Here is a 120,185-nt window from a genome sequence, read left to right on the forward strand (position 1 = left end):
TCCGCGGATACCAGGTTCAGTTTTGGGAACAGTGGTTCTGGGGAACAGTGATCAGTATCGGGGAACAGTGTGTTCGGCTTACCAACTGTGTATTGTGAATGCCCAACTGCGCGTTGTATGTGTTTATTTTATGCCGTTGTGTCGTCCGATTGTTTGTTTATTTACTGCTTTATTTATCTTTTTGCTAGGTAGTTTAGCACCATTGCTTCCAACCCGGTAGATATTCCCCAAGCACTCTGGATTAGAGGTCGTCGGCTCCATCGATCTGAGGATCTGGTAGACGGACAACCAGTGTACCGCTCCCTACCCCCAGTTATTAGACGGAGGACAGCTAGGCAGAGGGCATCAGTTCAACAGTCAGTTCAGAGGGCCTTATCTACCCCACCTGAGTTCAGTAGGGATCAGGGTCTTGTTTCACCTACAGAAAGGGAACATATACCAGTAATTCAACCAGAGCAGAATAGTATGGCTAGCTTAGAGGAGATGGTGCGCCAACTCCAAGAGAGCATGAAAATGATGCAGCAGGATGCTGTTCGACAGGCAGAGTTCGCCAAACAGCAGGCCACGGTTGTGAGCGAACAAGCAGAGTTGATCGTGAGGTTATAACAGCAAAACGGAGCATCTGCTTCGCAACAAGTTCCTCCCCCACCAAGGGTTCTGATACCCGAAGAAACATCGAATGCCCGAAATGTCCAAGAGGATACCGACCTTCCAACGGGGCCAGCTCCGCCCCCGATCCCGCCTCAACTATCCAAAGCACCCACTCCTATCAATCAATCGGATTCTCCCTTCGAGTCCAAGGTGGACCCCGTGGCATTAAAAATGCGCAAGCTCGAAAAGCTGTTCCAGAAATCTCAAGGTGTGAAGTCCATTCCAGACATTGGAGACGGATACACCGACGCAGCCGTGACACTGCCAGATCGGTTTAAGATGCCACAAATTGATCGTTTTGACGGATCCGGGGATCCCATGGTGCATCTGCGACTGTTTTTAGACATCCTAAGGCCAATGGGCCTCACTAGACTGCAGAAGCTGTCTTTATTTGGCCGGACCCTGTCGGGTGTAGCGGCCACATGGTATGCCAAATTGGAGGATGACGTCAAGAGAAGTTGGGACGAGATGGCTGAGGTCTTCATCCTACAGTACTCATACAATACACAAATCGAGATCACGACCCGGGATCTCGAGACAACGAGGCAAGAACCCAAGGAGAGCTTCTCAGAATTCGTAACCAGATGGCGGGCTAAGGCTTCGATGATGACCTTAAGACCCACGGACAAAGACCAGATTCGGATGATTGTGCGTAATCTTCAGCCAAAGCTAATGCAAAAGATGATTGTACTCCCCTTCCCTACCTTTTCTGATCTGCATGAAATGGGGGTGCAGATCGAGGATGCCTTAAAACAAGGCTTAATTGATAGTGACCGGGAGCAACCCCGCAGAACTTTCAATCGTAATAATGCAGGCCCGAGTGGCGCTACAACTACCAGGACCTTTGAAGTGAGTATGGTCACCACCAACCCTTCCCCGAGAACTATGGCAGCCACATCATTCTCCGGTGCGTCCGGAAGCAACCCACAAACAGCCAAATACCTTCCCAAAAATACCAGAACCTTCGCTCCGCTTTATATGCCCCTGTCCAAAGCTTTGGGGGTTTTGATCAGAAAAGGGCATCTGAAGCCCCTAGAGCCACGGCCCTTACTGGAAAGACTCCCCGCTGCCCACAATTCGGCTAAGTATTGTGCATTTCACCAGCAGCACGGTCACGACACCGACCTGTGCTTTCGATTGCGTCATGAGATTCAAGATCTCATTGATAACGGGGTGATTTTACCTCCTGAGAAACCCAATGTTACTACAAATCCTCTCCCCACACATAACCAAGATCCACCACCCAAAAGAATCAATTTCATCCATACTGGGGTCGTGTCCTACGATCCTAGTATCTATATCACACCTTCCTACCTACCTAAGCCGGAAGTTTTCCTTCCTGATTGCACCGATTTGTGCATGATGGACGTCTTCATAACCCAACCCAAGCCAACGGTGGTGACCATCGAGAGTAGGAGAGAGAAGACTCCAAAGGAGAAGGGGGTTGTCGAGCCAGAGTCTGCGGAGTCTGGGAGTGATGTTGGGAATGCTCATAGTCCGAGTGACTACATTTCACCGATGGGTCAGAATAGACCAGATGTGAAGTTTCCAGCAGGGGGAGAGCTGTGTGCAATCCAAGGGGACAGTCCAGGACAGGGAACGGATGATTTGACAGCTGTGGAAAAGGATCTTGCCAAGTTCCAGTTTTACAGTAACCAAGATCCAGAAGACTCAGCCGTCAACTGGTTCGATTATGAGGAATCAGTAGAGGCCACGGGATGGTTAGACGATCAGCCAGATGTGGTAGGAGAGTTTCAGTCATAACAAGGCCCGGCAGGGGCAGGAATGTCAGTAATAGCCGAGAACGTCGAAGAACAGAGTACATCGCCGGGGAGCGCCGGTGTCGAGAGTGTCACTCGGGAATGGAGCATTTTGAGTACAGGGATTATTAAACAATCTACTGCATTGACACAGTCGGAACAGGGAAGATTCGAAGATTCCGAGAAAATCAGGAAAGCAAAAGCCCATGTGGGGATTGAGACTGCTGTGAGCACAGAAAGGGAAAATGCTGCGAGCATAGGGATAGAAGGTACTGCGAGTATGAGAACAGTCATGCCAGAACCGGACAGGTGCCTGTCGGCTGCAGATGGAATGTGGTGGGAAGACGATGATCTATGTCTTGCCCACACAGACGAAGATTGGAGAGGTAACCAACCAGATGATACCTGGTATATCGGTGAAGTCGATCACATGACTAGGAGTGGACGGTATTTCAAGCCTCCACACCTAGATCAACCAGAGGCGTTTGGAAAAGATAGGGAGGCAGAGAAGCAAAAAGAGAAGCAACTCGAGGATGAGGCCGTATTGAGACAATTGAAGAAGATACAAGCAGACATCTCCATCTGGGGGCTGCTTATGGCCTCTCGAGTTCATAGACAGGCTGTCCTTTCAGCCATGGACAAAGCCAAGCTTTCTATAGACACCATGCCCGAACAGCTGGTGGGCCTAGTCTTTTCGGGAGGAGCTACCCCGATGCTGACCTTTTCCGACAAAGAATTACCACCTGAGGGTGCGAACCATAACAAGCCGCTCTACATCTCTGTGGAGTGCAGAGATAAATGGATACCCGTGGTGCTTGTCGACATAGGGTCCGCCATCAATGTCTGTCCGGCAAGAACGGCCTACGCGATCGGTTTGAAAGTCGCGGATTTCATGCCCACGACCCAGGTAATCCGGGCGTATGACAACACAAGCCGGGAAGTAATGGGGACAGTTAAGATTCAAACAAAGGTTGGGCCGGGACAGCACGAGATAGATTTCCATGTCTTGGAGGTTCCTGCAACGTTCAACCTGCTTTTGGGGCGGCCGTGGCTGCATCAGGTAAAGGCAGTCTCCTCTACCCTACATCAAGTGGTGAAATACCCCTATGGGAAGGGAGTAGCCATTGTTTTTGGAAACTCATCAATTCATCCGCCACCGGAGGTGTCTACGCCTGTTTTAGAAATCGAGCACGGTATGGAAGATGTGTTCATATCGGGTTTTACTTTGGCTGAGGCTCGGGTTGTACAGGACATCATGGCAACTAATGAAGGGGTATATGTCAGTGCCCAAGCAGTCTATCTCATGAACAAACTCCAGCACATCCCCGGGATGGGATTGGGAAAGAGCGGTCGGAAAGGCGTCGCGGCATTGACCGAAGTGCCACACAACCCTCATACCTTCGGATTGGGTTACCTACCCACCAAAGAGGACTGGATAAGGAAAGGAAAAGAGATGGCCGGAAGGGCCAGAGCGAAACAGATGGGGAAGCCCTTTGACTTAATGCACCGGCCCATTCAGGGTACCCTAAACGGACGCTTCGTCCGGGAGGCGGAGGACTTTCCGTTCTGTGGCTTCCCAGAGCCGTGGCTGAACGCGGAGAGGAAGCGCGTACCGGGGTTTGAGATTTTCTTTGACCTGCAGCTACCTGAGAATGACATCGCCGAAGAGCAGACAGACTCATTAGCCGAGGCTGAGCAAAGTAAGGAAGTGCAGTCTGAGGACGCTGAAAATGAAATGGGGGTAGCACTGGCGTGTCTACTTTCAGATCCTCCGATCGAACAGAAGTGCTTGGGGATAACTCCTCGGTATGCATGATCGGGAATGAAACGGCTGCGAGCCTACCAGCAACTATTTTGGATGCATCCATCGCACCCTCTCTCGTCTGGCAATATGAAGAAGGATTTTTGTCCAGCAGCACCGGGTCAGGTAGTGAGTCGGAATCTGATTCCACCGAATCTTGTGAGTCGGAATCAGGTTCCAGCTCAACTGAGTCTGAGTCCGGTATTCCTGGGGGTGATAACCCGGATGCCACAGTCCTATCTAGGTCGTCATTTTCTTTCTCTTTTGAGTCTGTTGTAACAGAAGAATTGGACGGCTTGGAAGTATTTAATGAGAATGATGTGGATGTGGTTTCTGAGTATTTTTCTGTGCCTTTGATTTATTGCTTAAATCAGGATTTTCAAAATTTTGATGAAAACAACGAGGAAGAAATTCCTCCGGTTTTGCAACGATTAATTGATCAAGAGCAGGAAAGATTTGTTAAACCCTTAATGGATGAAATCACTACTGTGAATGTTGGTACTGAGAAGGACCCGCAGCTGGTCCAGATCGGGTCCACGTTGTCTTCGGAGGAACGCGAGCGCTTAGTCGCTTTATTAAAAGATTTTAAAGACGTTTTCGCGTGGTCCTACGAAGACATGCCTGGAATCGATCCTGAGATTGTATAGCACCGGATCCCTCTCGACCCCGAGGCCCGACCCATCAAACAGAAACTCAGACGGATCTGCCCAGATTGGGCCATTAAGATCAAGGAATAGGTCACCAAGCGAATCGATGTAGGCTTCCTGCTGGTATCCGAATACCCGACTTGGTTGGCCAACATTGTTCCAGTGCCGAAGAAGGATGGCAAGATCCGAGTATACGTGGATTTCAGTGACTGAACAGGGCCAGTCCGAAGGACGACTTTCCCTTGCCACACATTGATGAATTGGTAGATTTCACGGCAGGACACGCCTTGCTTTCGTTTATGGATGGCTTCTCAGGCTATAATCAGATAGTAATGGCACCCGAAGACCGGGAAAAGACTGCATTCATTACCCCGTGGGGTACATATTGCTACAGAGTGATGTCATTTGGGTTGAAGAACGCTGGAGCTACTTATCAACGGGCAGCAACCACAATATTGCATGATATGATCCATAAAGAGGTCGAGGTGTACGTGGACGACATGATTGTCAAGTCCAAAGAAAGAGAAGGCCACTACACCGCCTTGCAAAAGTTCTTCCAAAGGATCAAAGAATTTCGGCTGTGGCTAAATCCTCAGAAGTATACATTCGGTGTTACAGCGGGAAAAATGCTGGGATTTCTAATTACACAAAGGGGCATCGAGGTCGACCCTTCCAAAATCAAGGCCATCTTGGAAATGCCACCACCAATGACTGAAAAGGAGGTGCGAGGCTTTCTAGGTAAAGTGCAATTCATAAGACGGTTTATCTCAAAATTAACCTTGACTTGTGAACCACTTTTTGGTCTCCTGAAGAAAGGAAAGAAATTCCAATGGGACGGCCGATGTCAAGCAGCTTTTGAACAGATCAAAGAATATTTACAGAACCCGCCCGTGTTGTCACCACCAGAGCCGGGGAGACCGTTGATATTGTACCTTTCAGTAACTGAGACTACCATGGGCTGCATGCTCGCACAAGAGTCAGAGGACAAGGTGGAAAAGGCCATCTACTATCTGAGCAAGAAGATGCTGGATTACGAGACCCGCTACACCCCGCTGGAGAAGGCTTGCTTGGCCTTGGTATGGGCTACCAAGAAGCTGCGGCACTACCTGTTAGCTCACTCTGTAATGTTGGTTTCACGCTTGGATCCCATCAAATATCTTTTCGAGAAACCGGCACTTACGGGTAGGCTAGCTCGCTGGCTGCTGTTGCTTTCTGAATTTGATCTGAAGTATGTAACACGCAAGTCAGTAAAAGGAAGAGCAGTAGCGGAGTTCCTTGCCGACCACCCGGTTGAAGGGGATGAAGCGGTTGAGTACCTGTTCCCAGATGAAGCCATTCTGCATATCGAAGATGAAACTTGGACGATGTACTTTGACGGAGTGTCGAACCAATACGGGTATGGGATAGGAGTGTTGCTGATAGCGCCGGACGATTCCCGTATCCCTTTAGCATTCAAGCTCCGGTTCAAAGTCTCGAACAATGAAGCAGAATATGAGGCATGTATTGCTGGCCTAGAAGCAGCCCTAGAACTAGGGGCAAGACGGTTGGACGTTATTGGGGACTCGAACCTCATTGTATCTCAAGCAAAAGGAGACTGGAAAGTCAAAGAGAAAAGGATGATAATTTACCACCAAACCTTGGATTTGTTAATTCCTCGATTTGAGAAGCTAAATTTCACCCACCTAGTAAGAGAAAACAACAGGTTCGCAGATTCACTAGCAATTCTATCTTCCATGATAGACATCCCGTTCGGAGTCCGGATGCGTCCAGTCATTATTGACCAGAAGTTTGCGCCAGCGTACGAGTCAATTTCCGCCATAGATGAGGCTCACGACGACAATCCCTGGTATTACGACATTTGGAACTTCTTGGAAAAGGAGGCGTATCCACCAGGGGCAAATGCCAAGGATAAAAGGGCAATCAGAAGAATGGTTGTTCAGTTCATCATCTGCGGGGGTAAGCTGTACAAGAGAGGTCATCTGGGAATGCATAAGCTCTGTGTAGAAGCTGAAGAATCGAAGCGCCTGATGGAGGCCATCCATGGAGGAGAGTGCGGTGCACACATGAATAGAGTAATGCTGGCCAGAAAGATCCTCAGACAGGGCTACTACTGGTCTACCATGGAAGAGGATTGTATCGGTTTTGTTCGGCGATGCCACAAATGCCAGATCCATGCAAACCGCATGAACATCCCGCCGTCAAAGCTGTATAACATGACTTCGCCATGGCCATTTTCGGTTTGGGGAATTGATTTGATCGGGGCTGTTACTCTGAAGGGATCGAATGGGCATGAGTTTATTTTGGTCGCGATAGATTACTTTACAAAGTGGGTCGAGGCCCAATCATATGCCGTGTTGAAAGCGTCGCACGTTGCAAAGTTCATCAGAAACAACATCATCTGTCGCTACGGGGTCCTAAACGAGATTATTTCGGATAATGGTTCCCACTTTAAGAAGGAAGTAATTGACTTGTTGGAGAAATATAATGTGGCTTTTCATAAGTCATCCACGTACCGGCCGCAAACCAACGGAGCAGTTGAGGCTGCCAACAAAAACATCAAGCATATACTACGGAAGATGGTGGAAACCTATCGGGATTGGCCAGATAAGTTGCCATTTGCTCTGTGGGGCTACAGGACTTCAATTAGAACTTCTACCGGAGCGACTCCGTATTCATTGGTTTATAGGATGGAGGCCGTTCTACCTATCGAAATTGAGGTTCCGTCATTACGAGTGTTGGCTGAGTGTCAAATAGCCGAAGCAGATTAGCAGCAGAGCAGGTTTGAGGAACTCATGCTCTTTGATGAGAGAAGACTGAAAGCACTGTACCATGTTCAAGGTTATCAGTGCAGAATTGCCCGGGCTTTCGACAAGAAAGTTAAGTCCAGGAATCTAAAGGAAGGAGATTTGGTGCTCAAGGACAACCGAGCTCCCGTCCACGACCCAAGGGGCAAGTTCAGACCTAATTGGACTGGTCCCTACATCATCAAAGCTATCTGGTCAGGTGGAGCTGTGGTTCTGATGGACCTAGATGGCCTGGAGTTCTCCCAACCGATCAACATGGACAAGTTGAAGAAATATTACCCTTGAGAGGCTCGCTAGGCCGAAAACCCGAAAGGGCGACCTAGGCAAAAGTTAGAGCACAAAAAATTAGAAAATATAAAAACTGAGCTCGCAAGGCTGAAAACCCGCAAAGGGTGGCTTTGGCAAAAGTTAGAGCGCAAAAGGAGAGTGAAAATACTCGAGTGAACCTGAGCCTGAACTACGTAAGGCTTGATTCCCATCTTTGGGATACGTAGGCAACTTCATCCTGGAGTTCAGCCATAACTCTTTTCCCTGATCAACTTTGTCCATTTGATCATCTCGGTCATCTTTGTCTATTCAGCATTCAAGGGTTCGGTTATGATCTCCGGTGCGGTGCTTTTCAGACTAGGGGCAACTTTCTGTTGCCATGCAGTGCTGCGCGGTACTATTCAGACTAGGGGCAACTTTCCAGTTGCAGGGATCCGGGGTTGTGCATCCCGGTGACAGATCTCAGGCGTGTCCAGTTCTGATCCACGTCGAAAACAATTTTGAAAAGTTTTAATAAAAGCTGACTTCGTTCAGAATAATCTTTTTACAACTTTGACCATTTTTGGACCAAAGCGAAAAAATTTCAGTACCACAACCTTCAATTCCATTGATTTCAAAACAGAGTTCTCCTGCTCTTGCATACAATCGAAGTTGCTTCTTATTACATTCATAAAGAAAACTTGAAAGTACTAATAAAGCAATAAATCTGGGGCATAGTCAAGTCAGGTGCTCCTGCGCCCCCTCCCAGAGCTGGTCGAAACTTCTGGCGCTAAGCTGGGCCCGACCTGTGCCTCCTCATTAAGTCAATCCAAGCACTCGTCAGACAAAGTGCAACTGAAAGTAGGAGCGGGGGCCAGGAGTTCTCTCATCCTCCACGCGGTGGCCTGCCAAGCAAGTTGTGCGCCTCGGGCTGGGAATGCAGCAGGATACTCTATCCCCTCTGGCGGGCAGGTCTGATCATGGCCAAATTGACGTCGAATCCGGAATGGAAAGTAGAATACACAGTGAGTAAGACCAATCAATTGAATCCCAGTCTGCTGGGGCATATTGTAACTCATTGCCGGAAGGCTCAGCCAAGGGCACCGCCAAGCAATACGGTCTGCGGACAAGCAGCACATCCAAGCGAACCGCCATCCCTCATCCAGGGCATTGACTAGACGGTGCCGGAAGAAGTAGCCGCGAGCTGAATACGCTGGACAAGAGTCCACAACCTGCAGTTTGTCCATCAACCATACCTGGGGAGAGATGAAAAATGAGAGAATAAAGAATAGAGAGGTGTACGAGGAGAGAAAAGTGAGAATAGGGTTTTGTAAGAAAAGACCGAGCTTGAGGGTCGAGTGATGTGAGCAATACAAATGTAAGATTGGGTGGGAAACATTACCTGTAGTAATAGTGGACTCCCTGCTAATCTGGTCGTCTCATGACGATGAAAGGCGTCTAAGCCCATCAACGTCTTAGCTAGAGTCATGGCAATACAGCTCTTGCCCTCCTTCAAGCCTTGGGCAACCTCGGTCAGTCGGACGCTGGACCCTCCGGAGCCTGAGACAAATAGAAAATGAGATAGCATGTACAAACAGAGGGCGTGTCGCCGGAAGCCTTGCCAGTGATGGTTGTTGCGATCGCCGGCATCAAAAAACCGATCGATCAAACTCGGAATATCCAGCATCTCGTCACAAATCAGAGACCGAGCGTCACGCGTACTGAGTCCACACATTCGCCCTAAGGATTGGGCATGGCCGAAATTAAGTTAGGGCAGGAGCTCCTCGTCGCGCTCGGACTCCATTAAGGCTCGGAAATCCTCAAAAGTAGGACATATCTCTTGCCCAGCGAAACTAAAGACATGCGTCACCGGATTCCAAAACCTTGCCGCGGCATGAAGAAACGGGAGGTGCAATGGGGTACGGCCCAAAGTGAATAGTGCATTTATGCCGAAACCCTGGAAATTCAATTTTTTCGAGCCATCCAAGCTAGCAATCCAAGCTGTGAGATTTTGAGCAAGAAACTCTTCCATTAGAGCAAATCAGTGTGGAATTGAGAAAAACTACGAAGCTGGGGTCTTTTGTAGGAGATAAGGTTGGGTGGAGGACAGGTGTCAACATTCTGGTGATTCCCTCATTAACAGCCGGCCGGCCAAATATTCTGCCAACCGACCATAATCTTTTGCCGACCGAGCAATTTTATGGCCGGTGGCAATTCCTTGCGGCCGATGGCCTCTACCCCTGGCCGGTGGGCTTCCTCCTGGTTTCCTGAGCTGTTTATGCTAGGCATTGGGGAACTTCACCACCTCCGATCCCTCCCCCGGCGATCGATTCTTGCGGAGTCACACCTGTCCGCTTGTCAAGTTATTGTACATTTGCTTATCGAGTTGTATTTCACTCTCTTTGAGCTCTTGATTTGTTTATCGAGTTGTACTCACACTTGTTTGGTTATATCACGTTTTTGTTTTGCTTATCGAGTTGTAAGTCGGTTCACTACCTGATTATTACGATGCAAATTTTCAGTGTTTAAAATAAGTTCAATTTCGTTCACATTGTGGTGTGATACCTTGCGATGCGATGCACAGAAAGTTTACAAATGCAACATCTTTTGAACAAAATGGTTGTTTCATTCCCATCACGTGTTTTGCAAAATGTGTAATTTTGAGAAAAAAATCAAACCTGCCCGAGGCAGTGCAATGTGCTTAAACTACCAGTAAAAAGGAAAGTAAAGCATAGAATGGCAGGGTAGCAAAGTGTCGGAATTGATACCAGTGAAACTCCCCTTGCGGTCAACGCACCTTCCGCACCTTTGTTTGGGTCAACCACATGGTTTGACGCCTTCACAATACGGGAACGCACACTTTTGAAATGTGAACCTTCGAGTTGACCTCAGGCCACAACTTCTGCGGGCGATGCTCAATTCATATGGAGGACGTCCCGTCCCGTATCCTTTTCATATCTTGTGAATCCCACAAAACCGTTTCGATTATGCTGTGTTACAACACTTTACATTCCAGCATCGTGAATAACATGTTTTACTTGCATGTGTACATTCAACTCTTCTCAATTTCATTACTTGCGTAGACCGCATGCTAATTACATTACCTGCGCAGACCGCATGTTTGCAATCAATTTCATTACTTGCGTAGACCGCATGATTATTCAATTCCATTACTTGCATAGACCCCATGTTTTGCTTGCGTAGACCGCATGCTAATTACATTACCTGCGTAGACCGCATGTTTGTAATCAATTTCATTACTTGCGTAGACCGCATGTTTTACTTGCGTAGACCGCATGTTAATTACATTACCTGCGTAGATTGCATGTTTGTAATCAATTTCATTGCTTGCGTAGACCGCATATTAATTACATTACCTGCGTAGACCGCATGTTTGTAATCAATTTCATTACTTGCGTAGACCGCATGTTAATTACATTACCTGCGTACACCGCATGTTTGTAATCAATTTCATTACTTGCGTAGACCGCATTCTAATTGCATTACCTGCGTAGACCGCATGTTTGTAATCAATTTCATTACTTGCGTAGACCACATGTTAATATCATTACTTGCGTAGACCGCATGTTTTGCTTGCGTAGACCGCATAATTGTTCAAATATCATTACTTGCGTAGACCGCATGTTTTGCTTGCGTAGACGGCATTATTGTTCAATTTCATTACCTGCGTAGACCGCATGTTTTGCTTGCGTAGACCGCATGATTGTTAAAATCATTACCTGCGTAGACCGCATGTTTTGCTTGCGTAGACCACATGATTGTTAAATTCATTACTTACGTAGACCGCATATTCTACTTGCGTAGACCGCATGATTGTCCAACTTCATTGCTTGCGTAGACCGCATGCTTATGATCAAATTCATTGCATGCGTAGACCGCGTGCTCCATTTACACATCTGTACCTTCACAGCATTGTTATGCTCCCCACTTGCTTTGCGTTATCACGCATTTCGAGTACACTGCTATGCATGTTGTTAACAATATTGTACCTGTTAAGTTTGTTTTCTTTGCAGGCACGATATTGTATGTACGGTTTATTTGAGGCTGGTGCAACCAGATGAGCCACACAGGTATTGTATCCTCCGAGTGAGACGTATTGAGAACTACATAATTCTCTTACATCCCTTCTGCATTGTAGTGTAGTTCGGTGTATGCTAGCTTAAAATTGTTGCATGTGTGCTTCGTTACAACTTTCTTTGCATGATCATAAGTTATGTTTGGTTATGTGCATTGTCTTGCATTTTGCCCCCGCCTTCGGGCGCATATCTTGTTTATCTAGCATGTTTGTGTAAGTCTTCGGCCTTGTCAAAAATGGGTCGTCTCTGGGCTTTGACATTCACTCCCGTCATTGTTATGACTTTCGAGTTCTGTCAAAAAGGGGCAACTGTAGACACCCCATTTTTGACCATCCTCAAGACTTGGACGTCACCGTTTGAACACCCGGTGATCATCCATGTTTGTGTTCGTTTGGAGTTCCCCGAGGTCTCGGCTACGCGCCTTGCCTCAGGATCTCCGAACTCGACCGTTTAGTGTCTGGTTTTGCACCAAACACTTGCATTTTGCCTTGGACGGGTAGGGAATGCCTTGTGAGGCATCCCCACACACCACCGGCCATGGCCAGAGGCCACCGGCTGGTTTTTGTCTCCGTCGGCAATATATATTGCCGGTCGGCACTAATTTTTGTCAAAATGACAATTTTGAGTAGCCGACTACTGTTCATCTACTTTATGTAGATATTTTGTGCCAGCTGTGATAGCTGGCACCAACTCTGCTTCCCTCCATACACGTGTATGGAGGGATCTCCCTCTAAGCAAGCTTTTTGTGTAAGCTTGGCAAGAGGGACTTCTATAAGAGGAGAGGTCTTCTCCTTGTTCTAGGTTAGAAAATTTGAAGGCAAAAACCAGAGCTTATACATATAGATACACCCTCTCTCTATATTTCCCTCTCTCTCCTCCCTTGTGTGTGTTTCTTGGCCTAAAAGTGTGCTTTTACCTTACTTTTGCACTAATACACACACTATTACACCTTGCTCCGAGATTGAGGGGCTTTGAGGGTTGATTCTTGAGTGTTAGGGCTGTTTTGATCAAAAGGAGAGGCCTGTATTGGCTGTTCTTGAGGTGTGCTTCAAGGGTGAGCACTTTGCTTTAGTTTTCCCAAACTTGCACTAGTCTTTTACCTATCTTTCTTGCTGATTTAGTTTTTGTGCATAACATAAAAAAAGCTTATATTTTCATGCTTTAGAACTTTCATTAAGGTTCTTTTGTGGTTTGAGTTCGAACTCACCCTCTTAGGCCTTATTTGGCCCTTTTGGTGCTTCCCTTGCGAGGCCTTGTTTGCTTAAGTGTTTTGGTCTTCTCACCACTGAAAACCAGTGGATTTTCAGTGGTGAGGAAGGTGGTTTAAAGTCTTGCATAGGAGAGGGACACCCCTCTCCTTCATTGTTTTATTTCCTTGCATTTTGGCTTAAAGGGTAACATGCATGCTTGATTGGTTTTGGCCCTTTTTCAGAGGTTTTTGGGTGTTTTTAGGTCATATGTAATCTCTGTTTTTGGTCAGATTTGTGTCCTTTTGCATGCTTAACATACATGCTTTACATTCCTCCATTTGGCCTAGAAATGCATCTTATGTTTAGGTCATGGTTCTTGCATGTATTAACCTAATATCTTGGAGGTGTTGGCATTATTTCACCTTGTTTAAGGTCTGTTGGCCATCTATTTCAATCATGCTTGCCTTGTTTGGTGTCATCTCTTTGTGTTTTTGGCTTGTAAGCTTTGAGCATATTGACCTCTAGCATGCGTAGCTGTGACCATCCTCATGATTTGGCATCGTTTAGGATCATATTTCAGCCCATAAATCATGTTTGTTTGTTTACATAAGTGACCTCTTTCATGCTTTGAGGGTATGTCTTTTATGCCTAGATATGAGCTTTGGTGCATGCATCCCATTAGAGTCACTTTAGCTGCCATGTTAGTAGGTTTTGGGGTCTATTTTTGCTTGCTAAATTTCTGTTTTAGCTTGTCCAATTCATGCCATGAGTGGTCCTGTCGGTGGAAGTGAAGTGCCCCCTTTTGTGCCTTAACCTTAGGACCATTGGCTTGCTTGTTGGCATGAGTTTTTGTCCACCTTTTTAGGCACTTTTGGCCACTGTTTTGGGGTGGATCAAGGTCTGCCCCTTTATGGTTTAAGGCCCTCTTGCATGCTTGTCTCATGTCCATTGCATGATTGCTTCATTAAGTGTTGTAATATGTTGATCCCATTGCTTAAATGGTCCATGTTTGCATTGCATTTGCATCTTGCATGCCTAGCATTGCATACTTGCCATATTAGTTGCATGGCATTTGGCATGCCTTGCATAATTAGTATCATGTTGCATTTTGAGCCATGTGAGCATAACATGCATTGCATTACTTGGTTTGGGGTGTCGAACCAAGTGTGAGGGTTAAGGAGCGTTCATACCGTAAGTGATGCAACGTGCCTTAACTCTCGGTCACCGGGGCCTTTGACTTCGACATGATAAGGCCTTGGTCCTCATTTGTGTGTTGCATGCATTCTTACATCAAATGGCAAGCTTGATCTCTTGGGCTATCATGCACAATTGATGGCTCGAGGATCGAGGGCCATGCTTCCCTGAGATCAACACATGATGGAGAGCATGACCATGCTTACATGTACCTGAAATCCCATGCCATATGCTGTCTGTCCTCTGTTGCTGTCAAAACTGTCTCCTGCAGGAAGTTTTTACCGACCGGCATAATTCAGTGCCGACCGGCCATTGGTTAATGGCCGATGACTCAATCAGCAGCCGATGGAAGTTATACATTGCCGGTGGGCATTTCCTCCAGCCGGTGGTATTCTGCAGTGTGCAAAGAACCTTTCCCAGAATTTTGGCATTTTTCAGAGAAGCAAGGCAGTAAAAACAGAGGCAGCAATGGTATGGTGCGGGCTTTCCGGACGAGACGGGTTCGAGCATGCATCACTCGCGCATCCCGAGGCAGGCGGCTGTGGCCACCTTCATTTCTTTTTTTACATTCATTCTGTTAAGTAAATTAGAAATTCTGTAATAATTTATTTGTTTATCATTCGGACTGTAATATTCATCTGGACCCTCCGAGTGAGGGCAATTGTGTAATAAGTGTGCGTGAGTGGGTGTATGTCTTCCAACCCCACGTCTCTCTTCCCTTTTATTTACCTACTTTTGATGGTAGACTAGGGCATCTTTAAAATTAGCATACCTTATGCTTTGCACGCGTGCATCCATACATTTGTCCCGCATGCACCGGGCTCGGTACATCACGCTAACTGTATTTGTATTTCGATTCCAAATTGAATACGTGCATCAATTGGTTGCATTTCACATGCCATGCTTAGATTAGCTGAGCCTGTCTAGATTGCATTTTTGCATGCGATGCATTAGCCATTTTTAACATGAACTAGGATCACGCATGTTTGCTAACTAGCTTACTGTTTTGGCACGGAGTACGATGTAAGTGTTTGTGCTTTAGCATCTTGCATGCGTGTGAGTACTATCATGACAGTATGCTTACCATGCGGCTAGATGCTTATGTGTTATAAACTGTTTGAATGCCTGTGGGTGGAGGTTGGGTTGTTTGGGTTGGGAAAACTCGTTGAAATCCGTATTTTAGCCTACTTGCGAGTAGCAAATTCCTAAAAAAAAATTTCCAAAACAAACGGATATGCAATGCTTATTTCCAAATTAGGCAATTCAGTCTATACTTGTTTGCTGTGCGCATAACATAGTAATTCTAGGCTAATAACCGGAATAAGAACACATAACGTTTTCAAAAACGGATATCACGGTTAGTAGAGGCCGATCTTCGGATCGGGCGAGAGGGGGTGCTCATAGCTGACCTTCCCCAATCGTACCCTAGCTCCCGAGCCGAGACAACTCCGGTGATGACGGACATGTGGCCTTCGGCACCGAGTCAGGGTTTCCTAAATCCCCCCGTAAAAAATATTTAGGTGGCGACTCTGTATCTGGTGAAGCAGTCCATGTTTGGCACTTCTTTTCAAAAAATCTGTTTTCTCAAAACGATTTGCCGGATTTGGACTCTTTGGTTCAAGATTAAGAACCGTGACGATTTGAGAGTCCGAGCTGTAGTAACCCCAAATGAACGAAACGGGACTCACCCTCCCGGGGCGTTCGGGGACGTCTACAATGTCAGCATTCTGCTGGTCTCTGCCATTTATGGCTGGCCGGCTAAATATAGTGCCGACCGACCACCACTTTTGGCCGACTGATCAGATATGCTGGCCGATGGCCATTTCATGAGGCCGAAGGATTTCCCTGGTGGCCGGTGGTCTTTCTTTTTGTCCCCTGAGTTGTTTATACGGTTGAACATGCTTAAAATTTGGGAAATGCCACCACTTCCGATGCCCTCCGATGATGATTTTTGCGACGTCACGCCTATTTGCTTATCGAGTTGTTGTAAATTTGCTTATCGAGTTGTATGTCACATTCTTCAAATCTTTGCATTTGCTTAATCGAGTTGTATTTACACCTGGTCAGCTTATCGAATTTCTTTGTTTTGCTTATCGAGTTGTAAGTCGGTTCACTACCTGATTATCACGATGCAAATGCTTAATTTTCAAACCAAGTTCAATTTCGTTCACATTGTAATGTGATACCATGCGATGCGATGCATAGAAAGCACAAATGTAACACCTTTTTGAGCAAAATAGCTATTTCATTTCCCTCATGTGTTTTGCAAAAATACACACTTTTGAAAAAGTAAAACCTGCCTGAGGCAGTGCAATGTGCTTAAACTACTAGAAAAAAGGGAAAGTAAAGCAAAAGAAGAGCAGGGCAGCAAAGTATCAGAATTAATACCAGTGAACCTCCACTTGCGGTCAATACACCTCCCGTGCCCTTGTCCGGGTCAACTATGTGGTTTGGCACCTTCATTACTCAAGACAGTGCAAGGAAGTGCACTTTTGGAACATTAGTAGGCCTTCGAGTTGACCTCAAGCCGTATCTTCTATGAGCGATGCTCGGTGCGTACGAGGAACGTCCCTTCCCGTATCCTTTTCGTATCTTGTGAATTCCACAAATCGCTTCAATTATACTGTGTTGCAGTGCTTTGCATTTCAATTTCATGAATAACATGTATTTACCATGCTTCAAGTTGAATCTGCCCCTTCAAGTTCCTTTCTATACACATTGCATGCGTTGTCGCGTTATGCTATACTTACATGTGTTCAAGTTCTTCTTATACACATTGCATGCGTTATCGTGTTATGCTTTACTTACATGTGTTCAAGTTCCCTTTTATACACATTGCATGCGTTGTCGCGTTATGTTTTACATACATGTGTTCAAATTCCTTTTCATACACATTGCATGCGTTGTCACGTTATGCTTTACTTACATGTGTTCAAGTTCCTTTTTATACACATTGCATGCGTTTCTACGTGTGCTTTACTTACATGTGTTTATGCATCTTACAGGAGGTTACACATTGCTTGCGTTAACCCGCATGCTTTACTTGTATGTGTTCATTCCTGCCATACACATTGCATGCATACGTGCATTGCTTTACTTACATGTGTTCAAGTTCTTTTTATACACATTGCACGCATACTCGCGTTGCTTTACTTACATGTGTTCAAGTTCTTCTTATACACATTGCATGCGTTATCGCGTTATGCTTTACCTACATGTGTTCAAGTTCTTCTTATACACATTACATGCATTGTCGTGTTATGCTTTACTTACATGTGTTTACCTTCATGGCATTGTTATGCTTGTTTCAAATCGTATTTGTCATGCGTTCTATTCGACTTGCGTTGTCATGCACTTTCAATTGCATTGTTATGCATATTGCTAACGATATTGTACCTGTTAAGTTTTCTTTCTCTTTTAGGCACGATATTGTATGTATGGTTCATTTGAAGCTGGTGCAACCAGACGAGCCGCACAGGTATTGTATTCTCCGCGTGAAACGTAACGAGAATTACATAATTCTCTTACATCCTTTCTGCATTATAATGTAGTTGGATTTGTGTTTGATTGCTTAAAACTGTTGCATGATATGCTTCGTTACAGCTTTCTCTGCATGATCATAAGTTATGTTCGGCTTTTTGCATTGTCAGTTGCATTTTGCCCCTGCCCTCGGGCGCATATCTTATCTGTAGCTTGTATGTTTGTCTAAGTCTTCGGCCTTGTCAAAAATGGGTCGTCTCTGGGCTTTAACACTCACTCCCGTCATTGTTATGACTTTCGAGTTCTGTCAAAGAGGGGCAACTGTAGACACCCCATTTTTGACCGTCCTCAAGACTTGGACGTCACCGCTTGAACACTCGGTGATCATCCATGTTCGTGTTTGTTTTGAGTTTCCGGAGGTCTTGGCTACGCGCCTTGCCTCAGGATCTCTCGACTTGCTTGTTCTGTGCTTGGTTTTACACCAAGGACTTGTTCATTTTTTTTTGCACCTGAGGGCAGAGAGTAGCTTGCTAGCTACCCCTGATACCCACCGGCCATGGCTTGAGGCCACCGGCCGTGTTTTGAGGCTACCGGCCATTGGTGAAATAGTCAATTGGCCGGTCGGCACTTTGTGTGGCAGGCCGACCATCAGTTTGACCGATGGCCTCATTTTCTGGCCGATACCACCTTTTTACCTTTTTTAGGCATAATGCATACCAGCTGTGCCAGCTGGAATGCACGGACCCTGCCCCCCATGCACGGGTGTGGCTGTTTTGAACCTTTGCACCCTTTGCTCAAGCTTCTTGAGGAAGCTTGCACCCTTAGCTTAGCTTCCCTTGGAAGCCTTCACCCTTTTTGAATAGCTTCCCTTGGAAGCTTAGTCTTTGCATTGTCTATATAAGAGACCCCTCTTCTCCTTTGATGGGTTCAACAAAAACCAGAGCAAAATACATTTATATATCTGATATACATCTTCTCTCTCTATATCTCCCCCTCTCTCTTCATTTGTGTGTGTTTGAGGGTCTAAAAGGGTGATTTGTTCTTACTTTTGCACTAAAACACACACCATTACACCATACTTCGACTTTGGGAGGTGTTGAGGGTTTATTCTTGAGGTTTTGAGTTGGTTTTGATCAGAAGAAGGTGGCTGGACTTGCTGTTCTTGAGGTGTTCTTCAAGGGTAACACTTTTGCTTTAGATTCTCCAATCTTGCACTAGCTTTTGACCTGCTTTGCATATTGATTTGAGCTTCGTGTATAACTGAAAAAAGTCTTGTATTTGCATGCTTAAGATACTTCATTAAGGTCATTTTGTTGTTTGGGGTCGATCTCCCCCTCTTAGGCCTTATTTGGCCCTTTTTGTACTCTTTTTGCTAAGCTTTGGGGTCTTTTGTGTATTGGCCTTCTCACCACTGAAATCCAGTGGATTTTCAATGGTGAAGAAGGGGTTTTGAGGTCTTGCATAGGGGAGGGACATCCCTCTCCCTTTGTCTCTCTTTCTTTTGCATTTTTGGCTCATAAGGGTAGCATGCATGATTAGTTGTTCTTGGCTTCATTTCAAAGTTTTTTTTGGGTGTTGTTGGGTCATATTATGCCTCTGTTTTTGGTCGGATTAATGGCCCCTTTCATGTTTAATATACTTGCTTTGCATTCCTCTCTTTGGCCTAGAAGTGCATCATGCATTTAGCCTACCATGCTCTCATATTTTGGCCTAACTTTGTGAAGTTCTTAGCCATGTCTTGCCATGCTTAAGGTCTGTTGGGAGTTTATTTGATCATATTTACCATGTTTGGTATAGCCCTTTTGTATTTTGGCTTGTGAGCCTTGAGGGTGTGAGTCATGAGCATGTTTTAGTTGGGTTGTTTCAATGATTTGGAGTCATTTCACATGCCATTTCAGTCCCTAATCCATGTTCTTATGCATGTATCCATCACCCTTTTCATGCCTTGAAGAGATGCCCTTTTGTGCCTTGAAATGAGCATTGTGCATGCTTATGTATTTAAGTTTTTGGGGCTGCCATATCAAGTGGGTTTTGGGGCATATTTTGATGCATAAAAACTCTGTTTTGGATTGCTTAGTCCATGCCATGTTTGCTTGGGGAAGGTGTTGAGCAATGCTCTCTTTTGTGGCCTTGAATACCTTCTATTTTGTATCCATTCCCTAGCATGTCTTGGTGTCATCTTTTGCATGCTTTTCAGAGTTTAACATGAGTGTTTGATGTCCAAGCATATTGCCTTTAAGTATGCTTAGAGTTGTCTCCTTCCATGCTTAGATGATAGGCCTTGGTGTGTGCATGCTTGCATGCATAAGTTGTGCCATCTTTGACCCTTTTGGCCACTGTTTTAGGGTGTGGCTGAGGCCTCCTATTTCAGTCTAAGTCCATTCTTGTACATAGTTGTATGTTTGACTTCTTGCCTCTCGTTGCATGCTTGCATTGTACCATGTTTGCATCACATGTTAAATTGCATTGTATTGCCTCTTGCATGATTAGCACATTGCATGCTTACATAATAGATTGCATTGCATTTGGCATGTTTTGCATCTTAGCCTCATGTTGCATTCTTAAGCCATGTTTGTATACATGCATTGCGTTGCTTGGTTTGGGGTGTCAAACCAAGCATGAGGATTGAGGGTGTTCGTACTCCAAGTGATGTAACGCGTCTCAATCCTCGGTCGCCGACGCCCTTGATCTCAATATGATAGGGTGTTGGCATTCATCTCTTTTGTTGCATGCATTTTACATTGAATGGCAAACTTGGCCTCTTAGGCTATCATGCATCAAAATGCATAATTGATGGCCCGAGGGTCGAGGGTCATACTCCCTTGAGTCTATTGCATGATAGGGAGTGTAGCCATGCTCACATTTGCTTGAAAATTCCATGCCATACACTACTTGCCCTCTGTTGCTGTCAACTGCAGGATTCTGCAGGAAGAAATAGCTGGCCATCTACTTGGAGTGCCGACCGACCAAATACAATTAGCCGGTGGCTCAACCAATGGTCGATGACCATTCCCTTCGGCCGGTGGTGTTCCCACCTGGTCGGTGATGCTCCCCGGTGTTCAGAGAAGCATCCTTGGGACTTGTACAAATTTTCAGAGGAGCAAGGCAGTGTAAACAGAGGCAACAGTGCTATGGTAGCGAGTTTCCGAGCGGGACGAGTCAAGCATGCATCATTCGCGCATTCCGAGATAGAGTTGCGGCAGTCTTTTTAGCTTCACATTTAAATTATTTTTGTGATTAATTTGTTAATTAATTAAGAGGGTCCGTAATAATTAATTAGCTAGGATAGTTGATTCATTATTCGGACTGTATTATTGTTTCGGCCCCCCCGAGTGAGAGCGTATTTGTAATAAGTGTGGGTGCGTGTGTGCATGTCTTCCAACCCCACGTCTTTCTTCCATTTTATTTACTAGCTTTCGATGGTTAGTATTAGGACATATTTAAATTAGCATACCTTATGTTATGCATGCGTGCATTCATACATTTGTTTTGCATGCACCGGGCTTGGCACATAATACTAACGGCATTCGTGTTTCAATTCCAAATTGAATACGTGTTGGTTGTAGCATTTCGCATGTCATTTTAGAATAGCTGAGCCTGTTGTATTCGCATTCCTGCATGTGTTGCATTAGGCATTTCTGTATAGTTAGGATCATGCATGGATTTCTAACATAGCTTTTGTTTTGGCTTGGAGTACTCTGTAAGCTTTTACGCTTTAGCATCCTTGCATGCATGTGAATGTTGCCATGACAGCATGATTACCATGAGGCTATTTGCTTATGTGATATAACTGCTTGAATGCCTGTGGATGAAGGTTGAATTACCTGAATTGGAATAATGCATTAAAACCATGAGTTTTAAACCCACTTGATAGTGGCAAAAACCATCTTTTCTAAAGCCCACTTGAGGGTGGCAAAACCTGCATTTTAGCCTACTTACGAGTAGCAAACTACTTTCAAAAAAACAAACATGAAATGTTTTGTTCTAACTCAGGCGATTCAGTCTATACGTGTATGCTGTGCACATCACATAGTAAATCTAGGCTAATAACCGGAATAAGAATGCATAATATTTTCAAAACAAGATATCACGATTAGTAGAGGCCGATCTTCGGATCGGGCAAGAGGGGGTGCTCATAGCTGACCTTCCCCAATCGTACCCAAGTTCCCGAACCGAGGCAATTTTGGTGATGACGGACACGTGGCCTTAGGCAAACGAGTCAGGGTTTCCTAAATTCCCTCATTAAAAAATATTTAGGTGGCGACTCTGTATCTGGCAAAGCAGTCCATATTTGGCACTTCTTTCTAAAAATCTATTTTCCAAAACGATTTGCCGGATTTGGACTCTTTGGTTCAGATTAAGAACCGTGACGATTTGAGAGTCCAAACTGTAGTGAGCCCAAAACGAACAGATCGGGACTCATCCTCCTGGGGCGTTCGGGGACATCTATAATTGGTAGCAGAGCAGATTTGAAGAACTCATGCTCATTAATAAGAGAAGACTGAAAGCACTGTACCATATTTAGGGTTATCAGCGCAGAATTGCTAGGGCTTTCAACAAAAAGGTTAAGTCCAGGAATTTGAAGGAAGGGGATCTAGTGCTCAAGGACAACCGAGCTCTCATCCACGAGCCTAGAGGCAAGTTCAGACCCAATTGGACTGATCCTTACATCATTAAGTCTATCTGGTCGGGTGGGGCTGTCGTTCTGATGGACCTAGATGGCCTGGAGTTCTCACAGCCGATCAACATGGACAAGTTGAAGAAATATTACCCCTGAGAGGCTCGCTAGGCCGAAAACCCGAAAGGGCAACCTAGGCAAAAGTTAGAGCATAGAAAATTTGAAACTATAAAAACTGAGCTCGCAAGGTTGAAAACCCGCAAAGGGCAGCCTTGTCGAAAGTTAGAGCACAAAAGAAGAGTGAAAATACTCGAGTGAACCCAAGCCTGAACTACGTAAGGCTTGATTCCCATGTTTGGGATACGTAGGCAACTTCATCCTGAAGTTCAGCCATAAACTCTTCCCCGATCAACTTTGTCCATTTTGATCAGCTCGGTCATCTTTGTTTATTCAGCATCTAAGATCTTTGGTTGAGATCTCCGGTACAGTGCTATTCAAACTAGGGGCAACTTTCTAGTTGCTAGGAATCCGTGGTTGTGCATCTCAGTGACAAATCTCAGGCATGTCCAGTTCTGATCCATATCGAAAATGGTTTTGAAAAGTTTTGATAAAAGTTGACTTTGTTCAAATTAATGTTTTTACAACTTAGACCATTTTTGGACCAAAGCGGAAAATTTTTAGTACCCACAACCTTCAATTTCATTGATTTCAATACAGAGTTCTCCTGCTCTTGCATACAAATTTAAGTTGCTTTTTTTAAAGAAAACTTGAAAGTACTAATGAAGCAATAAATCCGGGGCATAGATAAGTCAGGTATTCCTGCGCCCCCTCCCAGAGCTGGTCGAAGCCTCTGACGCCAAGTTGGGCCCGACCTGTGCCTCTTCATTAAGCTAACCCAAGCACTCATCAGACAAAGTACAACTGAAAGTGGGAGCAGGGGCCAGGAGCTCTCTAGTCCTCCATGCTGTAGCATACCGAGTAAGCTGTGCGCCTCGGACAAAAAACGCAGCTGGGTGTTCTATCCCCTCTGGTGGGCAAGTCTGATCATGGCCAAACTGGCACTGGAACCGGAATGGGAAATAGAACACACAGTGAGTTAAGCTAATCAACTGAATCCCAGTCTGCCGGGACATGCTGTAGCCCATCGGCGGTAGGTTAAGCCAAGGGCACCTCCAAGCAATGCGGTCTGCGGACAAACTGCACATCCAGTCGAACCACCAGCCTTTATCAAGGGCATCGACTAGGTGTTGCCGGAAGAAGTAGCCACGAGCTGAATATGCTGGGCAAGAGTCCACAACCTGCAACTTGTCCATCAACCACACCTGGGAAGGAATGAAAAATGAGAGAATAAAGAATAGAGAGGTGTACGATAAGAGAAAAGTGAGGAAAGGGTTTTGTGAGAAAAACCGAGCTCAAGGGCCGAGTGATGTAAGCAATACATATGTGAGATTGGGTGGAAAACATTACCTGCAGCAGTAGTGGACTCCCCGCAAATCTGGTCGTCTCTCGGTGATAAAAGGCATCCAAGCCCATCAATGTTTCGGCCAGAGTCATGGCAATGCAGCTCTTGCCCTCCTTCAAGCCTTGGGCAACCTCGATCAACAGGACACTAGATCCTCCGGAGCCTGAGGCAAGTAAGAAATGAGATAGCATGCACAAACAAAGTGCATGTTACCGAAAACCTTGCCAATGATGGTCACCGCGGTCACCGACATCGGAAAATCGGCAAGTCAAACTCGAAACATCCAGCGTTCCGTCACAAATCAAAGATCGAGCGTCGGGTATTGAGAGCCCACACATTTGTCCTAAGGCTTGGGCATGGCCGAAGCGAAGTTGGGGCAAGATTTCCTCATTATGCTCGGACTCCATTAAAGCTTGGAAATCTTCGAAGGTAGGACACACCTCTTGCCCTCCAAAGCTAAAGACGTGTGCCCCCAGATTCCAAAACCTTACCGTGGTATGGAGAAACGGAAGGTGCAGCGGAGTACGACTCAGAGTTAATAGTGCATTCATGTCGAAGCCCCGGAAATTCAGCTTTTTCGAGCCATCCAAGTTGGCAATCCAAGTTGTGAGAAACTCTTCCATTTGGAGCAAATCAGTGTTGAATTAAGAAAAACTACGAAGCTGAGGCTCTTCGTAGGGGATAAGGTGTGAGTGGAGGACGGGTGTCAGCATTCTGGTGGTCTTTGCCATTTATGGCCGGCCGGCCAAATATAGTGCCGACCGACCACCACTTTTGGCCGATGACCATCTCTCATGGCCGATTGCCTTTCCCTCTGGCCGATGGCCCTCCCTCTTATTCCATAAGCTGTTTATGAGTTGAACATGCTGAAGAATTGTGGTTGGAACCTCCCCCGATGCCTTCCGGTGGTGATCTTGCGAAGTCACGTCTATTTGTTTATCGAGTTGTTGTACGTTTTCTTATCGAGTTGTATGTCACATTCCTCAAGTCTTTGCATTTTCTTATTGAGTTGTATGTCACATTCCTCAAGTCTTTGCATTTGCTTATCAAGTTGTATTTACACCTGGTCAGCTTATCGAGTTCTTTGTTGTTGCTTATCGAGTTATTTTGTCGTTGGTCAGCTCATTACCTAATTATTACGAGGCTAGTGCTCAATTTTCAAACAAAGTTCAATTTCATCCACATTGTTATGTGATGCCATGCGATTGGATGCATAGAACGTGCAAATGTAACACCTTTTGAACAAAATAGTTGTTTCATTTCCATCATGTATTTTGCAAGATGTACAGTTTTGAAAAAAAAGTAAAACCTGCCTGAGGCAGTGTAATGTGCTTGAACTACCGGTAAAAAGGAAAGTAAAGCAAAAGGAGAGCAGGGTAGCAGAGTATCGGGATTGATATCGGTAACCCACCCTTGCGGTCAATGCACCTCTCGCGCCCTTGTTCAGGTCAATTATATGGTTTGGCACCTTCATTATTTGAGATAGTGCAAGAAAGCGCACTTCTGACCATTGACTGGTCTTCGTGTTGACCTCGAGCCATGTCTCCTGTGTGCGATGTTCGGTGCGTGCAAGCAGCATCCTTTCCCATATCCTTTTGTACCTCGCGGAGTCCGCAAATCGCTTTAAACATGTTGTATTACATTACTTTGATATGACTATGATTAGCACACTCGTTACGCGTCCTGCTTTCAACAAATGCCTCATCTTGATTTGGTTGCATCTCAACAAATGCGAGTAGCATGCCTTCACTATACTTATGTTGTACATGCATTCGAATTCCTGCGATACACATTGCTTACGTTAACCTACATGCTTTACTTACATGTGTATATGTATTCTCAGGTGGTTACACATTGTATACGTTTTGCGTGTACTTTACTTACATGTGTTCATACCTTGCTTGCCTTACACATTGCTTGCGTTAACCTGCATGCTTTACTTACATGTGTTTATGCATCTTACAGGAGGTTACACATTGCTTACGTTAACCTGCATGCTTTACTTACATGTGTATATGTATTCTCAGGCGGTTACACATTGTATACGTTTTGCGTGTACTTTACTTACATGTGTTCATACCTTGCCTGCTTTACATATTGCATGCGTTTCTACGTGTGCTTTACTTACATGTGTTTGTGCATTTCACAGGAGGCTACACATTGCTTGCGTTAACCCGCATGCTTTACTTACATGTGTTCATTCCTACTATACACATTGCCTGCACTACAGCATGCTTTACTTACATGTGTATATGTATTCTCAGGCGGTTACACATTGTATACGTTTTGCGTGTACTTTACTTACATGTGTTCATACCTTGCATGCTTTACACATTGCATGCGTTTCTACGTGTGCTTTACTTACATGTGTTTATGCATCTCACAAGAGGTTACACATTGCATGCGTTTGCGCATTGCTTTACTTACATGTGTTCAAGTTCCGTTTTTATACACATTGCATGCGTTGTCGCGTTATACTTTACTTACATGTGTACAAGTTCCTTTTATACACATTGTATGCGTTGTCGCGTATACTTTACTCACATGTGTTCAAGTTCCTTGTCATACACATTGTGCACGTTGTCACGTGTTCTTTACTTACATGTGTTGGTGCCTTCATAGCATTGTTAGGCTCGTTTCAAATTGCATTGTCATGCATTCCTTCACTTGCGTCGTCACGCAGTCTTAACTTGCATTGTCATGCATGTTGCTAACGATGTTGTACTTGTTAAGTTTCTTTTACAGGCACGATATTGTATGTACGGTTCATTTGAAGCTGGAGCAACCAGACGAACCGCACATGTATTATATTCTACGCATGAAATGTAGCGAGAATTACATAATTCTCTTACATCCTTTCTGCATTGTAGTGTAGTTGGATTCATGTTAGACTGCTTAAAACTGTTGCATTTATTGTATGTATATGCTTCGTTACAGCTTTCTTTGCATGATCATAAGTTATGTTCGGCTTCTTGCATTGTCAGTTGCATTTTGCCCCCGCCTTCGGGTGTATATCTTATCTGTAGCATGTATGCTTTGTCTAAGTCTTCAGCCTTGTCAAAAATGGGTCGTATCTGGGCTTTGACATTAACTCCCGTCTTTGTTATGACTTTCGAGTTCTGTCAAAGAGGGGCAACTGTAGACACCCCATTTTTGACCGTCCTCAAGACTCGGACGTCACCGTTTGAGCACTCGGTGATCATCCATGTTTGTGTTCGTTTTGAGTTCCCGGAGGTCTCGGCTACGTGCCTTGCCTTAGGACCTCTCGACTCGACTGTGTTGTGTTTGGTTTTGCACCAAACACTTGTGTTTTTGTTTGGAGGGCAGGGAATGGCTTGTTGGCCATCCCCACTCATCACCGGCCATGGCTTGAGGCCACCAACTTCGTTTTCTTCCCACCGGCCATTAGTGATGGCCGGTCGGCTATTTGGATGGTCGACCAGCACTCTGTTTGGCCGATGGCCTCCTTTTCTAGCCGATACCACCTTCGTGCCTTTTACAGGCATAATGCATGCCAGCTATGCCAGCTGGAATGCACGGACCCTTCTCTCCATGCACGGGTGCGGCTGTTTTGAACCTTTGCCCCTTTTGATCCAACTTCTTGCACCCTTTGCTCTAGCTTCTTGAGGAAGCTTGACCCTTTGTCTTAACTTCCTCAAGAAGCTTGCACCCTTAGCTTAGCTTCCCTTGGAAGACTTGACCCCTTTAGGATAGCTTCTCTTTTAAGCTTAGCCTTTTCCATTGTCCATATAAGAGTTCCCTCCTCCTCCTTTGTGTTGGTTGAGCAAAATCAGACCTAAAACATATATATTTTGATATATACATCTTCTCTCTCTATATCTCCCTCTCTCTCTTCATTTGTGTGTGTTTGAGGGCCTAAAAGTGTATCTAGTTCTTAGTTTTGTACTAAGTCACCTACTATTACACCATACTTCGATTTTGGAGGTCTTGAGGGTTTGTTCTTGGAGCTTTGGGTATGTTTTGATCAGAAGAAGAGGGCTGAGCTTGCTGTTCTTGAAGTGTTCTTCAAAGATAACACTATTTACTTTATATTCCCTGATCTTGCACTAGTCTTTAACATATCTTTCATATTGATTAAAGCTTTGTGTATAACTGAAAAAAGTCTTGTATTTTCATGCTTAAGATCTTTCATTAAGGTCATTTTGGTGTTGGGGGTCGACCTCCCCCTCTTAGGCCTTGTTTGGCCCTTTTTGTGCTCTCTTTGATAAGCTTTGGGGACTTTTGTGTATTGGCCTTCTCACCACTGAAATCCAGTGGATTTTCAGTGGTGAAGAAGGGGTTTTGAAGTCTTGCATAGGGGAGGGACACCCCTCTCCCTTGGTCTCTCTTTTGTTTGCATTTTTGGCCCATAAGGGTAGCATGTATGATTAGTTGTTCTTGGCTTCATTTCAGAGGTTTTTGGGTGTTATTGGGTCATATTATACCTCTGTTTTTGGTCGGATTAGTGACCCCTTCCATGCTTAATATACTTGCTTTGTATTCCTCTCTTTTGCCTAGAAGTGCATCAAGTATTTAGTCTACCATGCTCTCATGTTTTGGCCTAACTTTGTGAAGTTCTTAGCCATGTCTTACCATGCTTGAGGTCTGTTGGGAACTGTTTTGGTCATATTTTCCGTGTTTAGGGTAGCCTCTTTGTATTTTGGCTTGTGAGCCTTAAGGGTGTGAGTCATGAGCATGCTTTAGTCGGGTTATTTCAGCAATTTGGAATCACTTCTCATGCTATTTCAGTCCCTAATCCATGCTTGTATGCTTGCATTCATCATCCCTTTCATGCCCTGAAGGATTGTTCTTTTATGCCTAGAAATGAGTCATTGTGTATGATACCATGTTTAGGCATTTGAGGCTACCATATCAGTGGGTTTTGGGGTGTATTTTGATGCATAGAAACTTTTTTTTTGGTTGCTTAGTTCATGCCATGAGTACTTGGGGTAGATGTTGAGCAATGCTCTCTTCAGTGGCCTTGAATCCCTTCCATTTTTGCATCCATTCCCTAGCATGTTTTGGCATCATTCTTGGCATGCTTTTCAGAGTTTAACATGAGTGTTTAATGTCCATGTATATCACCTTTGAGTGTTCTTGAGAGTAGCCCTCCATGCGTAGGTGATGGGCCTTGGTGTGTGCACACTTGCATGCATAATTTGTCCCCTTTTGCATCATCTTTTGGCCACTGTTTTGGGGTGTGGCTGAGGCCTCCCATTTCAGTTTAAGTCCCTCCTTGTGTATAGTTGCATGTTTGACATATTGCCTCTAATTACATGCTTACATTATACCATGCTTGCATCATATGTTAGGTTGTATCGCATTGTAGCATTGCATACTTGGCACTTTACATTCTTGCATGATAGGTTACCTTGCATTTGGCATGCCTTGTAACTTAGCCTCATGTTGCATATTTGAGCCACGTTGCATTTTTTAGCCATGTTTGTATACATGCATTGCATGGTTTGGTTTGGGGTGTCAAACCAAGCATGAGGGGTGAGGTGTGTTCGTACTCAAAGTGACGAAACACGCCTCAACCCTCGGTCGCCAATGCCCTTGACCCCAATATGATAGGGCATAAGGCATTCATCTCTTTTATGCATGCATTTACATTAAGTTGCAAACTTGGTGCCTTAGGTCATCATGCATTGAAATGCGTGGTTGGCGGTCCGAGTACCGAGGGTCACACTCCCATGAGTCCATTGCATGATTGGGAGAGTGGCCATGCATACATTGCTTTGAATTTCTTTTCCATGCACTGTCTGCCCTCTGCTGCTGTCAAAAACAGGTTTTTGCAGGAAGAAATGGCCGGCCGGCCACATACAGTGCCGACCGACCATCAATGTCCAGCCGGTGGTGTAACTTTTGGCTGATAAGTCCATCCCCATGGCTGGTGAACTTGAATTGTGGCCGGTGACACCCCAAAGCACTCAGAGGGTAATTCAAAATGGGTCTGGGGACTTTCAGAATTCTCAGAGGAGCAAGGCAGTGTAAACAGAGGCAACAGTGGCATGGCACGGGTTTCCGGGCAGGGCGAGTCAAGCATGCATCATCCTAGCATTCCGAGGCGGGGCTGCGGCCATCCTCTTTCTGCATTTAAATTGTAATTAAATAGAAGATATGTAATATTTAATTAGTTAGAAGAGTTAATTATTTATTTGTTTTGTAATATTTATTCGGACCCTCCGAGCGAGGGCAATTGTGTAATAAGTGTGCGTGAGTGTGTGTATGTCTTCCAACTCCACGTCTTTCTTCCCTTTTATTTACTAGCTTTCGATGGTTAGTTTAGGGCATGTTTCAATTAGCATACTTATGATAGCATGTTTGCATACATTCATTCGTTTTGCATGCACCGGGCTCGGCGCATCATACTAACTGCATTTGTATTTCAATCCCAAATTGAATACGTGTTAGCTATAGCATTCCACATGTCATTTTAGAATAACCGAGCCTATTGTAGTTTCATTCCTGCATGTGTTACATTAGGCATTTCTGTATAATTAGGACCATGCATGGATTCCTAACATAGCTTTTGTTTTGGCTTGGAGTACTCTGTAAGTCTTTTCGCTTTAGCATCCTTGCATGCGTGTGAGTGTTGCCATGACAGCATGCTTACCATGAGGCTATTTGCTTATATGATATAACTGCTTGAATGCCTGTGGGTGGAGGTTGAATTACCTAAATTGGAACAATGCATTGAATGCAAGTTTTAAGCCCACTTGAGGGTGGCAAAATTCATGTCTCAAGCCTACTTGCAGGTAGCACCATCAGACCATTTTCAAATAAACAAACATGACATGTTTCATTCCAATTTAGGTGACTTAGTCTATACTTGTTTGTTGTGCGCATCACGTAGTAAATCTAGGCTAATAACCGGAATAAGAACGCATAATGTTTTCAAAACTAGATATCATGGTTAGTAGAGGCCGATCTTCGGATCGGGCGAGAGGGAGTGCTCATAGCTGACCTTCCCCAATCGTACCCAAGTTTCCGAGCCGAGGCAACTTTGGTGATGACGAACACGTGGCCTTAGGCAAACGAGTCAGGGTTTCCTAAATTCCACCAAAATAAAATATTTAGGTGGCGACTCTGTATCTGGCAAAGCAGTCCATGTTTGGCACTTCTTTTCTAAAAATCTGTTTTCTCAAAACGATTTGCCAGATTTGGACTCTTTGGTTCAGATTAAGAACCGTGACTAAAATGGAGTCCGAACTGTAGCGTGGGGCCCAAGGGCGCGTCTACACCTTCTCACTGCTTTAACCAAGTGAAATGGTTTTACCTTGGTAGTAAGACAAAACGACCGAGCTAACACTGCCATGCTTAAGTGGTTGATCAAACCGAGCTTCACCTAGCTCGGTTCCACCTTTTTCTTTCAATTCAGCTTCATGTAACTCGGTTCAGCATACTCCAACCGGGCTATCTTAGTCATTTACGACCAAGCTAACTAGGCCCAATGGCGAAGCCCATTCCATTCAGCCCACAGCTCGGCTTACCTCTACCTGGTCCTAGCTCGGCCCAAATTTACACATTTTACCCTCTCAAAAAAAACCAAATTTGTTATTTTCTTTTTCTTATTCTTTTATTTTGTTTTTTATGCTGGCATTTTCAGTAGTAGATTATATTATGTAAGATTAGTGTTGAGAAACTTTTATTTAAAGTGATTATTGAAAGAACCCTAACAACTTTTGCAGTAGTATATTATATTCTTTTTCTTGTTCCTTGGCACTAACAACCCTCTCTTCCCCTTCTCCCCTGTCCAACAAGGAGGGCTGACTGTAATGAAGAAGAGTGTGGGGTTTATAATGATTGTAGTAAAGAAAGGTGAAGAGATCGTTGTTGTAATTATTGTCATTGGTTTGCAGTAATGATGCCAATGTCGAGTTGTTTGACAAAAATAGTCGTTTCAGTGGTGGTTTGTAGGTGGCTTTGGCAGACAAATGGCAGACTGATAGATGATTTATGGCAGGTTGAGTGTATTAACAGATTGAGTAGGTTTGATTGTTTTGACATTGGAGTTGTCAATCTGAACTACAAATTATAATAACTCTATAAAAAGATTACGTAATATTTACTATAAAAAAAAATGTATAACAAGGTGCGTGTATGTACAAAAAGGGATTTCCTTTCAACAATCCCAAGAAAACTTAAAAAACATGAATACAGGTAGTCAAATGTGTTGATTAGCTCCTACTTTCTCTTAAGAATCATTTCATTATTTTGGATAATAACATACACCTTCAAAAAGCCTCATGAAACATCAGCTATCAAATTCCTTTGTATTGATGCACATTGCTCTAAAAATATATGCATAAAATTACAGCTTCAAGATAATTTTCACATTCCCATGCAAAGATCTAGAAAACATATGGAATCAAAGCCTTGACTTTTCAAAGGAAATTTTCAAATTTTGAGAGATACCATTTTCTAGTGACATAACTCCTTGCAGCCAGTATAAAGCTGAGCCCAAAGCACATGAGAATGAAAGCAGTATTTGGGAGATCAAGAAAATTCCAAAAACTGCAAGAATTCCAAAGAGATAATTGAGGGCAAATAACTAGATCAAAGAGGCCTCCTTCGGGAAGTTTATATCCTTTGTCACCCTTCTCCCTAAGTTTGGAAAGAAGGTAATGGTGATAAAAGTTTGCAAACATTTCCACTAAAAATATAACAACCCCTAGATATTTCAGATCAATCAATGGCTCAGGAAACCCTTTGGTCAAGTGTTTGGACATATATCATGCTTACAACTGAGATGAAATAGGCAACCGAGACAACAATGGCAGAGTCCAGAATCACACTTCCGCTGTATTTGTGAACAAACAGAACTACAATATGAGGAGGCACTATACTATTCATTATGTCAAAATTGACAAATTTGTCTATCCGCAGATCAATAGAACTGAAATAAATATATAGAAATAACAAATGAACAAAAGAGAGAAGAAAAATTCTTCATTAGTTAGTCTTTTGCCATTTAAATGGGAAAACCCAAACTCACTTAAGACTCAAGGAGCGTATTTGAAGAAAAAAACAAATACGTCAAACCTGAGAGATTCGAGAAGCGAGCTTCAAAGATTATGCCTTTTAATGAATTCAAAGGAACATCGAAAAACTCAAGCTTTGAAAGTTTTCCAATATTTCTGTGCATGGTTCCATTCAATTGATTGTCTCCAACGTCTAGGTTCGTTAATGATGGAAACATTGAAAGGTCAAGCAGTGACCCTGTAATTTGGTTTCCATACAATTGGAGAGAAACAAGGCTAGTAAGTTGCCCAAAAGTTTCTGGGATTAACCCAGTCAATTGATTAAAGCTAACAAACAACTCTCTTAAGGAAGAAAATCTTGTAAAATCAGGCAATGGACCACTGAGTCAATTGTAATACACATCCACAACCAGTAATGAGTCCTCTACCCTAGGCAACTTTTGAAGGAACTGATGAAGTTCTTCAGTTAAATTGTTTTCAAACAGATCTAAAGATTGTAAATGACTTAAATTTGTGAAGGATTTTGGAAGTTCACCTTCAAGGTGATTGTCAACGAGACTGAGATTTGTGAGGGAAATCATGCCTCCAAAAGAATAAGGAATTGGACGTTTTAGTTGGTTACTAGAAAGGTTTACAACAATAAGGCCACTATTAAAGTTGAACAACCAACTATATATTGAAGAAGATACATAGTTATAAGACAGATCAACTATAGATAGGGACGCAATATCACATCCCCAAGCTCGCCCCTAAAGGATAAGGAGGTGACCGGCCAACAATTCCGAATTTCCAAAGGCCTTCCTAGAGAAACACAGTAGTATATAATATAATGGGGCTAAACGGAGGCTTATTTAACACAATTAATAAGTCCATTGAGCAGTGCATAAGTAAAATGAAATGAACACATGCATATTACATTTCTTAAACTTTACATCAAGTATAAATATTTACAACCAAAGTACAAAAGTTCATAGACACTCTCAAGACTTCCAAAAACTTGCAAAACAAAAGCCTCGACTCGGAGGTGCCACAACCAAAAGGGCTTCACAAAAAGGTTCTTCAAAAGCAAATCTCTATGGTTACTTCTCATGCTGATCACCTACATACATATAGAGGAAAGAGATGAGCTAAAGCCTGATGAGTTATATCAAAGTAAAGGATTAATGAATGAGTCCCAAACATTTATAAAACATGGCTTCATATCATACCATCAAAGACTTGTAACATTTTCATATCATATTTAAATAAGCAAGTTTATAAACAGTTTTCATAAATAATTTATCGAAACAAATGTTGATACATAATAAAAAAAAGAAAATTACACTTCATCTTTTTCAACTATTATCTCATATCACTTTATCACTTTTAATTAAAAAAATCATAACATTTAACCTACCACCATTTATGAATTTAACCCCTATCATTTATTAATTTTTTTTAGCTTAGACATTTGTAACAAAATGGAGCAATTGCGAATCAATGGTAAGACAAAAAAAATTACAAAATCATTAAAAAAAATTATTAGTTCAATTATTAAAGTTTGTAAATTTTACTATTGATTTGCAATTTATTTTTGAAAACTTATACTGAATTACAAATTTCCCTAACAAAATTACCCTTTGAAAACTATGTCATAAAATATTAGGATCTTTTGTAGCCCTAAAACATCGTCATTTTGAGGAGGGATGGAAAAAGAAGAGGAGGGTTGATTATATGTGTTTTTTTAAATAATTTTTCTAATTTCAAAATGACGTCATTTTAAGAAACTATAAACAATGTAATACAGATGTTCCAGATTCAGAATGCATAACCTCTTTTACATTTTTTAAATTGAATCCTCCAATCAATTGTAAAGAAATCCAAATCATTAAACCCATATACTGTATGAGCGCGAAATAATCTTCTCGTATAATCTTGTTGATCAAGTTTGCGCTCCTCCAAACGTCGTCGCTTTACTCCCTGAAAACACAAACGTGAGCTAGCTGGCGGGTGTGTGCCGGATACCTCTCCGATGCCTAAGTCAGCAAATAGACAATAGACAAAAGCTCTGTGTATTTGAGAGTCAAAATTGTGATACATGTCCATAGGTCTGGTTATGAGCTTTTATAGATTTTGTTTGGCACAATCCTATTAGGATTCCAACTCTTCTTATAAGAGTCCTTCTAGGAATCACACACCTTACTCACTACCAACCAAGTGAGATGGTTTGCTCAATCCTAGTAGGACTCTACTCTCCTTAGCAGAGTCCTCCTAGGAATCAGAAAGGTAATGCTCATCTTTCTACAGCCTTCCCACTACTTACTCAAGGGAGATGGTTTTACCACAATAGAATAACAATATGACCGAGCTAACGTATGCCCTCTGACATACTCAGCTCGATGCTTCCATGGGCAATGCCTAGCTCGGTCCTCGTCCACCTATACCTCGGTTGGGACTCCTTAGACCGACCTAACTGCAGTCGTCTCTGACCGAACTAACAGAAGTAAGGTCCAAGTTGTGAAGCACAATCACCTCGGCCCATAGCTCGACCCATTATTATACTTGGACCTAGCTCAACCCTAGTTCACAAAATCTCCCTCTCAATTTCCCCTTAATGCCATCTGCAATGCATGATTTGGGATTATGCTTCTCCAGCCGAGCTAAAAACATTCAAGCCAACCGAGCTCACCTTCTATCGGGCTCCCGATTAGTCCAGTTCATAAACGTCTTTTCAATTGCTCTGCACGTCTAAATCGTTTTCTATTCTCTTGGACACGTGGCTGGCTCCGATTGGTCAAGCATAGCTATCATAGCCATCTTCGTACTCCGAAAATTTTGAACAGCCCTGCCCATTTTGTGTGTTTTATACAAAAACCCTACTTTTTGAACCAAACGCTCCACTGTTCATCTTCTCTCACTAGCCATCTGAGTCTTCATTTTCATGACCATAGCACCTGCAAAGCTTGTATTCCTGCTGGCACCCTTACAGACTTGACCTACGTCCCTCCACTTCGAAGCTGTAAGTAACTCAATCCTTTCTTTTTCTTTGTTTTACTCTGTGAATATGTATAGTCTAGAAATACATACACATGTTTTCTGAAACACGCTTCTCTAGTTTTCACACAAATAGGTAAAAACCTCCTAATCCCCAAAAACCACATGATAAGCCCTCAATCACACTCTAACTGGATTCACAAACAATCTGTAATGTGATGCTTTTGATCCAAAATAACATCATGACCGAGTTAGGAACCTGTTTTGCAATAGGTGCATATTATACCGAACTGGAAACCTCTCCCAATGACCGAGCTAGAACTTGAAGCCACCCCTCGTATTTCGACCGAACTAAGAACCTTCCTACCCTATGACTGAGCCAAAACTTGGAGTCACTCCTTGTGTTACGATCGAACTAAGGATGGGCTGCAACCCATTCAACCGAACTAGGGTTCTTATTTATTTATCCTCTTTTTTAGCCCGGTTCAGTGATCTGGGCATAACACTTTTTATCTCCACTTTGCAAACTCTGACTAGGTTGGCCAGGCACACATTTGCATGCTCAACCGAGATACTCAACGTCATCTTTGCACCGAGCTAGGATCCCGAGCTAATTTATACGTAATTTTAGTTTAAATGGGTAAATACCGGTTCTTAGTAAACTCACCTGGGGCCGTTGCTAAATTCCGTAAGGACTGCAACATCCCTGACGATGTTCATCTCTCTTTAGCCGAACTAGATACCACGCCGTGGGGAAAATCGGGTTTCATTCCATTCACCGCGATATCCATTGTTGAGGTCGGTCTCCGTTCCCCAGTCCAGCCACTAACATGTGAGTTCCTCAAGCAAACTAGATTATGCTCGACTCAACTCAGCACCAACTCTTACCGAATAATAAACGGCATTGCCAAGCTAAACCGTTGGCTCGGTCTCAACCTTAGATTGGCCGAGCTATTCCACCAATACTCGCTTGGCCAAAATGATGACGGTTGGGTGTATTACTTAAGAATAAGAAGCGGCCGAGAGAAAATAAATAAAAATACACTGGACAAAGACTTGAATGATGACGATTTCTTCTGGGTTTCAGGCAATTTCGAAGACCGGGAAGCCCAGATACCAGGCTATAGTATTAACTGGAATAAGGGGACTGCTGGTAAGGATACCTCGGTTTTCTTTTTATTTTGCTATTCCAGGCTTTAACTTTACACCGGGCTAACCGTTGTCTTTGTCCTTCTGTGTAGATCTAAACCAACTAAAGTCACAGTACCAGTACGCCAACTAGGACGCCCTTTGCACAGCACTTTGGTATCGTCACCGTGGTTGGGCCGAGCTACTGAACTTCGAACCAATATACACATACAACGGAAGGAGGAAGACCAGGGTAACGGACTTCCTTCTTGAACCATCACCAAAACCAGATCCAACTCTTCCCTAAATCAACCTCATTCCCTTAATCAAAGAACAAGAAATGGCCAAGGGCCGAGCTGTTCGAGCCTTGATTACCGAGACAACATTAACTCAAGCCGGGGGGGTTCAAACTGAGACACCACAAGCCGGTCAAACGCAGGAGGTTGTGGTGGTCCTTCCAACAACCCGAGCCTCGTCATCTCGGTCAAACAAGCAACCGCGCTCTACTTCGACCGAGCCGCAACGACTGATTGATGAGAACGAGCGCGTGCTTCCCGAAACAGCACAGCTAAGCCCAAAGCCAAGGCAATCAAACTGAGCTAGCCCTTCAGAGTGGGCACCAAAAATTACTTATAAGAACCAAGCCATAACAAACACAGACTCAGTGGTTGCAGATAAGGACCACACGCTTGCCTTCAACCTAGCCAAAGGCGTGTGTCTGCCAGCCGATATGGAGCACCACAACCACTTGACCGAGCTCAAACCATCTGCTCGGCAACTAAGTCAATGGTGCCGGTAAGTGCTCCCTTTGTTTGTTTTCCAATCCACACATCTGTTTGCTCGATTTTAATCATGATTGCTATCTCTCCTTTTGCAGGCCATGCAGAAGAACCACGTTGCTTACAAACGTGTGCTGGAGATACGTAAAACAGCGCGGCTGGCTGTTGCAGATGCCAATACCAAGATGGCCGAGCTGAACGAGGCCAAACAAAAAACGACTGAGCTCACATCTGAAATTGCCCGACTTACCGAGCTGGTCAACACGGCAGAAGCGGACAAGCAGAAAGCTCTGGCCGCGCTAAAAGATCGCTATTTGCGTGAACTGGCCAAGCTTGAAAAGAAAAAAGATGTCGAGATCACCGAGCTGAAAAAGAGGGCAGAAGACGTTGAGGACCGTGGCTACAAAGAAGGAGAGGCCACTTATGTCCTGCAATGTGAAGCTCCAAAAGACATATTTTTCAAATGTGGATGGAAAGCGGTCGCATCAAAGCTCGGTTATGACCAAGAAACCAAGGTCTTTCAGAATCCTCCCTCTCACTTTATCCCAAGCTATATGGCAAACTATGCCAACACCATCCAATAGAAGCTTCTCCAAGAGGGGGAGAAAGAGGAGGGATCACCTGATCCAAACAATGCCCCAACTGCTCCAAACAATGCCCCAACTGCTAGCAATGATCGCGGTCTCCAAACCAGCCAGACAGCTCAAGTAGAGCCACCGGTGTCAAGCACGGCTGATAATGCGCCTCTAACCGACATACTTGCGGACACCAGGCTACCAGGTGGCGAAGCTCGGGTTGACCTGGATGTAGAGTTGGACGACCTTTTTGCCTGATCATGTTTTTCTTTTTTTTTGATGTTCTTTTTTTGAAAGCATTTGTAACCGGGCTGAAGCCCTACCTTTTGTAATGCACTTTTAAATGAAATCTTTAATTTTTTCTGATCTTTTTGTTCGGTTCAGTCCATACTTGTATTTATTTTTCAACTTTAATGAGAGCTCTACTCTTTGCTCAGTTTCTATGCTTTAATATTTTCATATCTCGGTCCAATGAACCTAGTAATCTCTTACTTTCTTCAGCCTAGATACTGATCTCATCTGAATAGAGCTAAATGTTGGTCATACCTGCCAAAAAATCTTCTTCAGCCTAGATCCTAATCTCGGCTGAAGAGAGCCAAATGTTGGTTATTCCTGCCAACTTTCTTCAGCCTAGATCCTGATCTCGGCTAAAGAGAGCTAAGTGTTGGTTATTCCTGCCAACCTTCTTCAGCCTAGATCCTGATCTCGGCTGAAGAGAGCTAAGTGTTTGGTTATTCCTGCCAACCTTCTTCAGCCTAGATCTTGATCTCGGCTGAAGAGAGCTAAATGTTGGTTATTCCTGCCAACTCTCTTCAGCCTAGATCCTTATCTCGGCTGAAGAGAGCTAAGTGTTGATTATTTCTGCCAACCTTCTTCAGCCTAGATCCTAATCTCGATTGAAGAGAGCTAAATGTTGGTTATTTCTGCCAACCTTCTTCAATCTAGATCCTTATCTCGGCTGAAGAGAGCTAAATGTTGGTTATTCCTGCCAACTTTCTTTAGCCCAGATCCTTATCTCGGCTGAAGAGAGCTAAATGTTGGTTATTCTTGCCAACCTTCTTCAGCCTAGATCCTGATCTTGGCTAAAGAGAGCTCGATGTTTGGTTATTCTTGCCAAACTTTCTGATTGCCCCTTGCTGGTAATGACTGAAAACAACTTTTACAGTAGAAAGACTTATGCTGAAAAAACTACTTGTTTTATTTGAAAAAAAAAGAAAAAATTATAAATATTCTAAGAAAAAGCTAAAAATAAAATAACTTGAGATTAGCAATGTTCTATAGCCTGGGAATAGCCTTGCTGTCTCCATCTTCCAAGTGATATGCGCCTTTTCCTGCTAAACCAACCACTTTGTATGGTCCTTCCCGGTTAGGTCCTAACTTGCCATCTCCGGGTACCAAAGTATTGCCCATTACCTTGCGTAATACCCAATCCCCAATCTTGAATTGCCTCGGATGCACTCTTTTGTTATATTTTCTGGATAACTCCTGCTGGTATGAGACAATGTGAACTAGAGCTCTTTCCCTTCTCTCCTCTCCAAGGTCGAGTTCCAAAGTTATGGCTTCTTCATTCAAGTCTGGGTCAAAATTTTCACTTCTAATAGTGGGAAGGCCTACTTCCAGTGGGATTACTGCCTCTATGCCATAGGCCAAGGAAAAAGGCGTTTCACCAGTTGACTGCCGAGGTGTGGTACGGTAAGCCCATAAAACATGAGGAAGCTCCTGGCCCCACTTGCCTTTGGCTCTCTCTAACCTTTTCTTCAAACCATCTAAGACGACTTTGTTTGATGCTTCTGCCTGGCCATTCGCTTGGGGGTATACTGGTGTAAAGTTGTAGAATTCTATCTTGTATTCCTCGCAAAAGCGCCTGAAGATTTTGCCATCAAACTGAGTGTCGTTGTCAGATATTAGAGCCTTGGGTATGCTGAATCGAGTTATGATATTCTACCAAACGAACTTCTTAACATCTTTCTCCTTTATTGATGCAAGTGCTTTTGCCTCCACCCACTTTGTGAAGTAATCTGTTGCTGGGAGAATAACTTTCTATTGCCAAGTGTTGTTGGAAGTGGTCCCACTATGTCCAGGCCCTACATTGTGAAGGGCCATGGGCTAGTTAATGGTAAGAGCTCTCTGGCTGGTTGGTGTATTTGGTGTGCGAACTTCTGACATTTTTCGCACCTCTTGACATACTTCTCAGAATCTGCTTGCATGTATGGCCACCAATATCCTTCTGAGATTGCTCAGTAAGCCAATGATCTCCCCCCTTGGTGGCTTTCGCATACGCCTTCATATATCTCAAACAAAAATGCCTCGACCTTGCTAGGATGGACACATTTCAAGTAAGGTCTTGTGAAGAATTTTTTATATAACGCCAATGATGGAGAGAGCCAAAATTGCTGTGACTTTGCTCTAATTTTGTTGACCTCTTTTTTTTCTTCAGACAAGATATTGTCTTTCAAAAACACTATGATGGGGTCCATCCATGAAGGGCCTAGTTCGGCACAACACACTTCAACTACTTCGAGTTCTTCAATGCTTGGTTTGGGTAGGAAGTCGATCAGTAATGGGTGTGGGATAGATGTATCTGCCATTGAAGCAAAACCTGCCAGTTCGTCTGCTCTACTGTTGTCTTCTCGACCGATTCGCTCTATCCGAACTACCTCGAACTTCATGATCTCCTTTCTGACTAACTCTTGGTACTTAGCCATCGTCTCATCTTTTGCCTCGTAGTCGCCTGAAATCTGGTTTACTACCAGCTAGGAGTCACTGTAAACCATTAGCTCGGTGGCCTTCATGAAAAGTGCTGATTTTAAGCCTACTAACAGTGTTTCATACTCCGCCTCATTGTTGGATGCTGGGAAGCCAAGGTTGACTGCCTGTTCCACCACTAGGCCATCTGGTGAGATTAGGACTATGCCCAGTCCCGCACTGTGCCTATTGGATGCACCATCCACGAAGAGCTTCCACATCTCTCCGACGAATAGTTTCCAGCAAGTAGAGGGGTCGGATGATGTCTTGGGGTCATGTGTGTTGCTGATGTTTTCTTCCAAATTCATGCCTGTTATTGGGGTTTGATCTTCACTGTCTGACTGCCCCAAGTCTTTACTTTTCGGTGAGTCCTTGCTGGGAATAGCATGGTTTGACCCTTCACTCCTGTCTTCAATCTTGTATGGCTTGGAATGTAGTTGGGCATCTTGTTTTAGGGGCTGCACAGTTCCCGCGGCATTTTCCATCCCCACTTCGGTTGTATCGGTCAAGTCAACTGGGCAGATGTGATGACTTTCTGGCGTGAACTCAGCCACAAAGTCTGCTAAAGCTTGGGATTTTATTACGGTTCTGGGTTGAAACTTGATATCGAACTGCCCTAATTCCACCGCCCATTTCAAGATTCATCCAGAAAAATCTGCCCTTTCAAACAAAGCTTTTAAGGGAAAAGTTGTTAGAACGATTATGGTGTGGGCGTGAACATAATACGAAAACTGCCTTGAGGCCATCATTAGAGCTAAGGCCAGCTTTTCCAATGGTAGGTACCTAGTTTCTGCGCCCAGCAAGGTTTTGCTAACATAGAAGATAGGCAGGTGTTGGATTCCTTCTGCTCTGACCAATATTGTTCTGGCTGCGTGCTGTGAAACTGGTAAATACAAAAAGAGCTCTTCTCCAGGCATTGGGGTTACTAACAACAGAGGAGAGGTCATGTAGTCTTTCAAGCTCTCTGGGGTGCGGTCGCATTGTTCATCCCACTCAAATTTGGCCTTCAATGCTTGGAAGAACGATTAACATCTATCTGATGACCGACTTATGAACCGGTTGAGTGTGGCTGCTAGGCCAGTGAGATGCTGTACCTCTTTGACTGTGTTGGGCCTTTCAAGATCCTAGATTGCTTTGATCTGAGAGGGGTCAGCTTCTATACCTCGGTTGGTTACCAAAAAGCCTAGGAATTTGCCAGATCCTACGCCGAATGCACACTTGGATGCGTTTAGGCGTAACTTGTTCTTCTTCAAAATTTGGAACGTTTCATCTAGGTCTCTGAGGTGGTCCTTCTTATCCTTGCTTTTGATCATCATGTCATCTATGTAAGCCTTCATTGTTTTTCCTAACAATGGTTCAAACATTTTGGTGACCATCCGTTGAAATGTAGCCCCTGCGTTCTTTAGGCCAAAGGGCATGACCTTGTAACAGTACAGTTCTCTAGGCGTCGTAAATGATGTGACCTCCTGGTCTAGTTCATACATAGCAATCTGGTGGTAACCTCTATATATATCAAGAAAGCTAAGTCGGTTGTGTCCTGCCATTAGGTCCACTAGTTGGTCTATCCGTGGTAGAGGAAAACTGTCCTTTGGGCATGCCTTGTTGACTGTCTTATAGTCCACTCACACACGCCATTTTTCGTTCTTCTTGGGTACTACTACAGTATTGGAGATCCACCTGGGATAGTGCACTTCTCTTATGGCTCCTGCCTCCAGCAAGTTTCCCATTTCTTCCGCTACTATCTCCACATGGTAGAGTGCTGATCTACGAGTGCGTTGTATAATTGGTCTGGCAGTTAGGTGGACATTAAGTTGATGACAGATGAAGTTTGGGTCAATGCCAGACATGTCGTATGGTGTCCAGGCAAACACTTTGATATTAGAGGTTAAGAATTCCATGATCTCTATTCTCTCAGTGTTGGACAAAGACAAGCCGAGCAAAAAGAACTTTTCTGGGTTCTTTTCATCTATTCTTACCTCTACCAAGTCTTCCACTGCTTTTTGTTCGGCTACTTTGCTGACATCTGCGAACAGTTCATTGCTCTCTAGCTCTTCCACCATCTGTACATACCTTTTTGCAGCCCAGCTGTCATTTACTATCACGAAGCACTGTTTTGACATAATTTGGTCTCTCAAGACCTCTTCAATTACTCCGACTTCGTTAGGGAACCGTAATGCCTGATGGTAGGTTAACGCTACCGATCGCATGGCGTGCAACCATGCTCTCCCCAAGATTATGTTGTACGTAGAAGGGACCTTCAATACCTAAAATTCCACCTGTTTTGTCATGGTTCCTGCCTTGACTGGGAGGATTATCTTGCCCACTGGCCACTCTAGCATTGAGTTGAAACCGACTAGGGGAGATGTCGCAGGTGCCAAGTCTTTGTCCTCCAGCTTCAATTGTTTGAAGGTCTCATAGTACATTATCTCGTATGAGCTTCCTTGGTCAATCAGAATTCGCTTGATGTTGAAATTCTTGACGCACAAAGTCACCACTAGTGCGTCATTGTGAGGGCAATGTAGCCTTGCTAGATCTTTGTCTGAGAAGGATATGACGTTCGTAGCCTCTATTCTGTCATTTTTTATGGTAGGTTGTGCACTTACTACCTCTCTCAAGTGCTCAGCCTTTTTGATCATCCCCCTGAGTTCACATACCCGCTCAGGTTTGACGATCCCATGTATAACGTTGATTATGCCTTGAGGTGGACCATCGACCGGCATTCCGTTTAGTTTGTTGGGGTCCTGTGGGGCTGGCTGTGTTCCCCTTTCTATATAGTGGTCCAGGTGTCCAGGGGCCACTAACTCTTCCAAATGCTGCCTCAATGGTGTGCAATTTTCGGTGCGGTGCCCCTTCTCATCATGGAAAGTGCAACGGGACCTATCATCATAGCCTTTTTGTGCTTCCCCCAACTTGGTTGGCCGCCGAACAAAAGGTTGTTCCCCGTATCTCGCTAAGAATCCGGTAGATTGGTTTGTTGAATACTGTGGTGATGGCAGTGCGGACTCTTAACTTCCTTGTTTCTGGGTCCTCTCTGTTGGCTCGCCTGCCTCGCCCATTCCTGCTTGGTTGTTCTACCGTGTTGATTTTTGCTGCAGTCTTTTTGTCTGGCATTACTGTTGTGCCAGATTTTGCTTTAGCACGAGCGTTGTCTTCCTCTACATGGATATGTTGATGCACCCTCTCCATTAGGGCCTCCATCGTGAGAGGTGGCATCGTAGTAATTGAGTCCCTCAATTTGTTTCCGACTGGTAGACCCCTCTTGTATTGTGCGATGGTGAGATTTGTTGGGCAATCCCCAATCTGGTTGAAAGTCTCCCAATATCGACTGTTTTAAGACCTCAATGTCTCATTTTCACCCATGTCAATGGAGAGTATTTGATCAATCTCCACTGGTGTCTTGGTGTTCGTTCTGAATCTAGTTACGAACGCCTCTGCCAATTGTGCCCATGAGGCGATGCTGCCTTCTGGTAGCCTTTCGAACTAGGTTAGACCTAGGTCACCAAGACTGATGGAAACAAGATACACATTAAAGCCTCGTTTCGCCGGTATACTGCCATAACCTGGCGAAAGTGGCTTAAGTGCATGTAGGGGTTTGACTTCCCCTCGTAAGTAGTGAACTTGGGCTGGTGGAAGCCTAAAGGTAGTGGTGTGTTCTCTATTGCCAGAACAAACGGCGAGCTCTGTAACCTTGCTAGTACTTTATCCACTGGTTCGTAAGCAAGGCGCAACATTGGCATCCCTACCTCAACACTCCCATGTGTCCTAGGGGCCAATCGCTGTAGTGCTGAAACCCTGCAAGGGTCGCAAGCCCTAGTGTCTTCCTTTCATCAGGCCCTCTCCTTGAGCACTGTCCGTAAATCCGCTGACCTAGGCAACTCCGTACGCCTAGATGTCATATGGTGTGTGTGCAAGAGGCGGTAGTTGCTTCCCTCTATATATGACCTTTTAGTCCTCATTCTCTCAGACCTGGAGTGACGAGTCCTGGAAGTCCTTGATTGGGTGTCACCTGTTCTAAGGCTCCTGTTTTCTGCTTGTGATGCTGTGGTATGTCTGTCACAATCTTCCGAGTGGCGAGGGGGCGTGTTGCCTTTGCGCCCCTCTCTTGTCGCCACCGCTTTTCCTTTTATCTGGCGCTTCATTGTCTCCATGTCTGCCGTCATCCTCCTTATTAACTTGTCTTGCTCCCTTACACGATCCTCCAGAACTTGAGGATCAAGCCTCCTCCTCTGTCTTTTAGGACTTTGAGAGCAATGAGGGCTAGTGCCCCGTCTCTCCCTAGTGTCCCTTCGGGAGTTTCGTCACTGGGGTTCTAAATCCGCCATGGGTGGGATAGGAGGTAAACCTTCGTGCCTCCCACCCCCCTCTGGGGTCTATCCATCAATAGCAGATTGCGACAAGTTTTCATTATGCGCCATTGCTTTCAACTAGAGAGGAGAACTTGATCAAGAGGTTTTGTTCTTTGTGAAATTCCCACAGACGGCGCCAATTGTACGAGCGCGAAATAATCTTCTCGTATAATCCTGTTGATCAAGTTTGCGCTCCTCCAAACGTCGTCGCTTTACTCCCTAAAAACACAAACATGAGTTAGCCGGTGGGTGTGTGTCGGATACCTCTCCGATGCCTAAGTCAGCAAATAGACAATAGACAAAAACTCTGTGTATTTGAGAGTCAAAATTGTGATACCTGTCCATAGGTCTGGTTATGAGTTTTTATAGATTCTGTTTGGCACAATCCTAGTAGGATTCTCACTCTCCTTATAAGAGTCCTTCTAGGAATCACACACCCTACTCACTACCAACCAAGTGAGATGGTTTGCTCAATCCTCGTAGGACTCTACTCTCCTTAGCAAAGTTTTCCTAGGACTTAGAAAGGTAATGCTCATCTTTCTATACCCTTCCCACTGTTTATTCAAGGGAGATGGTTTTACCACGGTAGAATAACAGTATGACCGAGCTAACTTATGCCCTTTGACATACTCAACTCGATGCTTCCATGGGCAATGCCTAGTTCGGTCCTCGTCAACCTATACCTCGGTTGGGACTACTTAGACCGAGCTAACTGCAACCGTCTCTGACCAGACTAACAGAAGTAAGGTCCATGTTGTGAAGCCTAATCACCTCGGCCCATAGCTCGGCCCATTACTATACCTGGACCCAACTCGGCCCTAGTTCACAAAATCTCCATCTCATATACATATTTGTATAAGTATCTGATTGATAATAATCTTCTTGTAACACCACGAAACAATGTTAAATGCCAACAGTTGAATTGCAATTGCTCACATTTGGACGCTGAGTTTGTATCTTAGAATTTTAAAAGAAAAAATAAAAAAAATAAAACTTTTATTTTATTTATGTTTTCCTTCTTTTTTAAAATTATTTTTTCTTGACAAATCTTCCCTCAAATTACGAAGTCAAAGAGACCTCAATAAAATAGTAATAAGAAGTTCCACAATGACAAGTATTATTTCCTATTTCATGTTGCTACTTCCACTAAAAATGAGTGGCGACTCAATCATTAGATTATTAAAATCGTCGCCAAAGGTTTCATTTTTTTTTTTTAACGAAGTCCAAAATTTTGAGTTATTTGTCTAAACATGCAGTCAAACAAATCCCTTGTCCAAAAGCACCTATTCGAGTTTTACAAAAATAGAAGAAAAAAACCACTATAATAACAATATTGTAAAGAAAGCACCACATCCCCTAAAAATAATTCCAAATCTTATAATAAAAGAAAATTGTGAGATCTCTAGAAATTACAAATTTGAAAATGAACAATATAAAATTTATACTATGTTTAGATCATGAATGATAAGAATTTAAAAAGAGAAAAGGAAAATGTAAGTCAAATTCATGATCTAAACCCTTACTAAAATTTATGATCCAAACACAGACATAATTGATTTAATGATTATAAGAGCAATGAAAAAATAAATAGGGCGATAATAGGATATTAGATAAGGTCGCTAACACATTGAGAGATTCAAGAATAATTTTAGATAACCTTTCAGCATAGTAAAGATGCTTAGTTAAAAAAAAAAAAATCTTCACAGAATCACAGTAAAAATTCAACTAATAACTAAAAAAAAAAGAGCGGCAAATTCATATTTGGCATCATGTCTATTATATCAAAGCATGAGTAGTTATTTCAAGCTGCGTAGTACATTACAGAACTTATTTGTATGAGCTTAAATTTCAAAATTGATTAATCAAATGTTAAAGCAAAATAAAAATAAATGAAGAGGGCAAATTCATACTTCCTGTCAAATGGTTAATGCGCAAGAGGGGAATCAACATTGATATTGCGTGTTCCAGATGTGGAGATGGAGAAGAAACATTAGAACATGTATTCTTTTACTGCCCTATAACTCAGTGAATTTGGAGAGGAACATCATTGGGACACAGATTTCTCAAGGGGTCGCCCAGTGACTTTTCCACAATGGATTCAACAGTAGTCAATGCAAGTTTAGGACAAGGAAATTATCATCGAATCAATTGCAATCCTATGGGCCATTTGGTTGCAATGCAACAGTCACTCTTTTGATAACGCCCCCATGACAATATCGCAAGCTATCAATGTGGCAACGGAACTGGGAAAGGCGTAAACAGAGGGCATTTCTTTAAACTAAATCTTCACCAAATAAGCACAATATCACATGAAAAAGATTTTCTTGCAAACTCCAATAATAACATGGCAGGAAATCAGGTCTGGACCTTTGCACTGCATAGATCATGGAAGGCAGACAGAGGCACAGCTGGAATTGCTTGGGTCTGTCACAACCACAACCATAACAAGATAGCAGAGCAGGCACAACTGCTGCATCTACCATCTCCTTTGGCTGCAGAAGCAAAGGCTTGTTTTGAGGCGATAACCTGGGCAAGGATGCAGCAAATAGAATATGTTTTCATATATATGGATTGCCAAATTTTGGTTACTATCCTAAAAGACAAATGGCAACCAAACTGGGATGTAGAAAATATTATATCAGATATTAAGTTACTTAGCAAGTATTTTAGGTATCTTTAAATTGTAAAAGTTCCCAGGTATGTAATCCAACCAGCCCATCAGCTGGCAAAACTTGTAAACTTTGGCTAATTGCTATGGAATGTTTTTCGTTTTCTAAAAAAAGAAAAAAAAAAAAAAAGAAAAGCATAAGGAGTTATTAAATATTGAGACTACTATATGCCTTACTTTTTGAAGTTTATGATCATAAGCATGAGTCAAATAATCTATACAAGAACACGAGACAAGTCTTTTAAATAGAAATCCTCCTTGGAAAATAAATATATACCTTTCGCAAAACTGCATATCTAGAAAAAAAAAAAAAAGAAAGGCAAGATGAAATTTCAGAGCAATAAAAACAGACCTTTATATAAAAAACAATATCTAAGCAAATATGAGTTAAATCAACTTACAAGTTACAACAACTATCAATAAAGCACATGTATCAATACAACACCTTGACTCATTATGATACCTTAGAAAAATAAAGTAGCTCCAAAAAACCTAGGTGGTTACTTGAAAAATGAAGTAATTCCAAAAAATGAACGAAGCATTTCCTTTGACGAATTATCTAATCCATCGTCAGATAACATGTCAACCATAATGGTTGCAGTGCATGCGCCCACAGGGATAGCTCTATCATCCATTACGTGAAGAAATTGCAATGCTTTCTGTGTTCCATTATTTCGTAGAAATCCTTGAACCAATATATTATACAAGTAAAAATCTGGAGAGCATCCTTCTTCTTCCATTTTCCTAAGCAACTCACTGGCTTCATCAAGTAGCTTTCTGTGTGAGTGATTTTTCGATCACACTGCCCAACTCAGTATTCAGCTAGAGAACACTGGCAGAATAGATGACACCTGGCTAACCTGTAACAGAAAGAGAAGATTCTGGCGGTGGTTCGTCCACCCGGGGGCACTCCGACGATCAAGTCAGTATATCTCTCAAAGATAATCAATAATGCTAAACTCACTAGCTTGAGCATAAAAAGACATACCTTAGACCCATGGGGGTGCCTCTCTTTTATAGCCAACTCACTCCTAGTCCCAATGGAAGCCTAACTCCAATGGACTCAGGATTACTGCTAATCTTGGGCTCCCAGTTGAATTAGGATAAACTCTCTAAGAGTTTTATCTTAATCCAAACTGAAGTCTCCTCCCATTCTAGGACTCTTGTTCTTTATCCGATTATCTCGGATTCCAGTATCTTCGGAGATAACCTCGGCCTAACCGAGACGACCTCGACATACCGACCAGGACACGTGGCACCTCGGCAGACACGTCGGCGTCAACTTGCCACGTGTTGGTACTCAAAAATATATCCCCACAACTGCCCCCTAGGTTCTATTACCTCGACATTCTGAGGTGATGGAACCTATATCAGCACCTCATGGTAGTACATCGGTTTAATCCGAGATCATTATCGTAGGCCGACATGCCTTCTTAGAGATCAAGAATTCCAATGAACTCCTTCACGCGTATGAGCTGTCATATACCACAATTCAACCGTTTCGGCTACGTGTCCTTTTCTTATTGGATCATACTTGGCACGTGCTTCGTAATCGTCTCGCACATACGTGCGCCGTCTGACGCTCACGTTGTCCCAGGTGCATTAATTGCCCTATTTTGCCGCCGTTTCAAGTTTTTGACAAAACTTGTTTCCCTCTTTCGTTTTTTTCACTTTTCATTCGATTCCATTGCTTTTTCTCTCTCTAGCTCTTAAATACGCCATTGTTCTAGACCTCAAGCTCTACAACTGCCTTCATTCCTCCTTCTGGTGAAGCTTCCGTCGTTCTGTTACTTCTGTAACCAGTGTCTGACTTTGGCGATCCTTACACCAGCTTCTTTTCTTCGGTGAGTTTACTGTTCCTTTCGTTTTCAATTCTTTGATGCTTTCTATTACTTACTGCCATTACTGCATTTGTTCAAACTTCTAATTTTGTGAATCATACATCTGAATGTGTTTTTCCCACAATTTTGCCCTTGCCCATATCTTGAACACACACACTGTTTCACCACTTCCCTGTACTTTTGCCACTATTCTTGGCCCTATACTTCTTGTATTCTTTATGCTCTTGATAGACCATCTCTGTTCTTGATTCTGAAACTCCGTTCTTGTTTTCTGTTTTTTGTGTCTTTTCCAGATCTGTGCCTTCAATCTTTGTTTTCATAGATTTAGGTTTGGGATTTGTCTGTAAAATCCATCCACTCTTAGGAAAAATGGAAACATCCCTTACAAATTTTTGCACCAGCTCAAACCTAGGTTTTTTGCCGATGTCCCAATAACCCTTTTTGAAACATCTTCTTTCTGAAATCCAATACCTTTAGTTATCCCGACATTATGGATATGTGGAAACATCGGGTAGACACCCCCTCCAAGCTAGAATTTTTTAGGCAAGAGTTTGAAATCCCAGCCGATGTCAATCTGAGGTTGGTTGGGGATGATGACTCCATCATGCTTACAGATAACTCCATGCCCTTCCCTGTGGTTGCCTTTATTGAGTGTGGACTTTGGTTTCCACTTGACCCTTTTTTCTGTCAAATCCTTCACTTCTATAAGTTGAACCCAATGCAACTTGCCATCAATTCTTACCGAGTTATTACTGGTACCATAGCTTTAGTCAAACAAGAGAATGCCAGGATTACACTCGCCGATTTCTAGTACTATTATACCATGTGTCGCCTTAGAAAAGACACGAATTATGTCTACTACCTCAAGCCGAGATCCACTGAATATAAAATCGTAGCCGACCTCCCAGACTCCAACAAGGGAGCTGGAGACGATTACTTCATCGTCTCGGGCAATTGGGAGTTTCAGCCAAACGATGACATCCATCTTTATCCCTTAATCCGAACAGTTTACGGGGAAGGAGCTGGTAAGGGCCACCCTTTATAAGTTTTCTTATCTTCTTGCACAAAGTTTTCAATATTCTGTTCTAATGTCTGTGATGTTCTATCTTTGCAGTTCTTCCTCAACCTTCAAAGAACTTTCGCCAATCCTTCCTCCCCAACAAGGATTTGAAGAAGCTACTGAACCTTCCGGTTCACAAACGGAAGGCGCCTTTGCTTCTCAACTTTATCCCAACCTATAAGTCAGCTCTGCCCGACGTCCCTAAGAGGAAGAAGAAAAGCCTTTTTCCACCTTCTGCCATAACTCCACAGACTGCGTCTACATCTCGGATAGATCAAGGGTCAACTTCCGATCCAGTTGATCAGCCATCAACCTCGACTCCATACTTGATTCCAATATCACAACGCCGTCGTCGACGCCGAACAGTTTCTTCTGCCGAGATGAGCTATCCAAAACCAGTTGCAAAAGATCTCTTGGCCAGCATCCCTTCTGATGTTGATGCACAACCAACACAAACCCTGCCTCCTCTAAAGCCAAAACGAATCAAAAAGGCTCAGCCAAAGGCTAAGGTAACTCAGACTGAATCTGTGGATACTTTGCCGATCTCCAAGTTGGCTGAGAGTGACAAATCTCAACCCTCTGCTGGGAAGAGGCGCTCTGAAGCCCAGCCATCAGAATCTCCAAAATCAAAAAAGCCGAGGTCATCTTCTGCGACCACCTCGGGGTCTAAAAAGAATGATGCCCCCTGGGCTCCAAAAATTACTCTGGAAGATAAGCCAGTCATGGCTAACGACAGTGCTGATGACATCAACATCGGCATAGCCCTCAGTACTGCTCTGCTCTTCCCCGGTGATCTTGATCGAAATGCCGAGATGAGCGAGTATGAAAACTACGCTCTGATGCTTCAACATTCTGTTCAAGTAAGTGTCTTTCATCTGGCACTTTTTTCCTTCTTTCTCATACTTTGAAATTTTCTAATAACTTTTGTTTTGTTCAATTTCAGGCCATCCAGCATGCCCATTCTTTCTCTGTTCAATCTTTCGAAAATCGAGAGAAGTTGGCCGAGATAAAAAGGGAGTTCTCTATTCTTCAAAAAGCCAACAAGAGTTTACAATCAAAGATGAAAAAGTTGGAGGACCAAGCCGAGGCTACAATCAAAGCCCAAACTGACGCCGAAGAGAAGGCTGAATCTACCGAAGCCATCAGAAAGGTTTCCGAGTCCCAAAGAAAAGAGGCCGAGGAGAAGATGGCCCAAGCCGAAAAAGAGCTTCAAGAAGCCTTGGCCACCAAACAGGCTGACATCAAAGACGCCGACGAGAAGGCATATGCTAAAGGTATGGCCGACATCACAGAGGCTTATGAAATTCAAGTGAAGCAGGCATGCAACAAGGGTTTCACCCTTGGTTGGATGTCTCTTCTAAAGAAGCTTAATGTCCCCGAGGACTCGCCCTTCAGAAATGCCGACCTCATTCATCTTCCATTCTCTCTAGCCCCAACTCCAACTCTAGCTCAATCTGACAGTGACTCTGAATCTGAGGAAGAGATTTTGGTGAGGAAGCCAAAAGATGCTGCTGGGGTCAAGTCCCCTCCTCAGAATGAGCAAGTCCTAGACTTGACTCAAGATAAGGAAGGTGATGAGGTTCCCAGAGACGCTGCTCCGGAGAAGACATCAGCCGACGTCACCATTACCGATAAGAGCCTTGACGAAACTTTGCAAGAAATTAATGCTGAGCTTGCGGCAAAAAAGGCGACCGAGGTGGCTTCTCAACAACCTTCCGAGGTCCAAACCCAGCCTGTTGCTGATGCTGAGGAATCTTAATTTCGATGTCTTTTCTTTTGTACTTTGTTTTTCTTTGTTTTTGAAACAATGTAAGCCCTCCGTATGGCCGATGTGCCCTCTCTTTGTTGAATGCTAATACAACTTTCCTTCACTGAGTGCTTGTACCTCTGTCTTCTTTTGACTGCTTTTGCGTGATTCTATACTTAGAATATTCTGCATGTCTTTAACATACTCTTCTTCTTTGTGCAATCTTCTCGGGGTGACACACCTCAGATAGACAAACTTCTCGATTTAACTTAACTTGTAAACTTTTAACAAGTGTTGAACATCATACTGGTTTAACTCAAGTTGTAAATTGTTACAAATTTCAACAAGTGTTTAAACAATAATCTGGGTTTAACTTCGGCTTGTAAATTGCTACGAATTTCAACAAGTGTTAAACAATGATCTCGATTTAACTTCAACTTGTAAATTGCTACAAATTTCAACAAGTGTTTAAACAATAATCTCGGTTTAACTTCAACTTGTAAATTGCTACAAATTTCAACAAGTGTTTAAACAATAATCTCGGTTTAACTTCAACTTGTAAATTGTCCACAAATTTCAACAAGTGTTAAACAATGATTTCGGTTTAACTTCAACTTGTAAATTGTCCACAAATTTCAACAAGTGTTAAACAGTGTTTTCAGTTTAACTTCAACTTGTAAATTGTCCACAAATTTCAACAAGTGTTAAACAATGATTTCAGTTTAACTTAACTTGTAAATTGTCCACAAATTTCAACAAATGTTAAACAATGATTTCGGTTTAACTTCAACTTGTAAATTGTCCACAAATTTCAACAAGTGTTAAACAATGATTTCGGTTTATCTTCAACTTGTAAATTGTCCACAAATTTCAATAAGTGTTAAACATCTTTGTCTTCTCTCTGTCCCCTAATGTGAACCTGAGTTCCACTTGGGTTCTCATTATTTATGCATTCCAGAAACAACATTATGTATCTTTATCAGTCACAAGTGTTGAAAAATCTTGCTAAAATTTTATTTATGACGTCGGCAAAAAATAAGTCAAATCTCAATGATAGAAAAATTTCAGGTTACAAGTGTTCCAGAGTCTTGGCAACTCTTTGCCCTCATTATCTTCAAGCCGATATGCCACATTGCCCAGCACCGAGATGATTCTGTAGGGTCCTTCCCAATTTGTGCCAAGTTTGCCCTCTTTGGGATCCTTCTTGTTGCCGACGACTTTTCTTAAGACGAGATCACCAATCTGAAATTCCCTTGGGTTAACCTTCTTGTTATAAGCTCTGGCAAGCTATTGCTGGTATGCTGCGAGCTGAATTACAGCTTTCTCCCTTCGTTCTTCTAGAAGATCTAGATCTCGGGCTAAGAGTACATCATTAGTTCCGTTCTCTAGCCCCTGGTTTCTGATCCCAGGGATGCCGACCTCCAGTGGAATGACTGCTTCTGTGCCATAAGCCATGGCAAAGGGGGATTCCCCTGTTGATCTTCTCGGCGTAGTCCGATATGCCCAGAGTACATTGGGTAGTTCGTCTACCCACTTTCCTTTTGCTGCCTGCAGCCTTTTCTTTATCCCATCCAAAATTACTTTGTTTGATGCTTCTGCTTGTCCATTGCTTTGTGGAAAGCTTGGGGTTGAAAAGTAGTTCTTGATCTTGAACTTTGCACAGAAGTTCTTGATTAGTTTACTGTTAAATTGAGTTCCATTGTCTGCAACAATTGCTCTTGAAATCCCAAACCTGGTGATAATGTTTTTCCAAATGAAGTTCTTCACGTCCACATCTTGGATCTTGGCAAGAGGTTTAGCTTCTATCCATTTAGTGAAGTAGTCCATTGCTACCAGCAAGTACTTCCTTTATCTAGTTGCTTGGGGTAATTGCCCAACAAGATCCATGCCCCATTGGGCAAATGGCCAAGGACTAGATACGGGGTTCAGGTTAGCAGCTGGCTGGTGTATTGAAGGTGCAAACCTTTGGCATTGTTCACACTTCTTCACGTAGACTTCTGCATCTTTTTTCATGTAAGGCCACCAATACCCCTGGGTAATGGCCCTATGAGCTAGTGATCTGCCCCCAGCGTGGCTTCCACAAATTCCTTCATGGATTTCATATAAAAACTCTTCAACCTGCAAAGGGTGTACACACCTTAAAAGGGGTCCAGTGAAGCATCTTCTGTAGAGGTGTCCCTCTGCTGTTAGACTGAATCTTGCCGACTTTAATCTGATCTTGTGTGCCTCATTGTGGTCGTCTGGCAGCTTTCCCTCTTTCAGGAATGCAACAATTGCGTCCATCCAGCTTGGTCCCATATCCACGCATATTGCTTCATGCTCTGTGGATAGTGGCTCGACGCTCGGGCCCGACAAGTAGTCAATCATTATTGTCCTTGCTTTTTCAGGTTGTACTGCACTAGCTAGGTTGGCCAATGCATCGGCGTGGCTGTTATCATCTCGGCTTACCTGAAGTAGTCGACAGTTCTGAAACAAGGCTGACAGCCTGATGACCTCCTTTGCGTAGGCCGACATTCGTTCATCTCGGGCTGCAAACTTGCCTGTTGTTTGGTTAACTATTAGTTATGAATCACAAAAAACTATTACCTCATCTGCTTGCACTGCTGCTGCCGACTTTAGTCCTGCAATGAGTGCTTCATACTCTACTTCATTGTTTGAGGCCTTGAACCCCAAACGAATTGATTATTCTAGTACCTGCCCATCTGGGGATATAAGCACTACTCCTCCCCCCGCACCCTGTCGGTTTGAACTCCCATCAACAAACAGTCGAAAGGAGTCACCGATGTAAATGCTGCAGGGTCTGAGTTTTTCCTTTTTTCTTTGTTCTTTCGCCTTTGACTGTGCTTCTCCTTGCTTGGTTGGACATCGTTCATCCTGGCTCAACGGAGCCCGATGTTCGATGGATTCTGGCGTGAACTCGGCCACGAAGTCGGCCAGAACCTGGCCTTTAATTGTTGTTCTTGGCCTGTACTCCAGGTCATACTAGCCTAGGGTGACTGCCCACCTAGCTATTCTTCTTGTCAGGTCTCCTTGTTGCAGTAAGGACTTCAAGGGGTGCTCTGTTAGCACCACAATTTTATGGGCCTGGAAGTAATGGTTCAACTTCTTTAAAGCCATTACTAAAGCTAGTGCCAATTTCTCTAAGGGTAGATACCTTGTTTCTACATCGGCTAGGGTTTTGCTTACATAGTAAACAGCCCTTTGCTCTCCTTTTTCTTCTCGGATTAGTATTGCACTTATCGCATGTTCTGAAATGGCTAAGTACAGGAACAGCTCCTCCCCAGGTTCTAGATTTGAAAGAACTGGAGCTGTGGTCAAGTACTTCTTTAGGTCAGTCAAAGCGGCTTCGCATTCTTCGATCCACAGGAAGTCTGTGGCTTTCTTCACCAAGTTGAAGAAAGGTCTGCACTTATCTGAGCTTCTGCTGATGAATCTGTTCAGGGCTGCAGCCCTTCCAGTTAGCATCTGCACCTGTTTTGCCGATGTCGGGCTCTTCAACTCTAGGATGGCCTTGATTTGATCTGAGCTGGCCTCGATGCCCCTTCTGGTCACCAAGTATCCTAGAAACTTACCAGATCCAACTCCAAATGCACACTTTGATGCATCGAGTCGAAGCCGATATGTTTTAAGGATTTCAAAGACTGCTTTCAGATCGGTGAGAAGACCCTCAGGCTCCTTGGTCTTAACGACCATGTCATCGATGTAGACTTCTATTGTTTGGCCAATCAGGTGTTTGAACATTTTGGTTACCAGCCTTTGGTAAGTTGCTCCTGTGTTTTTCAACCCGAAAAGCATTATTCTGTAACAGTACAGGCCTTTTAGGGTGATGAACGCGGTCTTCTCTTCGTCTGGGGGGTACATGGCTATCTGGTGGTACCCCCTATAGGTATCTAGGAAGCTCATTCTTCCATTCCTTGAAGTGGCATCTACTAGCTGGTCAATCTTGGGTAATGGAAAGCTGTCTTTGGGATAGGCTTTGTTTTGGCTGGTAAGGTCTACGCAGACCCTCCATTTACCGTTCTTCTTCTTTACCACCACTGTGTTGGATAGCCATGTCGGGTAGTGAACTTCTATAATGGCCCTGGCCTCCAGAAGTCTGTCTACTTCTTCCTCTACTGCTTCGACGTGTGCCAACGTCTGTCTTCTCGCTCGTTGAATTACAGGTTTGGCTGACCTGTCGACGTTCAGGTTATGGCAAGTGACCTTGGGGTCAATGCCTGGAATTTCGTAAGGTGTCCAGGCGAATACCTCAATATTTGTTCTCAAAAATGCTTCCAACTCTTTTTCCTCTTCTTCGGCTAAGCCCGAGCCGAGAAGAAAGAAGCGTTCTTCATCCCTATCCTGGACGAGAATTTTTTTCAGTGTCTCTTCGCTCTTCTCGACTGGCTCCTTGCCGACGTCTTCTAGGACTTCCACGTCCTCATCTTCAATTTTTGCCTTTTCTAGCTCTCGTATGCTACAGGTAGATTTCATTGTTTCCATGGAGCAATTCTTCGCCTGCAACTGATCGCCTCTGACTTCCTCTATCCCATGCTCTATTGGGAATCGCAATAGTTGATGCAATGTTGAGGGAACTGCCCCCATTGCATGCAACCATGGCCTTCCCACGATGATGTTGTAAGGGGAGGGTGTGTCGATGATGGTGAATTCTGTCTTGATCTTCCTGGTGCCAGCCTGCACCTCCAAGCTTACTATTCTCAGTGGCCATGTCGACGTTCCATCGAACCCAACCATTGGGTCATTGGATTGTTCCATATCATCTGGGTGAAGGCCGAGCTCTTTGTAACATTGGACGTACATGATGTCACAAGAGCTGCCTTGGTCAATCAGGATGCGTTTCACTTGGCACTCCCCAACCTGGAGGGATACTACCAAGGCATCATTATACAGATGCTGGACCATCTCTAGGTCAGCTTCAATAAAGGTTATCATTGGTCCCTGGCACTCTTTTGCCCGATATCTTTTCTCCCCGACTTGGTAGACATGTTGTAGGTGTTTTACCTTCTGGGTCTCTCCTCGGATTTCGTTTTTGTTGACCTTCAAGTGGATTACGTTGATTACCCAAGGTCCTCCTGCCTGTGGCTACTGTGCTGGGGGAGGTGGGGCTGCTGGTGCCTGAGGCAACCTTGCATGTTCTTCCCTTGTCCTGGTCTCATCGACAAGGTCTCTCAGATGTCCTTGTCTCACCAGGTCTTCCAAATGTGCTTTCAGGGCTCTACAACCCTGAGTTGTATGCCCATCTTCATTGTGGTAGGCACAATGCTTGCCAATGTTTCTTCCCATGAACTCTCCTGGAGTCCTCTCTGGCGTTCTAAAATAGGGCTGGTTCTGAATTTGATCCAGGACTTTGTGAATTGGGATTCGGAACACAGTTGTTACTGCTTGTGTGGCCCTCAATTCTGCTTCTTGTTTGCTCGATCCATTGTTACCTCGGTCTCCCTTCGGCGAGCCGTTTCCTTTCTCTTGTTTTATCTCCTTAGCCCCCGACGTGTCTTCTTCGGCTCTGGCATACTTCTCAATTCTCGCCATGAGCTCTTCCATACTTTTTGGCAATGTCTTTGCCAAAGACTTTCGTAGTGGACAGTTGTCTTTTAGGCCATTCTTGAAAGATACGACCGCCACCTCTTGATTACATTCGGGTATTCGATTGAACACCTCATAATATCTTTTTGCATAGGCCCTAAGGCCTTCATCCTTGCTGATCTTCAGGGCCATTAGTGCGTCCACCCTTAATGGCTGCAGCTTGTTTGTCACGAACCTGGCCACAAACATCTCAGCCAGGCCTTTCCAAGTCTTCACACTTCCCTTCGGTAATTTTTGAAACCAATCTAATGCAATCTCCCCGAAAGATGAGGGGAACACTTTGCAGAGCAACGGCTCGTTCCCACTATATAATGCCATTGAGTTCAAATATAGTCCAACGTGGAAGTTGGGGTCTGACTTACCATCATATATTTAAAACCTCGGCATACTGAATCTCTTCGGCGCCTCAAACCTGCCCAATTCCACCGAGAATGGTGTCCTCGGCTTATCTGGGGAGGTTACCTCGGCCTCGGCATTCTGTTGCTTCCTCTTGAGGTAATCTCTTAAGTCCTCCTTCGTCCGCCTAGGAGCTCGGCTATCTCTTGCTTTCAGTCTTTTTGGTGCACTACTTTCAGCTTTGTGGTGAGTTCTTTTCGACCCTTCTCCATGAGTTGTGTCGAAGCACAGTGCCTGCCCCTGAACATGCCGATGTCCTTTGGGGTTTGCCTCCTTTGTGCGATGCGTCCTCCATGATTCTTCTCTTCTCGACCCTCTTCGCCCGACTTCCCTAAAAGGTCAGAGATAGTATCTTTCGCTCCTGTTATGCTAAGGAGCTACGGGGATTGTTTTCTGCCCTGCCTTTTGGGCATTGGCCGCTGGAATTGGTGTGTCCTACAGCGGGAACGGTGGCTGCATGACGTTATTTTGTATCATGAAATTGTTGACCAACTGCAGGTCTTCCAATTTGTTTGCCATCTCTTTTACCTCTTCGTCCCTCCGTAGGCACCTATCCTTCCAAACCTGGAGGTCGTCCTCGTTGTAGTACCTGCTTTCATCAGGTTTCTTTGGTACGTCGCCAGTCTGGCCGACGTCTTTTACTCCGTGAGCTTGCTCATGAGTTTCTGCGTTGGACCTGTCTTCTTTTCCATCAAGGTCAATAGGTCTCCCACTCCCAGTAGGAGTGTTGTCCCTAATCTTTTCCTTCTGTCCGTTACTGGCCATCTATTCTACTTTCTTTCTCACAGACGGCGCCAAATTGTGTGAGTCATTTTCTGATCACACTGCCCAACTCAGTATTCAGCTGGAGAACACTGGCAGAATAGATGACACCTGGCTAACTTTTAACAGAAAGAGAAGATTCCGGCGGTGGTTCGTCCACCTGGGGGCATTCCGACGATCAAGTCAGTATATCTCTCAAAGATAATCAATAATGCTAAACTCACTAGCTTGAGCATAAAAAGACATACCTTAGACCCATAGGGGTGCCTCTCTTTTATAGCCAACTCAATCCTAGTCCCAATGGAAGCCTAACTCTAATGAACTTAGGATTACTGCTAATCTTGGACACCCAGTTGAATTAGGATAAACTCACTAAGAGTCTTATCTTAATCCAAACTGAAGTCTCCTCCCATTCTAGGACTCTTGTTCTTTATCCGCTTATCTCGGATTCCAGTATTTTCGGAGATAACCTCGGCCTAACCGAGACGACCTCGGCATAATGACCAGGACACGTGGCACCTCGGCTGACATGTCGGCATCAACTTGTGTAGACACCCCATTTTTGACCGTCCTCAAGACTTGGACGTCACCGTTCGAACACTCGGTGATCATCTATGTTCGTGTTCGTTTTGAGTTCCCGAAGGCCTCAGCCGCGCACCTTGCCTCAGTATCTCTTAACTTGCTTGTTTTGTGCTTGGTTTTGCACTAGGGACTTGTGTTTTGTGCTTTTGAGGGTGGGAAGAGGCTTGTTATCCACCCCTGAAACCCACCGGCCGTGGCATAAAGCCACCGGCCTTTCCTTTTTCCTACCGACCAAATGTTTGGTCGGTCGGCACTTATCTGAGGTGTATCGGCATTTTGTGTGGTCGGCCGACCATGCATTTGGCCGGTGGTCTCCTTTTCTGGCTGGTACCACCTTTTTTTCTTTTTCAGACATTATGCATACCAGCTGTGCCAGCTGGAGTGCACGGACCTGCCCTCCATGCACGTGTATGGAGGAATTTGCACCCTTTTGGTCTAGCTTCTTAGGGAAGCTTGGACCTTTGTCTTAGCTTCCTCAAGAAGCTTGGACACCTATCTCAGCTTCCTAAGGAAGCCTTGGCCCCTTTGCCTTAGCTTCTTTAGGAAGCCTTGACCCCTTTTGATAGCTTCTCTTGGAAGCTTAGGCCTTTTGCCTTGTCTATATAAGGAGGCCTCCCTCCTCCTTTGAGGAGGTTTAGCAAAACCAGAGATAATACATATATATTTGATATATACTCCACTCTCTCTCTCTATATCTCCCTCTCTCTCTTCATTTGCGTGTGTTTGAGGGCCAAAAAGTGTGTTTTGTTCTTAGTTTTGCACTAAGACACATAGCATTACACCATACTTCGACTTTGGAGGTGTTGAGGGTTTGTTCTTGAAGTTTTGAGCTGGTTTTGATTAGAAGAAGGGGGCTGGACTTGCTGTTCTTGAAGTGTTCTTCAAGGGTAACACTATTGCTTTATATTCCCCAATCTTGCATTAGCTTTTACCCCCCTTTGCATGCTGTTTTGAACTTTGTGTATAACTGAAAAAAGTCTTGTATTTGCATGCTTAAGATGTTTCATTAAGGTCATTTTAGTGTTGGGGGTCGACCACCCCTCTTAGGCCTTGTTTGGCCCTTTTGTGCCTTCTTTGGTTGAGCTTTGAATACCTTTGTGTGTTGGTCTTCTCACCACTGAAATCCAGAGGATTTTCAGTGGTTAAGAAGAGGTTTTGAGGTCTTGCATAGGGGAGGGACACCCCTCTCCCTTTGTGCCTCTTTTGTCCATGTTTTTGGCTCATAATGGTAGCATGCGTGAGTAGTTGTCTTTGGCTCCATTTCAGAGGTTTTTGGGTGTTGTTAGGTCATAATATGCCTCTATTTTTGGTCGGATTGATGGCCCATTTCATGCATTATACACTTTCCTTGTATTCCCCCATTTTGCCTAAAAGTGCATCTTGCCATTAGACCATCATGCTTGCATGTTTTTGCCTAGCTTTGTGAATCTTTTGGTCATGTTTCATCATGTTTGAGGTCTGTTGGGTGTTGATTTGGTCATGCCTTTCATGCTTTGTATAGTCTCTTTGCATTCTAGCATGTTGGCATCGGGTGTGTGAGTCATTAGCATGCATTATCTTGGCTATTTTAGTGATTTGGAATCACTTATTAGGTCATTTCAGTCCATGTTTTATGCTTACATGTTTGCATTTTGTTATCCTTTCAATGCTTTGAAGAGATGTGATCCTATGCTCCATATATAAGCCATTGTGCACGCTTATGTGTTTAAGTCTTTGGGGCTGCCATATCAGTGGGTTTTGGGGCATATTTTGATGCATAGAAACTCTGTTTTTGGTTGCTTAGTCCATGCCATGAGTGGTCATGATAGTTGTAGTAGAATGTTCCTTTTTATGCCTTAGTCTTAGGCCCATTGGTATGCTTGTTTGCATGAGCATTTGTCCACCATTTCCACCACTTTTGGCCACTGTTTTGGGGCATGGCTGAGGCCTCCCATTTTAGTTTAAGACCACCCTTGTATATAGTTGCATGCTTAGCATGATGCATGTTGCATTACATTAGTTGCATGCTTGCATTATATCTTGTTTGCATGTTTGCATATTGTTTAGCTAAGTGCATCACATAGTCTTGTTGTATGCTTGACATGTTCATATTGCATTAGTTTAGCTTGCATGAGTAAGTAGTGTCATGTTGCATTAGCTTAGCATGCTCATATTGCCTTGCATGAGTTGCATCACTTTGCATTGTATATGGCATACATGCATTGCATCTTGTTTGGTTTGGGGTGTCAAACCAAACTTGAGGAATAAGGCGTGTTTGTACTTAGAGTGACGAAACACGTCTCACTCCTCGGTCGCCAATGCCCTTGACCTCAACATGATAGGGCATGAGGCATTCATTTCTTTTGTGCATGCATTTACATTGAATGGCAAACTTGGCCTCTTAGGCCATCATGCATCAAAATGCATAATTGATGGCCCGAGGGTCGAGAGCCACGCTCCCTTGAGTCCATTGCATGATAGGGAGTGTGGCCATGCTCACATTTGCTTGAAATTTCCATGCCATACACTGTTTGCCCTCTGCTGCTGTCAACTACAGGAAGAAATAGCCGGCCGGCCATTTGTAATGCCGACCGATCATCAGTGTCCAGCCGATGGCCCAATATTTAGCCGATAAGCATATTCCCATGGCCGGTTATCTTATTCCTTGGCCTGTGGCATTCCACAATGCTCAAGGAGCAGTTCAGAAGCAACCTCAGGATTTTCATAATTTTCAGAGGAGCAGGGTAGTGTAAACAGAGGCAACAGTGGCATGGTATCGGGTTTCCGAACAAGGCAAATCAAGCATGCATCATCCACGCATTTCGAGGCAGAGCTGCGGCGGTCTCTTTAGTTTCATATTTAGGCTGTTTTTGTAAATAATTTATTAATTAGAGGGTTTGTAATAATTAATGGACTAGGATAGTTGATTTGTTATTCGGCCTGTATTATTCTTTCGGACCCTCTGAGCAAGGGCAATTGTGTAATAAGTGTGTGTGAGTGTGTGTATATCTTCCAATCCCCACTTCTTTCTCCCTTTTACTTACCTGCTTTCAATGGTTAGTACTAGGGCATGTTTAAATTAGCATACCTTATGCTATGCATGCGTGCATCCATACATTTGTCTTGCATGCACCGGGCTCGGCGCATCATATTAACTGCATTGTATTTCAATTCCAAGTTGAATACGTGTTAGCTGTAGCATCATCACATGCCATCTTAGAATAGCCAAGCCCATTGTAGTTGCATCTTGCATGTGTTGCATTAGCCATCTTAACATGAACTAGGATCATGCATATGATTACTAACTAGTTTCTATTTTGGCTTGGAGTACTCGGTAAGCATTTATGTTTTAGCATCCTTGCATGAGTGTGAGTGTTGCCATGATAGCATGCTTACCATGAGGCTATGTGCTTACGTGTTATAACTGCCTGAATGCCTATGGATGAAGGTTGGGTTACTTAAATTGGAACAATGCATTGAATGCGAGTCTTAAGCCCACTCGAGGGTGGCAAAATATGTCTTTTAGCCTACTTGCGAGTAGCAAACTGTTTTCAAAACAAACATGAAATGTTTTGTTCCAATTTAGGCGATCTAGTCTATACTTGTGTGTTGTGCGCATCACATAGTAAATTCTAGCTAATTAACCGGAATAAGAATGCATATGTTTTCAAAACAAGATATCATGTTTAGTAGAGACCGATCTTTGATCGGGCGAGCGGGGTGCTCATAGCTGACCTTCCCCAATCGTACCCAAGTTCCCGAGCCGAGGCAACTTTGGTGATGACGGGCACGTGGCCTTAGGCAAACGAGTCAGGGTTTTCTAAATTCCCCAAAATAAAATATTTAGGTGGCGACTCTGTATCTGGCAAAGCAGTCCTTATTTGGCACTTCTTTACAAAAATCAGTTTTCCAAAACGATTTGCCGAATTTGGACTCTTTGGTTCAGATTTAGAACCGTGACAATTTGAGTCCGAACTGTAGTAAGCCCAGAACAAACAAAATGGGATTCCCTCCCAGGACGTTCGGGGACGTCTACAGTTTCTGGCGACCCTGCCGGGGATTTAGAGAACTTGACTCAAACTCGTGATATCTTGTTTTGACTACACTTATGTGTTTCTTTGCATTGCATGTGCATTGGTGTGCCTAGGGCACCGTGTTTGCCGTCTGCTATTCCTGAGCGGTTAGCCTGAGGTTGCGTGCCATAAGGTTGACCGGTTATGGGCTCTGCCAGTATGGGAACACAAACTCCGGTTTTACTGGGGCACCCTTTTAACCATTCGACCTAGTGCATATTCGAAATCCGTAGTGACCATTCCAAACTAGGACAGGTTGCTTACCCGATGTTAGGTTATTTGAAACCGCTGCGTGCGTAGTGAAACCCTGGCTCCTGACAAAATAGGACAGGAAAACCCTACCCCAACATAGGGGTGTTTTGGCTCTCACTTGTTTGTTATGTGCTTTAGAGTTGGCCTCTACAGGAATGCATGTATCAGCTCACAAGTTTGGGTATCAAGCCTGCGTGCACCAGTTCAGTATTTTGGAAATCAGTTATCTGCGGGTATCAGATTCAGTTTTCGAAAACAGTAATTCGGGGACAATAATCAATATTGAGGAACAGTGTATTCAGTTGTTAATCTACATGAGGATGAGAATAGGGATTCAGTAAGATTGTAAGAAAACAAGGAAGTTGAAAGAAAATACCCTTGTGAAGATGATCACAAACACCATTTCTGAAAACCACAGCAGCATCAGCACTTCTTGCCATCATCCTCATCTCTCTCTCTAACAAATTTCTCTACAACACTCAGACGAGGGGTTTCGTGAGAAAGTTCTCGTTAGTTTTCGTTTTTTCTGTTTTACCAAGCCAAAAAAATGAAGCATTACACAACACATACACGGGTTTCATATCATTTTTAATTTTGCAATTTTTTTTTTGTTTTTTTTTTTCCTCAATATTTCGTGAAATGGTCTGGACTGTCAATCAGACTAGACAGTTATTCAAGCCGATTTGTCAAATATATTATTTTTGTAAAAGATTAAATTAATTAGATAATAGATAACACATGTTTAAATTAATTATATATTAATTATTTTTTTATTGTCTATTTTTTTATACAAAACAAACTTTAATATGTGTTGTCTTTATTCGATCGACTTGATTTTTTTTACAAGAATGATGTACTCAATAAATTTTAAAATATAAACTGTTCGAATTATTGAAATAGAACTCAAAAATAGACCCACTAGGCAGATAACATCTTTCAAGTTTGCTAAAAGACTGGAGAGAAACCTGTCCCTCTCTAGAATGTGAATTGTTTTAGAAAAATCTTGTCAAAAACAGTTTGCATAAATAATTTGCCAAATAAATTTTGAATTTTAAAATAAAACAGACAAGATTAAGATTGATGTTTGATTTGATTGTGTTTTTCTTTGGAAAAATTGCAGTTCAGTTGAGATTTTGAAAAATAAGTACAAACATATGGTAAATTTTATAAATATTAATAATTATAATTATAATTATAATTTTTTAGTCATAAATTTGTATTAAATTTATGGAATTACCACTTAAAGGTAATTTTCCTTTTTATATTTTCATTTTTTTTCTTTTGACATTCTAGAAAACCAGTTCCAAATTAATTTAATGGAACATAAATGTTAAACTACTTTGAATAATTTGAAATCTCAACAGTTTCTATTTGAGCTTTCATTTATATCTTCTTCTTCTAATTATTATTATTTTTACTTGCTTTTATCGTAACAAATTTTTGCTTAAACTTAAAATTCAAATACAATCTCAATAAAATGGTAATTAAAAGTTCCAGCGTCCCAACCATTACTTTTTATTTCATATTGTGGGGACATAATTTTTGAATGACAACACGTGGCCGAGGTGACACTGAAGTGTCAGCCGAGGTGTCACGTGTCCTGGTCATGATGCTGAGATGATCTCGGCTAGGCCGAGGTTATCTGCGAGGATACCGAAATCCGAGATAAGTGGATAAGGGACAAGAGTCCTAGATTGAGAGAAGACTTCAGTTTGGGTAAAGATAAGACTCTTAGAGAGTTTATCCTAATCCTACTAGGAGTCCAAGATTAGCAGTAATCCTAAGTCCATTAGAGCTAGGCTTCTATTGGGACTAGGATTGTGTTGGCTATAAAAGAGAGGCACCCTCATGGGTCTAAGGTATGCTTTTTATGCCATGTCTAGTGAGCTAAGCACTATTGGTTATCTTTAAGAGATATTTGATTACTGACTTAATCGTCGGAGTGCCCCCGGGTGGACGAACCACCACCGAAATCTCTTCTTTCTGTTGCAGGTCGTTCGGGCTTAATCTATTCTGCCGGTGCTCTCCAGCTAAGTACTAATTTGGCAGTGTGGTTGGAAATTAACACACACAATTTGGTGCCGTCTGTGAGAAAGAAAGAAGAATAGATGGCCAACGACAGACAGAAAGAGAAGATTGGGGATAACACTCCTACTGGGAGTGGGGGACCTGTAAACCTTGACGTCGAAGAGGACAACTGCAATGGAGACCAGAATCACGGAGGAAAGGACGTCGGGCATGAGGGCGACGTACCAAAGAAAACAGACCAAAGCGGTTACTACAACGAGGATGACCTCCAGGTATGGAAAGAAAGATGCCTGTGGAGGGATGACGAAGTAAAGACCATGGCAAACAAATTGGCGGACCTGCAATCGGTCGTCAATTTGATGATGCAAAATAACGTCATGCAGCCACCATTCCCGCTACAGGACATGCCGATTCCAGCGGCCAATGTCCAGAAAGAAGGGCAAAAAACAATCCCTGTAGCCCCCCAGCACGCCAAGAGCGAAAGACACTCTCACCGGCCTTCAAGGGAGGTCGGGCGGGGAGAGCGAAGAAGGGAAGAGTCTCGAAGGACGCATCACACCAAGGAGGCAGACCCCAGGGAACATCGGCATGTTCAAAGGCAGGAGTTATGCTTCGATGCGACCAATGGAGAAAGGTCAAAAAGGGCTCACAACGAAGCTGAAAGCAGTGCACCTAAGAGACTGAAATCAAGAGATAGCCAAGCCCCTGGGCGGACCAAGGAGGACTTGAGAGATTACCTCAAAAGGAAGCAAGATCATGCCGAGATAACTTCTACGATTAAACCAAGAACACCATTCTCGGTAGAGCTAGACAAAGTTGAGGCCCCGAAAAGATTCAGTATGCTGAGGTTCCAAATATACGATGGGAAGTCAAACCCCAACTTTCACGTCGGCTTGTACCTGAACTTGATGGCGTTGTACACTGGGAACGAGCCATTGCTCTGCAAGGTGTTCCCTTCATCCTTCAGAGAAATTGTATCGGACTGGTTTCACAAGTTGTCGAAAGGAACTGTGAAAACCTGGGAATGCCTGGCCGAAATGTTTGTGGCCAGGTTCGTGATAAACAAGCTACAGCCATTGAGGGTGGACGCCCTAATGGCCCTGAAGATCGGCGAGAATAAAAGCCTTAGGGCCCGTGCCAAAAGATATTATGAGGTATTCAACCGAATACCAGGATGCAACCAAGAGGTGGTGGTCGTGTCGTTTAAAAACGGCTTGAAAATGAGTGCCTGCTTCGAAAATCACTGGCAAAGACATTGCCGAAATGCATGGAGGAGCTGATGGCCAGGATAGAAAAGTATGCCAGAGCCGAGGAAGACACGCCGGGGACAAAGGCGTCCAAACAAGAGAAGAGAAATGTTTTGCCAAAGCGAAACCGAGATAACACTGGATACGAGAAGACAAGAGCTTAGCCCAAGTGAGCAGATCCCGAATTCCAAATCCCAGAAGACAAGATCTCGACCTAGATGATTAAGTCTGAGAAGAGAAGAGCTTGGCCTAAGTTAAAGAATTTTTATATAAGGTCCACAAAGGAGTATGTAGAAGCCATGCAGGGGGCAAATCCCTTGCCCATAGAGCAATATCGTAGGGATTCTTTTGGCCTTACATGCAAAAGGAAGCTGAAGCCTATGTAAAAAAGCATGAAAAAACTCTGAAATCCACCTGCAACGTGCGACAGAACAACAATTCGGCTAGGGGCATACCAACAACAACTTGCTAGGGCTTACAACAAGAAGGTCAACCTAAGAGAGTTCAAAGTTAGGGACCTCAGCCTGAGAAAGGTTGCTGGAAATGGGGCATAACGGCTGAAGTGCTAGTTTGATTTTTGAAATCTGTGCGATAGGACCGACCAGTCCTATGACGATGTTTCTGATTGAAACATGACAAATGACTTAAACTTATTATATGGCAGAGTAGAAACTTTACTTGCATATAATAAAGTTGAACTAAGTTGGGTTAACCTGGACTTGTCATATCGGCAAAAACCGACACAGATTAGAGCTAAGTGCCTTAGTAAAGAGACCAAGGTTAATAACCTCGGCCAGTCTTTGTTCAAATCTTACATCGGCGACGAGGTCAAAGCCACGTGCCTAATGAGAACCCAAGTGAAACTTAAGTTCACATTAGGGGCCAAAGGGCTGAAAAATGATGCTTGGGAGTTGGAATTTCACAAACTAAGATTGGTTTAACACTTGTTGAAATTGAAATTTACAAGTTGAAGTTAAACCGAGGACGTGTTTAACACTTGTTGAAATTGAAATTTACAAGTTGAAGTTTTTAACACTTGTTGAAATTGAAATTTACAAGTTGAAGTTTTTAACACTTGTTGAAATTGAAATTTACAAGTTGAAGTTAAACCAAGGTCACGTTTAACGCTTTTTGAAATTTAAGTTTACAAGTTGAAGTTAAACCGAGGTCACGTTTAACGCTTATTGAAATTTAAGTTTACAAGTTGAAGTTAGCCGAGGTTATGTTAAAAGAAGATTGGCTTAACTTGTTGAAATTTTGAAAAATTTACAAGTTAAGCCAAGGTCATGTTGAAAGAAATATCTACATACTTGCCGAGATTACCATGTTGCCAAGACTTGGAAGAAATTTGAAGACAGAAGTCTTGCTAAAAGTGAAGTATCGAGCTGTAAATAACACTTGTGAAAATATTGTAAAAAATATTTTCAAGTGTTAAGCCGAGGCTGAGATAAACCGATTAGTGGGTACAACCGAGGTGTTACACCCCGAGGAGATTGCACAGTTAAGGTGTATTTTGAAGACATGTAAATTATTTTGAGTATAGAATGCCTTCTGAAAAGGAAAGAAGGCACTTCGGCCTAACATTGAAGAATGATTGTTTATATTACAAAAAGGCCGGTGTGAAGAACGCCAATGTCAGACGGTGGTAGTAAAGAAGTGCAACGAAAGCCTCATCGGAGGGAGCGAGTGAAACTGGTTGCAGAAAGCTTCGCAAAAGCAGCAATGAAGGATTTGAGAGAGAAAGTTTGAACAAGAACAAAGATACAGAAGTGAAAAGATGGAGAGAGAGTTGATTTTGATCAAAAACATAAAATGGCGCCAAAATACCATCAATGCGTCTAGGGTGACGTGCTTGTCAAATGGCGCATCCAGACACAAGACGACTTATAGGCGCGTATCAAGTACGATCTAGTAAGGAGAAGACGCGTGGCTGAAACGGTTGGGTTGCTGTGCGTGACAGCTTTCACGCGAGATAAAACTCTTGGAGTTCTTGATTCAATGAAGCAAATACCTCGGCTAGGAGGATGGTTTCGGCTGAGAAACTTGAACAAACTTGGTCGTTGGTTCTAAGGCATTGATGAAAGCAGACTGTAGGTCTTGGTCATATTGAGCCGATGAGTTTTGACTTCGGAAATAGATGATGAAGCGAGCTTAGCCGACGTGCTAAATGAAAGAAATAATATAGGTTCCATCACCTCAGGATGCCTACGTAATAGAACCTAGGGGGCAGTTGTGGGGACATAATTTTTGAATGACAACACGTGGCCGAGGTGACACCGAAGTGTCAGCCGAGGTGTCACGTGTCCTAGTCATGATGCCGAGATTATCTTGGCTAGGCCGAGGTTATCTGCGAGGATACCGAAATTCGAGATAAGTGGATAAGGGACAAGAGTCCTAGATTGAGAGAAGACTTCAGTTTGGGTAAAGATAAGACTCTTAGAGAGTTTATCCTAATCCTACTAGGAGTCCAAGATTAGCAATAATCCTAAGTCCATTAGAGCTAGGCTTCAATTGGGACTAGGATTGTGTTGGCTATAAAAGAGAGGCACCCTCATGGGTCTAAGGTATGTTTTTTATGCCCTGTCTAGTGAGTTAAGCACTATTGGTTATCTTTGAGAGATATTTGATTACTGACTTGATCGTCGGAGTGCCCCCGGGTGGACGAACCACCGCCGGAATCTCTTCTTTCTGTTGCAGGTCGTTCGGGCTTAATCTATTCTGCCGGTGCTCTCCAGTTAAGTACTAATTTGGCAGTGTGGTCGGAAATTAACACACACACATATTATTGCTTTCATGGGAAATTCTAATGTGCATACTCTAGAAAAGGGTGCATTATCTGTACCGTTAGTTATGTAATTTTTTTTATTTAATGATGACATTATTTTAGTTATAACTTATGAGTTCTTTAATTATACCTCATGTTATGTTTAGTTATGAATTTTTTTATTTCTTTTGGTTATAACTCAAAAAGTATAAAATTATATCATTTTATTTTTTAGTTATAAGATACAAAGGGTGCATGGCTTCGTTTGGGAAGCAAAAGTTGGGGCTTTTTTGGCTATTTTAGCCACAAAAAACAAAATAAGCTTTTTAGCCTAATAAGACAAAATATCACATTCAACCCATAATCATTACATTATTTCTCTCATAAAAAAGTCAACAAAACCAAAAAAGCTTAAAGCCCTTCTCAAACCAGACTTTTTAACCTCAGACTAAAATAATTAAAAAAAGTCAAAAAGCCAACTCACTTCACAAACGAACTCAATGTTTCCCTTCTTCCCACATAACTAATGTTAACTTAATCTTTAAGCCAATAAGGTAGCCTTCTAAGGCTCAATTTTTAAAAAGTTCCATACTTTTTGGTCTAGAAATGCAATCAAAAAAATTATTGTCCGAATACCTAATTATATATTTATATTAATTGTTCGGAAGAAAAAAAAAAATTAAGTGTTCAAAAAAAATGGAGTGGTTATTTAAAATATTTAACAAAGTAGAAACATGGCCTGATGGTTAAAAAATATCGATCTTCTGTTCATAACTGATTTGATGGTTCATCTAAATCAGAAGCTAAATCAGATAATGTGTCTACCAGTTATACTAACTGGACTAGTTCGACTTTTAAAACATTGATATCAACAATCCTGCTACTTAATTTATGCTTCCACTCTGAGCTCCAATTGAGCATCCTAAAGCAGCTCTGTTAAGCTCATTGATTGAGTCATCTCTGAAACTTTCAATCAAAGACAAAATCAAAAGGACAATTACAAAATGAAACAACCAAACTTGTTATTGAGGAAACTGAGCTTCTCTTCAATTGATATTTCTGACCAAGTGAGGGCAACTAATTTAAAGAATTGCTTTCCAAGGAATTGGGAACTCCTTCATAGCATACAACAATATGATGTAGTTAGCAGAATTCGGGTTGGCCAAGACAAAAACTTCAAAACAATACAAAGATTTAACTGATAAGTTCAATAGAATAAGACATAATGTTAAAACCAAAAATTCCAAGCACACACTACAGGAAAACAAACGTTTGCCGATTGAAAATAATTTAGTCATCAAAGGTACACATTTTAGCTGTACTAAAAATAATTTGGTCGGCAAAGGTACACACTTTACCTACTAAAAAATATTTGGTCAACAAATATACAATCTTTAGTTACTAAAATTAATTTAGTCGGTATTTATTTTATTTTTGATGACTAATTGAGTTTTAGTCGTTGAAAATAGAGTTTTACATGACTTATAAAAAATTGTCTCTAAATGTACAATCTTTAGTTACAAAAAAAATAATTTTGTCGGTAATTATTTTACTTAATCTTTCCCCTCCCAAATACATATTAATATATACTAATTGGACGTTATTTTTATTTATTTTACTTGTCACGAGTAATTGAATTTTAATCATTGAAAATAGCGTTTGGGGAGACTAAAAAAAAAATTAGTCCCTAAATGTACAATCTTTAGCTATTATAAATAACTTAGTATTTATTTAACTTTTAACTACCCCCTCCGTCCCAAAATATTAGTCTTTTATTCTATTTTTCATTATCTCAAAACATTAGTCCCTTTTCAAAAATTAAGGACCAAAATAATATGAATTTCCTGTTTTGTCCTTTTAAATTCATTAACACCACAAAAAGTACAATTATGACAATTGATATTTTTGAAAAAATGTACTATCAAAGGGTAATTTTGAAAGATCATTTTTTTTAAGTGCAATAATTGTACCACCAAAAAAAATTAATTTTCCAAAAAGACTATTATTTTGGAATGGAGGGAGTACTAAATTTTAGTGGGCAATTGTAATTAGCTACAAGGTGTTCTATATCTCCATCATCCATGACCAATATTGATGATTAGAAAATGAGGATAGACCTAGATGTATTAATGTCTCTACAAGTATGCATTTGCATCCATGAATTCAATACAAACTTGAGAGATATTAGAGCTAAAGACAAAAAAGAGAGGAGGCAAATTCAAATTTGGCATCATATCTTTTTGTGGAGAAATGGTTTAGAAATACTCCAAGATCCAGCCAGATGTCCTTGATCCTCTGATTTCTACCTAAAAAAAAGGGATGTACAATCCGGTCAGGGTTGCCGGAATTAGCGCTTCGACAAACAAGTTAGTATTCTCTCAAGTTTACTTCTGTCTCAAGTTATTTTATCTATTCTTACATACCTCTCTTTGGTTGACGTTCCTCTTTTTATATTACCCTCTGGGCCCAAGAGTCGGTGTAGACACCCCATTTTTTACCGTCCTCAAGACTTGGACGTCATCGCTCGAACACTCGGTGATTACTCATGTCTGTGTTTCGTTTTGAGTTCCCAGAGGTCTCGGCTACGCGCCTTGCCTCAGGATCTCTCAACTCGACTGTTCTGTGTTCGGTTTTGCACCAAACACTTGTGTTTTTGCTTCTGAGGATAGAAAGTAGCTTGTTAGCTACCCCTGACACCCACCAGCCTTGGTTTGAGGCCACCGGCCATGTTTTGAGGCTACCGGCCATTGGTGAATTATACCATTGGCCGGTCGGCACTTAGTATGGCCAGCCGGCCATCTGTTTGGCCGGTGACCTCCTTTTCTGGCCGGTAGCACCTTTTTACCTTTTTCAGGCATGGTGCATGCCAGCTGTGCCAGTTGGAATGCACCAAACCTGCCCCAGGGCATACAGGTGGCTGTTTTTCCCTTTTTGCACCCTTTTGGTCAAAGCTTCTTGAGGAAGCTTGACCCTTTGCCAAAGCTTCCTCAAGAAGCTTGCCACCTGTCCTAGCTTCCTCAGGAAGCCTTGCACCCTTAGCTTGGCTTCTCTTGTAAGCCTTGACCCTTTTGAGTAGCTTCCCTTAGAAACTTTGGCCAATTACCTTGCCTATATAAGAGCCCCTCATCCTCCTTTGTTGGGTGCAGCAAAAAAACCAGAGCTATACACATATATATCTGATATATATCATCCTCTCTCTCTATATCTCCCTCTCTCTCTTCATTTTGTGTGTGTTTGAGGGCCTAAAGTGTGTGTTTGTTCTTAGTTTTGCACTAAAACACATAGCATTACACCTTAATTCGAATTTGAGAGGCTTTAAGGGTTTGTTCTTGAGGTTTTGGACTGGTTTTGATCAAAAGAAGAAGGCTGCACTTGCTGTTCATCAAGGGTTCTTCAAGGGTAACTCTTTTACTTTAGATTCCCCAATCTTGCACTAGACTTTTGCCTATCTTGCTCATTGGTTTAGACTTTGTGTATAACTGAAAAAAGTCTTGTATTTGCATGCTTAAGATATCTCATTAAGGTTGTTTTGGCATTGGGGGTCAACCCCCCCCCCCTCTTAGGCCTCGTTTGGCCCCTTTTTGTGCTTCCTTTATTAAGTTTTGATTTATTTGGTGTATTAGCCTTCTCACCACTGAAATCCAGTGGATTTTCAGTGGTGAAGAAGGGGGTTTGAGGTCTTACATAGGGGAGGGACACCCCTCTCCCTTGGTCTCTCATCTTGTTCATGTTTTGGCTCATAAGGGTAACATGCATGTTTGGTTTGTTTTTGGTTTCGTATCAGATGTTTTGGGTGTTGTTTAGGTCATATGTTGCCTCTATCTTGGTCGGATTAATGACCCATTGCGTGCATATTATACTTGCTTTACATTCCTTCATGTTGTCTAAAAATGCATCATACCATTAGACCACCATGCTCTCATATTTTGGCCTTGCTTTGTGAAGTCCTTGGTCATATTTTGCCATGTTTAAGGTCTGTGGGGTACTGATTTAATCATGTTTGCCATGTTTGGTATGACCTCCTTGCATCTTGACATTATGAGCTTTAAGTGTGTGAGGCATGAGCATGTTTTGTTGAGTCTATTTCAGTAATTTGGAGTCATTTTATATGTCATTTCAGTCCTCAAACCATGCTTGTATGCTTGCATTCATCACCTCTTTCATGTTTTGAGGATGTGTCCTTTTATGCCTAGAAATGAGCTTTGGTGCATGCATTTTGTTTAAGTCACTTAGGCTGCCATACCAGTGGATTTTGGGGGCTCATTTTACATATTGAAACTCTGATTTGTATTGAAAAGTGCATGCCATGAGTGGTTGGGGTGGTTGTAGTAGGATACTCGCTTTAGTGGCCTTGAATGCTTCCGCTTTTGTATCCATTTCCTAGCATGTTTTGGTGCCATCTTTTGCATGCATTTTAGAGTCTAACATGAGTGTTTGGTATCCATGTACCTCACCTTTGGGTGCTCTTGAGAATAGCCCTCCATGCCTTAGCTTTAGGCCCCTTTGATTTGCTTGTTTGGTATGCTTGTCGTCCATCATTTTGGCATCTTTGGCCACTGTTTTAGGGTGTGGCTGGGGCCTCCCATTTCAGCCTAAGTCCACTCTTGTATATGGGTGCATGCTTGACTTGTTACCCTTAGTTGCATGCTTGCATTGTGCCATGTTTACATTACATTTTAGGTTGCATTGCATTGCATCTCGCATGCTTAGTACATTGCATTTGCATGTTTAGGTTACCCTGCATTTGGCATACCTTGTAACTTAGCCTCATGTTGCATAGTTGAGCCACATTTGCATACATATATTGCATTGTTTGGTTTGGGGTGTCAAACCAAACATGAGAATTGAGATGCGTTCGTACTCAAAGTGACGTAACGCGCCTCGATCCTCGGTCGCCGACCCCCTTGACCTCAACATGATAGGGTGTTGGCATTCATGTGTTTTGTTTGCATGCATTTACATTAAGTTGCTAACTTGGCCTCTTAGGCCATCATGCATCGAAATGCGCAATTGATGGCCCGAGGGTCGAGGGTCATGCTCCCTTGAGTCCCTTGCATGATAGGGAGTGTGTCCATGCATACATTTGCTTGAAAATTCCATGCCATACACTGCTTGCCCTCTGCTGCTGTCAACTGCAGGTTTCAGCAGGAATATTTGGCCAGCCGGCAGTGTTGAGTGCCGACCGGCAAATAATGTTTGGCCGAGAGCACAATATTTAGCCGGTGAGAGTATTCCCATGGCCGGTAGTATATTCTTTTGGCCGGTAATATTTCACAATGCTCAAGGAGCAGTTCTGGGGACTTTCAAAATTTTTAGAGGGGCAAGGCAGTGTAAACAGAGGCAACGGTGCTATGACAGCGAGTTTTCGGGCAAGACGAGTCAAGCATGCATCATTCACGCATCCCGAGGCGGGACTGTGGCCACCTTCTTTCTGTATTTAATTTGTTAATTAATTAGAAATTCTGTAATAATTAATTTAGTATTACTTATTCGGACTGTAATATTTATTCGAACCCTCCGAGTGAGGGCAATTGTGTAATAAGTGTGCGTGAGTGTGTGTATGTCTCCCAACCCCACGTCTTTCTTCCCTTTTATTTACTAGCTTTCGATGGTTAGCCTAGGGCATGTTTCAATTAGCATACAGTATGATAGTATGCGTGCATCCATACATTTGTCTTACATGCACCGGGCTCGGCGCATCATACTAACTGCATTTGTATTTCAATTCCAAAGTTGAATACATGTTAAGTCGTAGCATCATCACATGCCATCTTAGAATAGCCGAGCCTATTGTAGTTGCATCTTGTATGTGTTGCATTAGCCATCTTAACATGAGCTAGGATCATGCATTGATTACTAACTAGCTTTTGTTTTGGTTCGGAGTACTAGGTAAGCATTTATGCTTTAGCATACCGCATGCATGTGAGTGTTGCCATAATAGCATGATTACCATGAGGCTAGCTGCTTATGTGATATAACTGCTTGAATGCCTGTGGGTGGAGGTCGAATTACCTAAATTGGAACAATGCATTAGAACTGTGAGTTTTAAGCCCACCAAATAGTGGCAAAATCATCTTTTCTAAAGCCCACTCGAGGGTGGCGAAATCTAAATTTTTAGCCTACTTGCGAGTAGCAAACCATTTTCAAAACAAGCATGAAATGTTTTGTTCCAGTTTAGGCAATTTGGTCTATACTTGTTTGCTGTGCGCATAACTGTAACAAGCCCGCCGGGGGGGGGCCTCGCTACAGCTCGGACTCGACTTTGTAGTCACGGTTTTAAGTCTGAACCAAAGAGTCCAAATCCGGCAAATCGTTTTGAAAAAAAAGATTTTTGAAAAGAAGTGCCAAACATGGACTGCTTTGCCAGATACAGAGTCGCCACCTAAATATTTTATTTTGGGAAATTTAGGAAACCCTGACTCGGTGCCAAAAGGCCACGTGTCCGTCATCACCAAAGTTGCCTCGGCTCGGGAACTTGGGTACGATTGGGGAAGGTCACTTCGTGAGCACCCCCGCTCGCCCGGTCATAGACCGGCCTCTACTAACCATGATATCTATTTTTGAAAACATTGTGAGTTCTTATTCCAGTTATTTAGCCTAGGTTACTATGTGATGCGCACAGCATACAAGTATAGACTGGATCGCCTGAATTGGAACAAAACATTTCATGTTTGCTTTTTGAAAATGGTTTGCTACTCGCAGGTAGGCTTAAAACATTTGATGATTTATTCCAATTTAAGTAACTCAACCTTCACCCACAGGCATTCAGGCAGTTATATCACATAAGCAATTAGCCTCATGATAAGCATGCTATTCATGGCATTCACTCACACGCATGCAAGGATGCTAAAGCATAAAGCTTACCGAGTACTCCAAGCCAAAACAGAAACTTCATTAGAAATCATGCATGATCCTAAGTATACAGAAATGTCTAATGCAACACGTGCAAAAATGAAAACTATAGCAGGCTCGGCTATTCAAAGATGGCATATGAAATGCTACAACTATCATGTATTCAATTTGGAATTGAAAGTACAATGCAGTTAGTATGATGCGCCGAGCCCGGTGCATGCAATACAGATGAATGATGCAAACATGCTATCATACTGTATGCTAATCGAAATATGCCCTAATCTAACCATCATAAGCGGATAAATAAAAGGGAGAAAGACGTGGGGTTGGAAGACATACATCACACTCACGCACACTTATTACAGTTATGCCCTCGCTCGGAGGGTCCGAATAAATAATACAGTCCCGAATGAAAGAATATTACAGTCCAAATATTACAGTCCAAATAATATACAAATTCCTAATTAATTAACAAATTAACTAAGAAAATAAATAAAACTGGCGTGCAAGCCAGGGATTGCCTCGCTTCTGATGGATGATGCATGTTCGGCTGCTTTGCGCGGAAATCCACCGGGATGCCCCAATTAGCCTCTGTTTAGCAGTTATTCTTGAAATGCGTGCCAAGTCCTGAAAAATTGCTGATTCCTGATTTTGCTGCAACAGAGAGCAGGAAATGGGCATAGCAATGTATTTCACAAATATATGCATACCTCGATCCTCGTGCCACCAATCACGCATACCGAGGCGTGATGGCCGAGGAATCGAAATGCACAATTCAATATAGGATGAATGCACATGAAACACAATAAAACCTAACTCCATCATGGATGATCCGGAATGTCGGTGACTGGGGAATTGAGACACATTCCGTCACTCGGAGTACGAAATGCACCTCGTTTCCCGTGCCCGGACTAACTCCTATCCCGAACACGATGCAATATGCATGACATGCATGAGATGCGACTAAGATACAATCCTAACATACACAATGCTATGAAAATGAGATGCCTCGAAATGCGTGCACCCGGGCACGCAAATCGAGAAAATGACAGAATGCGATCTAAGATACAACCTAGTATGCACTATGCTGTGAAAATGAGATGCCTTGAAATACGTGCACACGGGCACGCAAACCGAGAAGATGACAGAATGCGATCTAAGATACAACCTAGTATGCACAATGCTGTGAAAATGAGATGCCTCGAAATGCGTACACACGGGCACGCAAACCGAGAAGATGACAGAATGCGATCTAAGATACAACCTAGTATGCACAATGCTGTGAAAATGAGATGCCTCGAAATGCGTGCACACGGGCACGCAAACCGAGGCGATGGCATACGCAATGCAAATGACATGGAAACATGATATGGGCTTATGCTAATATGAGAGAGCCTCAGCCACACTCACATAAGAGGCCGGTAGATGAAAATGAAGTGCCTCGAAATGCGTGCACACAGGCACACAAACCGAGGCAATGGTATATGCAATGTAAATGTGGCAAAATGGTATGCAGAATGCAACATGGACTTATACTAACATGAGAGAGCCTCGGCCACACTCACATAAGAGGCCGGTGGATGAAAATGAAGTGCCTCGAAATGCGTGCACACGGGCACGCAAACCGAGGCGATGATAGAATGCGATGCAATGACATGGAAACATGATATGGGCTTATACCAACATGAGTGAGCCTCAGCCACACTCATATAGGATGCCGATGGATGAAAACGAAGTGTCTCGAAATGCGTGCACACGGGCACGCAAACCGAGGCAATGATAGAATGCGATGCAATGACATGAAAATGTGATATGGGCTTATACCAACATGAGTGAGCCTCAGCCACACTCATATAGGATGCCGATGGATGAAAACGAAGTGCCTCGAAATGCGTGCACACGGGCACACAAACCGAGGCGATGATAGAATGCGATGCAATGACATGAAAATGTGATATAGGCTTATACCAACATGAGTGAGCCTCAGCCACACTCATATAGGATGCCGATGGATGAAAACGAAGTGCCTCGAAATGCGTGCACACAGGGGGGCACGCAAACCGAGGCGATGATAGAATGCGATGCAATGACATGAAAATGTGAAGCAATCATTCTAATAGAATTTCAGCAATGAAATATGGGGGAAAACAGTCCCGAAATGAGGCGAAATGACACCAAATGCATGGAATAGTCCCGAAATGCGAATTTAGGCACCCGAAATGGCCTATAGCTATGCCAAACATGCACGATATGGACATGTAATGCAAAGACAGAAGCTAGGCAGTCCCAAAAAAGGCACTTTCACAGTTATAAACATGGCCAAACAGCAAGCATAGGTAGGGCAAAAATGGCATGTAAGAATAGGGGCCAAGAGAGGGGTAATGAAGCAAGTGATATAAGCAAAATCCAAACTGAAAAATTTCCTTCTACAACTTTGAAGAGGGACCAAAAATATGAATGTTTACAGTATATGGCAAACCTCAAATCAATATACAAACATGCTAAAAAAAGGCACAAGATTGAGGCTCAAAAGGTGCTATAACATGAAGTATACAAAATAATCACCAAACAGAAAAAAAATGTTAATGAAACATGAAGTATAGGCCAAAATAAGGCCACTTTCAGAACTGTAAAATGGCCAAAAATAAAAGCATGATAGGCTAACAAAACATGCAAGAATGGGGAATAAAAGAGAGAGATAACATGAAGTGGCATATGGAGGTCCCAAACCATGAAAGGCCCTAAATGAAACATGAAGAATGGACCAAAATAAGACTATTTTCAGAACTGTAAAATGGCCAAAAACGAAAGCATGGTAGGCTGCCATAGTATGCAAAAATGGGACCAAAAAAGGAGTATAAAGGGAAGTATAACATGGAAGTCTCAAACAGTGTTGAGCCCTTCTTCAATGTTGAAGAGGGGCTCAAAATAAGCCTACTTACAGTTTATAACATGCTCCAAAATAAATCACACACAAACTAAAAATATCATGCAAGAAAATGACACTTTAGAGGGATAATGAAGCAAGTGCAAGATGAAGGGCTCAAACAGGGTTGAACCCTTAATGAGACATGAAAATGAGCTCAAAAAAAAGGTACTTTCAGTTCTGGTCGGAGCTCAAATGTATAAGAAGGAGAGGCTAAGAAATGTTGCAAGAAATGAACTAAAAAAGAGAAAATGGCAACTCACCCTTGGAGACAAGTCTTTTGTTGCTTCTTGGACCAATTTGCAGCTCCTTTAGCCTTTGAGAAGCCCTCCTTGTTGCTGGAAATGAAGTGGTGATGGTAGAGCTTGGTGGTAATGAAGAAAACAAGGTGTAGGACTTAAGGATTTTTAGGAAAATGAGAAGGATGGAGGGAGATATGGATCTTGAGGCTTGAAGACAATTTTTTCTAACCCCAAAATATGATATGGCTTGCTGGTTATAAGGACCAAAAAGGGGGTGTAAAGGTGGGGGAAAAGGAGGCCAACTTTCCCCCACAAAATATCTCCCGGATATTGATATTTTCTGGGGGATAAAGCTATACAGTTGTAAAGTGAACAGTGTGGGGATCTCGGCCAGCCAGTTATTTTGGTTGCAGGTGGCCGGCCGGCCACACCCCCTAGCCGGCCGGCTAGGGGTCAAAAGGGTCAAGCTGATTTAGTGGCCGGCCACCAGATGATGGTGTCCTCCCATGTGTCCTTAACACAACCCTGTGGTTAAAAGTCCAAGAAAGTGGCTCAATGGTGTTCAACATTAGCTCGGAAAGAGGGGTTCAAATGGGTCAGGTGGAATTACTGGCCGGCCACCAACTTTTAGGGTCCTCTCATGCGTGTACATCACAAATATGTGGTTCAAAGTTCAAGAATGTGACCCCAAGGTGTTCAACATTAGCCCGGAAGGAGGGGTTCAAAAGGGTCAGGTGGAATTACTGGCCGGCCACCAACTTTTAGGGTCCTCTCATGTGTGTACATCACAAATATGTGGTTCAAAGTTCAAGAATATGACCCCAAGGTGTTCAACATTAGCCCGGAAGTGTGAAAAACGGGCGCCGGAGGGCGTCGGAGGATGTATAACTGGTTGCTGCAACAATCACTGGCCTCCCACCCTTCAGTGACCTCCCCGGTGATAAAACAGAGGTACCTGCCAAAAATGAACGAAAACCGTTGCAAAACGAATGTTCGGGGGCCAAAACACGCAGTTCGGGGCCCCGAAAACTGCCCGTTAAACACCGAAAATGGTATTCGACCTCGAAGTGGGTTTCTCAGCCCCCAGTGTCCCTCAAAAGGGAGTATAAAGGAAGTATGCCAAAAATCAGAACAAACGGAGATGGTTAGGCGGTCCCGAACCGAGGCACACGGCCAACGATCCCGAAAAACCGGAAACCGGACTCCGAAATGGGTAAAATGGCCTACGACCACAAAATGTAGCCTACGGACATTGAGAGATGGTCTATGGGACCTCTCCCTTCCCTCAGGAAAAGAAACAAAGAAAACCGAGCCTGGTTCGCAAACCGAGGCAAAGTACAAAAGAGGGTTCGGAAGTCCGGAGGCAGGGCTCACGGCCGCAACTCTGAAACTTCTGAACGAGCACATTATGCAACATCACCAAGCGCTCAATCAGTGACGTCTGAGTCTTAAGGTCGGTCAAAAATGGGGTGTCTACAATAACGTAGTAATTCTAGGCTAATAACCGGAATAAGAACACATAACGTTTTCAAAAACGGATATCATGGTTAGTAAAGGCCGATCTTCGGATCGGGCGAGAGGGGGTGCTCATAGCTGACCTTCCCCAATCGTACCCAAGCTCCCAAGCCGAGGCAACTTTGGTGATGACGGACACGTGGCCTTTGGCACCGAGTCAGGGTTTCCTAAATTTTCCAAAATAAAATATTTAGGTGGCGACTCTATATCTGGCAAAGCAGTCCATGTTTGGCACTTCTTTTCTAAAAATCTGTTTTTCTCAAAACGATTTGCCGGATTTGGACTCTTTGGTTCAGATTAAGAACCATGACAATTTGAGAGTCCTGAACTGTAGTGAGCCCAATACGAACATAACGGGACTCGTCCTCCCGGGGCGTTTGAGGGCGCGTCTACAGTTTATGGCGACTCTGCTGGGGATTTAGAGAGCTTGACTCGAACTCGTGATATCCTGTTTTGATTTCATTTATGTGTCTCTTTGCATTGCATGTGCATTGGTGCGCCTAGGACACCGTGTTTGCCATCTGCCATTCCTGAACGGTTTGCCGGAGGCTTGACTTTGTCAAAGCATGCCATATGGCTGACCGATTGTGGGCTCTGACAGTATGGAAACACAAACCCCGGTTTTACCGGGGCACCCTTTTCGACCATTCGACCTAGTGCATATCGAAATCCATAGTGACTATTCCAAACTAGGACAGGTTGCTTACCCGATGTCAGGTTGTTTGAAAACTGTTGCGTGCATAGTGAAACCCTAGCTCCTGACAAAATAGGACAGGGAAACCTTACCCCAACTTAGGGGTGTTTTGGCTCTCTTTTACTTGCTACGTGTTTTAGAGTGTATCTATGCAAGGAACACACATATCAGTTCGCAAGTCTGAGTGTCAGGCCTGCGGGCATCAATGTTTTTGGGAATCAGTCATCTACAGGTATCACATTCAGACTTAGGGGCAACAATTTGGAAACAGTGATCAGTGATTAAGGAACAGTACATTCAGCTTGTTGGCAGTTTGTTGTGATACCCAGCTATGTGTTGTGTTTATCTTACGTTGTTACGCTGTCCAATTGTCCGTTTATTTATATGCTTTATTTATCTTTTTCCTAGGTAGTCGAGCACAATTGCTTCTGACCTAGTAAATATTCCCCAAGCACTCTGGATTAGAGGTCGTCGACTCCATCGATCTGAGGATCTGGTAAACGGACAACCAGTGTACCACTCTCTACCCCCGGTTACTAGACGGAGGACAGCTAGGCAGAGAGCATCAGTTTAACAGTCAGTACAGAGGGCTTTGTCTACCCCACCTGTGTACAGTAGGGATCAGGATTCTGCTTCTCCCACAGAAAGGGAACATATACCAATAATTCAGTCAGAGCATAACAGTATGGCCAATTTAGAGGAGATGGTGTGCCAGCTCCAAGAGAGTATGAAAATGATGCAGCAGGATGCTGTCCGACAGGCAGAGTTCGCCAAGCAGCAGGCCACGGTTATGAATGAACAAGCAGAGTTAATCGTGAGGTTACAGCAGCAAACCAGAGCATCTGCTTCGCAGCAAGCTCCTCCCCCGCCAGGAATTCCAACCCCCGGGGAGACAGCTAATGTTCAGAATGATACGGACATTCCCACGGGACCACCTCTACCCCCGATCCTACCCCAAATCCAACCCCAGTTATCCAAAACACCCACCAACCTACCGAACTCTCCCTTTGAGTTCGAGACAGACCCCACAGCATTGAAGTTGAGCAAGCTCGAAAAGCTGTTCAAGAGATCCCAACCTGACATCGAAGATGGATATACCGACGCAGCTGTAACGCTGCCTGACAGATTCAAAATGCCACACATTGATCGATTTGATGGGTCCGGGGACCCCATGGTGCACCTGAGATTGTTTTCAGACATCTTAAGGCCAATGGGCCTCAGCAGACTTTAGAAGCTGTCTCTGTTCGGCCGAACCCTATCGGGTGTGGCGGCCATATGGTATGCCAAATTAGAAGATGATGTCAAGAGAAACTGGGACGAGATGGCCGAGGCCTTCATTACGCAATACTCATACAATACACAAATCGAGATTACAACCCGTGATCTCGAGACAACAAGGCAAGAGCCTAAAGAGAGTTTCTTAGAATTCGTGACCAGATGGAGGGCCAAGGCTTCGATGATGACCTTAAGGCCTACAGACAAAGATCAGATTCGGATGATTGTGCGCAATCTTCAGCCAAAGTTGATGCAAAAGATGATTGTACTCTCCTTCCCTACCTTTTCTGATCTACATGAAATGGGGGTGCAGATTGAGGATGCCTTAAAGCAAGGCTTAATTGATAATGACCGGGAGCAACCCCGAAGAACTTTCAACCGCAACACTAATGCAGGCCCGAGCGGTACTACAACTACAAGAGCCTCCGAAGTGAGCATGGTCACCACCAACCCCCCTCCAAGAACCATGGCAGCTGCACCATTCTTCGGCGCGTCCGGAAGCCATACCCAAACAGCCAAATACCCACCCAAAAACACAAGAACCTTCGCTCCACTGTACATGCCCCTATCCAAAGCTTTGGGGGTTTTAATCAGAAAAGGGCATTTGAAGCCCCTAGAACCGTGGCCCTTACCAGAAAGACTTCCCCCTACCCACAACCCAGCCAAATATTGCACATTTCACCAACAGCATGGTCATGACACCGATCTGTGCTTCCGATTACGTCATGAGATTCAAGATCTCATCGATAACGGGGTGATTCTGCCTCCCGAGAAACCCAATGTTACAACAAACCCTCTTCCCACACATAACCAAGCTCTACCGCCTAAAAGGATCAACTTCATCCAAACTGGGGTCGTGCCTTACGATCCTAGCATCTATATCACTCTTTCCCACCTGCCTAAGCCGGAGGTATTCCTTCCCGACTGCACCGACTTGTGCATGATGGACATCTCCATAACCCGACCTAAGCCAACGGTGGTGACTATCGAGAACAGGAGAGAGGAGATCCCAAAGGAGAAGAAGGTTGTTGAGTCAGAGTCTGCAGAATCTGGGAGTCGTGTTGAGAAGACATATAGTCCAAGTAACTACATTTCATCAATAGGCCAGGATGGGCTGGATGTGGAATTGCCAACAGGGGGAGAACTGTGTGTGATCCAAGGGGATAGTCTGGCACAGGGAACAGATGATTTAAGGACTGTGGAAGAGGACCTTGCCAATCTCCAGTTTTACAGTGACCAAGATCTAGGGGGCGCAACAGTCAACTGGTTTGATTATGAGGAATCAGCAGAGGCTATTGGGTGGTTGGGTGATCAACCGGATGTGGTGGAAGAGTTCCAACCAAGACAGGGTCCGGCAGGGGCACGAATGTCGGTGACAGTCGAGGGAGTCGGAAATCAGAATGCGTCGCCGGAGAGTGCCGGTGTTAAGAATTTCGCTCGGGATTGGAGTATTCTGAATACAGGAATTATTTAGTAGCCAGCTGTGTTGATACGGTTGAAATAGGAAAGATTTGAAGATCCCGCGAGAATCAGAAAGGCAAAGGCCCATGTAGGGACTGAAACTGCTATGTGCACAGGAACAGAGAATGTTGCGAGCATAGGGATGGAAGGTACCGCGAGTACGAGAACAGTCATACCAGAGCCGGACAGGTGTCTGTCGGCTGCTGATGGAATGTGGTGGGAAGATGAGGATTTATGTCTTGCCCATACGGACGAAGATTGGGGGAACAACCAACCCGATGACACCTGGTACCTTGGAGAAGTCGACTACATGACGAGAAGCGGTCGGTAATTCAAGCCCCCACATCTAGATCAGCCAGAGGCGTCTGGGAAAGATAAGGAGGTAGAGAAGCAGAAAGAAAAATAACTTGAAGAGAAGGCAGTGCTCAAACAGTTAAAAGAGATACAAGCAAACATCTCCATTTGGGGACTGCTTATGGCATCACGAGTGCACAGACAGGCTGTCTTATCAGCCATGGACAAGGCAAAGCTTTCGATAGAAACCACGCCAGAACAGCTAGTAGGATTAGTTTTTCCGGGAGGGGCTACCCCGACGCTGACTTTCTCCGACAAGGAACTGCCACCTGAGGGGGCAAACCATAACAAACCACTCTACATCTCTGTGGAGTGTAAGAATAAATGGATACCGGTGGTTCTTGTTGATACCGAATCCGCCATCAACGTCTGCCCGGCAAGGACAGCGTATGCGATCGGCTTAAAAACTGCGGACTTTTTACCAACAGCCCAAGTAATTCGGGCATACGATAACACAAGTAGAGAAGTCATGGGGACGGTGAAAATTCAGACTAAAGTTGGGCCAAGACAGCATGAGATAGATTTCCATGTCTTAGAAGTTCCGGCAACTTTCAACCTGCTTTTGGGGGGGCCGTGGCTGCATCGAGTGAAGGCCGTCTCGTCCACTTTACATCAGATGGTGAAATACCCCTATGAAAAGGGAGTAGCCATTGTTTTCGGAAATTCATCGATCCACCCACCTCCAGAGGTATCTACACCAGTCTTAGAAATTGAGCACGGCATGGAGGACGTGTTTATATCAGGTTTCACCCGTGCTGAGGCTCGGGTTGTACAAAACATCATGGCTACTAACGAGGGGATATATGTCAGTGCTCAAGCGGTATACCTCATGAACAAACTCCAACACATGCCCGGGATGGGGTTAGGAAGGAGCGGCCGGAAGGGCGTCGCAGCATTGGCTGAAGTGCCACATAACCCTCATACCTTTGGCTTGGGTTATCTGTCCACCAAGGAGGATTGGGTAAGGAAAGGAAAGGAAATGGCTGGAAGAGCCAGAGCGAAACAGATGGGGAAGCCTTTTGAGTTGATGCATCGACCCATCCAGGGTACCCTAAACGGACGCTTCGTCCGGAAGGGGGAAGATTTTCCATTCTGTGGTTTTCCGGAGCCGTGGCTGAACGCGGAGAGGAAACGCGTACCGGGGTTCGAGATTTTCTTTGACCTATAATTACCTGGGGACGATGTTGCCGAAGAACAGACAGACCCGGCAGTCGAGGCTGAGCATAGTGGGGAAATGGAGTCTGAGGACACCGAACTTGAAATGGGGGTAGCACTGGCATGTCTACTTTCAGATCCTCCGATCGAACAGAAGTGTTTGGGAGATAACTTCTCGGTGTCTATGATCGGGAATAGAACGGCTGCGGGCCTACCAGCAAACATTTTGGATGCATCTATCGCACCCTCTCTCATTTGGCAATATGAAGAGGGATTTTTGTCCAGCAGCACCGGATCAGGTAGTGAGCCGGAATATGATTCCACCGAGTCTTGTGAGTCGGAATTAGGTTCCAGCTCAACTGAGTCTGAGTCTGGTATTCCTGGGGGTGATAACCCGGATGCCACAGTCCTATCCAGGTTGTCTTTTTCTTTCTCCTTTGAGTCTGTTGTAACAGAAGAATTAGACGGTTTGGAAGTACTTAATGAGAATAATGTGGATGTGGTTTCCGAGTACTTTTCTGTGCCTTTGATATATTGCTTAAATCAGGACTTTCAAACTTTTGACGAAAACGACGAGGGAGAAATTCCTCCGATTTTGCAACGATTAATTGATGAAGAGAAGGAAAGATTTGTTAAACCTTTAGTTGATGAAATCACTACTGTGAATATTGGTACTGAGAAGGACCCGCAGCTAGTCCAGATCGGGTCCACGTTGTCTTCGGAGGAACGCGAGCGCTTAGTCGCTTTATTAAAAGATTTTAAAGATGTTTTCACGTGGTCCTACGAAGACATGCCTGGAATCGATCCTAAGATTGTACAGCACAGGATCCCTCTTGACCCCGAGGCCCGACCTATCAAACAGAAACTCAGAAGGATTCATCCAGACCGAGCCATCAAGATTAAGGAAGTGGTCACCAAGCAAATCGATGCAGGCTTCCTGCTGGTATCCGAATACCCGACTTGGTTGGCCAACATTGTTCCGGTTCCAAAGAAAGATGGCAGAGTCCGAGTATGTGTGGATTTCAGGGATTTGAACAGAGCTAGTCCAAAGGACGACTTCCCCTTGCCACATATTGATGAGTTGGTGGATTTCACGGCAGGGCATGCTTTGCTTTCGTTTATGGATGGCTTCTCAAGTTACAATCAGATAGTGATGGCACCTGAAGATCGGGAAAAAACTGCTTTCACCACCCCGTGGGGGACATACTGTTACAGAGTGATGCCGTTTGGGTTGAAGAATGCTGGAGCTACATATCAACGGGCCGCGACCACAATATTGCATGACATGATCCACAAAGAGGTTGAGGTGTACGTGGACGACATGATTGTCAAGTCCAAAAAAAGAGAGGGCCACTACACTGCCTTGCAAAAGTTCTTTCAAAGGATCAGAGAATTCCGGTTGCGTTTGAATCCTCAAAAGTGTGCGTTTGAATCCTCAGAAGTGTGTGTTTGGTGTTACAGCATGGAAAATGCTGGGGTTTCTTATTACACAGAAAGGTATCGAAGTCGACCCTTCCAAAATCAAGGCCATCCTAGAAATGCCACCACCAAGGACTGAAAAGGAGGTGCGAGGCTTTCTGGGTAAAGTGCAATTCATAAGACGGTTTATCTCAAAATTAACCTTGACTTGTGAACCACTTTTTGGTCTCCTGAAGAAAGGAAAGAAATTCCAATGGGACGGCCGATGCCAAGCTGCTTTTGAACAGATTAAGGAATACTTACAGAACCCGCCCGTGTTGTCATCACCAGAACCGAGAAGACCGTTGATATTGTACCTTTTGGTAACCGAGACCACAATGGGCTGCATGCTCGCGCAAGAATCAGAGGACAAAGTGGAGAGAGCCATCTACTATCTGAGCAAGAAGATGCTAGAGTTTGAGACTCGCTACACACCATTGGAGAAGGCTTGCTTAGCTTTGGTATGGGCTACCAGGAAGCTACGGCACTACCTATTAGCTCACTCCGTAATGTTGGTTTCACGACTCGATCCCATCAAATATCTTCTCGAGAAACCGGCACTTACGGGTAGGCTAGCTCGTTGGTTGCTGTTGCTTTTCGAATTCGATCTGAAATACGTGACGCGCAAGTCAGTTAAAGGAAGAGCAGTAGCAGAATTCTTAGCCGACCATCCAGTTGAAGGGGGCGAAGCAGTTGAGTACTTATTCCCAGATAAGGCCATTTTGCATATTGACGATGAAACTTGGACTATGTACTTTGACAGAGCGTCAAACCAGTACGGGTATGGAATAGGGGTGTTACTGATAGCACCCGACAATTCCCATATCCCTCTAACATTCAAACTCCGATTCAAAGTCTCGAATAACGAAGAAGAATATGAGGCATGCATTGCCGATCTAGAAGCAGCCCTGGAACTAGGGGCAAGACGGTTGGACGTCATCGGGGACTCGAACCTTGTTGTGTCTCAAGCAAAAGGAGACTGGAAAGTCAAAGAAGAAAAGATGATGATGTATCACCGAACCTTGGACTTGTTAATTCCTCGGTTTGAGAAGCTAAATTTTGCTCATCTACTAAGAGAGAACAACAAGTTCGCAGATTCTTTAGCAACTCTATCTTCCATGATAGACATCCCGTCCGAAGTCCGGATGCGTCCAGTCATCATTGACCAGAAATTTGCGCCAGCCTACGAGTCGATCGCCGCCATAGATGAGGTTCAGGACGAAAACCCCTGGTATTACGACATTTGAAACTTCTTGGAGAAGGAAATGTATCCACCAGAGGCGAATGCCAAGGATAAAAGGGCAATCAGAAGAATGGTCGTTCAGTTCATCATCTGCAGGGGTAAGCTGTATAAGAGAGGTCACCTGGGAATGCATAAGCTATGTGTAAAAGCTGAGGAATCAAAGCGCCTGATGGAGGTCATCCACGGAGGAGAATGTGGGGCACATATGAATGGGGTAATGCTAGCGCGGAAGATCCTCAGACAAGGTTACTACTGGTCCACCATGGAGGAGGATTGTATCGGCTTTGTTCGGCGATGCCACAAATGCTAGATCCATGCAAATCGCATGAACATTCCGTCGTCGAAGCTATACAATATGACTTCGCCATTGTTGTCATTAAGGCACAGTCTGTCGATCACAAATTTACATCGTGCATGGAAAGGGCAAAAATGAACGAGTGTTCAGATTGGCAACATAAAACATACAACAATTAAATGATACAAAAACGAGAGACACTATTTTACTGGAAATAGCGTTTCAAGTGCTCGACATTCCATGGATGGGGGAGGCCTCGGCTTTCCATATCTTGGAGACAATAAGTACCCGGGCGGGGTCTAGCCTTGACAATGTAAGGTCCTTCCCATTTGGAAGCGAGCTTGCCTTCGGTCGGATTTTTAGTGGCAAGGGTTACTTCGCACAAGACTAGGTCTCCTACTGTGAACTCCCGAGATCGGACTCTGCAGTTATAATGTGTTCTCATTCTCTGCTGATATAATGCACGCCTGAAAGCAGTTGCCTCTCGGAGCTCTTAACTAGGTCCAGATCAGCTCGACGAAACTCTTCGTTTAGTTCTGGATTCGGATGTAGAACCCGGGGGGTCGGCAAGCCGATTTCCACTGGGATGACCGCCTTGGCGCCATATGTTAGGCAAAAATGGGTCTCCCCAGTGGGGGTTCGAGCTTTCATCCGATAAGCCCAGAATACGTTCGGTAATTCCTCAGCCTAGAGTCCTTTGGTGACTTCCAATTTAGTCTTGATGATCTTCAGAAGGGAGCAAGTGGTGACTTCGACTTTGCCTATTAGCTTAGAAGTGGCCTGGGAAAGAGAAACATGGTCTAATGTTGAGCTCTTCACAGAATTTCCTGAACTTGGCATTGTCGAATTGTTTTCCGTTGTCCGAGACAATGATTTGGGGGATTCCAAATCGGCACACGATGGACTGCCAGATGAACCTAGTGGTGTTTCGCTCAGTAATTGTAGCAAAGGGTTCTACTTCCACCCATTTGGTGAAGTAGTCAATGGCAACCACAGCGAACTTGGTTTGGCCCCTACCAGTGGGTAAAGGACCGACTGAGTCGATGCTCCACTTAGCGAAGGGGTAGGGACTGCTGAGTGTAATCAATTCTGTTGGTGGGGCATGGAGGATGTTAGCAAAGCGCTGGCATTTATCACACTTAAGCACAAATTCACTGGCATCTTGATTGAGCATGGGCCAGAAGTAACATGTACGGAGAATTTTATTGGCCAGGAATCTTCCACCTAAATGGTTACCACAAACGCCCTCGTGTACTTCTCTCATTGCGTAGGTCGCTTGAGCAGGACTGAGACACCTGAGGTATGGGCGTGAGAATCCCAGTTTGTACAGCAGACCACCGATGATGACATAATTAGACGACTGAGCTCTGACTTTAGCGGCCTACTGCTTATTGTCTAGTAATTCCCCTCGCTCCAAAAATGTGGAGGAAGTAGATCTCTTGTGGGTTTGGCAAAGTCGGTGGATGGGTCAGGTATTCGATATGGATGTCGCGGCTGAAGTCTGACCAGTCAACTGAGGCTAATTGAGCCATTTCGTCTGCCTGAGAGTTTTCTGACCTAGGGATGTGCCTGATCTGGAAAGTACTGAAGAGGCAAACGAGGAGAATGGCGATGTCCCTGTATGCTCGCATTGTCTCCTTCTTTGCGTCGAACTCCCTAGTGATCTATCCGACAACTAGTTGGGAATCACTAAACACTTGGATATGATCTACACCAATGTCTCTGGCCAGCCAAAGACCTACTATCAAGGCCTTATATTCGGCTTCATTATTGCTTGTGTCGAACAGAAAATGGAGGGCACACTTAAAATACTCACCCTCTGGGGTGGTGAGGATTAGGCCGGCTCCACTACCCTCTTTGCGAGATGAACCATCAACACTGAGGATCCAGGAGTGGAGGTCTTCTTCATCAATGGTGACGTGTGTTGGTAGAGGAGGTACGTTCAGAGTGAGATTGGTGAACTCCAAGATAAAATTAGCGACAACCTGGCCTTTGATCGCTGTTCAGGGTCGGTAAAAGATTTCAAATTGACTTAGCTCAACGGACCATTGCATAAGTCTTCCTGACGATTCTGGTTATTGCATGACCTTTTTTAGAGGCTGATCAATGAGAACTACTATGGAGTGGGCTTGGAAATAGGGTTGGAGGTGTCTAGAGGCTATAACCAAGGCGAGGGCCATTTTTTCTAACAGAGGGAGTTCTATTCTACCCCCCTGAGAGCGTGGCTAATGTAGTAAACTGGACATTACACTGAGCCGTCTTCCCTAATAAGGACAGCACTGACCGCAATGTTTGACACAGCTAAGTAAAGGAAGAGGGTTTCGACTGGCAGTGCTTGAGAGAAGAGGGGAGGGTTAGCCATGCACTGCTTTAGTTGTTCGAAGGCCTCCTCGAATTCGGTGCTCCATTTGAACGTCTGTTGGAGGACTTTGAAGAATAGAAGACACTTTTCGGTTGCTCAAGAAATAAAGCGGTTGAGGGCGGCAACTCTACCTGTGAGCCGCTGAACCTCCTTGACCATTCTGGTAGACCACATTTCTATTAGGGCCTTATTTTTTTCGGGGTTAGCCTCGATGCCTCATTGGCTAATCATGAAGCCCAAGAACTTCCCAAACCCCACGCCGAAGGTGCACTTTTCTAGATTCAGCTTCATCTGATATTTGCGTAAGGTTTGGAAGGTCTCTCATAGGTCTGCCAAGTGATCGGAGGAGAGTTTACTCTTGACTGGCATGTCATTGACGTAGACTTCCATTTTTTGACCTATCTGGTGTTGGAAAACGGCATTAACCCGGCATTGGTAAGTTACTCTGGTATTCTTCAAGCCGAATAGCATAACATGATAGTGATAAGTCCCTCTGTCGGTGATGAAGAAGGTGTGCTCTTGGTCGGCCGAGTGCATCAGGATTTGATTATAGTCGGAGAAGGCATCCATAAAGCTAAACATCTGATGTCTTGCAATTGCGTCGACCAACAGATTTATCCGGGGAAGGGGATAGCTATCTTTGAGGCAAGTCCGATTAAGGTCAGAATAGTCAACGCAGAGTCGCCATTTGCCATTATTTTTGTGAACCAAGACCACGTTAGACAGCCAACTGGGGTAGTCTACGTTTTTTATGAACTATGTCTTCAGTAGTTTGTCGACCTCAATGGCGATGAAGGTATTGCGTTCTGGATGGAAAATATGTTGCCTCTAGCGGAAAGGTCTGAAGTGGGGCTCAATACTGAGTCGATGAGTAATAAAAGAGGGATCGATACCTGGCATGTCTGAGTAGGTCCAAGTGAAGACATCGTTGTGCTCGGCTAAGAGAGCTGTGAGGTCAGCCTTTGCTTGAGAGGACAGTTGACTGCCAATCTTAGCTGTTTTGGCTGAATTGGTAGGATCGATAGGCACTTCGACAAGTTCCTCCACTGGTTTCCCCCTAACTAACTCTTCCTCGTCTCTGACATCAAGGCCTTCGATGATCATAGCCTCCTTCATTTTGACCTCTTTTAGCGAGGCAACGTAGCACTCTCTGGCCATCATCTACTCGCCCCTTACTATGCCGACCCCAAGGTCAGTCGGGAATTTCATGGCCAGATGGTAGATGGAGGTGATAGCTTGGAAGGCATTGAGAGTCGTGCGACCGAAGATGATGTTATAAGCAGAAAGGCAGTCGACGACGAGAAAAGTGAGTAGTTTGGAGGTTTGTCGTAGATATTCTCCAATGGTGATGGGGAGGTTGATGGAGCCTATAGAGGTCACCCGATCCCGGATGAAGCCGATCGGTGGGGTTTAAAAAGGGGACAACTTTTCTTCTCCTACCATGAGTTGGCGATAGGCGTTCAGGAAGATGATGTCTGAAGAGCTGCCGTTGTCAACAAGCACCCGTCTGACTTTGTAGTTTGATAGGAGAGCGGAGATGACGAGGGGGTCGTCGTGGGGGTAACGAATACCTGCACAGTCTGTCTCCATAAAGATGATAGGTTCAAGCCATTGCTTGGGCTGTTTGTAGAGGCGGTCCAGTGTTGTTACTTCCTTGTCGGAGCCTTGTCGGATTATTCTGAGCTCCACTCTTTATGCCGATCGAGATGGTCCGTCGTATGCGAGCCCGCCGGCGATGACTTTGATCTCGCTGACTGGGAGGGCAAGATTGCCTTGTGCTCGGGATTGTAGTAGGGCTCAGTCATTGTCTCGCTTAGCTAATGGAGGTTGTCGGGGGGGAGTATGTCGACGGTGGCTCCCCTGCAGGTCGGTCCTTTGCCTTTGCAGGGGACAGGTTACCATGAATTGACTGAGATGCCCTTGCCGAATCAGATTCTCCACTTGGTCTTTAAGGTTGACACATTCCTCAGTGTTGTGACCGTGGTCTTGATGGAAACGGCAGTACTTGGATTGATCTTGCCGGTTGGAGGGACATCGTGATGGTGGAGGCCATTTCATGTTGTAGTCTCATTGGATGTGGTTCAAGACGTGCTCCATGGGTGAATTGAGTAGGGTGTATCGTTCGAACTGACCAAGTGGTCGAGTAAGTGTCGGTCGGTCCGCACGAGCAAGTCGGTCATTATACTGAGGGGGTTGATGTAGATATTGAAAGGATCTCGGTTCGAGTTCTTTTTTTTTGTCCTTGGGGGGTGGGTTTTTGGAAGTGGAGTCTCGACGGGTTGCCAAAGAGTCTTCGGCATTCATATATTTTTGGGCTTTGGAAAGGAGGGTGACCGTAGCGGTTGGGGGGATTTTGGAAAGATATAAATGGAAATCTGATGGGCGTAAATCGGCCATGAAGGCCGTAAGGATGACATTGTCGTCGTTTTCCTCCACCTGTAGGGCTTCAGTATTGAAACGGGTGACGAAGCTGCAAAGCGACTCTCCTTCCGTCTGTCAGATATTGAGCAGTTGAGTTGTCGAACGTTTCTAGCGCTGAGCACCGATGAAGTGGCTCAAGAAGGAGTCACTTAGCTGTTAGAAAGTAGTGACAGAGTCTGGTGATAGCTGACTGAACCATAGTCGTGCTGACTCCTTGAGTGTCATGGAGAAAGCTCGACACATGATTTCGTCAGGGAAAGTATGAAGGATCATGAGGGTTTTGTAAGCCTCCAAATGGTCGACAGGGTCAATTGTGCCGTCGAAGGTGTTGATCGATGGCATCTTGAACTTGGAGGGTAGGGGTTTGTCTCTGATGGAAGCGACAAATGGGGAGTTGGCTGTCGTGGAAGGTTTACTCTGTATGTTCTACATGACCCCTTGGAGCTGGAGTTTCATGGCTCATAATTCCACGTCCCAAATAGGAACGTTATCCCCTCCAGAGTGTAACGGGGGTTGAACACTACTGGCCTATCCTTCAGGGACAGGTACGTGATTTGATGGATGCAAGCCCTAAGGTGGTAGGCGTAGGTCTTAAGGCGGAACCCGGAGACCCTCTGGGTTAGAAAGGTGGGCTTGTTGGACAGGATGGCTCGGGGTCTGTTCTCAATTAGGTGGGATGTCTTGTGGTGGTGGAGGAGGGATAGAGAGATTTCGCTGGAGTAAAACGTTGATCAAGGCCTGGTTTTGCCCGTCAAGCGGTTGATGCTGTTGGCGAGCTCCGTGAAGTACTGAGGTGGGTTGTTTGGGTTAGAAGGCTCTACTTGGGGGTTGACGACATTATGTTGAGAAGCCATGAATCTCGTTGTAACCATCCACCTCGACGGGAAGGAGGGAGAAGTAATTGGGAATGGGTCTCCGGCAACAATGAGCACAACTGTCAGCCAGAGTTGTAATTTTCACACAGATGGCGCCAACTGATGATGCTGTAAACCTGGAGGATGGATGAGCCAGCTCAATCCACACTTCAGATGGGTCTGTTGGGCTTATGGTTCACAGAACGCACCTGCAAAAACAGTCTAATAAGAGGAAGTCCTCCGGCGGATACTCCGACGATCAAGTTAGTTCATGAACCAAACGCCACAACCTTCAATACCCTTATCAATGGGTTTTGTCTTGATGCTAAGATAGCTCCAACAGTTAAGTTTTTTGATGAAATTGTGAAGAAAGGGTTCCAAGCCGATTTGTTTACTTTCCGCATTATAATAAATGGGTTATGCAAAACGGGAAACACTAGTAGTGCTATTGTTTTGCTCGGAAAGATGGAGAAAATAGGATGCTTTAAGCCTGGACTAGTGGATTACAGCACGGTCATCAATCGCCTTTGCAAGGACAGACTAGTAACCGAGGCTTTCAAGCTCTTTTCGGACATGATAGATAAAGGCATTTCACCAAATGTCATCACTTGCACATCATTAATTCAAGGTGTATGTTGTTTAGGTGAGTGGAAAGAAGCTATAAGATTGTTGAATGAAATGGTGGGTAAGAATGTCTCGCCAAATGTTCAAACATTTACCATTTTAGTTGATGCAATTGTAAAGAAGGAATGGCCAAAGAAGCACAATATGTGGTTGAATTGATGATCCAAAGAGCTGTGGTGCCTAAAGTTGTCACTTATAATGCTGTAATGGATGGATACTGTTTGTGTGGCCAAGTAGATGAGGCAAGGAAAATGCTTGATGTTATGGTCAATAGGGGTTGTGCTCCTGACGTTGTCACTTATAATACCTTGATTACTGGGTACTGTAAGAGCAGAAGGATAGATGAAGCTATGGCACTATAAAAGGGAATGTCTCAAAAAAACACTGTGACATACAGCACTCTTATTACTGGCTTGTGTCAGGCAAGAAAACCTCGAGATGCACTTTTGCTTCTTGATGAGATGCAAACTCATGGCCAAATTCCTAATCTTTTTACTTACTCTGCTCTTCCAGATGGCCTATGCAACAACCAATGTCTTCCTGAGGCAGTAGCATTGTTTAAAAAGCTTGAAAACGCTGGACTAGCTCCTAATATTGTGATATACAGTAACCTAGTTAAGGGTATGTGCATAGCTGGGAAGCTTGATGATGCAAGGGAACTCTACTTGAATCTCTCTGCCAAAGGGTTGAAACCTAATGTTCGTACACATAATATAATGATCAATGGACTTTGTAAAGAAGGGCTACTTGATGCAGCACATGAATTGCTTAAGAAAATGGATGCTCGCCAGAGTATAATATAATCATTCTGGATTTCTACAAAACAATGAGACATTGAAGGCATTGCAACTTCTTCACATAATGGCTGATAGAGCTGTCTCAGTGGACCCAAGCACTGCGACCTTTTTACTTAACCTGTTGTCTGATGATGGAGTGGATAATTCATCGAAGGAAATGCTTCGTAAGTTTTTTGGTGCCACTTGATTTTCTAAGCCCTCTTAAGTTTCCTGGAGCTACTTCATTTTCTAAGCCATCTTTGAAGTTCCCTGTAAGGCATCACATTGAGACAAAGTGTCGCAATTATGTAAATTCTTTTGTTGATAATCGCAATAAGTTGATTTAAGCTCATCTTCATTTAGATATTCCATTTTATATTGAGTTCATTGTTGCAACTTCGATATTTGTCATTTTTCTTTCTTCTTCATTGCACATTTGTTCATTTTTGCATCTGTGAATGTCTTAGATAACTTAATACTCTTCTTTCAATCGTGTTCTTCTTTCGATCATGAGATCTGTTATCAATCTGCATTCTTTTCCTTGCAGTCTTTCAATCAATTAAATGTTGGTGCTTTTCATTCTCAAATTTCTAGAGGTATCAATTTTTTCGATGATGATAAGGTTATACAAGTGATGTGATGTCGTCCTTCTTTATTTGTTTTATTTTATTATATTATTATTTAATTTGAGGAGAGTTGTATTGTCCATTTTACACTGTTTCTAAGAACAATCAAAATTTTCATTTTCATTTTTTTTATTCTTTATGCTGGCTTTTTTAGCCTGAGTTGACTTTTTAATTTTTTTGGTTATTTTAACCTGACACTAAAAAGCCTCGTTTGAGATAGATTTTTTGATTTTTTTAACTTTTGTGAGAGAAAAAATAAAATAATTATGATTTAAATATAATATTGTCTTATTAACTTTTCAACTTATTTTTGTATTTTTATGACTATTTTAGTCCAAAACTAACATGCTAAACATAGTCTATTACTCACCTTGTTTGGTTTCAAAAAATTGAATTTTTTATTTTTGTTTTTAATAAAATTTTTTAATATTTTAAGAAATTTTTTAATTTTTTAAATGCATCTAACCTAAATACACTTAAAAAGTATAATATTTATAGAATTTTTTTAAAAAAAATTCATCAAATACAACAAATACAAAAAAAAAAAAACAAAACAAAACAAAATAAAACAAAAATTTAGTTTATTTTTGTATTCTTGTGTATTTATTGAATTTTTAAAATATTTTTCACAAGTATTTTGTTTTTAAGCACATCTAAGTTATGTGCATTTAGAAAATAAAAAATTTACTTAAAATAGTTTAAAAAATGAAAAATTTAGTAAAACATTCCTCTCCAACTTTTGGTAGTATGAGAGATTTAATATTTTTTTTTTTTATTGGTTAAGATCCTTTAAATAATATTATTAGAAAAATTTCAGATCGTCTCTATGACGAGCTGAAATATCTCTATTTTAAAATTTCTCTGTGAAAATGTTTGAGGACCTTAACTATTATAAAAATATCACATATCATTTATTTGATAAAATCTTAATATTATGAACTTTAAACTAAAAACTCCTAAAAAATATATGAAAAATAAAATTTCAATTTTCAAAAAATCTACCAAAACCAAACAAGTTGAGTTATATTTTGTAGGAGTAATTCTGTGAAACTTTTTATTTTATTGATTATTGGAAGAACCTAACAACTTTTTCAGTGGTAGATTATATATTGCTTTACTTGTTGCTTGGCCCTAGCAATCCTCGCTTCCTCTTCTCCCCTCTCCAAAACAGAGGGCTTACGATAATGAAGGGTGTGGGATTGATGATGATGGTAGTGAAGAAAGGTAAAGAGAAGTCGTTGTCGCTAGAGATCCCAAATAAATTACCAAATATTCAACCAAACCTCTTATATGGGGTAAGACCTACACAAATCACATGTATGTGAGACCCACACGAGAAGTTTGGTAAAATTTTAATAATTCATTTGGTACCTATAACATTTTTCTTTGTAGGTGGCCACGGCAGACAAATGGCAGAGTGATGGATGGTTTATGGAGGGTTGTGTGTATTAACAGAGTGATGGTTGGTTTATGGAGGGTTGTGTGTATTAACAGATTGAGTAGGTCGGATTGTTTTGACATTAGAGTGAGGGGTGTGAATTTGGCCGGCCCAGCCCATGTCGGGCAACGTAGGCTCCGACCAAAAATTCGAGCCTGGTCGGCTCACAGGTCAAAAAATTAAACCCAACCCTAAGGGTGTTTGGGCCTTGGGCGAGCCGGTGGGCATGGGCTCGGGCTTGGGCCTAGGCTCGAACTTGGGACGGGCCTAAACAAATTTTTTTATTCTTTTTATTTTTTTTACTAAAATTTTATTATTTTTTACTAAAAAAATACTAGGCGTCGGACGGGTCAGGCCTCGGGCCAAGCCCTGAGTAGGTCTTAAGCGGGCCAATGGGCTGAATCAGGCGGGCCAAGTTTCAAAATGATAACCCAAGCCCTAACCCAGGATCTCAAGTTGGGCTTGGACCCAAGCCCACCCCCGGCTAGAGGAGGACTTCGGGCCCACCCCGGACCGCCCATGGACTGGGGGTCGTTTTTACACTTCTGAGTGTCATTTTTAAACTACAAATTATCGCAACAATGTATAACAAGGTGGGTGTGCAATGAAGAGATTTCCTTTCAACAATCCCCCAAAAAAACTTTAAAAAATGATTTCAGGCAGCCAGATGTGTCCATTAGCTCCTGCTTTCTCTAAGGAATCATTTCAATACTATGCATAATAACATCCACCTTCAAAGCCTCTCTAAAATGCAACGTGTCAAATTCCTTTCTTTCTGACAATATATGCATAAAATTACAACTTAAAGATAATTTTCACACTCCCATCCAAGGATCTAGAAAACATAGGGAACCAAAGCCTTGACTTCTCTGGGGAAATTTTCAAATTTTGAGAGATACCATTTTCTAGTGACATAACTCCTTGCAGCCAAGTACAAAGCTGAACCCAAAGCACAAGAGAATGAAAGCAGTGTTTGGGAGATCAAGAAAATTCCAAGAAACGCAAGAATTTCAAAGAGATAATGAGGGCAAATAACCAGATGAAAGAGGCCTCCTTTGGGAAGTTTATATCCTTTGTCACCCTTTTCCCTAAGTTTGGAAAGAAGGTAATGGTGGTAAAAGTTTCCAGAGATCCCCACTATAAATATAACAACCCCTAGATATTTCAGATCAATAAGTGGCTCAGGATACCCATCGGTCAGGTGTTGGACATATATCATGCTTGCAGTTGACATGAAATAGGCAACCGAGACAAGAATGGCCGAGTCCAGAACCACGCCTCCGCTGTATTTGTGAACAAACAGAACCTACAATATAAGGAGGCACTACACTATTAATTGTGTGAAAATTGACAAATTTGTCTATTTGCAGGTCAATAGAACTGAGACAAATGTATAGAAATAAGCCTCAAACACTGCATGGGGTTAGTCGAGCAAAATTTTCGTCGGGGAAATACAAAATTAAATGATATAGTATGAAAATAATGAGAAAAGTCACTTTTGGATAATTGTGGTAGGCAAGCGATATGTATGGTATGGAGCAGTGAATAGTGGCGTTCGTGGTGATAACCAGTAGCAGGGTGGAAATAAGGATGGAACTGAGGAAATGGTGTTTTCATTTTGAAGAAAGGGTATATGAAATTACAAACTAATTTTATTTACCCTTTTTTCTTTATATAGAAATTGACATGTAAGGTCCACCATCCAATCTAAAAATCATTTATGAGGAAATTTAAAAATTTTCAGTAGAGGCATGCCAATGTTTTGAGACATGCTTCTTCAAGATGTGGACATTTTTCCAGAGGAAAGAAAGGAATTAGGGCTCCATTAAACCACTGGAAGCTCCAAATTGATGCTTTTGCCTATTTGGGAGATAGAGTGAAAATCAGGAAGGTGCTGTGTTCATCAAAGCAATAGCTTCTGCATTTCTTGCTTACCAGAGTTCTATCAAATTCCCATCTGCGAACCCATGCAAGGAATAAAATTATTTGGGGGCTTTTGAGTTCTGAATGAGATTAAAATGGATTTGGTACCTCAAAAATCAAATATATATATATATATATATATGTGTGTGTGTGTGTGTGTGTGTACGTACTTCAAAAATCCTTGAATTTGATGACTATGGACCCAATTCTCTATGATTACCTTTCATTCATCAAGTTTCTATTTTTCTTCCATAAAATCCATAAACCCAAAAACACATATCTATATTCAGAGAATTTGGTTGGAACGCCCAGAGTCAATAGAACACAATTTAATGTGTATCTATATCTATATGTAGCAAATTTCTGTGTCCTAATACACAAAACAAATCAAAAAGGTCCCACAAGTTAAGTCATCGTCTACTACAACATGAACTTCCTTGCTCTACCCTAATTTCTGAACTATGTATGCGTGTAAACAGATCCAAACAGCCTGTTAAAAAAAAAAAAAAAGGAGAAGAAGAAGGGGGAATGGGATTTACCTCGAAGACCCTCTTGAAGAAATGGATGGTTAGAGCCAATTTGAGTAGAAGAAACCTGAGTCCACCATCTGGGAAGAGGAAGAAGGAAGCTGCTCCGGCGAGGAAGGCAGGAGCATAGAACATGAGCATGCCGGTTTTACTGGAGAGCTTGATCTGCTTCTGCTGCTTCTTTGACATGGACTGAGAATTGCTATTAACATTCCAGAACTTTGAATACTGGAGGTGTTTGCCGATGATTTCTGAGAAACCCAATAATGAGACTGCGAAAAGGGTTATCAGAGGCATAGCTCTCATGATAACAGAGTCAGGCTGTTCATACACAAAATTCTTCTCCGCCATTGCTATCGTCTCCATTCCCCTCTGTCTCTCTCTCTGTCCCCTCAAATTTTGCGTGTGGATTGGAAAGACATCTATAAGGCATCCCATGACTTTTTATAATTTAAATTAAATTTTTAGTTTTCACCCCATTTCACATCTGCAATTAATAAAGGGTACCTACTGAATTGATGAGGCTAGTCGGCTCTTGTTCTTTCCAAAGAGAATATAAATTGTTTTTATATAATTTAAGAAGTTTTTAATATTTATAATGTAATTAATAAATGAAATTAATAATAGGAAAATGTCTCGTAGTTCAAATTTTGTGGCTCAAAAGTAACTCAAATGGTCATTTTTATGTTGTTCTATCGTTTTGGCCATTTGAGCCACTTTTGAGTCACAAAATTTGAGCTACGTAGCATTGTTGTTAATAATAATATCATAATTAATATTCGTACATTAATTAATATATTAATTGATACATGTAGTATTATGGTTCTAAAAATATATATATAAAAAGAATATCAATTGTTTTAATATAATTTAAGAAATTTTTAGTATTTATAATATAATTAATGAGTGGAGTTAATAATAATGTCATAATTAATGTTGGTATATTAATTAATATATTAAGTAATACGTGTAGCACCACGGTTCCAAAAATATAGATATAAAAAGTAATTTTATTTTGCAATTAAATTTTTTTTAAAACAATTTTACTATGAATAATTTAGATTTACAATTGGAGTCAATCACAGTTATTGCATCAATGAAAAAGTTTTGACTTTTTATTTGCCAATAATATCACGTAAAATAGTATCAGTATTTCACTTAATATATTTTCTTCCACAATAAAAAAAAAAGTAGGTGTATATAAATAAATAAAAAAATGAATCAACCTAATGGGTGTAGCATTTTACAAAAAAGAAAAAAATCAACTATTAAAGAGTTTATTACAATCTACGTATTTGAAAAGCCACTACTTATTATTTTAAAAGAAATTATCACTTTGTTAGTAAAAATTTGAGTTGGAGTAAAGCTATAGAATTCAGTTGATAGACAAAATCAAAATTTGACAAACACACAAGATCAAGTAATTGTGATTGAATGTTTTGTCTTGACAGTTTCAAATGTCAAAGACTTCTTTAAAGATTGTAATGTGAAGAAACAAAATATGAAATAAACTAAAACTTAGATTAATAATGTTTGGATTTATCACTTAATTACAAGAATCAAATTACAAGCATTAAATATTACAATCGACAGGTTTGAAATAAGTTACACGAACTGGAGCTAACTAGTACTCCTACTCTTAATTACATGTATTGCACTACTCCTAAACAAGGGCGGACCCAGGATTTGTCGATGGGGTGGGCTAATATTAAGGTAAAATTATACAATATATTATAAGTATAACCACATAAGAAAAAGGAGAATTTAATAATATAATCTAAATTAATATTAAAAACAATCTAACAAAGTTGTGCTCGACGAGTCTTTAAAAATTCAAATTCATCGATTGCAGAATCTAGATCAATTTTCAAAGTAAGGTCTCGTTCAAGGTAGAGAGACAAGCAATCGGCAAGAAACTCACCCCCTATTGAATTGCAAATGGCAATTTTAACATGCTTCATACCCGAAAATGCTCTTTCCGTAGTTACCGTAGAAACAGGAAGGGTTGACACAAGACGAATCAATTTGTAGATCATGGTGTAATGCTCAAACTTTCTTGTCACAAATAGTTCTCGGCACAATTCGGCAAGGGTAGATATCTTATGAAATTCGGGATCACAGACAACATCAAGCTTATAATGCATTAATTGACATCTCAAGCATGGATGTCTTGAGAAGTGAAATCTTGGGGATAAAATTTCTCGGCAAGATTGCAAATATTATCCACATTAAAATATTTAAAATTGCCACTAGGATCCAAAGCCGAGCTAAGAGAAAGAAGTTCCACTACCCCATCATTAAATCTATGTTCTAACTCTATCAATTGAAAATCAATTGTAGAGTTGAATATGTCAAGGTGATAATGATGCTCAATTGTAATGTGATCTTGTTAACGACGACAACTTGTACCCCTTTCATAAGGAGAACTCATATCACGCATTGCAATGTTATGTCGATTGCAAAATGACACCACATTTGCAAGAAAAGTATCCCAATCATCTTGTCTAAGTTTTTGAAGGAGAGCTTTTGTTGTGGAGACTAATTTCATCGCATTTAAGATGTCTTAAGTTTTCTGTTGCAAGGCTTGACAAAGTGCATTCACGATTCCCAAAGTGTTGTCCATCAAGTGCAAGATGAATATGAATTCAAAGCTCTTCATTACTTTGTAAACACCATCAGCTTGCCCGCGAATTTGTTGATTTGTACTCTCATTAAGACTTTCAACAACTACACAAGATGCCTCATACATATCAATCAAGTTTCTAACAGATTCATAATGTGAGCTCCAACGAGTAGCTCTAGCTCGATACAAGGTACCAATTTGATTGGCCCTTTTACCAGATTGACGCTCACCACTAGCCAACATATTTTCAACCACACTCCTATGAAAAGATTTTAACTCACCAAGGCGCTTTGAAGAAGAAGCAACAAGATTGACAATACAACTCAAGTGAGAAAAAAATTGCCAAACATTAGGCTCATCTTTTGCTGCCGCAATTAAGGCCAATTGCAGACGATCTGCAAAGCAGTGTACATAATATGCATATGGGCAATCTTTAAGAAATAAAGCTTGAAGTCCATTCCATTCACCACGCATATTGCTAGCACCATCATACCCTTGACCACGCATGTTTTGAATAGGGAGATTAAATCGAGAAAGGATATTCGATATCTCTTTTTTAAAAGTCAATGCATATGTATTTTCGACACCCACGATATCAAATAACCATTCCCCTAGCAAACCATCATTCTTGACGTATCTGAAAATAAGGGTCTTTTGTTCTTTTTTAGACTCGTCTTGGGATTCATCAACAAGAATACAAAAATAACCTCCTATAACTTCATCAAAAATCATATTCCTAACTCTGTTAGCAAGTATATGAAAAATCTCCTTTTGGATCTTTGGAGAAGTGTACTTGGCATTTTGTGGAGCATTCTTTAATATAATGCTCTCAAGTGCATCATTCCCTCTCGCCTTGAACTTTAATAATTCAATTAGATTACCTTGATTCAATGAAGTCGAGCTTTCATCATGTCACGACCCAAACCCGTCTCTATGGGTTTAGCACCGTAACCAGCCAGTAATCCGAGATTATCGAAGGCATGTTTAACAGTAAGACAGTAATACAGAGTATAGGGGCTGGCGGAAGCCAAAACAGAAATAAAAGATGTCGAATGAGCTGTGACAGTCTGTATGCAAAAAGACTTTTTTTTTTAAAACATATTCACATTCGAAACAAAACAGTATGTACATACATCATATACAGATAATCGAGTTAGGGACCAAATCCCTACCATAACAGTACAGTACAGGTACACATATCATTCAGTCTATATAGTGTTACAAAACCAGATACAAGGGGAGAAAACTAAAACACCCCAAAAAGCCCTAGCTTGAAGGACTTAGAACCTCGCAGTGAGGCACGGTGGTTGGCTTTGACAAAATGGGAGCTTAGCCCGACGTCCCTAGCAACGGTCCGGTGCCTGTACACCTACATATATATATGAGCAGTGAGCTAAAGCCCAGTGAATAGCATATGCGTAAAGAGGTTAAGAATGAATGTCCTTTTAGTATTGAAAACAATCATTTATCAGTATATCAGTCATTAAGTTTGTGGCTCATAATTCATGCCATACAGTAATTCAGAAACTATAATAGTCATATGTGGTACACCCAATAGCAAAACAGTACAGCAGGTCTTAACAGACCGAATAGTCAATGATGGCCATCGTATCAGTAAACAGTAGTAGTTCTAACATGGGAACCGACAGAGATCTCTATAACAGTAGCAGTAATAGTTCAGTAACAGTATATTGCTATGGATGCCACGAATACAGTTCACAAATAGGACAAACATTCATTCAGTAAACAGTGTCATTTCATAAAGTAGTACAGTCATTTGTTCAGAAAATAATCTCAATTGAATATATCTTTACAACATTGTTACTCACAGAGTTCTGGGCTACAGATAAGCTAGTACGCGTCCTCGGATGCCAACTCTACACAGTTACAGAGTGAACACACATTAAGCTACACAGTTGGAAAATAATAGCTTAATCCCTAATTTGCCTCGGTGTGGTTCTACATCAATATCCTCATTAAGATGTCTTAAACTAGGCCTAGGAATGCCTAGGATGGAATGAGGATGCAAAGATGTACTTTAAAAACTTTCAGAATTTTCAGAAAACAGAGGTCCCGCTCGAGCATGGGTTTCCCCGCTCGAGCGGACATGCAAACAAAAGGCTCTGCTCAAGCGTAAACTTTCCCACTCGAGCGGAATGCAAAAGTACTGGATGTGTGAAAATCACGCTCGATGGACACTCGACACCCGCTCGAGCGTGTGACACAAGTCCTCGCTTGAGCGTGCAAAACCCCGCTCGAGCGGACTGTAAACACAACAAAAGTGCTGGACACACGAATTTTCCGTTCAAGTGCTACTTACCCCACTCGAGAGGGAGTCCAAAATCTGGAATTTCCAGATTTGAACCTCAAGCTCAAAATCAAGTTTCAATATACCAAATTTGATCCTTTTGGGCTAATTTTCTGGAAAACACTTTAAAACTCATAATATAACATGATTCAAAGCTCAATTTGTAAAATCGATGCCCAAAGGTGAGTCAATTAAACCCAATTTCAAACCAAACTTCAAGAATATACTTCAAATGTAACATGCATGTGTTCAATCACATTCAAAGCATCAATTACTTGCTCAAATAAGCTCAATTGCCTCAAAAACAAGATGAATTCATGGACTAAGCCCAAGATATGAACATGCATGTAGCAATTTTCATGAAAACAACTCAAAACTTCAAGATATGCACATGCATGCATGAATTAAGCCTCTATTCAACAATCTACAACCAATTTATGATCTTAAGTTCCTATTTACCATGAACCATGCAACAATTAACTTGAATTCACAAACAAGAAGGTAAATGTCCTACCTTAGGTCTTGAATGCAAGATATGGGAGCTCAATTATGCAAATTATCCTTCAATTCCTATAATTTCCAAGCAAAACCTCCAAGTTGAACTCAATTTCTCTCACTCTCTCACTCTAGTCGGTTTTAGCTCTCAAAGTGGCTGAGGAAAAGGGTGCTCAAACAATGTAAGGGTGAGAAAAGGAGTGGTCTAGCATAACCCACTAAGTGGCAATTTGGTGAATAATCAACCTAATGCACTTTAGCTTTATTTAACCTAATTTACTCATTCCAAATCAAATTTCAATTAAATATACCATAAAATCACATAAATTCCACTTAGCATAAAACATCAATCAATTTCAGATTCGACCGTCGATAAGGCCTTCAATTTGCAGTTTAAACATAAAACACGAACAGATCATTTAATAGTCAAACAGATGGAAATGCATTTAACTAACACACTCAGTCAATCAGTTCAAATTTTCAATCAATCAGTCAGTTAACATGCTTAATCATAGATTAGCACTAATCAGTGGTGTTATCAGTAAACAGGAGTGAGGGTTGTCACACATCATGACCTCTAAAATCGAGTCCTTGGAGAGCAAGTACTTGAATAGTTTCAATTGTCGCCTTTACCCGCATTTGATTCTTCAAAATTTCTTCTTTTGATTGCACATTCAACACTTTTTCAATGTGTTGGGAAGATTTCTTTAAATTATCATGACTAATAACACAACGACTATGTAAGGAAGATGCAAGTCCGACATGAAGCAAAAAAACACATTTGGATCCATCATTTACTCTCTTCCAATTGTTAAACCCCTCATCAACAAGTGCAGAACGACTGATCGACTTATTTGGCTGATCAAACAAAAAGCATGAAAAACAATATGCTTTATCCTTTGAAGAAGAATACTCTAGCCAAGAAAATTGTTTAAACCAAATATGTTGGAATCGGCGATTCTGCTTTCCAAATGAGGACCTAGGATACTCAAGTTTAGGTTGATAAGGCTCCAAGTTCATATAAGCTCGTCTAACCTCATCTCATTGATTAACCGGATATTCACAAATTTGCAAGCATAAACCAGGATCCCCGTTCAATAACAGTTGAATCAAATTCGCTTGGTTTATTTGCTTCAGGCATGGAAGGCGGCAGTTGCACATCAGAAAATGAGGTTTCAACAATATTGAATGTTGTACTACTAGACTTCAGTTTTGATTGGTAGAATGAGAAAAGGGTTTTGCCTTTTTTGAGTGGTGGAGGTTCCATTATTTATAACCTAAAAGAAAAATTTTAAAAAAAAAATTAGCCTTATTTAATATTAAACTAGAGTATATTCACAATAATTTTAAATATTAGGGTATTTATATATATCCTCAATAATTTTTATTTAGGCTTTCATTATTTTGATATATGTCCAAAAAAATTGTTCAAAGTTTAAAAACTAAAAACAATATAGAATAAAAAGGTTAAGAGCAAAAAATATTCTTTTGATTAAGAGTAAAAAAGATTAAGAAGAAAAAAAGATTAAGAAAAAAAAAATCCATTCAGGCCTTGAAGTCAATAAATGTTGGATAAGATTAAGAGCAATAAGATTAATTAAATCAATTCTCAACCAAAATAATATTAAGATGAAGAAAAAAAAAAGGTCAAGAGAGAGTAGTACCTGTACCACCGTAAAGAAGAAAAGGACGTGCAGAAGCGTAAAGAAGGTGCTGTATGAGACTGCTATTTATATTTTTGGGAGACCTCTATAAATAAATACAAATTTATTGGGCTACCCATTTATTTTTTTGGGTAAGTATTGGATTATTGTTGAGCTGTCTATCTAAAAAATAAACAAAAACACTATTGGCCCTTATTTGGGACTGGCTGAGAGAGGTGGGGAGGTTGGGTTGGGTTGGGCTAGGCTGGAAAAAAAATTTCTACAGATTTTTTAAATTTTGGACTAAACTGCAGCCACTTGTGTCTAGCCCTAGGTCCGCCCTTGCTCCTAAATAAGTTAAACTATTCCTATGATTTCACGAGTGTTGTGAATTGTATTGAAGGTCTCATTTTCTCTCCATTGTCTAAGCTATTCATAGGCAATATCCCACGCTACCACTCTCTCAACATCATGGCAGTATCCCACGTTTTTCTTCAACAACTACTCTAGGCAGTTTCTTCCTTCAATTTGTAACTGCTGGATATACTTCAACTCACAACCACATTATTTGCTCATCATGGGCTTACAAGTTTCTCACCACGTTTGTATCCCACGTTGACCAACATGATGCATCATGCACAAAAATAGCAATAGGAATAATATATATATATATATATATATATATGTATGACCATAGTTAGGGGTTGTTTGGAATGTTCTAAATAAGTGTACTTTTTGACTTTTTATAAAAAAAAATGTGTAGAAAAATAGAAAGAATATGTTGATTGATGTGACCCAAAAAAGATAAAAAGATAAAAAATGTGGACTTATTTAATCTTCCCAAACTTGGCCTTAGTCTTAAAAAATGGTACATGGTCTGAATCAACAAACCACAATCAACACGCCACATCATTAATAAAGTTAGATTTGGCCATAGTTGATAGATCACAACTGTGTGGGTGATTTTCCGACCACACTGCCCGCTTAGTAATCAGCTGGAGAGCACTGGCAGAATAGATGGCACCTGACGGACCTGCAATAGAAATATAAGAATCCCGCGGTGGTTTCGACCACCCGGGGGCACTCCGACGATCAAGTCAGTATATCTCTCAAAGATAATCAAGTACTAAACTCACAAGCTTGAGTATCAAAAGCATACCTCTGACCCATGGGGGTGCCTCTCTTTTATAGCCAATACAATCCTAGTCCCAATAGGAGCCTCGCCCTAATGGACTTAGGATTGCTGCTAACCTGGGACTCCCAGTGAGATTAGGATAAACTCTCTAAGAGTCTTATCTTTACCCAAACTGAAGTCTTCTCCCAATCTAGGACTCTTGTCCATATCCAAGTTGAGTTCCCTCTTCATTCTAGGACTCTTGTCCCTTATCCATTTATCTCGGATTCTGATATATTCGGAGATAACCTCGGCCTTGCCGAGATCACCTCGGCGTCACGACCAGGACATGTGGCACCTCGGCTAACACATCGGTGTCACCTTGCCATGTGTTGGTACTCAGAAAATATATCCCCACAACTGCCCCCTAGGTTCTATTACCTCGGCATTCTGAGGTGATGGAACCTACACTGTTCGTTCATCTGTGCCCCTCTGTCCGAGATCAAACTCGCCGACCTCAAAGTTCCCTGGACCTTACTGTCCACTTGTGTCAAGTATCAAGATTCATACTTTCCAAGCTGCTTGAAATCGTACCTCCTAGCCGAGGTTCTGGTTCCAATAATTCGTAAACTCCAAGAGCTTTGCAACTGCTCCACTCACACTCTCTGGTGAGTTTCCTGATTTCCAGTCACCTATTTGACTCCGACGATTTTTATATCGGCGTTCATTTCACTTTGTAGGTTCATAAACTCTTTACTTGCTATTAAGCTCAATTTTTCATAACTCTTTTGATTTACTTTAAATCTGTTTATTTGCCATCTGTGGCCTTCTGTTCTCGTCTGTCTTCAAGTTTTTGATTTCTTATTTGCTAAAATGCCTGGAACTGTTCTTTGTCATATTCGCTTTCTGTTGCGAGCATCATGTCTGGTTCATTACTTTCTTGTTCTTCACATACTTACTTAGTGCCTGTGCACTTGGCTTTATTCTTTGAACTTTGTCATCTTCTTGACTTCTGTTTTTCTCTTTTTTCATTTAATCCTCTGGCTTCTTTGCTTTCTAGCTCTTTTGCTTGAATCCGCCATTTGTTTCAAGCTTTCAAGCTTCTGCAACTGTCTTCGTTTCTCTCCTCCGGTGAAGCTTTACGTCATTCTGTCATTGTCGTCAGACTTTGGCAATTCTCATTCCGGCTTCCCTCTTTCTGGTAAGCCACTGTTCCTCCTGGTTTTATTTCTTGTTGCTTTCCAAGAAGCTCTGCTTCATTGTTAATCACCATTGCTTGTTTTACTCGTTATTTCCAAATCATCTTCTTAAATACACACTGTTCACACATCTGTTGATTTCTACCACTGTTCTTGGTTTGACACACTTGTGCAATCTTTTTGCCTTGATTTCTTGATAGCTTCATCATCATTCTTGATTACGAATTACATTCATGTTTCTGTTTTCTGTGTCTTTTTCTAGATTCTTGCTTTCAATCTTTGCCTTCAAACTCCGAGGTGCCAATCGCCAAGAAGAGCTTTGATCAAACTCTTCAGGAGGTCGATGCTGAGCTCGTGGCTGAGAAGGCTGCTGAGAAGTTCTTTCCAACTGTCTTCTGGGGGTGAGACATAACCTACCGCTGATGCCGAGTAGTTTGCTTCCTTCTTGAAATTGATGCCGAGGTAGCGGTAGAGAAGCTCCTCCAGCTGACTGCCGAGGCTGAACCATTGTTGTCCGTTAAAGCAGATTAGTCCGACGTTCTTGCTTTCAGTCCCTAGTTCTTTAAGGTCTTCATTTTTGTACTTGCCAACCTTCTCAACTCTTAACAAGCTAGTTGGTCATCCCGGTTGATCATATCTCGGAAACGTCTTTCAGTGTTTATCTTGGCTATACCAAACTTGTAAATTGCTACAAATTTCAACAAGTGGTAGACTTCATAATCTTTGGTTAACTCATTTTGTAATTTTGCTCAAAAATTTCAACAAGTGTTAACATTCCTTGCTCATTAATTATCATTCCTTCCCCCTGCACCTTCTCCCTGCCCCCTAATGTGAACGTTAGGATCACATTAGGGAAGTGGGCTTCGTGCTGTAGTCACAGACCTGATGTGTTCTTCTTTCGCCAATGTATTAAAACTTCTGGTATTTAATTCATCCCCTTTAGACCCTCTTTCTCTTGGCCTTTGCAAACTATCATCGCTGTTTCCTGAAGCATTTATTCCTTTCACAAATCTGGTCACCACTTCTGGCGTGTACTTTAGTGGTTCTAATCAAAACGACGTTTGACTCCGGCGAATCTTTTGCCGACACTTAACTTTGTGCACTCTTTAACTTGTAAATTCGCTTAGAATTTCAACAAGTGTTAAACATCATTTCGGTGTAACTTCGGTTAAGTATCATCTCAGTTTAACTTCAGTTAAACATCACCGCAGTTTAACTTCAGTTAAACATCATCTCGGCTTAACTTTGGTTAAGCATCATCTCAGTTTTTGAAGTTTTCCCTTTTTTTGTCGCTTGTGCTCTTGTACCTTTTTGTTCTTTAGATAATGTAAGCTCTGTATATGGCCGATGTGTCTCATTGTTCTTGAAATTCAATTTTCCTTCTCTGAATGGAGCGCTCTTCGTCGCCCTCCTGGACGAGGATTTTCTTCAGTGTCTCTTCACTTTTTTTGGCTGGCTCCTTGCCGACATCATCTAGGACCTCCATGTCCTCATCTTCAATCTCTGCCTTCCCTGGTTCCTGAATGTTTGCAGGTAGTTTTCATTGCTGCCATGGAGCAATTCTTTGCCTGCAGTTGGTCTCTTCTGACTTCTTCAATCCCATGTTCTGTGGGGAACCGCAATAGTTGATGCAACGTTGAGGGAACTATCCCCATTGCATGCAACCATAGCCTTCCCGAGATGATGTTGTAAGGTGAAGGCATGTCAATCACGACGAATTATGTTTTTGATCTTCTTCTAACTGCTCTTGCACGATTCTATACTTAGAATATTTTGTATGCCTTTCATACTTTGCCTCCTTTGTGCAATCTTCTCGGGGTTACATACCTCGGGTGTAATAGCTACAAAACTTTTACTTCGGCAAGATACTGACCTGCAAACTTTTCATAAATTCTAACAAGTGTGAAACATATACTACTCAATGTTAACTTTGCAAACTTTTTTTCAAGTTTCAACAAGTGTTTAAACGGTGATCTCGGTCTAGCCTACTTGTAAATTGCTACAAATTTCAACAAGGATTAACATAACAAGTGTTAAACAATAATCTATTTGTAAATTGCTACGAATTTCAACAAGTGTTTAAACAATATACTTAGCTTTTACCTCAACCTGTAAATTGCTGCAAATTTCAACAGATGATCACATGTCGGCTTAACATTATCTTGTAAATTGCTACAAATTTCAACAAGTGTTAAGCATCTTCTCTAGTTTAACCAACCTGTAGATTGCTACAAGTGTGCAGACTACAACCTCGGCTTCACTTCGACTTGTAAATTGCTACAAATTTCAACAAGTGAAGAGAAACAGTAATCTCGGCTTAACTCCAACTTGTAAATTGCTACAAATTTCAACAAGTGAAGATAAGGAATCAGCTTAACTCCAACTTGTAAATTGCTACAAATTTCAACAAGTGAAGATAAGGAATCAGCTTAATTCCAACTTGTAAATTGCTACAAATTTCAACAAGTGAATTAAGGAATCAACTTGACTTCAACTTGTAAATTGCTACAAATTTCAACAAGTGAAGACAAGGAATCAGCTTGACTCCAACTTGTAAATTGCTACAAATTTCAACAAGTGATGACAAGGAATCAGCTTGACTCCAACTTGTAAATTGCTACAAATTTCAACAAGTGGAGACAAGGAATCATCTTGGCTTAATTTCAATTAAGCATCATCTCGGCTTAACTTCGGTTAAGCATCGTCTCGGTTTAACTTCGGTTAAACATCATCTGGGCTTAACTTCGGTTAAGCATCATCTCGGCTTAACTTCGGTTAAGCATTGTCTCGGTTTAACTTTGGTTTAAGCATCATCTGGGCTTAACTTTGATTAAGCATCGTCTCGGTTTAACTTCGGTTAAACATTATTTCGGCTTAACTTCGGTTAAGTATCATCTCGGCTTAACTTCGGTTAAGCATCATATTGGTTTAACCAACTTGTAAATTGCTACAAATTTCAACAAGTGGTAAACACATTCTTCTTCTCTCTGCCCCCCCAGTGTGAACTTAAAATTCACTTAGGTTCTCATCATACATGTAGCTTCGACCTTGTCGCCGAGGTTTAATTCAAGCCGAGGTTGTTGGCCTTGGTTTCTCTATTGATCTTGCTTGGCTCCAACCTGAGTTTGATTTTCGGGCTCGCATCGGCGAGCCGTTTTTCTTTTCTTGTTCCGACGCCTTTGTTCCCGGCATGCCCTCCTCGGCCCTAGCATACTTCTCAATTCTGGCCAACTTTAGTCTGATCTTGTGTGTTTCCTTTTTTATCTTCTGGGACCTGAGATCTCCTCATTGTGCTCTTCTCTTCTCGGACTCAGGTGCCGAGATCTTATCTTCTGGAATCTTGGATCTGCTCACTCAGGTTGAGCTCTTCTTTTCTCGGACCTACTCATCTAGGCCGAGATCATGTCTTCTGGGATTTGGGATCCGGTTTTTGCTCACTCAGGTTGAGCTCTTCTATACTTGAATGTTATCTCCTTGGGAGCGCTCATGCCCCCTGTCTTTGCATCTCTTCTGGAAGGGTCTTCGTTCCTCCGCAGGTATCTATCCTTCCATACCTGGAGGTCATTTTCATTGTAGTATCCGCTTCGATCTGTTGTCTTTGGTGCATCACCTTCCTGGCCGGTGTCTTTCACTCCGTGACTCTGGTCACGAGTTTCTGTGTTGCGATCGTCCCCTTCAATGTCGAGATCAATAGGTTTCCTATTCCCAGTAGGAGCATTGTCTCTAATCTGATCCTTCTGTCCATCATTGGCCATCTATTCTTCTTTCTTTCCCACAGACGGCGCCAAATTGTGTAGGTGATTTTCCGACCACACTGCCCGCTTAGTAATCAGCTGGAGAGCACTGGCAGAATAGATGGCACCTGACGGACCTGCAATAGAAATATAAGAATCCCGCGGTGGTTTCGACCACCCGGGGGCACTCCGACGATCAAGTCAGTATATCTCTCAAAGATAATCAAGTACTAAACTCACAAGCTTGAGTATCAAAAGCATACCTCTGACCCATGGGGGTGCCTCTCTTTTATAGCCAATACAATCCTAGTCCCAATAGGAGCCTCGCCCTAATGGACTTAGGATTGCTGCTAACCTGGGACTCCCAGTGAGATTAGGATAAACTCTCTAAGAGTCTTATCTTTACCCAAACTGAAGTCTTCTCCCAATCTAGGACTCTTGTCCATATCCAAGTTGAGTTCCCTCTTCATTCTAGGACTCTTGTCCCTTATCCATTTATCTCGGATTCTGATATATTCGGAGATAACCTCGGCCTTGCCGAGATCACCTCGGCGTCACGACCAGGACATGTGGCACCTCGGCTAACACATCGGTATCACCTTGCCATGTGTTGGTACTCAGAAAATATATCCCCACAACAACTATAATTAAATTAGATTTAGCCTATTGATAGACCACAACGGATGGAAAATAAAATATTATGTCAACACGCTTCAATTGTGATTTCAATTGTTTGGGTAAAATTTTATTTTTGAATTAATGATTCAATAAGAACTAAAATTATTTGAGAACTCTGTTTTTCAAACAAAATTTAGAACACAAGGCGGCCTCTTGACTTCTACCATTAGGGTTGGCCCAACCATGTGAAAAATGTTAAAAGACAACCGACAAACTTCATATGTGTAGATTAGCACCCATTTCGTTGAAAACATTATTTCATCTATCAATCCAAATACACTTTAACAATGACGGTGCTTATTACAAATTTGTTTAAATCAAATCAAATCAAAGTAAATCTTGCGTCTCAATCAAGCGGCGCTCAATTACATCAATCCTCTACCACGTCAAGAGCTATTCGGTCAATTAAATCATTAAATTTTTTTATAAATGGTAAATCAAACCAATTTCACAGTCGCCTTTTAAGCATATATATCTAGAAAACATAAGGAACCAAAGCTTTGACATGTTTAGGGAAATTCTCAAATTTGGAGAGGTACCATTTCCTTGTATCATAACTCCTTCCAGTCAAGTACAAAGCTGATCCCAAAGCAAAGGCAAATGAAAATGTAGTTTGGCTGATAAAGGAGACCCCTAAAAACTGCACAATTTCAAAGAGATAGTGTGGGCAAATGACAAGGTTGAAGAGGCCTCCTTTGGGGATTTTGTAGCTCTTGTCACCCTTTTGATCTCTGGTTTTTGAGAGGAGACAATGGTGGTAAAAGTTGCCACAAATTCCAAGTAAAAATAGCACCACACCAAAAAGCTTGAGATCAATCAATGGCTCTTGGAAACCTTGGACCAAGTGTTGGGTGTATATCATGGTTGAAGTTGTGGTGAAATAGGTGGTGGAGATGAGAATGACACTGTCCAAAACCATGCCACCACTGTATTTGTGAACAAATAGAACCTACATGCATTAAACATTATGAGTTAGAAAGCTAGCTAGACATTATATACAATAACAGTTCTTCTACTTGTACAGAAATTAATTATATATGATTGTATTTAATTCTATAATCGATTTTTGTGTTCTTAGATTTTTTTTATACAATAATGTGTGAAAATATTATAAATTCAGGGAATTATCTTTATGAGTACAACGTAATTAGTATAGTACAACGTAATTAGTATAGTACAACCAAACTTATTTTTTAGTGTATGTGTATGTGCGCACACAGACATGTGCATGTGCAAGTCAATCCTTATATGATCTGCCCAAATAGAAGTATAATTTTAATGGGTTGTCATAAAGTTTTCAAGTAAAAATACAATACTTTCACAATTTAATGTATAAAAATTTAGAAATACAAAAATATGATCACATAATTTGACAGTAGAAAAAGTATCCCGAATCCTCATAAAGAAATTTGAATCCACAAAAAATAATAATAATTATTATTATTATAAAAGTAAAATTAAATTTAAAATTTTTAAAACTTTTGAAAATTGTATTTAATATTTTCAAAATCAAGTTCCACTCCCTACTTCTCCCCTCTTCCATCACCTCCTACTACCATTGATCGTTGTCAGTGACATCCGACCACCTCCAGCCAATGTTATCAAATGAAGAAATGATTATCGAATGAAAAAAATAAATAAATAAATAAAATTAAAAGCCTTATCAAACCTAGAAATTACAAACATGATTAGTGAAATCTCTCTTCTTTTTTTTCCTTTTTTTTTTTGCGTAATTTATATATTAGTTGTTAGATTAGTTTCAGGACGAAGTTTAACCTTCAACCTTTTTTCGATTGAAAAAAAAAGGAAAAGATGAGTATATTAACGTTACATATGATATAAACAAAAGGAATAGAATAGAAGAGTCAATAGAGAAATAGAATAAATACCTCCATGACCCTCTTAAAGAAATGGAAGGTTAGAGCAGACTTTACTAGCAAAAATCTTGAATCACCACCGGAGAAGAGGATAAAGGAAGCGACTCCGGCAAGGAACGGCGGAGTATACACAATCAGCATCCCTGTTCTGCTTGAGAGCTTGATCACAGAATGATTATGTGAAGAAGAAGAGGAGGAAGAAGATGATCCAACCATATTCATAAAATTCATATTAATGCAGAACTTGGAATATTGGAGGTGTATTCCACTTGCTTCTGCCAAGCCTAAAATTGCTAATGACAAGAAGATTATTGGAGGCATAGCCATTGTGAAAAGATTTGAAGGCTCTTCATAAACAACTCTTTCCAATATGGGTATCATCATCATTCTCTCTCTCTCTCTCTCTCTCTCTCTCTCTCTCTCTCTGCATATATATATACTAGTGGCAGATGGAGTACACACAGTGTGTACATGTGCAATTATGTCATGTTTGAAACCTATTCTTCATTTTGCTCAATCTAAAAAGTCAACTTGCTTTTTTTTTTTTGACTTATTTAATTTTGTTTTTTCTAAACATTTTTTTACTTTCCAGTTAATTTTCTTTTTTAAATCTCTCAACTCAACAATTTAAATAATAATAAAAAAAAATCATTTCATTTTTTCTTATTAAACACAAAAAGTAAAAAACAAAATTTTATCTAGAAAAAAGCTAACATAATTGACTTATTTTTGTTTTTTCTAAACTTCAAAAAAAACAGAATAAAGTGAGAACAATATGATACAAAGATAAAAAAACTAATACAAATACAAAAAATGAAATAACCGTTGATTTTTTTTTATTTTTTATTTTTTTGAATTCACATTATAGGGTATTAAGATGAACATAGGTGTGAACATCATTTAATCAAACTCCTAATATTTTAGTGTTTTAGGCAAACACGCTTTCATCATTAGTCAAATATTACTGGGTGTGACTCCTACTATTTTAGTGTTTTAGGCCAACACGCTTTAGGCCCTGTTTGGTATAGCTTAATTTCAGCTTATTTCAGCTCTCAGCTTAATTAAAGTTATTTTGATGTGTTTGGTTTAGCTTATAGCTTATAGCTTATAGTTTTGTGGAGGTCAGAAAACAACTTATTCTTTGAGTGGGGCAGGAGATGCTTTAAGAATAAGCTGGAAATCAGCTTAAGCTGAAAGTTATAAGCTATAAGCTGTTTAGGCATAAGCTATAAGCACTTTTCCACAGCTCTACCAAACAGGGCCTTAATCATAAATCATTGGTCAAATATTTTATTCCTAAAATGTAACTAAACGCATAAACGTATATTATATGTGATACGCTAGGCTTAGGCTAGCTGTGGATTTGAACCATTGCTTTGTGAAATTTGTTTATTAGTCAGATATTAGCTTTGAGGCACACACGCTTTGAGCATTTTTATGATTTTATTTTATTCACAGAAAATGATTCACACACCAATTAATTAATCCAAACTTCTCTTCATGTGTTATGGGAGCTGGCTTTCAGACATCAAGAGATAGCTAAATTAACTTGATTCTCTTTTTTTCTTTTTCTCTCTCATTTTAATTCTTGTGGGGCTCTCAATGTATTTACTCCAACCCATAAGGGATGTCAGTAATTTACCCTAATGTTGTGTTTGGTTAGAAAATTTGGAGAGGAATTTGAAAAAGAAAAGAAAAAAAGTGTGTGAAACTATGTAAAATGTAAGTATATTTTTTTCACATTTCACCTACCTTTTTCATTTCCCTTTCCAAATCCCTCTTCAAATCCCTCAACCAAACACAACATAAATCATTATATGGTATGCCCTCTTTTTGCTTTCTATATACTCCAAAAAGAAACTTTTCTTTACACTTCCCTGAGATTGCACCTTGCTATCCTACTCTTGCAAAATATTAGAACATATAAGACTAAAATATCTATACCAACCAAATGATCAAATTTTTATAACAAATCACGTGTCATCATTGTTCTGATATAGTAGACCAATAACGTCCATGTGTGTTTGAACATTATCCAAATGTTTTTTACCCTGCCATGGATGACATGTTCAAGACGACTACCATGCAATGCGAGGCGTGAGTATCAGAACAGCTCATGAAACCATCACTAAACTTGTTGCTTTGAACTCGTAACCAGAAAGACCAAGGGGTGGCCCAGTGACCATGTGTGCATTCACCTTAGCACCCAGCCCTTGAAGAATATCATCTCTTGGGCATTTCAAACACTAGCTTGCTGCTCTCCTAAATTCATAGTTCAGCTCATCACACAACTCTTTCGGTGTCCAACACTTTGTATTTTTCTCACCTCAAACCACAAATCACGCTTCCATTTCTCTTGACAAAAACTATTTCTCCTTCAATCTCAACTGCAATGAGTACCTAAGAAAATTGTTGGATACCAACGGGACCGGAAAGCAAATACTTGGTTTTCTGGGAAAACACCAGAAACAGTAATAGAATCAAACATTATACAGATCTCCTCCCTCCCCCCTCACTAATAACATGAACCAGAAAGGGAGAATCAGGCAGGTTGAAAAAAACCGGGAAAAAAAAATGTTGAAATGCATACGTATACCCCTATACATCACCCAACCCAAAATCTAATGTATTCCTAAAGTACATCGAAATTAAAACTTACGTACCACCTAATTACCTCACCCTGGTGTGGGTTGTTGCGAGAGAAAGAGAGAGAGAGAGACCAAAGTGGATTGAAACTATGAAGGATGCACTGCATATGCTCTGTCACCCATTAAAAAAATTAAACATCGAAAAAAAATAGTAACTAAGCTTCTAGATATCTCGCCGTCAGCTTCTTTTTAATTGCTGCTGCCTTCTTCGCAAAGCCGCAATATGCCATTGAAGGGTTGCTCGATGCAGCCCATGCACTGGTGGAGATTATAGCATTTCCTAATTGTAGATTCTCACTGGCTTCTCAAATGTGTGTCGATTCTGCACGATTGACACAGTCACTACAAGTTCTAATTGCCTTAAAAGAAGGTTTATACGTTAT

The 120,185-nt window shown here is 42.3% G+C and overlaps 4 protein-coding genes, 1 long non-coding RNA gene and 1 pseudogene across 10 annotated transcripts in view; all 6 read right to left on the bottom strand.

Moving 5' to 3' along the window:
* Positions 1–32,304: 32,304 nt before the first annotated feature.
* Positions 32,305–33,098, bottom strand: LOC145804583 (uncharacterized; annotated as a pseudogene).
* Positions 33,099–33,820: 722 nt separating this feature from the next.
* LOC145823347 (uncharacterized) lies at positions 33,821–64,895 on the bottom strand. Its single transcript, XR_014365632.1, has 2 exons — positions 64,800–64,895; positions 33,821–34,033 (listed from the first exon to the last, which is right to left on the bottom strand). It is a non-coding gene; the product is annotated as an uncharacterized LOC145823347 (long non-coding RNA).
* A 34,883-nt stretch (positions 64,896–99,778) lies between these two features.
* Positions 99,779–106,509, bottom strand: LOC114314045 (steroid 5-alpha-reductase DET2). Its single transcript, XM_028260481.2, has 2 exons — positions 101,496–106,509; positions 99,779–100,339 (listed from the first exon to the last, which is right to left on the bottom strand). The coding sequence occupies exons 1-2, from the start codon at positions 101,919–101,921 to the stop codon at positions 99,869–99,871; spliced, it is 897 nt and encodes a 298-aa protein (XP_028116282.2). The 5' UTR covers positions 101,922–106,509; the 3' UTR covers positions 99,779–99,868.
* On the bottom strand, positions 104,047–104,838 carry LOC114313766 (uncharacterized). The gene has a single exon (XM_028260184.2). The coding sequence runs from the start codon at positions 104,836–104,838 to the stop codon at positions 104,047–104,049; it is 792 nt and encodes a 263-aa protein (XP_028115985.2).
* Positions 106,510–115,516: 9,007 nt separating the features above from the next.
* LOC114314040 (uncharacterized) lies at positions 115,517–118,244 on the bottom strand. Its single transcript, XM_028260474.2, has 2 exons — positions 117,167–118,244; positions 115,517–116,226 (listed from the first exon to the last, which is right to left on the bottom strand). The coding sequence occupies exons 1-2, from the start codon at positions 117,539–117,541 to the stop codon at positions 115,753–115,755; spliced, it is 849 nt and encodes a 282-aa protein (XP_028116275.2). The 5' UTR covers positions 117,542–118,244; the 3' UTR covers positions 115,517–115,752.
* A 1,335-nt stretch (positions 118,245–119,579) lies between these two features.
* The window catches only part of LOC114314026 (ubiquitin C-terminal hydrolase 12), an 18,591-nt gene continuing 17,985 nt past the window's right edge, over positions 119,580–120,185 (bottom strand). For all 6 annotated transcript variants that reach the window (XR_014365668.1, XR_014365664.1, XM_082922918.1 and 3 more), the window contains exon 32: positions 119,580–120,124. Coding sequence is in view for 4 of the 6 variants with exons in the window: in XM_082922918.1 (XP_082779044.1) it covers positions 120,083–120,124 (42 nt within the window). In the remaining 2 variants the exon portion in view is untranslated. The remainder of the gene's footprint in view (positions 120,125–120,185) is intronic.

This window comes from Camellia sinensis, chromosome 1, assembly GCF_055761805.1.
Source record: "Camellia sinensis isolate YWXY chromosome 1, ASM5576180v1, whole genome shotgun sequence".
NCBI classification, from domain to species: Eukaryota; Viridiplantae; Streptophyta; class Magnoliopsida; order Ericales; family Theaceae; genus Camellia; species Camellia sinensis.

Bases quoted from the DNA above. Each gene is read 5' to 3' on its own strand.
- LOC114314040 (XM_028260474.2), bottom strand. From the start codon at position 117,541: ATGATGATGATACCCATATTGGAAAGAGTTGTTTATGAAGAGCCTTCA. The intron at 116,227-117,166 runs GTATTTATTCTA...TAATGCATGTAG, and splicing joins TCTTTAAGAGGGTCATGGAG to GTTCTATTTGTTCACAAATA.
- LOC114314045 (XM_028260481.2), bottom strand. From the start codon at position 101,921: ATGGGATGCCTTATAGATGTCTTTCCAATCCACACGCAAAATTTGAGG. The intron at 100,340-101,495 runs GTAAATCCCATT...CTTATATTGTAG, and splicing joins TCTTCAAGAGGGTCTTCGAG to GTTCTGTTTGTTCACAAATA.
- LOC114313766 (XM_028260184.2), bottom strand. From the start codon at position 104,838: ATGATTTTTGATGAAGTTATAGGAGGTTATTTTTGTATTCTTGTTGAT.